General features: G+C 36.0%; 1 protein-coding gene and 1 pseudogene across 1 annotated transcript; both read right to left on the reverse strand.

The window, feature by feature from the left end:
• Positions 1-45,109: 45,109 nt before the first annotated feature.
• On the reverse strand, positions 45,110-61,408 carry AADAC (arylacetamide deacetylase). The gene is made up of 6 exons (XM_025375903.1): positions 61,387-61,408; positions 61,108-61,269; positions 57,777-57,999; positions 52,758-52,827; positions 48,663-48,834; positions 45,110-46,025 (listed from the first exon to the last, which is right to left on the reverse strand). The coding sequence occupies exons 2-6, from the start codon at positions 61,243-61,245 to the stop codon at positions 45,429-45,431; spliced, it is 1,200 nt and encodes a 399-aa protein (XP_025231688.1). The 5' UTR covers positions 61,246-61,269; positions 61,387-61,408; the 3' UTR covers positions 45,110-45,428.
• Positions 61,409-83,633: 22,225 nt separating this feature from the next.
• LOC112619387 lies at positions 83,634-107,351 on the reverse strand (annotated as a pseudogene).
• Positions 107,352-119,717: the final 12,366 nt, after the last annotated feature.

Below are 119,717 nucleotides of genomic sequence, written 5' to 3' on the forward strand. Positions count from 1 at the left end.
GCCCGGTAGCCTTGCATCCCTCCCAAGTCCTACTTCCTGTTTCCTCAGAATGCTCTCAGTTGAGAAACTAGAGTGTTTCTGGGAAAGACTTACTAAAAGGTCACCAGTATTTCTGCTACAAAGCTTTATGCAGGTCTGCAAAAGGATAGCTGCACAGGAACAAGGCTGGATTCAGGATTATGACCCTGTGAGCTGGGCAGGTTTCATGGCATGCTACTGTGTAGTCTCACAGTGCCTCACACTCAAAAAGATCACACACTTGAATTAATGCTCTACTGTCACATTCTTGATTAAAATGTTTCATAATTTCTTAACAGGGGACCCCATATTTTTCTTTTGCACTGGTCTCTACTAGATATGTAGCCAGTTCTGCCTATGAGAGTAGAAACCTCCTCAGAAACTATTTCTATTCAGTATAGCACATCAAAGTTTGAGGGGGCAAAGTTTTTGTTTTGTCTTTCTTTTTTTTTTCCCCCACATATAACATGTTGAGATTCTGCACTGCTTGAGAATCAATGGAAGTTTGAAAGTCAGTGAAAGTTTGCAGTACTGGCCGGGCATGGTGACTCACACCTGTAATTTCAGTAATTTGGGAGACCAAGGCAGGCAGATCCCTTGAGCCCAAGAATTGGAGACCAGCCTGGGCAAAATAGCAAAACCCTATCTTTACAAAAAGTGCAAAAATTAGCTGGGGCATGGTGGTGCGTGCCTTTAGTTTCAGCTACTCGGGAGGCTTGAGGATTGCCCGAACCTGGGGAGGCCAAGGCTGCGTGAGCCATGCTTGTGCCACTGCCTTCCAACCTGGGAGACAGAGTGAGACCCTGTCTCAAAAAAAAAAAAAAAAAAAGAAAGAAAAGAAAAAGAAAAAAAAAGTTAAGAGTTAAGTACAACGGTGAACATTTTTTAAAATAAGTATTTTTTAAAAGCTTGCACTACTATTTGCTAAGAGGTGGTATAGCACAGTGTTTAAGAGCATAGGTCCTGGAGGCAAACTGCTTTGTTTCAAATATTGACTTCACTACTTACTAGCTTTCAGTTTTTGTGTTTGTAAAACAGAGATAATGAGAGTTATCAATCTTATGAGTTGTTATGTATATAGTAGAAGTACATATGCTATATAGTATGAGGTACTAGTATATACATATGTTGTATAGTATGAGGTACATATTAGTTGCTAAATAATTGTTGGCTATTATAGAAATTTATAACAAATGAGAGAAGACATTCTCTAAAATGATAATGGTAATTCAATGCCATTGATGTTAGAATACTTGCTGCCCAGAAATATCCATTTAAAAGGTCCTTATAAAAGCCCACATGGTAAAAAGATTAGTGAGTTCTTATCCTGGTTTTGCCTTTTACTAGTTGTGTGATCTTTGGAAAAAAGACACATTACCTGATTTCTTTGTTTGGAAAAGGGGGATAATAATTCCTACCCATCAAACTCATAATGTTCATAGTATCAAATTATATAATGTTTGAAAATGCAGTGGGCTTGAAATTGAAGAGCAGTTCATGTAAACCAGGCAAACTAATTGGGAAATTCAAGAGGAAAAAGAAAATGGTGGGAAATATAATATAAATATTAATTAAATCCTATGCTAATAATAACTCTTTCTGGGTCCAGTGGCTCACACCTATAATCCCAGCACTTTGGGAGGCCAAAGCAGGAGGATCACTTGAGCTCAGGAATTCAAAACAACCTGGGCAATATAGCAAGACCTCTTCTACTAAAAATCGAAAAAATTAGCCGGGAGTGTGGCACACCCCTGTAGTCCAGCTACTCAGGTGGCTGAGGTGGGAGGATCACTTAAGCCCAGGATATCAAGACCATAGTGAATCATGATGGCATCACTTTACTCCAGACTGAGTGGCAAAGTGGGATCCTGTCTAAAAAATAATAATAATAATAATAAATTCTAACATTTTTTCAGCATTCACTATAACAACACAGTGTATACAATGATTCTTTTAATATTCACAATAATTTAATGCAGTGGATACTATTAATATCACAAAGAAATCAAGGTCTAACAAAGATTAAATAAATGATCCACAAACACACAGCTAATACACGATTTTGCTATATAATTTGAAGCCTTGTCTGTTTGACTCCTGAATCCAAACCCTTCTCCATTATTCTCCTGAGTCACTCATGGTAAAGATGAAAATATTAGATTGAAACATGAAATTATTGATATTGGAACATTTTTACCTTATATATGGTAATTTTACATAGTTTAATAAAATAAGTTTAAAACTAAAACTAAATTTAATTATTAGTTATAAAACTTATTGATTATCAAATTTAATAATTTAAATCTTCCAACTAAAAAGAATAGAGCATTTTAGATAAGAAATCAAGCATGTTAAAAATAAATAGTTAAAGTATTCATAGAATGATTCTCCTGGCAACATCTCTGGGAATTTTTACAAGACACGTTTAACAACCCAAAAGTCTGCGTGGAAAACAAACTGGTTTAAGGGTCATGCTAATTTCAAGGATCACAAGCAAAGAGGAGGGCAATTAATCTAATTCGAGGACTTTCCTCTAAACCTGTAAGGAGAAATAATAATAATAACAACCCCCAGAAGTTGAAACAAATCAAGATTATTGAGGAGGATATTTTGGTGTTTCTGGATAGATATAAGTAAGATTACATGGTTATTTCATTTTCCAACAAATGGTTTTATGTAGCAAAATAATAAAGGACAAACAGCAAAAGGAAAAACACAGTAGAAGGTATTTGTGAGTGTCTCAAAATTCTTCCGGCTTCTAGAAATCAACAAATTATATTAACCAAATTTACTTTGCCAGGGAAAATGGTCTATTCAAAATAGGCACTAAGTAGCCTACTTCCTTTTCATATGAAAATCCTTGTCATTTAAGAGTTACATTATTAATGGACATTTTTGCATTATTGACTTTATTCTGATTATACAGTTAAGAAAAATATGTGTCATATCTATTGGTACTGGGCATAACTCAAAGGAATTGTTCTGCTAAATTAAACCACATTATTTTTTAAAAGCATCTGACTACAGCTAAATTATTCTAAGTTCCTTGAAGTACTAACAATTAACCTAGAAATACAGCAAATTCACCTTTTATCTTTCAGTTTATACTCAAATGCCACAGCTAATTCATTTTTAATAATATGTAGTGAACCTTAATCACAGGTGTTTCTCTACAAAAATAATGTTGTTTTGTTTCCTTGAATAGAAATAGCAGTATATGAAATTCAGGCATTTGTGTAAAATTAGAGACAGATTTCATTCCCTCTCTCTATATATATGTATTTTTAGTTTTATTATTTATTTATTTATTTATTTATTTTTGAGACAGGGTCTTGTTCTGTCACCCAGGCTGGAGTGCAGTAGCGCGACCATAACTCACTGCAGCCCTGATCTCCTGGGCTCAAGCGATCCTCCTGCCCTCAGCCTTCTGAGTAACTGGCACTACAGGTGCACACCACCATGTCTGGTTAATTTTGTTTTTTTTTAAGTTTTTTTGTTGAGAAAGTGCTGCCCAGGCTGGTCTCGATATCCCGAGCTCAGGCAACCTTTCCACCTCAGCCTCCCAAAGTACTGGATAGCACTTTGCTATCCAGGCATGAGGCATCACACCAGGCCACATTTCATTCTAAACTGTTGCTGATCTGATCAAGGCATTTTTTTTATTTTTAAAAAAAGAGTTTGCCTAAAATATTAAAGTAATTTATTAATTTGCTAATTGGTTACTCGTCTACTCAGTCTCTTCCAGTCATATTTACTGTACTTTGTACAAATTTGCTTGATTCTTGGAATATTTTACATTATTTATAAAAACAAAAAAGCAGCTAGTTTATCGTCTTGATGTACTTTTTCAATTGGCTACTAATTAACCACTCTTCATCTTACTTGCTTGAATATATTATTAGTCCTTGAAATAAGAACAAGAAGTCAATCTGATTGAATCTCATTGAGCATCCTAGTAATTGAATTGAGAGGTTTTCAAAATTCCCTGGAGTACAAGAGTATGTGTTCATTAAGCGAGCTAAGTGGCTTGTGACTGTGTTATGAATTAAAGAAAATTACCTGCCCCTGTTAATAACACACTTAGTGGCATGATTTCTTTGTATTAGTATCTTTATCGCTATAATATAATAATTAATGTACTCATTAAATTTAAACATATTTTATGCTGATTTGTTTACGTAAAGCTGATAAAATTTGACTTCACCATTCGGTTAATTTTGTAATAAAGCAAAAAAAGAATTTTCAGAATGTAGCAGTCTGACAATTTTATAAACAATGTAAAGGGTTAAGGAAATACTTCATTCTCTGCTTTAAAAATATCTCCCTATCCTATATTTATTATTTATGTGTCCATACATTGTATCTTTTCAGATTAATCTAACTTTAAATCCTAACATGACTTGTGCTACTTGAAAGAATTATTGCCAGTCAAAACAGTATGCGTGGACTGTCAGATTTAGAAAAGTGCTTATAAGTCATTCACTTTAGATCCCTCATCATCAGAACAAGGACATCAGCCTCTGAGTGGTTACAGGGGATATGGCTGGGAAGGCTGACCCTGGGAACAATGAAGAATGTCTTGTGCACAATGGAAATGCTAGGGCTCACCCTAGGGAAACAGAGAGTGGCAGAGAACCCTCCTAGACAGCGGTATGTATATGTATGTATGTATGTATGTATACGCTGCTTCCTGATGTTAAAGGAGAAAGTCACTCTTACCCATCCTCAGGCTAGGACTTAGCAATGTCTACTCTAAAAAACATGAAGAAAAAAAAAAAAAAAAAAAAGAAGAAGAAGAAGAAGAAGAAGGAAAGAAAAACAATAGCAAGTTTGAGAGAGAGAATACAGCAGTTTGACTTTCCACCATGCACCCATCTTGGGGAAAGGGATACAAGTCTTCTCCCTGTCAAAGGACCTCGAAACACAGAAACTTTTGCCAAAAGACCATTTACTTTAAACAAAAGTCTGCATTTGTTCACTGTGGCTGCAGTGAAATGCAACAGCTGCATCAGTTTGTTTTGTCACTGAAAAAGCCTGTCATCCTCAAACTTGAAGCATACTTTTTGAGTGAAAGTGGCCCTTCCTTTTATTCTATTTCCCCACTTTTCACTCTACATTTTTCAAAGACATGTACGTTTATCTATCAGGAACTGGTGAAATGCTAATTTGTAGCAGAGATTAGAATACAGGGAAAATAAAACAAAACTGTTTTCAGTAGCATTAGATTCTGGAATGTTAAATACCAAGCATTATGAAAGGAGGAGGAGAAGCCATGATTAGAAAAGCCCTTCACAGGCTAATATTCAGAATCTACAAGGAACTTAAACAAATTTACGAGAAAAAAACAAACAACCCCTCAAAAAGTGGGTGAAGGATATGAACAGGCACTTCTCAAAAGAAGACATTTATGCAGCCAACAAACATGAACAAAAAAGTTCATCATCACTGGTCATTAGAGAAATGCAAATCAAAACCACAATGTGATACCATCTCATGCCAGTTAGAATGGCAATCATTAAAAGTCAGAAAACAACAGATGCTGGAGAGGATGTGGAGAAATAGGAATGCTTTTACACTGTTGGTGGGAGTGTAAATTAGTTCAACTATTGTGGGAGACAGTGTGGCGATTCTTCAAGAATCTAGAACAAGAAATACCATTTGACCCAGCAATCCCATTATTGGGTATATACCCAAAGGATTATAAATCATTTTACTATAAAGACACATACACATGCACGTTTACTGCAGCAATATTCAGAATAGCAAAGACTTGGAACCAACCCAAATGCCCATCAATTTTATACTGAATAAAGAAAATGTGGCACATATACACCATGGAATACTACACAGCCATAAAAAAGGATGAGCTCATGTCCTTTGCAGGGACATGAATGAAGCTGGAAACCATCATTCTCAGCAAACTAACACAGGAACAGAAAACCAAACATCACATGTTCTCACTCATAAGTGAGAGTTGAACAATGAGAACACAAGGACACAGGGAGGTGAACATCCCACATGGGGGCCTGTTGTGGGGTGGGGGCAAGGGGAGGGATAGCATTAGGAGAAATACCTAATGTAGATGACGGATTGATGGGTGCAGCAAACTACCATGGAACATGTATACCTATGTAACAAACCTGCACATTCTGCACATGTAGAACTTAAAGTATAATTTTAATAAAGCCCTTCACAATGCAATATCTGATATTTCTCTTCTAATTTCTCTTCCATAGTTTTAACTCAGACATCAATATTTCATTATCTGTCTCACATCCTACCTTCTTTTCAATAATCAATTCAAAAAAACACATATTGATCACCAGCTATGTCCAAGGCAACATGTGAAATAAAAGAATAAGCATAAAACGTGACCTCAGAAAACTTACAACCTTTTTATACTCAAAACCTTTAATAATTCTCAACAAGTTCTCATAGCACATGAACATCTCCTTTTTCTTTCCATATCACTTCAGCTAGTCACAATGTGATTCTTGTTATTGTTTGAATTCTTAAAAGATTGAGTGAATATCAAGTATCTATTTAGCTTTTTCATAATTCCTGGCTGACAGTCTCCCCATTTTATTGATTTGGTAAATGAAATAAAATGTAATATGACATCTTGAAAACTCATGTCATTATCTAAGCCTTGATTTTCTCATATATGAAGCAAATTTGTAGGCTGGGTCATGGATGTTAAATACCAGGCATAAGGGCTGCCTTTGCCCATGCTTGAGTCTATGGACATTATTTATCAGTCATGCTGTTGTTGCTGCTGTGTTCAAACTTAACGTCAAAATATTTTCCAACACAGTTCTCCAGAAAGTTCCTACCAATAACAATGCCATTCTTAGTATATCTTGGCTTAATATAGGAGCTCTAATTTAATTATAAGTTATTTGTTTCTACCATATGAACCTTTCCTCTTAAAATGTGTAGTGTCAAGAATTTTTCTTTTCCCAAGCAAAGAACAAATAACCCTGTTAAAAAGTTGGTAAAAGACATGAACAGATACTTCTCAAAAGAAGACATACAAGTGACCAACAAACATAGGGAAAAAAATGCTCATCATCACTAATCATCAGAAAAATGGAAGTCAAAACCACAATGAGATACCATCTCACACCAGTAAGATGGCTACTGTTAAAACGTCAAAAAACCGATGCTGGTGAGGCCATAAAGAAAGGAAATGCTTATACACTGCTAGTGGGAAGGTCAAATAGTTCAGTCACAGTGGAAAACAATTTAGCAATTTCTAGAAGAACTTAAAACAACTACCAATGAATCCAGCAATCCCATTACTGGGTATATACACAAAAGAAAATAAATTTTTCTACCAAAATAAAAAAATGCACTCATGTGTTCATCACATCACTTACACCAGTTGATAATAACTTATTGTTAAATTTTCAGGAACTTTTCAAGCTAGTTGAGGTCAAGGTAATATCTTGAACATGGCCACAGTGATGGTATTTATACTATGGAAATTGACAAACCCTTTAAAACAGCACCATTCTCTCCTCAGACTCTACTTTTTACAAAGACTTGGTTGTTAAACATTTATCAGTACATCGTTCCATAAATCCTTGCATTTGTCATTATTACTGCCTATGGGAAATATATATATAAGACAAACACATCCAACGCACTTGCACGCGCGCGCGCGCACACACACACACACAAACACACACACACACACACACACACACAGAGACTACTTTTCCAACAGGCACACATTTTAAAACTATTCTTTGGCAGAAACTGTACTAGCATTAGGGAACACGAACATGACTTAAAGGAGTACGCTGCCTTATCTGCAAGGGGGTATCTAGTTGAAAAAAAATAACAAACAATATTGTGAATGACTGGTAATTAAACAAGTATTTGCAGAAATGATTGCTGAAAAATTATTTAGTCCCTTTGGTGAGTTCACTCAAGTTCTCTCCTTGCAGTAAGTTACAAACAATAATAGTGATACGAAGCACTATAGCATATGTTCTAAAAGTTTCTAGTCCCTTTTTCTCACAGGTATGCACTCACAAGCAAGGAATAAGGAATGTCTCCTATTTGGATAGAGGATTCCGGTACATCTGTGCAATTATGGCTGTGGACATTAGAAGGAGTCCTGTTAAAGGTTTGGGAACCTTGAAAGAGAATCCTGCCTCCTCTCCTCTACAGTATCTCAACGCAGCACACTCCTCAATCTTCTTCATGGCATCCCTTTTAAGCTGAAGGAAATCATATTATTTAATCCTATTCCCCTCGTTAAATTCTAAGACAACCCTTTCTCTCATCTCAGACTGCAATGAAGTTTTAAATTTCTTAATACAGACAGACTTAAACCACCTATCTAGGCCTAAAGGGAGAAAATGCTATATTAAATGTGTTGAATATTGATTTATTTTATTCCATGTTTCCTTCACACATTTATAAGCTAAATATAGAATAATAAAATATCTGTCAAATAAGAAAACATGACTTATGATTGAGATCATTAAGTTTAAAGTGACAATTCTGCTTTGGTGCCTTATTGTTGCCTTTCAGGAACTAGATGATAAATGACTTGAAATTGTGTTGCCTATTTGAATCATGAAATTTAAGAGTATTGTTTATGTAATGACATAAATGACTGCTGCACCATCCTTGGAAGGAAAATTATGTACATCCAGATTCGCACCTGCCTTAGTTTAAAGTTACATGTTGCTGTTAGATGAAATCATAATACCAAATAAAATATTATCTTAATAGTGTTTAATGTACTGATTATCATTTATATGGCTGTGTTCTTAAATGTCTGCCAATTTAATGTGTTTCATTACAAACTGTGAAAGTACTGTGAGGAAAAAGAAATGAAATGTAAAATGAGCTGGCCTGATAACTCTGGCCACAAATGCCTCATAAGTGCTATATAGGTCTGACTCAAACTAGAAAAGGGATGTTGCATTGCTGTGCTTACAAATGTGCCCATCTAAGAAAGAAGAATCCTTCTTTGTCCCTGTATGTCCAGACAAAATCTTAGGGAGTAAATGATGGTGGCCTTATCAGGACCAAGAGACATGGGTGTTTTATTTTGAAAAATTGGTAGTCTTTATCTTGAAGCACTAAATTAAGCCCATGTTTAATTCCAAGTGTTTCTTGAACTAGAGAAATTCCACTATCCTATGTCATATTGCAGGCATTCTTTCATTCATAAAGGGAATAAACGCTTTGATTTTTTCTGCCCTCTCGCCAGGGTGGCTCAGGCCAGTAATGTAATGACCAATAGCAGGAACATGGATTGAATACCCAGCCAACCTCTCAATGCCCTTTCCTTACAAAAATTGTATTAGGATCATATTTAGTTATAAAACAGGATGTTATCAGACCTACAATAAATCAGCAAGATATTTCAAAATACCTAATTAACCTTTCTCTAAAACAGTATCTACATGTCTATGCACAGAGGCCATTACACAGTTCTCATGTACTAGAGGTCAAGCCTTATGTGGGGGAGTCCCATGGGCATGTTTTTCTAGTCTGGATTAGAGTTAATTATACTAAATAGAATGAACTTAATTATTAATATGATGTTTCTTTTTGGACCTGCAGAGTTCCTCTGAGATTTAAAAATCTCTGAGATACAATATTATAGGCTAAAAATTGCAACTTTTGTTAATAACCAAGATAAAGATCCATTGTTACTGGTAGAATGGCCTTTTGAGTTTTTCTTAATAATAGCATTCACATAGTAATATTATCAATCAATAATTGAAATTTTGCATAAAAGTTTCAAAGATCTTTTATTCACTTGCATTTTCATGTTCTTTCTATATTTTTTCTTTAACAAAGTTTGTCTTCCTGTACTTCACAGTTGCTATGTCTTCATGTCCTGTGAGAGGCTGTTCTCTAACTTCTTATATCTTTAAATTCCCAAGCTCACACTCTGTGATACTCTCCTTCCAAGACCATGAAGGCTGAGACTCCTGTTACTCTCACAAATCTGAGTTCTAAGTAAGGCAAGTGATGGAATGTCTTGCCTAAGTACGTGAACCAAAGATGTATATTGTAGACTATGTGTGTTTGATTGGCAAAGTTCTTTTTTGTTGTTGTTGTTGTTGAGATGGGGTCTTACTCTGTCGCCCAGACTGGAGTGCAATGGTGCAATTTTGGCTCACTGTAACCTCTGCCTCCCGGGTTCAAGTCATTCTCCCTCCTCAGCCTCTCTAGTAGCTGGGATTGTAGGCATGTGCCACAATACACACACACACACACACACACACACACACACACACACACACACATAGAGTGTTTTTAGTAGAGACGGGGTTTAACCATATTGGCCAGGATGGTCTCGATCTCCTGACCTTGTGATCCGCCCGCCTAGGCCTCCCAAAGTGCTGGGATTACGGGCATGAGTCACCGTGCTGGGCCTGGCAAACTTCTTAAAAGTGAGTGTTACTTACAAAACACACTAACCTTTGTCTAGTAAATTATAGCATACTACATACCACCTCCAGTAAATTGGGATATAGAAAGGTACTGCTTTTCGTGTGCATTTGATAACTAATGAAAAAATTAATGATATGTTGAATTATCCTTGTTATGGCTAAGTACTATGCCAGTGGTTGTGAGGGAAAGATAGGTAAGTCAAACAAGTCCCTGTCTTAAAATTTTCCTTGATTCTCAGTTTGCACCCACAGAGGAATTGAACTGAGGGTGTAAATGTAGTTAGACTTTTAATAGAAGACTCTCACCTTTTCTCAAAGACTAATTGACATGGGAATACTAAATATGGGACTTAGAATAATATAAAATCATTCTGTGACTCTTGGTTTCCAAGAACATTATAGTTTATATCTTTGATGTGCTTTCTTTATTAAACTTTATATCGCATGATATTATAAGTATTTTCAGAAGCAAAGTGTCTACTTAGTGATGCGATTTCTTGGGTTTCTGGTAGGGGGATTAGACTCAGTGACATATAATTTTCTAATCTGTTGGCGGGTCACAGTGGCTCACACCTGTAATTCCAGCACTTTGGGAGGCCAAGGCAGGTGGATCACTTGAGGTCAGGAGTTTGAGACCAGCCTGGTCAACATGATCAAAGCCTGTCTTTACTAAAAATACAAAAATTAGCCAGGTGGTGTATGCCTGTAGTCCCAGTTACTCAGAACACTGAGGTAGGAGGATCACTTGAGCCTGGGAGTCAGAGGTTGCAGCGAGCCAAGATTGCACCACTGCACTCCAGCCTGGGTGACAGAATGAGACCCTGTCTGAAAAAAAAAAAAAAAAAAAGAATTCTAATCTGTGAAATAAACATGGCCCTTCATGTCAGGCCTACTCTGTTATGAGGAACATGCATATCTAAGCTCAAAGTTCATAACTGTGATATGAACTTCTCTCCCATATCATCATACCAAGCTTGCTAAAATTGATCATCTGTGATTTTTGTTGACCATATGTAGTAATAAATGTATTAGAGTCTGTTGGGATTATAGAAAATAAGAAATACCAACTAAATAGATTCACCCACAGTATTATAGTCAGGACATATCTCTTCACAAAAGAGGCTTATTGTATAAATGAAAACACAAATATAACTCCATTTAGACTTAATTGAAAAGCTACAATTTTAAAAGCTGGCAATTAATGAATGGAAACTAGTGTCTGTCTATCTATCTATCTAGTCTACCTGTCTGTATAACCCCCCACCCCATCTATCTATCTATCATTCGTGTATCATTGCAATATTTACTTCATTGTTCTTTCTCTAGTGGCTTTCTTAGCTTACTCATTTCTGCAGGGCTTCTGATGGTTCTCTTAGCCAATAGGACTGCATGTTCCTTCAGCACCTCTTAGCTTAAATGACTTAACTCCCAGTTTTTGAATGAGTGGTCTAATTGTTCAAGCTTACATTTCCCAGCGAGTTCTGTGGCTCTGAGTAAGTAGTAGGCAGGGCATAGAGTAATATGGTATATGAATGTAGTTTTCCTTAAAAAGGGATATGGATGAATAGGTAGTTAAATGTACACCTTATAAACAGGCACCTAAATCACAATATGCCTAAAGCTAGAATCATCTTTCTCTTCTCCACACCCTTCTTCAGCTCACATGCACACCATACTTGTCCTCTTTGTTTCCCTTCTATTGATGAATGGCATCATCATTTATCTAAGAGGATAGCAGACACTACTGATTTCTCTTCCCTATCTCCCCTGCACATTCAATCAGTTCTTAAATGGTTATGATTACTTGATTTTATGACTTAAGTGCCGTTCACTTGCTGGAACTTTATTTTCAATATTTTAACTTCTGAAAATAAGTCCAAATTTAATAGAGTATCCACGTTTTATAGATACGGAAACAGAGACTTAGCATGCTTAAGTAACGTACTCAAAGTGACCTAGACAGTAAAAGATAGAACTGGGTTTTTGTTCTAGGCACTCTGCTTCCAGAAATATCACTACCATAGTTTCTGCCTAGCCTAACAGGAAATTGGAGTATTTGTAACCAGGAGATTCAGGACATCTGGACTTGCTGTAGTTAGTTTACTTCTAATGCTAACTCTTTAATGGGCAAGTTACTGATTAATTTTACCTTACTTAACTTCAAGGGAGACAGCTGGACAATGATAAATGAACACCTACTCCACTCTATGTCTGTGTTATTTCTTGCCTCCATTCCCTTTTCCAGACAGGGTTTCTTACCATCCCTGATACCCAGAATGTCTGGCTCTCTTCACTGTTTGGTCTCGATATTGTAAGGGCTGTTGAAAGGAGAATTTAAATACATCTAACCTTTTTAAAAAGTAAACTTATGAGTACTGCTAGCTAGAAATAAAACAGAGAAAGAGGCACAATTGATTAATCTTTCCCATATTTAAAAATATTTTATAAGTAGGGGCAGGTCATTGTATTTTTTTTCTTTTAAAATTTTAGTTTCATACTGTCAACTCAACTTTTCCCTATCCATCTTGGGTCTTATTTCAAATTGGATTAATCATTGCAATCTCTTTCTCAATATCTAGACTAGAAAAGTCTTTTTTTTCTCTATAACTGTTTGTCCATGATAATTGTGTGGCCCAAGCCCTCATGCATATGTTTGTATATAGAATGTGTGGGTGGGGAAGAGTGGAAAATGTTAACTAGAGTAGAGCTTCTGTTAGCTAAACTTGAGCAATAAGTGTATAATTCTCGCATATTTGTTCTTATGACATTGATGGCCCAAGATACAATTTATTTGATGTTGATTCTTGGCCAGATTCATATAGAAATCTATTAACTGTTTTATAATGTCCCACTTTTCTGATTCATTTTGCAGCAATATATTTACACACACAGATGGAACTGCACATACAAATTATTCTCCATTCAACATTACAGAACCTTGATTTATGAACTCTGTTATTTATTTTCTAGAGGAAATGTGTTAATAATTGTCTTATTGGCTACTATTTTGTACCGTGCTCTTAACCTTTCCTCCTCTTAACTAATTCAAAGCTCAGCCTTCTCTTAGCACTTTTTAATAGGGCAAATAACACATTCTGCTGTGTGAATATAGTAAGTTCAATATTGTCATTGTTAAAGTTCTAGAGCACCTCTCATATTATGGGCACATAGAGGCCAATAAATATTACTTGAATTAAATGGAAATACTATTAAACTGCATCTTAGGTTACCTTTTCTGTTTCATATTTTTAAAAGCATTTTTCTTTGTTCTATAAGTTTCAGAATTAAACTCTTGGATACATTAATTAGGAGTTCCAAAGGACATATGATAAACTTCAGCAAATCGTATTGATTTAAAGCATTGTGTATTTTTATTTATTTTACAAAAATAAGAACTTTGACCAAATTTTTATATCAACTACAATGTGACATTCCAAACAACTTGTATGTTAAACTCTCAACTCTGCAGTCAAAACATGATATATTTAAACTCTATTAATGTACTATTTAATTCCTTAAATAATAAATTTGTTTCTGATGGTGCTGCTTTTCTATTGGCTGAATATAAGAAATAACATAGGTTAAAATAACATTTTAAAATTCACTCTTAAAGGACAGCAATTTATGAGAGACTGGGCTCTCATATACAGGGCTGCCTAGTGCAAGGCCATGTGGGAACAGTTAAACATATTCATAATATGAAGGCAGAGGAAACAACAGAAATGTTTTAAGTAAAAATGTGATAGAATGATATTTGCATTCTGAAAGAATCTGCCTTTCAATACACACAAATACACACACACAAATACACTCACACACACATTTTTTCCACTTTCTCATTTTGATTTAGATTTTCTCATATTACTGCACATAAGCATGTATCAAAATATCACTTGTCCCCGAAATATGGGCAATCATGTATTAATTTAAAAAGTAAGATTCTCGTTTCTAGCTCAAATTATCCTCAAAATATATTTTAAGAAACTTAAAGCAACTCCTTTCATCATATATTCTCCTATTTAAAAACTTTCAGCAGCTACCTACTACATGAGGATTAAGTACAAATCCTTTAACTTTCAAGAAGCCCAACCAATCTATCACACTCCATCTTTCTAACCAACTAAGTTTGTTCTTTTGCATACTGAGTCTCAAATACATGTTGGATGACACACTCTATTTTTCTTTAATCCATGATAAAATTCCCAACAAGTGGGGAATTCTTTCTCCCTCACTTCCTGTCATAATTCTGTCTATTCTTCAAGTTTCAAATCCTACATTATTAGCTGGAGCTAAAGCTTCTGCTACTAAATCCCAATACTTATGTTAGTGCCACTAATGTAGATATCTAATTATACAATAAAAAATGTTGAGTTTAAGACAATTGATAACGATATGTGACTAGACATTTTTAATGCCAAGGATTATATCACATATATTATATTGTACCCTGCCTCTGGTCATAGTCAGAAGAGTACTTTGCACAGATACTATTTCAAAATATGTTTTAATAGGATTATATATATATATATGTGTGTGTATATGTGTGTGTATATATATATATATGTATATGTATATATACAGTATGTGTAGATATATATAGAGTATATGTAGATAAGAAAACACTAGTATGTATTTCCCTAATTCTAAATTTGATAATTACATTTTTTGGGGGAACAGAGTTTTGCTCTTGTTGCCCAGGCTGGAGTACATTGGCATGATTTCAACTCACTGCAACCTCTTCTAGCGATTCTCCTGCCTCAGCCTCCCAAGTAGCTGGGATTACAGGCACCTGCCGCCATGCCAGGCTAACTTTTGTATTTTTAGTAAAGATGGGGTTTCACCATGTTGGTCAGGCTGGTCTCGAACTCCTGACCTCAGGTGATCCACCCACCTCGGCTAATTTTTCAAATTTAGGTGCTATTGTTTGACTTTCTTTTCAAGATAAGTATATACCCTCTTATAGATATTTAAACACAACATCTTTTTTCATCATCCCCACAAAATTAGATTGCAATTTTTGTTAGATCTCCATTCAGTATTTACCAATGTATTGTAACTAACTACCAATGTGTGTGTATGTGTATGTGTGCGTGTGTATATATATATGTATATATATGTATATATACACACGCACACACACATACACACATATATATAATATATATATAAACACACACATACACATACACACACACATATATATATATAATTACTTCAGAAGGTAAATGTTTGATTGAAAATAATTCTACTTCAGAATTTTAAAAGAAATTTTCATTGTATTTAAGCTCTCAAACCTTTGTTAAGTTCAATGCCATGTTGGGTGCAGCAGTCCATGCCTGTAGTCTCAGCTACTTGTAAGGCAGTTGTATCACTTGAGACTAGGAGTTTGAGACAGAGGGAGACTCTTTGTCAAAAAACAAAACAAAAAAGACAACAGCCTGCACAACATAGTAAGACCCTCATCTCTAATAATAATTAAAAAGTTCAATGCCATTCAGTCTTTTACAAGCAACAGTTTTTGCACCTTGCATCTAGTTTCTCTTCCCCTATGGGTTTTTAGTTTGATGTTAGCATACCTTAGGGTAAGTATTTTTTATTGAATGTGCTGGGCACTTAGTAGGGCCTGTATGTGTGGAAATACACCTACTTTCATTGGTGAATTGATTATCTTTTCTTCCTGTTAGGGGCTGAATTCCCCACCACCACCAAATTCACATGCTGAATTCTTAATCCCGGCCTGGCGCCGTGGCTCAAGCCTGTAATCACAGCACTTTGGGAGGCCGAGACAGGCGGATCACGAAATCAGGAGATCGAGACCATCCTGGCTAACACGGTGAAACCGCGTCTCTACTAAAAAAATACAAAAAACTAGCCGGGCATGGTGGCGGGCGCCTCTAGTCCCAGCTACTCGGGAGGCAGGAGAACGGCGTGAACGCAGGAGGCGGAGCTTGCAGTGAGCTGAGATCCGGCCACTGCACTCCAGCCTGGGCCACCGAGCGAGACTCCGTCTCAAAAAAAAAAAAAAAAAAAAAAAAAAAAAAAAAAAAATTCTTCATCCCCAGTACATCAGAATGTGATTGCATTTGGAGAGAATCTTTAAAGAAAAACTAAGTTAAAATGAGGTCATTAGGGTATGCCCTAATCCAATGTAACTGGAGTATTTATAAGAAGAGGCGATCAGGACACCAACACACACAGAAACAATGGTTAGGTGGAGGGGGCAGGGTGTAAAGACATAGGGATTTGATGAAAACGTTCATAAGATATTAAATTTACAGAAGATTGGATATGAATTTTCCGGATAAATTAAAATAAATAAGTAGTCACCAGTCTTGGTGACAACAGGCCCATGAAAGACAGATAACAAAAAATTAACTGAGAACATATGTGATGCATCACCACAGCTCCAGGTTACTTGCACTGCTTGCTTTTAAATACCATGGCATCAGATATGCCCATTTTGGCAAAATGTTGGAACCAAGCCAACAGTTAACAGCATTGATTGATTTTTCCTAAGTAGCTTATCCACTGTCTGAATACCACTGAGTTTCAAAATACCTTGCATATCAAACTCCTGAAATGATCGGGTTTTTCTATGGCCATCTTTGCTAGCCTTTAACAGGCATGTGCTGTTTTAGCTTTCTCAAGTCTTACTATATTCCAAAAATATGTAGAATTCTGTTTTCTCCATTTCTGTTATCCTTCTCTTGGAGATTTATATGATGCAATTTCTTCATCCTCATCTAGTGACATTTCTTGAAGTTGCAGAGAAATTTATATTTGCTCAATGCTCTGTGTAAAGTAAAATAATCACAAATCTTTGGGGAAGGTGCATCACCTCTTCCAATCATATGCTGAATGAGAGTAGCTTATTAAATTTACTTGTAAGCCAAATTCAACATTTATATACTTAATTTCTACCATGTTTTAAACTAAAATCAGTATTAATCAAATTGGGCCAGGCACAGTGGCTCGTGGCTATAATCTCAGTACTTTGGAAGGCAGACGTGGGCGGATTGCTTGAGGCCAGGAGTTGGAGACCAACATCAGCAACATGGCAAAACTCTGGCTCTACAAAAATACAAAATTTAGCCACTGGTAGACATCTCTAGAGGTTTATTTGGGTTGACACAGGAAAATAGCTGATATTTGTAAAGTAAAATCATTTTTTATTCATAAAAATCATTTATAAACATTATTTATATTATGGCAAGGAAAGTTGCTCTTAATATAATCTTAATAGTCAGAAGTATAAATGCTATAGTGTTTCTGTAAAACTTAGGAACAGATTCAAATATATATATAAATGATTGATATCGCATTGTAATGCATGACATGTTTCATAACATTAGTGACATGTCCAGTGCGTTATGCCTCACTAGCAATGCATAGGTCAAGGTGCTGTACAAAACCACAGTGAAGACAGTCCATCCACACAGCATTTCCATCAAACCTGCACAGGTGTCTGTGATGTGCTGCCTCACATCATGTGTCTCATTTTTACTGAGTAAAATTTCATTTTTGACATATTATGATGAAAAATAAGTAGGTTCATTCTGTTAAAAAAAGGAAACTTTATGTTTCTATATTTCACAGCCAATCTGTGCATTCTTGTTTCATAATAAAATAAAATTAGAACACTACACTATATGAAACAACAGAAAAGAGCATTGGCTTCAGAATCTTCAAATCTGGGATTAGGTTCTGACTGCACTCAAATGTGTTTTTCCACCTCTACCAGCCTCAGATGTTCATCTGTAATCAGATCTTCATCTGTAAAAGAAATTTGCTTGGTGGTGGTAGGGGAGTATCAAATCAGATAGTTTACGACATTTGAAATGCTTTAGGCTATAAACTACTATAACATTGCTCCTATTATTGAAATTGAACAGTATTTTATCAAACAACACTTTGATTTGTGATGAAAACTAGGGCAAATTAAAAGATTTCTGAGTATAGAAACACAAATTTATTGTGGAAACATTTGAGCAAAGGCTGGATCTGTGGCCATGGGACTGGGATTTACTGGAAAGAGGGACCAGAAAACTTTTTGGGAGGTGATGATAGTAATGTTCTGTAACTTGATGGAGATAGCGTTTGGGTTGCCTAAGTGTGATGCATAATACTGAGTGTCAGCTTGATTGGATGGAAGGATACAAAGTATTGATCCTGGGTGTGTCTGTGAGGGTGTTGTCAAAGGAGATTAACATTTGAATCAGTGGGCTGGGAAATGCAGACATGGCCTTAATCTGGGTGGGCACAATCTAGTCAGCTGCCAGCATGGCTAGAATATAAGCAGGCAGAAAAATGTGAAAAGAGAGACTGGCCTAGCCTCCTAGCCTAAATCTTTCTGCTGAGCTGGATGCTTCCTGCCCTTGAACATTGGAGTCCAAGTTCTTCAGTTTTGGAATTCAAACTGGCCCTCCTTGCTCCTCAGCCTGCAGATGACCTATTGTGGGACCTTGTGATTGTTTGAGTTAATACTTTATAAACTCTCCATATATATATATATATGTGATATATAAGAATATACGTATTTTTATATATGATATATATTTATATGTAAGAATATATATATTTTTATATAAGATATATATTTTATATAATATTTCTGTCTTTCATTGTATATAAATTTACCTCAAAAAGAGCAGGAACAAAAATAAATACTGTACTCTGGTTACTAAAATGCACGCTAAAATGTTTAAGGATTAAATGTACTGATGTCTGCAACGTACAAAAAAAAAAGATGGGGCCGGGAGTGGTGGCTCATGCTTATAATCTCAGCACTTTGGGAGGCCGAGGCAGGTGGATCACCTGAGGTCAGGAGTTCTAGACCAGCCTGGGCAGCATGGTGAAACCCCGTCTCTACTAAAAATACAAAAGTTAGCCAGGTGTGGTGCTGGGTGCCTGTAATCCCAGCTACTTGGGAAGCTAAGGCAGGAAAATTGCTTGAACCCAGGAGGTGGAGGTTGCAGTGAGCGGAGATCCCACCACTGCACTCTAGCCTGGCAACAGAGCAAGACTCTTTCTCAAAAAAAAAAAAAGGTGGACCGATTGATAGAGAATAGATAGACAACTAACTGATGAAGCAGGTGCATCTAGGTGGTGGATATATGAGTATTCATATTAAATTCTCTCAAATTTTCTGAGTGTTTGAAAATCATCATATTAAATGTTGGAAAAAAAATGACAAAAACTAAAAATAAAAACATAACCTTTCACAGAAGGTAGGCCTTTTCACCAAATCTTCCTTAAGGAGTAGTGTATTGACCAAGGTGTTTCCATTTGTAAGACAGATAAAGGGTAAACACTGCCACCATGTTTCTATCTATAATAAAGAGCCAAAAAGGAACCCAGAAAGAGGCTATAAGAAAAGAGCAGAAGTAAACATAATCTGAAAGCTAATGAAATCAGGTTATTTAAATCTCTGGCTAGACAAAATCACCTAATTAATAAAAGATAGGATATGATATGTCATTAAATAAGAGGTAGAAAAAGGTTATACAATAGACAGGCAAAATACCATACTTAAGAAATACAAAGTTTATTTCCTACTGGAAATGGAAAACTACTTAAAAAACCCAACATAGCAAAAATGACAGCATCAAATAGAGGATGTGACAAGAACAATAAAACAAACTTCAAAAATAAACTGCATGGAATTTTTCTAAACTTTCTAGAGATGAATAACTATTATGTTACAAATATTTCTCCAAAATATAAAAATCATGGTGTGCTGCTTGGTTCCCTTTATTGAGAAAAAAGCATCTGGTCTTAGCTCTCAGTCCTAACTAGAGCATAACTGAAAGAAAAACATTAGCACTGGCATATTATGAAGGTAGATACATAAAACTGAGATAAAATCTTAGAAAACAGTTTAAAACTTTTTATAACAAAGTGTAGAAAAATATCTTAAGGAGGAGCGAGACCAAGATGGCTGACTAGAAGCAGTGATGATGGAGGCTCCCACCGAAAAGAACCATAACAGCGTGTGAATCCTGCACTGGCAACGGAGGTATCCAGGCTCTGTCATCAAAATTGACTAGGCCGCTGGCATAACCCACAGAGAGGAAGGAAGAGCAGTGTGGTGCAGCGGCGCACCTGAGAGCCACACAGGACAGGGGAGTACCCACCCTCCAGCCAAGGGAGGTGGTGAGTGAGCATGCTACCCAGCCTGGGAAACTGCTTTTTCCACAGAACTGTGAAACCTGTGGATCAGAAGATCCCATCCGTGAGCTCATGCCACCGAGGCCTAGGGTCCCAACCACAGAGTCACACAGATTCTCAACAGCCAGTCAGCTACAATCTGCTTAAGCCTGTCGAATTCCTGGGGGGAGGGGCGGCCAGATGTCTAAGCCATTTGTGCTCCTTGTGGGAGGGGCAGCAGCCAACACTGGGACTGATAGCTGCCTCATACACTAAGCTCCCAGAGTGGGGGAAGGGCAGCAGCCATCTCTATAGCTCCAGGCCTTGCTTTTCCCCTAGTGGAGCCAGGGAGGGCTGGATGGCTTGGTCCCAACCAGTATGCCCCACAGCTCAACACACCGGCTGTGGCAGACTGCTGTCAGAGTGCCTCTTCGGGCCTTACCCTGACTCATCCTTCCACACTGGGTGGGGCCTCTCCGCAGGAACTCCAACAACTCCAGTCAGGGGCTCTGGGACAGAACTCTGATCTCCTGATCTCCTTGGACCTGAGCACCTAGGGTGAATAGAGGTGGCCACAGTCTCCACAGACTAGGAGACTTAGTCTTTCCTCTGCTAGTTCCAAGGAATCTGGGCAGCCCAGATGAATGGGTTCCCCCCCAGTGAAGCACACCCACCCCACCAAGGGACAGTCAAAGTGCTTCATTAAAGGGGTCCTGCTCCTCATGCTACCCAACTGGGTAAGACCTTCCAACAGGGGTTGTCAGACACTGTATACAGGAGCATTCCTACTGGCATCAGGTCAGTGCCCCTTGAGATCAGAGATCCCAGAGGAAGGAGCCAGCACCTTACTGTGCTGTTCTCCAGCCTCCTCGAGTGGCATCTCCAGGCACAAGAATGAACCAGGTGAATGGGTCCTGAAGTGAACCCCAGCCAACTGCAGTTGCCTTACAGAAGAGGGACCTGACCACTGAAAGAAAAACAAACAGAAAGCAACAACAGCATCAACAAAAAAAAGTCCCCATAAAAACCTCATCCAAGGGTCAACAGCCTCAAAGATTGAAATTAGACAAACTCATGAAAATGAGAAAGAATCTATGAGAACACACTGAAAACCCAAAAGGTCAGAGTGGATCTTCTCTTCCAAATGACTGCAATGCCTCTCCAGCAAGGGTGCAGAACTCAACAGTGGATGAAATGGAGAAATTGGTAGAAGTAGGCTTCAGAAGGTGGGTAATAATAAACTCCACTGAGCTAAAGGAGCATGTTCTAACCCAATGCAAAGAAGCTAAGAGCCTTGATAAAAGGTTAAAAAAGCTGCTAACTAGAATAACCAATTTAAGGAAGAACATAAATGACCTGATGGAGCTGAGAAACACAGCACGAGAACTTCATGAAGCATACACAAGTATCAGCAGCCGAATCGACCAAGCAGAAAAAAGGATACCAGAGTTTAAAGACTGTCTTGCTGAAATAAGGCATGCAGACAAGATTAGAGAAAAAAGAATGAAAACAAATGAACAAAACCTCAGAGAAATATGGAGCTATGTTAAAAAACCAAGCCTATGATCGACTGGAGTACCTGAAAGAGATAGGGAACCAAGTTAGAAAACACACTTCAGGATATTATCCAAGAGAACTTCCCCAACCTAGCAAGACAGGGCAACATGCAAATTCAGGAAATACAGAGAACACCACTAAGATACTCCATGAGAAGATCAACCCCACGACACATAATCATCAGATTCTCCAAAGTTGAAATATAGGAAAAAATGCTAAGGGCAGCCAGAGAGAAAGACCAGGTCACCTACAAAGGGAAGCACATCAGACTGACAGTGGACTTCTCAGCAGAAACTCTCCAAACCAGAAGAGAGTGAGGGCCAATATTCAACATTGTTAAAGGAAATAATTTTCAACCCAGAATTTCATATCCAGCCAAACTAAGCTTCATAAGAGAAGGAGAAATAAAATCCTTTACAGACAAGCAAATGCTGAGAGATTTCATCAGAGCTGCCTTAAAAGAGCTGCTGAAGGAAGCCCTAAATTTGGAAAAGAAAATCCAGTACCAGCTACTGCAAAAACACCATAATATAAAGACCATTGTCACTATGAAGAAACTGCATCAACTAGTGTGCAAAATAACCAGATAGCATCTTGATGACAGGGTCAAATTCACACATAAAATATTAACCTTAAATGTAAATGTGCTAAATACCAAATTAAAAGACACAGACTGGCAAATTGGATAGTCAAGACCCATTGATGTGCTCAGGATGTGTTCAGGAGCCCCACCTCACATGCAAAGACACACATAGGCTTAAAATAAGGGATGAAGGAAAATTTGCCAAGCAAATGGAAAGCAAAATAAATAAATAAATAAAATAAATAAAATAAAAAATCAGTGGTTGCAATCCTAGTCTCTGACAAAACAGACTTTAAATCATCCAAGTTCAAAAGAGACAAAGAAGGGCATTACATAATGATAAAGGGATCAATTCAACAAGTAGAGGTAACTATCCTAAATATATATGCACCCAATATGGGAGTGCCCAGATTCATAAAACATACTTAGAGACTTACAAAAGAGACTTATCCTCCCACACAATAATAGCGGGAGACTTTAACTGCCCACTGCCAATATTAGATCACTGAGACAGAAAATTAACAAGGATATTCAGGACTTGAACTAAGCTCTGGATCGAGTGGACCTAATAGACATCTACAGAATTTTCCACCACAAATCAAGATAATATACATTCTTAGTGGACATGGCACTGATTCTAAAATCAACCACATACTTGGAAGTAAAACACTCCTCAGCAAATGCAAAAGAACAGAAATCATAACAGTCTCTCAGACCATAGTGCAATCAAATTAGAACTCAGGATTAAGAAATTCACTCAAAACCACACCACTACATGGAAATGGAACAAGCTGCTTCTGAATGAATAATGGGTAAATAATGCAATTTAGGCAGAAATTAAGAAGTTCTTTGAAAACAATGAGAACAAAGACACAAAGTATCAGAATCACTGGGACAGCTAAAGCAGTGTTAAGAGGGAAATTTATAGCACTAAATATCCAGATCAGAAAGCTATAAAATCTCAAGTCAACATCCTAACATCACAATTAAAAGAGCTAGAGAAGCAAGACAAACAAATCCAAAACCTAGCAGAAGACAATTAACGAAGATCAGAGCAGAACTGAAAGAGATACAGACACACACACACACACACGGAGTTCAAAAAATCAATGAATCCAGGAGCTGTTTTTATTGAAAACAAAAAACAAAATATATAGACCACTAACTAGACTAATAAAGAAGAAAAGAGAGAAGAATCCTAGACTAATAAAGAAGAAAAGAGAGAAGAATCAAATAGACACAATAAAAAATAATAAAGTGGATATCACCACTGACCCTACAGAAATACAAACTACCATCAGAGAATACTATAAACACTTCTATGCAAATAAACTAGAAAATTTATAAAATGGATAGATTCCTGGACACATACACCTGCCCAAGACTAAACCAGGAAGAAGCTGAATCCATGAATAGACCAATAATACGTTCTGAAATTGAGGCAGTAATTAGTAGCTTATCAACCAAAAAAAGTCCAGGACCAGATGGATTCACAGCTGCGTTCTACTAGAGGTAAAAAGAAAAGCTGGTACAATTCGCTCTGAAACTATTCCAAACAATTGAAAAGGACTCCTCCCTAACTCATTTTATGAGGCCAGCATCATCCCGATACCAAAACCTGGCAGAGACACACACACACAAAAATAAAACGTCAGTCCAATATACCTGATGAACATTGATATGAAAATCCTCAATAAAATACTGGCAAACTGAATCCAGCAGCACATCAAAAAGCTTATCCAGCATGATCAATTTGGCTTCATCCTGGGATGCAAGGCTGGTGCAACATACACAAATCAATAAACATTATCTGTCACTTAGAACCAATGACAAAAACCACATGATTATCTCAACAGATGCAGAAAAGGCCTTCGATAACATTCAACATCCCTTCATGTTAAAAACTCTCAATGAACTAGGTACTGATGGAATGTATCTCAAAATGATAAGAGCTATTTATGACAAACCTACAGCCAATAACATACTAAATGGGCAAAAGCCGGAAGCATTCCTTTTGAAAACCGGATCAAGACAAGGAAGCCCTCTCTCACCACTCCTCATAGACATGATATTGGAAGTTCTGGCTAAGGCAATCAGGCCAGAGAAAGAAATAAAGAGTATTCAAATAGGAAGAGAGGAAGTCAAATTGTCTCTGTTTGCCGACATGATTCTATAGTTAGAAAACCTCATTGATTCAGCCCAAAAACTACTTAAGTTTATAAGCGGTTTAGGCAAAGTCTCAGGATACAGAATGAATGTGCATAAATCACAAGCATTCCTATACACCAACAATAGACAAGCAGAGAGTCAAACTGTAAATGAACTCCCTATCACAATTGCTACAAAGAGAATAAAATACCTAGGAATACAGCTAACAAGGGATGTGAAAGACCTCTTCAATGAGAACTACAAACCACTGCTCAAGGAAATAAGAGAGGACACAAATAAATAGAAAAACATTCTATCTTCATGGTTAGAAAGAATCAATATCATAAAAATGGCCATATTGCCCAAAGTAATTTATAGATTCAATGCTATTCCCATCAAGCTACCCTTAATATTCTTTACAGAATTAGAAAAAAACTCCTTTAAAATTTAAATGAAAAAAAAAAAAAAAAAAAAAACCCATATAGCCCAGACAATCCTAAGCAAAATGAACAAAGCTGGAGGCATCATGCTACCTGACTTCAAACTATACTACAAGGCTACAATAACCAAAACAACATGGTACTGCTACCCAAACAGACATATCGATCAATGGAACACAACAGAGACCTCAGAAATAACACCACACATCTACAACCATCTGATCTTTGACAAACCTGACGAGAACAAGTAATGGGGAAAGGATTCCCTATTTAATAAATGGTGCTGGGAAACCTGGCTAGCCATATGCAGAAAACTGAAACTGGACCCCTTCCTTAGACCTTATACAAAAATTAACTCAAGATGGATTAAAGACTTAAATGTAAAACCCAAAACCATGAAAACCCTAGAAGAAAACCTAGGCAGTACCATTCAGGACATAGGCATGGGCAAAGACTTCATGACGAAAAGCAATGGCAACAAAAGCCAAAATTGACAAATGGGATCTAATTAAATAACTTATGCACAGCAAAATAAACTATCATCAGAGTGAATGACAACCTAAAGAATAGGAGAAAATTTTTGCAATCTACCCACCTGATAAAGGTCTAATATTCAGAATCTACAAAGAACTTAAACAAATTTACAAGAAAAAAAGCCAAACAACCCCATCAAAAAGTGGGCAAAGGATATGAATAGACACTTCTCAAAAGAAGACATTTATGAAGTCAACAAACATATGAAAAAAGCTCAATATCACTGATCATTAGAGAAGTGCAAATCAGAACCACAATCAGATATTATCTCATGCCAGTCAGAATGGTGATTATTAAAAAGGTCAAGAAACAATAGATACTGGCAATGCTGTGGAGAAATAGGGAAGCTTTTATACTGTTGGTGGGCATGTAAATTAGTTCCACCATTGTGAAAGACAGTGGGGTGATTCCTCAAGGATCTAGAACCAGAAATGCCATTTGACCTAGCAATCCATTACTGATATATACCTGAGAGATTATAAATCATTCTACTCTACTATAAAGACACATACACATGAATGTTTATTGTGGCACTATTTACAATAACAAAGACATGGAAACAACCCAAATGCCCATCAATGATAGACTGGATAAAGAAAATGTGGTAATATACACCATGGAATACTATGCAGCCATAAAAAGGAATGAGTTCATGTCCTTTGCAGGGACAAGGATGAAGCTGGAAGCCATCATCCTCAGCATACTAACACAGGAACAGAAAACCAAACACCACATGTTCTCACTCACAAGTGGGAGTCGAACAATGAGAATACATGGACACAGGGAAGGTAACAGCACACACTTGGGCCAGTAAGGGGCATGGATGAGAAGCGGGGGAGAACATTGGGACAAAGAGCTAATGCACGTGGGGCTTAAAACCTAGATGATGGCTTGATAGGTGCAGCAAACCGCTCTGGCACATGTATACCTATGTAACAAACCCACATGTTCTGCACTTGTATCCCAGAACTTAAAGTAAAAGAAAAAAGAAAAAAAGAAATATAACATAAGTAGAATTTTCATGTAATCTGACAAGATTTTTACTTGTAAAGTGAGATAAGAAAACATATATGATTATATTAACATATTATTTGAAAAAACTAAAAAGTGAAATTAGGTTCTACCTGTGAATATGCAAAGAATACTCTGAATGATGTGCTTATCTACCTCTAGAAACCAGAAGTTTTTGGAGGAAACTATTCAAGAAATCTCAGTCACACTTAAGAGATCCTGCTAACCCGCAGGGCATGCTGAGCAAGTAAGTCCTTATTGTGCACGATGTTTAAGGGTGGGCTCTCATGGTTTGACCTCTGAATCTCCAAATAATCTGGTTTGGAAAAGTAAGCCTAGATATTAGATTTCTCTTTGGAAATTTCAAACTGGGTAACTGAGAAAATGAGGCATCATCAAGAGCAGAAGTCAAAGCATGTATCAAGATTTCTATAAGGTAAAAGTTGTTGCTGTGTCATTTATTCCATTTTAAATCAGAAATCCAGAGCAAGGTAGGGGAATCACCCTCTAAGAGAGAGGCCCTTGGGTCACTGATAGCTGTTACCTTCACTTTTCCATGATCTCTGACTCTATGCAGTTTCTGCCTTTGGTTTTCTATCAGCTGCTTTGCTGTATTTTAGAAATTACTCTCCCATATTCCCTCAAATCCCCACTAAACTGCTTTATTATTTAAATGACTAAACGTGTTTCTTTTACTTAAAAACAAGAGTCCCAACTAAACAGAAAAGACAAAGCTGATTAATCGTTATTCACTTGAAGTGCCTAACACATAATAGCAGATTAAATATTGACTACAAAAATAAATAAATCATAAAATGGAACTTTTCTAATTGATTAAAATTCTAATGAGAAAATAATTCGCCATTTCAGATATGCCTTTTAAAGCAATAAAAATACAGAGAATGATTAACTTTGATTTATATCTTACTCAGTAATAAATTATAGCTAAGTTAAAAAGACAAACATTTTAAAAGTATTTGTTAGGTCTGCTTTTATAAAACAACTCTAAAAGTTTTGGTCTCTGCATTTAAATATAAGTTGCTATTATATGACATAGTTATGTCAGTTTTAATACATAAAAATTAAATACTTGGTTACATAAATTCTCTGAGGACAGATATAAATTTTATTAAATGGAATCACGATAAAGCAATGACTTTCTCCATTCTTCCTTTGAGGGAGGGAGTACATTTCCATGCAAAATACTGTCATCTTTATAAAAATTCCACATGTTGGATTTTAAAATGCAAAGTTAATCTCCTAAATATATTTTCAAAGCTTGTTTTCATTAGAGATTCAATATACCGTATGCAAAAAACAAGATATATATTCTCTTTAATGTAATCAACATAATTGTTTGGGAAGTCTTTAATAGAGTTTGATTCAAATATAGTCACTTCCTATCTATTTATTCATAAATGAATTCAGCAATTATTTAGTTTCTAATACAAAACATTGTAATAGGTACTACAGGGAAATATGAAATAAAAATAACTTTTAAAATAATTTTTAAAAAGAGGACAAAAATTGAGTGTTGCAACAATGAAATAAAGTTCTTATTGAAAAAGTAAAAAGAGAATGTTTTCGAGTTGAGCCTTAGAGAATGAAAAGAATTATATTCAGCCAAGTGGTGTTAACTGATGTGGTTTGGGCATAGTTGGTTCGGTTAAGTTTTATCACTTGCTTCTAGAAATTGAATTATATGTTGATCAATGGCAAACTTTGGAGGCAAACAAAATTGGATCTTAAATGCTCAATAATTGATACAACTGGGGAGAAAACAAGCAAACAAAATAAACATAACTGACCTCAGCCTAGTATTGGATGGAAGTCAACCTGGAAAACAACAGCAAATTCCAAACTATATTTCTGTCAAATCTCATAGTTTTATTTATACCCAATAAGTTGCTGTTACTCTAATATAGTAGCCAGTGTACATTTAACAGCCTATTAACTTGAAGGAAACATAGTGAGAGAATCGTGTATCAGGGGAAAGGAATGATATGGACAGATGCAGAGCTGAGTCTGTGGAGGATGAAACCTATTATGCCTCCAGCAGACTTCACTCCAACCTTGGGGAGGCCTGATGGGATATTCTGGGTTGTCTTGGAACTTGACATAAAATTGATATTTTTCTGAAGTGCCTGGAAATGTAAGAATCTAAAACATTTTCAATCCTGACTTTTTTATTACCAAACTCTCATCTTGCATTTCCTTTTCACAATTACCTTTCAACCAATGTGAAATACATCAAGAAGAAACTCTTATTTGATTATTTCAAGTTTTTAGTGTTCTGTAACACTTGCTGTTATCCTTTATAAAAGACATATGAGACGTTAGGCTCAAAGTTTTGTTAGGCAAGAGTATTCAGATAGTATGTATTAGTATTTTGTTTCTATTACATTCATGACAGGAGACACTGCTTTCCTACTTATGATATAATATAAAGTTGACTTCTTAAGAACAAGTGTATTTAATTTCATAATAATAGAAAACATTAAGAAAATTAATAGTATGAATGACACATAGATATGGCAAAATCACAAAGCTAGTACACTAATTAGTAAAGTGTTGAGACACTGCTCTGAAGTGAGGGAGAATATCAGGGGTGCTGTAGGTTTCACAGAATTCGGTCAGCCAGAAGTCACGGCACAATTATGATAGTCCCCTTCTCTCCATATACCTTCAGCTCAGTTTATCTCTAAGTCAGTGTTAGGCAATTGTGAACATGATAGATAGCTTTAGGAAGGCAAAACCAGCTGTTGCTTTTAATCTTGTGTACCATGAAAGCAGAGGGAGAAATGTTTGCTTTCTCTTTTATTTGTGTTATCATAATAAAACACAGGGCCTGTTCTTTTGTTTATTTTTGACCTTTTCAGCAAAGTTGTGAAAGCTGGTGATTTTTCCATTATTTGCGAGAGAGAAAGGGGCAAGATCTAACTTAGATGGGCAGTTCTGGTGTTTATCTGGGTTTTTGTTTTTATTTTTGGTGTGTTTGTTCAGAAATGAATATATGGTGCCATAAAGAGTCTAAAATTTTTAAAGACTGATTCATAAAGAAATATAATTTTTTTAAAAAATTAAACTTATAATTTTAGTATTAAAGCATATCCCCTCTGTTATATGTCTAGAAAGAACACATATATGGTAAAAAAAGAAAGGATTATAGGATACAATTATAGGACATATTAATTATAGGATAATGATGTATTTTATGACAAATACTCAGTTATGAATTTTAAATTAGTTTCTTTAATGAAAAAGTATAATCATTAGATATTTTGGTAACAGATTCATGATTGTCTTTATTATACTCAACATATCAGATCAAATTAAATAAAACTCAAATAATTAGATCGCAAAAGTAGCATCAATATAGTAATTAAGTGTTGGTAACTGACTGTGCCTGGTGACTAAAGTCTGTTATCCAGCCACTTTGGGAGGCAGAGTTGGGAGGATCCCTTGAGCCCAGGAGTTCAAGACCAGCCTGGGGAACACGGCAAAACCCTGGTCTCTACAGAAAAAAGAAATGTTAGCCTGGCATGGTGGCACACACCTGTAGCCACTCCAGAGGCAGATACGGGAGAATCACCTGAGTCTGGGGAGGATAAGGCTGAGCCATAAATGCACTGCTGCACTCTAGCCAGGGTGACAGAGTGTTTTTGTTTGTCTCAAAACAAAAACAAAAACAAAACCCAAAAAACAAAAAATAAAATGAAACAAAAACCCCCAAAACAAACAAAAAATAAATATTGGTAACTAATTATATTGGCTCCTAAAAATAAGAAATTTTGTATTTGACAATTTTTGAATTCTGCTTTTGTTTTTAGTGATCTTTACAAATTTGTGGGCTTTGAATTATTTGTTAGTGGAGACAGTGTTTGAACCCATGATTGTTATTGGTAGATGATCTTAGTAATTATTTGATTAAAATAAACACACAGTAGAAGCTCAACAGATATTAGTCTTTCTACTTGCCATCTATTTCCTTCTGTTTTGAGTTATTACAACTGATTAGTCCAAATACTCTGAACCATCTTTACCTTTAGAGTATGTTCATTCTGCAACTGATCAGCAACCTTTCTTTTGATAAATTGCTCTTAATAATGTTCAGTCCATTCGTAACTTCATTTTTGCATAAGTTCAATTATTTTGAAACCACAAGGGAGTGACTTTTGTGCTTGTGGAGTGTATTTCCTTGAAATGCTTAACATTCTTTGCTTCTGTATCATTGATGTCATGAATCCTTTTAATGTTTTGGCTTTTCTTTTCTCTCAGAGTTTATGACATCTCTTCTGTTACATGCTGACAAAGAGCACTATAGATTAACATCATTTTGTTAGAAATTTTAGCAAGCGCTTCCTGGAGGTTTTCCTTCACAAACATTGTTACTGCTTGACTTTAGACATCACACCCATTATCGTCTAAATCGCTCTACTTCTTTCAAGATGCTTGTAGAAGTTGAGTATGCAAACCCAATAGAGGAAATTCAATTTTGTCTTTTTTTTTTTTCAGTGTGCTGCTTTCTGCTGATAGCTTCATTTAAAGCAAGTGAACATCATATTTTTAAATCAATATTAAATACTGAAAGGAATCTGAGAAACGTTTCTCAAATTTGGGCACTTGTGGACTATCAAGAGTACCTATGAGGACTACAAAGATTTTTCAATTTTAAAAATTCAAAACCTCGACTTTAGGTTTTGGTTTCATGGCTGTGCCCAGTTATAAAGTGGTCATCTAAATTATCCACAATTTGTGTATATTTATATTACCATAATTATAAAAAAAAGCACAGTCATCCCTTCATAGTCATGAGTTATACATCTGTGGATTCAACCAATCCTGGATCAAAAATACATTTTTTTAAATCGTATCTGCACTGAACATATGCAGACATTTTTTCTTGTCATATTCCTTAAACAACATGGTATAATAACTATTTACATAACATTTACAGTGGATGAGGTATTATAAGTAATCTAGAGATGATTTAAAGTACAGTTATGTGCTACATATTGATGTTTTGGTCAACAATGGACCACATATACAATGGTGGCCCCATAATATTCTAATGAAGCTGAAAAATTTCTGCTGCCTAGTGATATCACAGCCATTTTAACATTATAGTGCATGGCATCGCCTTTGCTATCTTTAAATATGTTTAGATACACAAATACAATTGTATTCCAATTACCTGTGGTATTCAGTACACTAATATGCTGTACAGGTTTGCGATAGGGCTATACCATATAGCCTAGGTGTATAGTCGTGTATCCAGGTTTGTGTAAGCACATTCTATGAAATTCACACAACAACAAAATTGCTTAACGACATTTCTCAGAATGTATCCCTATGGTTAAGTGATGCATGACTGTATAGAGGAGGATTTATAAATAATCTACAGAGGAGGATTTCCTTGGATTATATGCAAATACTATGCCATTTTATAACAGGAACTTGAGCACCAGTGGATTTTAGTATTTGTGAGAGGTCCTGGAATCAATTCCCTAGAGATACTGAGGGAAAACTGTACTTTAAAATCCTCCTGGACCACTTGTGGATACACAAGCGGATTTGTAGACCTCGGTTCAAAAAAATATTGATATACTACCATTTCATAGGTAAGAACACTAAATCCAAAGAGGCAAGGGAACCTTGTCCAGGATCACCAAAGAGTTATAGGGAGATGTCTCGGTAAGAAAATTGTGTGTGTGTGTGCGCGCACACACGCGCGGGCCTGTATGAGCATGTAACATAGTTTGTACTACCTGGTTTTACTTTGCTTTATATCTTGAAACAATGTAGTGAACTTTACTTAAAGGTTATGATCATACTGAATCCTGGAACACTACTAGAGAAAATGGTATTATAATTAAACAAAGTGTTAATGTTTATTCTTTGTCTTATTATGTGTAAGAATCTACTCATCCAATTAAACATGGAAAGCCAAAAGTGTATTGTACTGCCAAAAATGAAAAACAACGTATGCCTGAATTCATAGAAGAACTGTGTGTAATGTAGAAGATAAAATGAAACATATGGATACGTAATAAAAAACAAAATCAAGCATATTGATTATAGTTACCTAGCGATTGCCTATTTAAATGCTAAAAATTTAAGAATTTAATTTAAAACACATCAACAATATTTAGCTATTAGTTATAAATATGCCAGGAGATGGTTATCACAGGATACCTTTTATAATCTACAAATATTGAAATTTTAAGTTTAGGCAAATCAAGGAATGACAATGACATTGGCAATGAAGTTCAGATCTTCAAACTTGCAGTATCTCCATCGGAGCAATTTTCAGTTACACGAAGATACTGTAGTTAATGTGCCTATTCCTCTCTCCGATAATAGTAATGCAGTTTATTTTTACAAAGAAGCCATAAATGCTTTCCATTCTATACATGGAACATTAAATAAATGCGAAAAAAAAAAAAAAAAAAAAAAAGCCTCAGCCAGATTGTTTCAGATAACATTTCTTGACAATTGCTTTATAGTTCCAATTTCTATGAGGCTTATATAGTAATTTATTTTCTTTTTCTTTTATTTTGAAAGACGGAGTCTCCGTCTCTCAGCCCAGGCTGGAGCACAGTAGCACAATGATGGCAGTTCATTGCGGCTTGAAACTCCTTGGCTCAAAGGATCCTCCCCCTTCAGCCTGCTGAGAGGCTGGGACTATGCCACCATCCCTGGCTAATTGTTTTAGAGACAGACTCTCCCTATGTTGCCCAGGACGAGTAATTTCATTCTTAAAAAAAATTTAGGAATTAAAGGAAATATCTTTTTTCAATTTATTTAGAGGTCTAGGTTTTGAGATATTTATTTATAATTGTAAATGCTTTTATTTGATCGGCTAAAGCAAGTGTAGGCATTTTTCTAAACCACATTAAAGGAATTATTAAAACATGATTTTTATTGGATATCTATCTAGCTTTATCACGTTAGCTTATGCTGGGTAACAGCTTTCTGGAGCCCACAAGGGGGCAGACTAAGAACGTATGAAAGAAAACAATCCATACTCTGTAGTCACTAACTGGTGGTGGAGTTCCGTTCCAACTGAATACATTTGCCTTTATTTCCTTTTTCTGAATTTTGTCTTATTTTCTTCTGACTGTGAAAGCAATTTCAGTTTCTTTGCACAGTATTGGAAAATTCAGCACTAAAAAATCTAAACTCATTTGACTATACCCATCTTCTCATTTTCTTCTGAGAGAAAACTGTGCAGAAGTCATACACGATTATGCTAAAGGAGTAAATTGTAATAATTTCTAATCCATCATTTTCCATTAATTAATTTTTAAGTAATAGTTTATTTATTTATTTATTTATTTATTTTTGAGACAGAGTCTCGCTCTGTTGCCCAGGCTGGAGTGCAGTGGCGCAATCTCGACTCAGTGCAACCTCCACCTCCTGGGTTCAAGTGACTCTCCTGCTGCAGCCTCCCCAGTAGCCTGGACTATAGGCGCCTGCCACCGTGCCGGGCTAATTTTTTGTATTTTTAGTAGAGACGGGATTTCACCATGTTAGCCAGGATGGTCTCGATCTCCTGACCTCGTGATTCGACCACCTCGGCTTCCCAAAGTGCTGAGATTACAGGCATAGTTTGTTTATTTTCAAAAGAAAATGACAAAATAACTGTCATTTTTAAATACCAATTGTATAAATCAGTATTTTATTAATAAATGGTTCAGGTATTCTTGCATTTCCTTTAGTTTTATTGTGTCCTCATAGTTTGATTGCAACTTTTAAACATCTCTCTATATTTACCAGAAGATTATTTGATTAGTTAATAAAATATTTTCTAACAGGAGCTGTTTTTGTCAGAGAGATATTATTTTTATGTGTGCTCATATATTTCACACTGGTAATCATGTGTAACAATTTTGAGACTAAACTACTGAAAGTCATTCTTTAGCAAATAAAGTAAAATCACTTTTTAATTGAATAATCATTAAAATAATGTTCAAAATATCTTCAAGGAATATGTCCAACTTCAATTCACTGTAAATAAATGAGATTTAGCTAATATATTAATGCATGTTACCTCTAATTTAATTAAATTAAAAATAGAATTCATCTAACAGTCTATATACTTAAATATATTCAAGCAAAGTGTTTTACTTAAATTAGTATAAAGTATGAAGTTTCTTATTTCCTAACCAATCTTCAATTCCAAACTACTGATTGAGTTCTAGCTCATGTATATAACTTCTCCTATACTCCAGGGGGTCACAGTTTAATCTTATTGCCAATATCTTTGAGATTTTATGTATATGTGTATACCTATATACACACACACACACATACATATATGTATATGTGTACACACTTTATGTTCATATTTGGTATTTAATTTATAGAATAAATATTTTAAAGGTTATAAAGTTGAGATTAGATCTCTAAATAGATACTATGTATCTTTACCTAAGGATAAAGCATATACAGGAGAAAAATTTTCCTAGATTTGAAATGGTCGTAGCTGAAAGGCCAATTTACATGTAATCCTGTTAAATTGGTCTTCACCCTCAGAAAATTAAGAAGAACCGTTTGGAAAAAAACAAAAAATGCATTCTCTAATTCGAGTATTTTACAGGCATCGAATTTTCAAGCTGACACATAGTGAACATTGCGCTATTAGGATGAGCCACTTTTTAGGGAAGGGAGTTTAACCACCAGAGAGCATAATTCCGGGAACTCTTGAAGATCAGAAGAATATAACTTCCAGCTTTAGTAATTTATAGTTAAAAGGAACATGAAGTTTCTTTTTGGATGGCATGAACTAGTACTGGTATGCCTGGCTCATCCAGAAGCAGTTAGAACATGTCTCTCCAGGTCTTGGAAGTAGAAGGGACTGCAGGTTTGCTGAGTCATAACACCATATGGCATAATAGTAGGGCTCCTTGAAGAGCAAGTCACCTCGTGAAGACTTTGTGGGAGGTGGAGACCTCTGGAGAATCCGAAGCCTCAGCTTCAAAGGGAAGAATGACATTGTCTCATCAAGAGATAAATGAAGAGTATGTTTGTCTGATAAAGAGTTCAACTGGCTGGGCGAGGTGGCTCAAGCCTGTAATCCCAGCACTTTGGGAGGCCGAGACGGGCGGATCACGAGGTCAGGAGTTGGAGACCATCCTGGCTAACACGGTGAAACCCCGTCTCTACTAAAAAATACAAAAAACTAGCCGGGCGAGGTGGTGGGCGCCTGTAATCCCAGCTACTCGGGAGGCTGAGGCAGGAGAATGGCGTAAAAACCCGGGAGGCGGAGTTTGCAATGAGCTGAGATCCGGCCACTGCACTCCAGCCTGGGCGACACAGCGAGACTCTGTCTCAAAAAAAAAAAAAAAAAAAAAAAGAGTTCAACTGACTGACTTTACTTGTGAAAAAGAGGTCTCACTCAGATACAATATCCAAATGAAGTCAATGGATGTTCACTGAGAGAAAACAGCTCTAGAATGAAACAGCCTTCTTTTGCAGCTATGTAGTCTTTTTCAGCACTTTAAAAATACTGACAACAGTACCTCTTGTTTTAAAGAAACTGGCAAATGAGTGAGAAGCCTCCTCTCAGCCTCCTCTTGGTTTTTTATAAGAGACTTCAGTTTTAAAGAATCTTGGACTTTCCAAAAAAGGACGATTTTTAATTTTATAAAAATGCTCAAGCCTAGGGAGAGGGAGGAGCTACGAATTTTTGAAATGCCATTGGAAATAATTGCAGCCCTAATTAATCTCTTTTTGGTATCAAGAGAAAGAAATTGTGAATATTCATCCTAAGAGAACAATTTAAAGTACTGGTACCAAGATGAGACCCCATGTAACAATAATATAATATAAAATAAACTTGAAAAGCTCCGGGAAAGCTACGAAAAGTTTATTTTATTTTATTTTATTTTTTAATTTAATTTATTTTCAATCCTGCTCCCCGTGTAAATGAAAAATTTTAAAAGCTAGAAGGCTAGACATAAGTTACGTGAAACAATTAACAAGGTTTGGTGATTTTTTTGGCGTTTGGTAACAAACAGCAGCTGTGGTTTTTTTGAGCTAAAATGGTCACCAGCCACAATGGGTGTTTTTCCCACTGCTTCCTTTTGACGGGTTGCTAGGCAGATACTCCTCAGGTCCAGGTTAAAGAGCTCAGAGCACAGAGGAAATCAAAATCTAACTCCTGGATCCTGCTCATCATGCCTCCTCTGGCATCTGGTGAGTTTCTAAACGCCTGAGCACCTTTTTGGTTCACTGGGTATTTGTGCAGCTCAAATTCCCTCCTGATGCTCCCCAACACATACACTTGGGACCAAAGCAACATACCAATTTGCAGTGATTCATTGCAAAGTGTTAAATGCTTTTTCCACGATTGAGGTACATCAGAAGTGGTGTTGATTTGTTTCTATGGTAAAGAAACTAAGCATAACGAACTCTTGATTATCCACGTTGCACACTATTAACAACAGAGCTGTGGATCTTTGCGGCAGTCTCAGGAATCTTGAGACTTTCCTGAGGTTATCTAGTTAGTGGTTTTATACTTAATCTAGTATTTCTATGATTCAGATTCCCTTGTTTTCCTGCCACCCTTTCTAAGAAAGCAAAAAGTAGGCTCCAAAATCCTTAAGCAATTGATGGCAAAGCCTTTGAAGCTGGCCCATGGGGGTTGGCTTCCAGCTCTGCCACATGTTAGCCATGGGACCTTGGAAACCCATGTAAATTCAATTTCTTCCTTTTCCTTCTCTGCAAAACACCTATTAATATTGTTGTCAGCCAGGAGCGGTGGCTCACGCCTGTAATCCCAGCACTTTGGGAGGCCGAGGCGGGTGGATCACGAGGTCAAGAGATCGAGACCATCCTGGCTAACACGGTGAAACCCCGTCTCTACTAAAAATACAAAAAATTAGCCGGGCGAGGTGGCGGACGCCTGTAGTCCCAGCTTCTAGGGAGGCTGAGGCAGGAGAATGGCGTGAACCCGGGAGGCGGAGCTTGCAGTGAGCCGAGATCGCGCCACTGCCCTCCAGCCTGGGCGACACAGTGAGACTCCCTCTCAAAAAAAAAAAAAAAAAAATTAGACGGGTGTGGTGGTGGGCGCCTGTGATCCCAGCTGCTCCAGAAGCAGAGGGAGGAGAATCTCTTGAACCCGGAAGGCAGAGGTTACAGTGATCCGAGATCGTGCCACTGCGCTCCAGCCTGGGCAACAGAGTGGGACTCCATCTCAAAAAAATAAATAAATAAAATATATATACACACACAAACACACACACACACATATATATTTTATATATATAAAGATATAAATATATTAAATATATTTTATATATGTGTGTATATATGTGAAAAACTATATGGATATTTTTATATATACTACATATATTGTCTACCTAATGAAATTGTGAAAACTAAATGAGTGTGTACACACATATTTATATACTAATTTAGTTCTACGATATAGACATATATACATATATGTATGTGTACATCTGTATCTATCTATCTATCTATCTATCTATCTATCTATCTATCTATCTATGTATCTATCTCTCGGATTTTCTAAGACATATATTTCCTAAAGTCAAGTCTGATGAATATTATTGGTCGATGATAAATATTACTACTGGAAAATTGAATCACTTAAATGGTTTTGGAACTCTGTACATGAAAAGAAATGTTCCTCACTCTCTAAGTCAGTGTTTCTTGATCTTCCTGTACATTGAAATCTTGTGAAGAGCTTCAAAAAAATACCGATGCTTAGGCCATTCCATCAGAGATTGAGACATAATAGTAGCTCAAGGTGTGGCTTCAGCAAATGATGTTTTAAAACTCTCATGTGATAGTTATATGAGACCACTGCCCTATGTCATAAAGGAATGACTTGACTTCACCTTTATATTTGAAGCTCAGGGAAGGAAAAAGGAAGATCCAGAAAGTAACTGCATGAGCCACAGGTCTTTAGGAGACTAGCTGACACTTTCTCACATCTTATTTTTGGCAATGACAGAACTAATTACCCCCTTCTTCTTGAAATTCTTGTGTCCCTACAAATTCCTCAGAGACACTCCCCTAGTTTTTTTTTTGCAGCTTCTCAAGCCACACAATCCCTGCAGGTATAGCCAGGGCCTCATTCTGTTTCCATTTAGTGTCTCTGCAGTCCACCTACCACACAGTTCTCCTAAAGATCACATCATGTACCGCATCAATCAGAGCAACCTTCAGTGTATTTGGCTCCGCAGCCCAGGCTTCTCAGGACCTCACTTCTCCAGCCAGCTTTCCTGCCTTCTACTCTCCAGGAAAGATGTCAAAGAATGAAATGAACTATGTGGTTTACTGCCTCCAGGATCTCCAAAGCATTGTTTCTCCTGTTTCCAATGCTTTCCCACAGCTATCCTCTTCACTGGGGACTCCCGTCTGTTCCTCCAAATTCAGGGCAAGTGTCAAGGTTTTCTTGGCAGTACGCTTCCTTCCTTCTTTCCAGTCTGAAGAACAAAATTCTTATTCAACTGAAGTGGTTAATACTTTTATCTTTCTCTGTCACCAGATTGGTTTTATTTCAAATGTTCTTTGTTTGGAATAATCTAAGGGCTTCCTGATGAAGGAAAGTTCTGGGTAGTGGTATCCCAAAATTCATTTGTTAAAAGAACCCTTTGAGATGATTCTTAATACACACTAAACTTGAAGAAATATCAAAATCAAGTCATTCATGTGTGCACATATTGAGAGGAACAATCCTTACACAGAAGCACAAACGCTCAGTTCATCTATAGTAATAAAAGGTGAAATAGACTATAGAGGTGAGGATATTGGTGCTTGGGTCGATACAGGGTGAGAACTTGTGGAAATTTTCTTCAATTGTTTCTGTGTCCTTGGTGAAATGAGAAGCACAGTAATCAGTTGAGATAAAAGATGGTGGAGGAGGTGTTGTAGATCTGATGAGTGTTAGGAACAAAAGACTCAAGGGACTAGAAAATTATAGTATGATTGCTAGGCATTATTAAAGGCATAATTGAGGTTTACAGACTTCATTTAATTGGGACATTTCAGCACTTTTTTGCTTTTCTTCAACCATGTGTAGCTGCATAGGTACATGTGAAGAGTAGGCAGTGAGTGAAGGTCTTCAAGGTTGGAGTTCTGATAAACAAGTACTTTAGTAGAGATCCAAAGGGGTTGATGGTTGATGGCATATGCAAGGGAGACATTATTCTAATTGACCACAGAACATATTCTGGGTAAGGAAGAGAAAAAATTACATTAGGGCAATGAGGAAGAGTGAAATGTTGGATATAGTCAATGAATTTTAAGTTCTATTATTTCTTAAATGTTATTAAAATTAGAGACCCAACTGGAGTGAACTAGAATGTTTGGTATTGATATTCTAGAGTGGGCACAGTAATTGATCATAACACATTCTAGGATTGACCATGAGAGTCTTTTATCCAAGAAAATAACAAGATTATTGGAGGAGAGAGTGCCAAACAGCTGGGATTCTAGGTAGTTCAACAGATTATCTAGATAAATACTGAGATTACCAATGTAATTGTGAGATATTGTCAGTGAGCTAAAAATCTTTTAAGATATGAGAGAGAGTAACACAGGGCTCAGGAGATGACCTCAAAGAGAACTGAGTATTAGTGGTAAGGTCTATTGCAAGCTTTTTCTGTAAAGGGTCAGATAATAAAATTTTAGGCTTTGCCAGTCATATATAGTCTTTGTTTCCTGCTCCCGTTCCTCCCTCCTCCTGCTCTTCTTCCTCCTGCTGCTGCTCCTCCTGTTACTCCTCCTCCACTGCTACCATCACTGCTTCTTATTTTTCTTATTTTTTCCACACTGCTTTATAATGTATAAATCATTTTTATCTTAGAGTTGTATAAAAACAGGCAAGAGGTTGAATTTGGCCTGTAGGCTGTAGGTTGCTAACCCCTGAACAAAACTGGAAGTAGAAGGAATGGTCTTCAAGGAGCAGTAAGTAAGGCAAATTCCCACTTCACTCCTAGCCCTTGTGGTGTCAGGAGTATAGAGAAAGCAGCGTCCTCAAGTACTAAATTTCAGTTGTTAGAAGTTGAAGAGGAGGAAAATACAAAATGTTAGAGAATTCCACCCTCCCCAATTTTTTTGCTGATGCTAATAAAGCTAAAGTACACTTACCTGTACCAGTCTGTCTTGTAGACCTATGTCTCAATTTGTTTTGAGAAAAACACCTGAAAGTAGAATTGCCAGATCATTGGAATTTTTGGATTTTCTCCCAAAGTAATCCCCCTGTTTTGAAATCGTATCACTGCCACTCAACTTTACTAAAAATTAAACTAATCTAAAAAGATTATCACCTTTATGAAGATAAAGTTCCAACTTTCAGAATGTTAGTTTCATAGACCTCAGTAGGCTGACACTCTGACTTGCTTCTCCTGTCTGCTTTTTGCCTTTAGGACTTTATGCCTTTGAAAACTGGATCAAATGGTAGTTCAGCTTTTAGTTCTTTTTGTCCTAAAGGCAAAAAGCAGAATATCAAAGTGTCAAAGAAAATACTTGCTTAATGTACAGATATCACAGATAACAGTTAAAAACCCAACTTTCTGACCAAGAAGGTGTTTGCTTATTAGTATCCATGTTACTGTCACTGCTTTCTACCCTTGAAGAAGGATCAGATAAAACAATAGCACATGCCAGGCATGGATGAGTTCTAGAGATTATTTCAAAGCAGCCAACACATTTTTTATTTGTACATGGTACAGAAACGATCAATTTGGGACCATAATGCAACTTATGTTTCTATTCATTACCTTTAATATTAACCTACAGCTCTCCTTATTTACTCAGAAAATCATTATTCCACAATTGTTTTTTAACAAATTCCTGCTGTAGATATGGGTGGCACGTTCTACTAGTTGCCTATATTATTGCTTTCTTTCCTTTTTTTTCTTTTCTTTTCTTTATTTATTTTTTGACTGTTTTACAGATTAAGTGCTTTTAATTTTTTTTCCAACTTTTATCCCCTGGACTTTTTTTTTTCATTTTTCATTATTTTAATAATTTTGGGGCAGCAGGTGGTGTTTGGTTACATGGATAAGTTCTTTAGTGGTAATTTCTGAGATTTTGTTGCACCCATCACCCGAGCAGTATACACTGTCCCAATGTGTAGGGTTTTATCCCTCACCACCCTCTCAACCTTCTCCCCAAGTCCCCAGTGTTCATTATATCATTCTTATGCCTTTGTGTCCTCATAGCTGAGCTCCAACTTATAAGTGAGAACATATAATATTTGGTTTCCCACTGCTGAATTATTTCACTTACAGTGATGGTCTCCAAACCCATCCAGGTTTCTGCAAATTCCATTATTTCATTTCTTTTTATGGCTAGGTAGTATTCCATGGTGTGTGTGTGTGTATATATATATGTTATTTGTCCACTTGTTGGTTAATGGGCATTTAGGCTGGTTCCATACTTTTGCAATTGCAAATTGTGCTGCTATAAACATGCGTGTACAAAGGTCTTTTTCATATAATGACTTCTTTTCCCTTTGGGAAGATACCCAGTAGCAGGATTACTGGATCAAATGGTAGTTCAGCTTTTAGTTCTTTAAGAAAGTTTCATAGTGTTTTCCATAGTGGTTGTATTACTTTACATTCCCACCAGCAGTGTAAAAGTGTTTTCTTTTACACTTTTGTCCACATCCATGCCAACATCTATTATTTTTTTATTTTTAAATTATGGCCTTCTTGCAGGAGTAAGGTGGTATTGTATTGCGGTTTGATTTGCATTTCTCTGATAATTGGTAACGCTGAGAATTTTTTCATGTTTCTTGGCCATTTGTATATCTTCTTTTGAGAACTGTCTATTCATGGCCTTAGCCTATTTTTTGATTTGATTGTTTTTTTGTTGCTGATTTGTTTGAGTTCCTTGTGGATTCTGGATATTAGTCCTTTGTTAGATGCATAGATTGCAAAGATTTTCTCCCACTCTGTGGGTTGTCTGTTAAATTTGCTGATTATTTCATTTGCTATGCAGAAGTGTGTTGGTTTAATTAAGTCCCACCTATTTATTTTTGATTTTTGTTGCATTCGCTTTTGGGTTCTTCATCATGAACACTTTGCCTAAGCCAATAAGTAGAAGAAGTTTTTTCCAATGTTATCTTCTAGAATTTTTATGGTTTCAGGTCTTAGATTTAAGTCTTTGATTCATCTTGAGTTGATTTTTGTATAAGATGAGAGATAAGGATCCAGTTTCATTCTTCTCCATGTGACTTGCCAATTATCCCAGCATTATTTGTTGAATAGGTTGTCCTTTCCCCACTTTATGTTTTCATTTGCTTTGTTGGCTGTAAGTATTTGGGTTCATTTCTTGGTTCTCTATTCTGTTCCATTGGTCTACATGCCTGTTTTTATAACAGTATCATGCTGTTTTGGTAACTATAGCCTTGTAGTATAGTTTGAAGTCAGGTTATGTGATGCCTCCAGATTTGTTTTTGTTTTTGCTTTTGTTTTTGTTTCACTTAGTCTTGCTTTGGCTATGTGGGCTCTTTTCTGGTTCCACATGAATTTTATATATTTTTTCTAGTTCTGTGAAGAATAATGATTGTATTTTGATGGGAATTGCATTGATTTTATAGATTGATTTTGGCAGTATGGTCATTTTCACAATACTGATTCTATGTATCCATGAGAATGGGATGTATTTCCATTTGTTTAGGTCATCTATGATTTCTTTCAGTAGTGTTTTGTAGTTTTCCTTGTAGAGATCTTTCACTTACTTAGTTAGGTATATTCCTGAGTATTTAATTTTATTTCATTTTTTGCAACTGTTGTAAAAGGGGTTGAGTTCTTGATTTGATTTTCAGCTTGGTCACTGAGCTGGTGTATAGCAGAGCTACTGATTTGTGTAATTTTATTTTGTATCCTGAAACTTTACTGAATTCATTTATCAGACCTATGATCTGATGAGTCTTTAGGGTTTTCTAGGTATAATCATATCACTGGCAAACTGTGACAGTTTGAGTTCCTCTTTACTGATTTGGATGCCCTGTATTTCTTCTTCTTGTCTGATTGCTCTGGCTAGGGTATTGCCTTATTTTTTAAAATAAAAAACTACAATTTGCCCAACTACTAAAATTCTATTTTGCAAAATTCCTTGTGCCTAGAAAATGAAATATAAGAAGTCTCTTAGTTGGATGTCCTGAGATTACTACTGCTTTTCTGATAAAATAAAATTACCTCAAATATAGCTCTTCTGCCATATCCCTTCTCTGCCTAGATAGAATATTTAGATGGTACTCAAAAATACAATAATTATAAGTATGCACACAAACAGACACTGAGGATGGTGAGTATATTAGTCTGTTTTCACACTGCTGGTAAAGACATACCCGAGACTGGGAAGCAAAAGGGGTTTAATGGACTTACAGTTTCACATGGTTGGAGAGGCCTCACAATCATGGGGGAAGGCAAGGAGGAGCAAGTTATATCTTACATGGATAGCAGCAAGCAAAGAGAGAGCGAGCTTGTGCAGGGAAACTCTCATTTTTAAAACCATCAGCTCTTGTGAGACTTATTCTCTATCATGAGAACAGCATGAGAAAGAGTCGTCCCCATGATTCAATTACCTCCCACTGGGTTCCTCCCATGAGACTTGGGAACTGTGGGAATTACAATTTAAGATGAGATTTGGGTGGGGACACAGTCAAACCATATCAGTGAGTACAAAGATAGAAAAAGCTCTAGTCCCCGATAATGGTGTGGAGCTTCTGCACCATCTGAAGACTGCCTGTAGTTGGGCTTCTTTATAATTAGAATACACTACATAGTTCATAGTCAATACAAGTAATTCTGCCCAGCATTAAATATATTCCATTTTATTTATTTTTCTCCCTGCAATATTGGGATGGGATTTTCAGAGATTAAAATTTTCTCTGATTTTTCTATCATTGGCCAGTGACTTCCACATCTGTAGTCTTTGGCTGTTAGGTAAGTTTTCATCCCAAATATTTCTTCTGTCTTTACTAAACTTCAGTTTCTTTACCTTTCCTCAAATAAAAAGCAGCTAATTCCCCAAAGTACCACAGTGAGATATATATATATATATTTTAGCATTGATTAGTTTAACACTTGGTACCTGAATTCTAAAAGTGTTACATAGAGAAATTTACTGTGGTAATAAATTGACATTTCACTGAGACAACTGCTTTTGAAAAGAATTGGCATTTAATTCATATCTGTGATTAGGAATGTTTCAGGTTGTAAATGAACATTGATTAAAATCTTGACATTATTCAGACAGGCAATATTTGCTCACATTTATTCTCCTGCATTGTAAATAGTAGCCAACACACAAAAATAAAGTATGCAAGAATGTAATATTTTTAAAAATAAGATTAACAGTGTAAGAAGGAAAATTTCAGAAAAAGCAAATAGACAATGTAGAAAATTGAAATGAAATCCCACAGTAAGAAAAAAAACAGAAAAGTGACTATTTAAGAATTATGCTACATGTGGAACTTAATTAGACCATTCTAAGAAAGGCCAATTTCTAATGCAAATTTTCTGAGGTTTTGAGATTTACTTTATTTTAAAAAATATGTTATAGCTACATGTTTTACTATAGATTTTCCTTTAGCCACTCAATATACTGATTTATAAGTCTGTGACTAATTTTAAGTTCCAGAATTGAAAATGCTCCATGGAATCCATCCTCAACATGGTTATGAGTAACCTGAACTCCAGCGTTGCGAAGTCGGGTGACATACATGAGTCCATCATCTCTTAAGGGATCATATTGACAGGTGATGACATAGGTCAGGGGTAAACTATGTAATTTTTTGTCATCAGCCAACAAAGGGGCTGCCCTCACATCTAGGAACCCTGGATATTTTTTAGCCAGCTCAGAACTGCCATAATTTGGGTTGTTATAAACATGTCCTTTTATAAACCTCTCAGGGAGCAGGGAACTCCAATTAACAAATTGGAAGAGATGACTTGATTCCACAGGTACATGTTGTCTGGAAAGCATGGCTTTTTCAAGTGATCTATCAGTGGTAAAATATTCACTCCAGAATCTGACCATGAGTGATTTGGATAGAAGTAGAAAATTTGAATTTTCTTGATATGATGGTAAATCTACATCAAGAGGCTGAAGGGCAGGATAAATTAAAGCCTGGATCTTGAGTTTGATCTTGACATCTGGGTCATCAAGGAGCTGAGAAACAAGATGATTTGCACAAATCATTTTCATTTAAAACAATAAAGTAGCCCTAATAAGATTATCTATCTATCTATCTTGTCTTTATCTATCTATCTATTCATGATCTCAAAAAGACCTAAGTGATAAATGAAACATACCATCACAACAAATTTTCTAACATTTGAAATGGGTTTCTAGAGCTAGATGTTCATCAGTATTTTCAACTTAAGGAAAATCATCTGTCATATATGCTTTATGGATAATACAAAAAGATCTAAGTGATCATTAGAAAGTCAATCTCCTATGCTTTCTACTAGGAATGATAACCAGAAGAACTGCATAAATATTCTCTTCTATTCATGTAAGAGTATATTAAAATAGGCCTGGTATAGTGGCTCAATCCTGTAATCCCAGCACTTTGGAAGGTTGAAGTGGGTGAATTGCTTGAGGTCAGGAGTTCGAGACCAGCTGGCTAACATGGCAAAAACCTGTCTTGACTAAAAATACAAAAATTAGCCAGGTGTGGTAGTGCACACCCGTCATTCAAGCTACTCAGGAGGCTGAGACACAAGAATTGCTTGAACCCGTGAGGTGGAGGTTGCAGTGAGCTGAGAAAACACCACTGCACTCCAGCCTGGGAGACAGAGTGAGACATTGTCTCAAAAAAAAAATTATTAAAATATAACAGTATATTAATAAGCTTTGCTATGAAGAAGAAGGATCACTTAATAGAGGTTTCTGACATGGCTTTGATGCTAAAGTGACATGTTACTTTAGGAGATTTGGGCAAGACTTCTCTGTGAAATGGTCTATTAACATCATCTTCTATATCAAGTCCATTGTGTTAATATTTGTAATAATCAGTCTGTAAAAAGAGATATACCAATACCAGGCAGGAAAAAAGGAGACTTATAAGAATGAAATATTACAAAATACGTTTTAAATTGTGAAAACATATAGGTTAAAAAACAATTTTATGTTTTCAAAGTGTATAATATACTATAAAAGATGTATAGAACTTCTACATAAAATTACAGATATTATTAGATGTAACCTCAAATATTTTGCAAATTGTGGTATTTATCTACATTTTAACTATAATTATCAAAATAGACCATTTTGGAGACTATTTGTAAAGATTGGTACAAGTTGCCAAACATTTTTATATAAATTTATTGATATGACCCTCAAACAACTCTTTAAAGTTGAAAGAGTTCATTTTTCTTACAGGAGAGAAAATGAATATTTATTTAAAGAGATTAAGCCAGTATCAATTCTAGAAATTACTGCATCTCCAAGTTTCCTGATGTCCAATCTAATGCTTTTGCTGCTACATTATGAAATTTGTCGTAATGATTAGAAATCTACCTGTGAAGTTTCAAATACTTGTTCTGTATTATGATTGAAACAAAGTGCAATTATAAATCTTTACTTTGGAGAATATTGTTCAACAGATTCTAGCAGTCAAAATGCTTTTAGTGTGAAAAATTATAAACAAATGTAATTAACAAAACCAGTAACAGCAATGTTTTAAAATTGCTTTAGAACCCTCATTTGTAACTAAAGTCAACTAATAAAATCTAACCTTCTACATACATTTTTAGAGAGAAGATCTTAGGTAGCTCCTTCTCCTGACTGCCACTCCATGGGAAAATAGTCCCTTTCCGACTACTACATGGGAAAAGAGTTTAGATGTTTAAACAATCAATAGCAGTGTTTCTTCATCATAAAAACAATATCTATTCTACATATAATCTGGGGCAAAAATGCCATTTATTATTATTATTATATCATCATTAAATGACAGATAAAAAGATCTGATTTTACATCTACATACAAAAATCTTTTGAATTCTTCATATTTCTTCTTTGTAAGTAGCATGGGACTCTTTGAATGTGTTGATAATTTTCTAAAAATAGGATTATTGTTATGGTAATAGAGGAATATGCCATCAAAGATTCTATGAATTCGTCTGAACCTCTAATAGGGTAATAGGATCATTAGTCTCACAATTACATGATCCCATTCACCTACTTAGTATAATATTTTACTGACACATATTATTTTATTTTTTATGCTTTTAAGAGACAGGACCTTACTCTGTCACCCAGGCTGGAGTACAGAGGCATGATTAGAGCTTACTGTAACCTTGAACTCCTGTGCTTAAGAGATCCTTCTGCCTCAGCCTCCTCAGCCTCCCAGGTAGCTAGGACTACAAACTCACACTATTATGCCAGGCTAATTTTTCTTTTCTTCTTATTTTTTATTTATTCATTTATTTATTCATTTATTTTTGTAGAGACAGGGTCTCACTGTATTTCCCAGGCTGCTATCAAACTCCTGGTCTCAAGTGATCCTTTTGCCTTGGTCTCTCAGAGCGCGCTGGGATTGCACTTCTGAGCTACCACATGCAGGCTATAATTTCAAATTAATGATTTATCCAAAGAGTTAACATTCCCTTAAGAAAGAAAAAAAAATCTATGACAGAAGCAGAGATTGACATTATAATGTTTTAGTCATTTCTTCTCAATATTCTCTTTAATAGTTTCAAAAAATTAATATCTTCTATTTGCATTTATATTTTAATACATGCATTAAATATGTTTATAAGTAGACTATTTTTAAAAAGCATAGAAACTATCAACGTCATACCTGTTGAGTCACTGCTGCAGCTAAATTCCCTCCTGCACTATCTCCAGAAATACCGATTCTCTCAGGGTTCACACCGTATTTTGCAAGAACTGTTTTACGTAAGAACCACCTTAAGGCGTTATATACATCTTCAAATTGAATTGGGAAATGATACTTAGGTGCTAATCTGTAGCTGTAGAGAGAAAACATAGTTCACACATTTTTTTTTGTTTTATTAGAACGTAATATATTATTGGTCCAAAATAATGGCAAAACCGCAATAACTTTTGCACCAACCTAGTACATGCTGGAAGTGCACATAAGTATATAATTTCTTTAATTTTCAAACTAAACACAGCCACATAATCAGAACTCGGATCATGAAATATAACATTTCCAGCATCCCAGAAACCTTTTGTTTACTCTGTTTAATTCCTAAAGTAACCACTAATTTGACATAACAGCATAAATTAATTTTGCCTAGTTTTTGCCTTTAAATAAATGAAATCATACAGCATATACTATGTATCTGGTTTCAATTGTTCAACATTATGTTTCTGACCCTCATTCACATTGCTTCTATCTTCCTGTATAGTACTCTATTGTTTGAATATACCACAAATCATTTAGCCATTAACATGTTGACGGGCTAAGTGAAATAAGCCAGTCGTGGAATAACCAATACTGTATGTTTCCACTTATATAAGGTGTCTAAAATAGTCAAATTCATAGAATCAGAGTGAAAAGATGGTTGCAAAGGCTGTGGGAGGGAGGAAATGGAGAGTTACTGATCAGCTGGCATAAAGTTTCAGTCAAACAAGTTGAATAAGCTCTACAGATCTGCTATAGAGTCAAAAATAATGCAAATTTAAAAATTCATTAAGAGGGTAGATCACATATTAAATATTCTTGCAAATAATTAAACAAACAATAAATACTAAATAAATATTTTTCCAGATTAAAAAAATGTTATGGGGATTTAGACTGCTTGCAGTCTTGGGCACAAACAGTGCTGCTATGAATATTCTAGTACATGTTTTTTTTGTGACCATATGGATGTATTCTTGTTGATATATGCCTGTGCTACTGATAGTAACAGAGGTATGCGTAAGCTTTACTTAATAATGTCAAAGAGTTTTGCTAAGTGGTTTACCAAGTCATTCTCAAACCAGAGCTTATGGAAGTGCTGTTGATTCAAAACCTCATCAACACTTGGTATTTTATGTCTTTCTCATTTTATCTATAATTTTTAGTATGTAAAGGTATCGCAATAGTCTTAATTTGTATTTTCCTGATGTATACAGTACATTTTCATATATTGTTTGATGATTTGGATATCCTTTTCTGTAAATTGTCTTTCTGAGTCTTTCCCCTATACTTGTATTAATTGGTAGGTGTTTTTATATTTTGGATTTAAAAAAGTATATATGTATTTAAAACGGTTTAAAGTACACATATGTCTATACCCACATATATACACACACACAAACTTTAAGACTTCTGTTAATGACAGAGTCTAGCTCTGTCGCCCAGGCTGGAGTCCAGTGGCACGATCTCAGCTCACCGCAACCTCCAACTCCCAGGTTCAAGCAATTCTCCTGCCTCAACCTTCCGAGTAGCTGGGATTACAGGTGCCCACTACCACACCCGGCTAATTTTTGTATTTTTAGTAGAGATGGAGTTTCACCATGTTGGCCAGGCTGGGCTCGAACTCCTGATCTCGTGATCCACCTGCCTCGGCCTCCCAAAGTGTTGGGATTACAGGCATGAGCCACTGCACCCAATCTGAATTTTTAATATAAACATTTTACTGAGACATTCATAACCCATAAAATTAACACATTATAAGTATGCAATTCGGTGATTTTCAATATATTCAGAGTTGTGCAATCATTGCCACAATCAATTTTGGAAGATTTTCCTCACGCTAAAAGGAAATCCTATACCCATTAGTAGTCACTTGTCATTTCTCCCCATCCTCCAAACCCAACCATAGGCAACAATTAATCTACATTCTGTCTCTATTCATTTGCCCTATTTTGGACATTTTCTGTAAATGGAATCACAAAACTTGCCATTTGTGAATGACTTGTTTCATCTAGCATAATATTTTCAAGATTTGTCCATACTGTAGCAGTCCTTCTATTAACAAACAAATAATTAACTAATAAATGGATGAATAAAATGTGGTATATTTACACAATTGAATATCTGTATAGATATGCCACATTTTATTTAAATATTTGATTGAATTTTAAATATTCAATTGTATAGATATACCACATTTTATCCATCCATTTATCAGTTAATGAACATTGGGTTGCTTCCACTTTTAAGGTTTATGAATAATGCTTCTACAAACATACAAGTTTTTATATGGGCATGTTTTCATTTCTCTTGTGTATACACCTAGAAATGGAAATACTGGGTCAATATGGTAACTCTGTTTGACGTTTTAAGGAGCTGTCAAAGTGTTTATTCGCACCAGTAGTATAGAGGATTCTGATTTTTCCATGTCCCCACTAACACTTGTTATTATCTTTTTAAATATATATATTATACCCATCCTAGTGGGTGTGAAGTGGTATTTCATTGTGGTTTTGATTTGCGTTTCTCTAATGACTAATGATATTGAGCATCTTTTCATGAGCTTATTGGTCATTTTAATTTAAATACAACCAAAATTATCTATCTTTTAATATTGGAGTTCTTCATCTTTAATATAAATAAAATAAGAATATTTGAAGGTAAGGCATATATTTTATACATATTTTAAAGTATATTTTGTCTTTCAAGTGCATGTGATTTATTAGTCATTTCAATGAATCAAATACAGGTGTAGGTCTTATCCTGTAATTTGACTTGCCATGTTTAAGAAAATTCTCTTTAAGAATAAAGTTGGAATGCAAAACACCATAAGCCTGGATTTTCTAACTGCATTTTACAAAATATTATTCTAGCCACTACATTTATGAGTGATCACATACAACCAAATATTGATCAAGATTATGTCCCAACATTATAATAATGATTTAACTTGACAAATGGGGATGAGTATGTTATTTTTTAACTGTTCATTTACTTTCTGAAATTTCAATATATACTGCTCTGGCATGGGTCTACCCAGCAATCCACTCCTAATTTTACTGTCCCTAAGTGCTCTTTCCATAAGTGGATTATTTAACACAATTTCATATGAACTCATCTATTTTGTTCAATTTGATAATAAATTTTTAATATACTTAGTGCAGTGTATAGCACTTGGTGAGCCTAAACTGTAGGCTATATTTTAAATATTTAAAATTATATAGCCTACAGTTTAGGCTCATTAAGTGCTATACACTGGGCTAAGTCTGTTTCAAGGATGTTATCACTTACTCTTCACAATGACCATCTGAGATGGAAATTATTTATGATGCACTTTTATAGATGATCCTGTGACTCCAGGGCACTCATTTTTAAAGACTGTGAATTAAGGGTTGAAAGGAAATATCATGCAGGTAATTATGTCCATAAATGATACAGTTTGAATTTATGTGAAAACAATTTTTTTTTTTTTTTTACTTTTTGTTGTTTCTTTTTTCCTAAATAACACGTGTACACACATATACAGATTTTTTTTTCTCAGCTCTAATCAGGTCAGGCCTAGCACTCACTTGCAATTGCCTACTATGTGTCATCTGAGAAACATTTATTTTCGGCATAATCATGCATCGGCTGAGAAAGCTGAGAGAATTGACTGAGCGTGGTGGCACACGCCTGTAATCCCAGCACTTTAGGAGGCTGAGGAGGGCAGATAATTTGAGGTCAGGAGCTCGAGACCTGCCTGACCAACATGGTGAAACCCCCATCTCTACTGAAAATACAAAAATTAGCTGGGCGTGGTGATTCGCGCCTGTAATCCCAGCTACTCGGGAAGCTGAGGTTTGAGAATCACTTGAACCCAGGACAGAGGTTGCAGCGAGCTGAGATCCTACCACTGCACTCCAGCCTAGGTGACAGAGTGAGACACACACACACACACACACACTCACAACAAGCAAACAAAAAAAGAAAGCTGAGAGAATCTTGGCATGTCAGGAATCTGGCCAGAAAACCAAACAGCACAGCTCTTACTTGGTTGATATGACGACAGCATCAAGTCGGTCTGCTGTCCATCTTGACAGCAAGTCATAATCATTTACAGCTGAAATAAAAGGATAAAAGCAACATATTAGTAAAATAGACAAACGAAGACAAGGCTGTTTCCTTCACAAAAAAATCCTGCTGCACTTCTTTCACGTTCTGGAAGTTCTATTTTACCTTAAAACAGGAGAGACAAATTTAACACTGTATTTATAAGAAGCCATCCATCCTGACTCAGTGGAATTCAAGTTTCCCAGCGAACCTCCTAATGCTCTCCCTGCCTTTTATCTTTTGTCTTGCACATTTTGCCATTGATCCTTCTATGTCAGACTCATTCTCTAGATTAACCCAGCTCTGTTACTGGAAGGAGGTAATGATTTGGCTCTGTTTTAGATGATGGGTATACAAAGATAAAAAGACAAGTCGCTAACTTGACCAACATGTTGTCAGATATGTGAGCCAAGGAGATGCAGACAGAATTGTAGCAACATAGAAGGATCACCTAAGTCTGCACGGGACAATAGAAAAGGCACCTGAATATAAGTGGAATAGAACTAGGTCCCCTTAAACAAACACTGGAACTTACTGCTTGCATCTGTACTACTACTTTAAGAATATACTTAGCTGAGGCCTGTCTTTGCCTCTTTTTCTCTTGTCTAAGAGGAAGACGTAATACTCTTTTTTTCCATTTCCAACCTTCCTATCTATATCCAATTATTTTACTAGTGCTCTAAATTTTCTTCCCTTTCATTTCCTCTGGGATGTGTATCTATCAGTCAACACTCCCAGCCCATTACTTGGCTAACGTATTTCTACTTATTACCTTCATTTATTTCAGTCTACCAACTTGTTTATATTTCTCCTGCACAAAAATAAAAGAAAATGCTCTTACTTAGCTCTCGTTTCAATCTATAATTTTCTTGCTTATTTCACAACTAAGTCCTTTTAAGGCCAGCAATTATTCTTTTTTTTCTTTTTTAGACTTTAAGTTCCAGGGTACATGTGCACAACATGCAGGTTTGTTACATATGTATGCATGTGCCATGTTGGTGTGCTGCACCCATTAACTCATCATTTACATTAGGTATATCTCCTAATGCTATCCCTCCCCCCCTCCCCACAATAGGACCTGGTGTGTGATGTTCCCCTTCCTGTGTCCAAGTGATCTCATTGTTCAATTCCCAGCTATGAGTGAGAACATGCGGTATTTAGTTTTCTGTTCTTGCGATAGTTTGCTGAGAATGATGGTTTCCAGCTTCATCCGTGTCCCTACAAAGGACATGAACTCATCCTTTTTATGGCTGCATAGTACTCCATGGTATATATGTGCCACATTTTCTTAATCCAGTCTGTCACTGATGAACATTTGGGTTGATTCCAAGTCTTCGTTATTGAGAATAGTGCCGCAATAAACATAAGTGTGCATGTGTCTTTATAGCAGCATGACTTATAATCCTTTGGGTATATCCCTAGTAATGGGATGACTGGGTCAAATGGTATTTCTAGTTCTAGATCCTTGAGGAGTCGCCACACTGTTTTCCACAATGGTTGAACTAGTTTACAGTCCCACCAACAGTGTAAAAGTGTCCCTATTTCTCCACATCCTCTCCAGCACCTGTTATTTCCTGATTTTTTAATGATTGCCATTCTAACTGGTGTGAGATGGTATCGCATTGTGGTTTTGATTTGCATTTCTCTGATGGTGAGTGATGATGAGCATTTTTTTCATGTGTCTGTTGGCTGTATGAATGTCTTCTTTTGAGAAGTGTCTGTTCATATCCTTTGCCCACTTCTTGATGTAGTTGTTTGTTTTTTTCTTGTAAATTTGAGTTCTTTATAGGTTCTGGATATTAGCCCTTCGTCAGATGAGTAGATTGCAAAAATTTTCTCCCATTCTGTATGTTGCCTGTTCACTCTGATGGTAGTTTCTTTTGCTGTGCAGAAGCTTTTTAGTTTAATCAGATCCCATTTGTCAATTTTGGTTTTTGTTGCCATTACTTTTGGTGTTTTAGACATGAAGTCCTTGCCCATGCCTATGTCCTGAATGGTATTGCCTAGGCTTTCTTCTAGGGTTTTTATGGTATTAGGTCTAACATTGAAGTCTCTAATCCATCCTGAATTAATTTTCATATAAGAAGTAAGGAAAGAATCCAATTTCAGCTTTCTACTTATGGCTAGCCAATTTTCCCAGCACCATTTATTAAATAGGGAATCCTTTCCCCATTTCTTGTTTTTCTCAGGTTTGTCGAAGATCAGATGGCTGTAGATGTGTGGAATTATTTCTGAGGGCTCTCTTCTGTTCCATTGGTCTATATCTCTGTTTTGGCACCAGTACCATGCTGTTTTGGTTACTGTAGCCATGTAGTATAGTTTGAAGTCAGGTAGCATGATGCCTCCAGCTTTGTTCTTTTGACTTAGGATTGTCTTGGAGATGCGGGCTCTTTTTTGTTTCCATATGAACTTTAAAGCAGTTTTTTCCAATTCTGTGAAGAAACTCATTGGTAGCTTGATGGGGATGGCATTGAATCTATAAATTACCTTGGGCAGTATAGCCATTTTCACAATATTGATTCTTCCTATCCATGAGCATGGTACGTTCTTCCATTTGTTTGTGTCCTCTTTTATTTTACTGAGCAGTGGTTTGTAGTTCTCCTTGAAGTGGTCCTTTACATCCCTTGTAAGTTGGATTCCTAGGTATTTTATTCTCTTTGAAGCAATTGTGAATGGGAGTTCATTCATGATTTGGCTCTCTGTCTGTTACTGGTGTATAAGAATGGTTGTGATTTTTGCACATTAATTTTGTATTCTGAGACTTTGCTGAAGTTGCTTATCAGCTTAAGGAGATTTTGAGCTGAGACAATGGGATTTTCTAAATATAAAATCATATCATCTGCAAACAGGGACAATTTGACTTCTTCTTTTCTTAATGGAATACCCTTTATTTCTTTCTCTTGCCTGATTGCCCTAGCCAGAACTTCCAGCACTATGTTGAATAGGAGTAGTGAGAGAGGGCATCCCTGTGTTGTTTCAGTTTTCAAAGGGAATGCTTCCAGTTTTTGCCTGCTCAGTATGATACTGGCTGTTAGTTTGTCATAAATAGCTCTTATTATTTTGCGATATGTTCCATCAATACAAGGCCAGCAATTATTCTTACCATTTTATTTTCTTCTGTCTCTCTTCTTGCTTGCTGTGATGTGTTTCTCTGTGAATATCCGTCATGTCAACAAGTCTATCCTCAACAATATTAACATAAAAAGTTCAACATCCAAGAGACATACTTCCATCCTACTTACTTGACATTTCTACACAATCCAGTACTTTTATTATTTCGTCTTTCTTGAGGTTCTCACCTTCTTTGGCTTTCTTTTCATTTTTGACTTTTTTGACCACCTCAGTGCTTTTCTGTCTGCTTATTCCTTCACCCAACAATTTTGTTTGCATTCCCCAGAGATCTGTCCTCACCCTCCCAGTCAGCCTGTCAGAAACTAGGCACTCATTCAGGTCTCTCTCTCTTTTTTTTCTGTCTTTTTTTTCATCTAACTTCCCATATCAATGGACAAATCTGCTTAATTTCAAGCTTGTAACATTTTCTTTTCAGGACTAACTTATTCTTCCTCTCTAGAGTTCAGAGTTCTTAACTTAGTAGGCCCAGTCCAATCTTCACTCCTCCAGTTAATCTATGCTGTATTCATTGGAGGTAAACAGATAAATAGCAAGAGCCCTAGAGCTCAGGTGGGTTAGGTGATTTTCTCACACAACTGGGACTTTTATCCCAGTGCTTCCACTTCTAAACGTTTTTCTCTTTCTGCTGTAATTCTATACATCAAGAAATATACAACCTTCACACCCAATCTTGATTACTCTTGCCAAATAAACTAAGTTTAGCCTACAGTTGCCTCTTTCCATAGTTTAAAGGTTTCTCGATACATAGTGAGTTGTAACTTAATTGGATGTGTAACCTACTCTTGTCCCAATCACTGAGTTTCAGCCAAAGGTAACCAACTTGTCAAATCAGTTTCAAATAAGGCAAACGCTGAGCTGTAACCAATCCGCCTATTTCTGTACCTCACTTCTGTTTTCTAAATGTCACTTTCCTTTTTCTGTTCGTAACTCTTCTTCAACCATGAGGCAGCGCTGGAGACTCTCTGAACCTATTCTGGTTTGGGACGGTGCCAATTTGTCTAAGGTTTTTTTCCTAACATTCTGGCCTATTATTTCCTACATTTATCACTTTAAAACACACTGCATTCTTTAGTTATTTATCAATTGATTAAAGATTGTCTCCATTAGAATGTAAGCTCCAAGAAGACAGGAAGACAGGAATTATCATTATTATTATTATTATTATTAATTTGAGGCAGAGTCTTGCTCTGTTGCCCAGGCTGGAGTGCAATGGTGCGATCTTGGCTCACTGCAACCTCCACCTCCTGGGTTCAAGAGATTATCCTGCCTCAGCCTCCCAAGTAGCTGGGATAACATGCACCTGCTACCATGCCCGGGTAATTTTTGTATTTTTTTTAGTAGACACGGGGTTTCACCATGTTGGCCAGACTGGTCTCAAACTCCTGATCTCAAGTGATCCACTCACCTTGGCCTCCCAAAGTGCTGGGATTACAGGTTTGAGGAAATTTTGTCTATTCAAAAATATATTCAAAGATCTCAAAATATTACCAGGCATATAGTACATATGAGTAAATGGATGAAAACATTAAATGGTTCTGTAACATCAAGTGGAGAATGATAGAAATAGCACGGCTTTCTTAGAGTAATTGCAATAAATAGAAAAAAAAAGTGTCTTCTCACCTCTACCTGGGTTGATGAGGAAATGCATATGTGGAAAAGAGTGATATAAAGATTTAAGGAAAAGTAAAACTTTGCCATCAGAACAAAGTACGAGAAGATAAAAGAGGCATTAATGTCCATGCCAAAGGGCATGTATACCTACTGAAGACTTAGTAAAATGTTTGTGAACTACCTCAGTGACAGAGATTTTTCAAAGCATTCACTTACCAGCACTTCCCATGCACCAGCCTCCACCATGGATATAAAACAACCCCCTTCTTAGTACTTCAGACTTTCTCTTTGGCACATATACTCGAACAAGAATGTTGTTGAATTTTGTCTCAGTCACAGTGACATTTTCATCTGAGGTTGGTGGGACTTCATAAAAGCTCCAGACAACCTTCAAAGAATCCATAATGTGGTGAAGTCCCAGCAGCTCCACAAATGTAGCCTAAAAATGAAATTCAAGAACATCTTAAAATTCAAGTATCAAATGGCAAAGAGATCTATGGACTCACAGGTACACATTAATCCTTAATAAACTCAAATGGAATGAACTAAATTTTCATGCATGAATCTTGTTTGGTCCTTTTAAAAGAAACCAGAAATTCGAAGGTGATGCCTAGGGTGGTTCTTAAAAAAGAGGGAGTATACTGTGAAGGAAATAAAAATATTTCATCCCAAAATATATCTCCTTGACATATTGCAAGGTGGCTTTTCAGAAGGGCTGGAAATACAAGAATAGCTGGAAAGCTTTTCTTTTGTGAAGGTGATTTGCATCTGCAGAGAAAATCTGCATTAATGCAGGCTTTCTCTGAGAGCCTTCATTTGTCCAGATTTAGGAAAAATCTACTGAGAATCTGACACCTTTAAAGGTCTGAAAGAAATTTTTACCATCTATTCTCTCTGAGGGCTACTACCTATGAGGATCCATGTACCTAACAAGACCACTTTTACTAACCATGTCTCCTCTTCTCTTCTTCCCATAACCTATCTTGCCACCATAACATTTTTTGACCAAGTCATCATTTTTTCTGTAACCTCAAGATAGTAAAAAAAAAAAAAAAAAAAAAAAAAAAAAAAAGGTCAACCATCTGGCCATTTCTTTGAGATTTTATATATTGTAAGTCTATTATGTATGCTAAAAAATGTATATGCCTTTTTCTCCTATTAACCAGACCTGTCAGTTGACTTTCAGCAACCTTCAGAGGGCAAAGATGAAGTTTCATATTGACCTCTGCTACTGATTTAGTTCCTATTTCACTAAAATGTGTCAGGTTCTCTACCAAGCTTTAGGGTTTCAGAGATGAACCAGACAAATGCTCTTCTCAAGCATCTCAGAGTTAAGTGTGAAAGACAGGTAAATGGTTACAAAACAATGTAAATATATTACAGAGCTCTGTACAAGGTACTTTGGGAGCAAACAGCAGGCAATTACAAAAAGCTACCTGAGAGTAGCAACTGGAAAAGCAATTTTATCTGAGACTTGAAATAAATACCTTTTCCTAAGTCTTTTGCTAACCAAGTAAGAAAAGGAAAAACCCTGGCAGGTCGAGGAACTGGTTTAGTTTAGAAATAGGGAGGTGCAGTGAGGTGTGGCTATGCAGCTGGTTGTACGTGGGAGCTGAGAGTCAGGGTTGGGAGGGAAGGAATGAGTGGGAGAAAAAGGGAGGGCAGCTTGCCTGCTTGCAGCCCATCCTTTCACTGTAGAATGAGTCAGTGTTCTGAGCACTCTATTGTTGTCATCTCAGTAATATTAACAACTTGCTTATATGGGAGGAAGATAACATTTTCATATCCATGTCAGATAGGAGGAAAGTGAGCCCAGGAAGGTTAAATATGTCGTCTATGCCTACACAGCTAGTAAATGATATTTACCAGGATTCTCAATCTAGTAGTTTGATTCTTGATGTAATGTTCATAATGTAAACATTTAATAAAGGGTATGAACACTCAAAGATTGCCAGACATTTCAGAGAAGCCAGCAAAACTAATCAGGAAAAAAGGGACAAACCGGGAGTATAATTGACCACAAAAAAGCAAGCAAACAAACAAGCAGATAATTCAGGAATAAGAAAAAGCATTAAAACAACCTTTAAAAAGTATATCTACTGAGAGCTCTGAAAATATGTTACTTTCATAAATTGTGAGCAAAATGTAAGTAAATTAATGAATGAATGAATTAAAAGGCTAGCAGATAAGAATATATATATAATTGCTTAAATAAATAAAAAATTAATATAAAGACTCCAAGAAAAGAAATCAAAGACTCCCCCCACATATTGTAGCACAGACAGCAAATATGAGGACAAAAAAATGTGTCCCTCTCTTAAAGCTCTTTAATAGTTCTGCATCACATACAGAATTAAATCAAAACTTACTACCAGTGCCAACAAAGCACTGTATGATGTGACTTCTAACCTCTCCAAACTAATTGCAACAATTTCCCCATTAAACCCAAATGTTTCATATGATTTCTTGGACTTGTCAATATTCTGTAGCTGGGGTTTTTGTACTTGCTGCTGTCTCTGCTGGAAAACATTTGTCTTAGCACTTAGAATGGTTGGTTTCTTTTCATTCTTCTGGTCCCTAAGTAGATGTTTCCTCTTCAAAATGGCTTTTTCTTGCCATACATACAGTATCCCACTCTTGCCTTCTGCCCAAATTACTCTTTTTTTCCATCTTACCTCCTTCAAGGTACTTCTCATGAATTAAAATCATTTCTTCAATTAATTCTAATTTATTTTTTTTCTCCACCACTAGAATGTCAACTGTGTGGGGACAGACCACTTGTTTGCCTAATAGGATTTGACAGAGTGGAATTGTTGAATAAATGCAAAGTAAAAGATTAATCCAGGAGTTACAACATTCATTTAGTTTAAGTTCTGAAAAGAGATTTTTTTTTAATGAAGATAATAAAGTAACCAAAGAAGTAATAGTAAAATATCCTCAAGGATCCAGAGAGAGCTACACCTTTTTAATTTGCCAGCATTCAAGCTGCCCTGGCAAGCAGCCAGTTGCCAGGACACCGAGGTCTCCCTCCCCTTCTCATTTATGCATATTGTGCCTCTCGTGGTTAATCCTAGGTATGTGCCAACCAGCCTGCCTATTGAATCTTTTCTTGAGAACTTATTTACGTGTCCTTAGTCTATATTCTGAATTCTAAAGATAAATGCATAAAAATCTATAACCAACACAGTGCTGCATAATCAGATGATCTCTAATTTGAGTATAAAATTTAGGTAACAAACCATACTTAAAATAATAATTCAAAGGAGAGCCACTATCGTGACATTAAAGCTACCTAAACAAAGTACTTTTTAGTAAAACCTATTCAAATGACTCCTTGCTTGCTGTTCTTGATAGCTTTTTAACATGATTCCAATACATAAGACAGAAAACAAACGACGTTTCTAAGTAATATATTGTCAGAGGCCACAGTGTTTATTTTAAAAGATGAATAAGTCAAAAAATCAAAAGAATAGAATCTTGAAAAACTTAATTCTCTGGGTCAGTTCGTGGTGTATGCACATCTGAATTCATAAAATTCCAAACTTACCAAATTTTCTATAGTTTTCAGATGCGCGTTTATCCACATCAATCTCCATGGCTCCTCAATGTTATCTGAGAGAGGCGTATAAATATAATATGCTATGAGGATCCCCCCAATCAGAAGGTACAGTGATTTTCTTCCCATGGTGTACGTCCTGCTTCTTGGTCTCTAGAAACACAGAAAGTAAACTTACATGATGTGTCTGAATAGTGTACTTTAAAAAGTAGTGTGCTTCAGCTCCACCCAAAAGCTTTATCTTGCTCTTCTGAATATAGAGTTGCTCACTTAGTTTAAGGGTTGGCATAATAAGGTCAAAATTTTATCTGTTATCCAGATACACTTGTGTTAAGTGCAACTTCAAGGTTTAATGAGTAACAGGAAACTAGGGCAAAGTTTGTCAATGATCATAGTGTTATTTGTATTCCAATAAACAGCATGTATTGAGTAATAACTTGGGAAAAAATTCTTTAACTCTAACAAAATTATCCATAGAAAACATACTGAATTCAGCATCTTTGTTTTAAAATAGCTTATCATGGAAAAAACAAATTATATATACACACACACACATATATATGTACATATACATACATATATGTATATACACATTATGTACGTATAATGTGTATATATGTACGTATAATGTGTATATACATATCTATGTAAATATGTATATACATATATACATATACATGTACATATATGTATGTATACGTGTATATACGTATATACGTATAATGTGTATATATGTACGTATAATGTGTATATACATATATATGTAAATATGTATATACATATATACATATACATGTACATATATGTACGTATACATGTATATACGTATATACATATATGTATATATATTACAGGCCTGCACCACCATGCCTGGCTAATTTTTGTATTTTTAGTAGAGACGGGGTTTCACCATGTTAGCCAGGCTGATTTCGAACTCCTGACCTCCAGCGATCTGCTTGCCTCGGACTCCCAAAGTATTGGGATTATAGGCGTGAGCCACAGCGCCCGGCCAAATATATTCTTGGTGTTGAGAGTGTAGAAAACAAAACAGCTATTATTTCTGCCCTTATAAAATTTAAATTATCTTGTCAGAGACAGAAATATTGGTAATTCAATCTGAAAATTTTTTGAGAGGGAGATTATAAAAATAATAATGATAGTAATGATAATAGTAATAGTGGACATTTATTATTTACTCTGAGATTCAAACCCTATGTTAAGTGATTTGGATATATAATCTGAGTCCAGACACCTATAAGACTAGTACTATTATTTTCTCAAAATGAATAAAATGAGTTTTTAAAAGTCTAAATCACTTGGCCAAGGTCATTATACTTCAAGTACTAAAGCCAGAAAAAATCAAGGTAGCTCGGAGAGTACATAGAAAACATTTTCAAACAACTTATTTTTTTCCAAGACCTTGTATATACATATATATATGTGATACAATAAAAATGCACAAAAGAAAAATAATAATTGTAAGGCATAATTGGAAGGACAGCCAAGAAAGAAATGAGGCCAATAGACCCAAGCTCAGGCAAGCTGATTTATTGTCAGTCCTGCCCGGCTACCTCCTGACAAAAACAGAGGAAGCAGCCCTGCTTACAGGCTATAGCAAGGTTGTACAGGGTGTAGAAACGGGTCAGGGTAAAGGAAAAAGAAAAGGTTGGGGGCGGGGGTCCTTTGTGCCAGGTGTCTGACAGCTTCCTGGGGATGTTTTTCTTGCCAGCTCTGTTGTGTAAGGTAGACGTCTTGACCACATCCTGAAACAGCTGGCCTCTGGTCAGTCACAGGTGGGTTTGGGGTAGGGGGTTTTACTTTTGGCCTTTGGGGCTTAGGTCTATGGTAGGGGAAAACAGTCCAGTTGGGTGGACCCTAACAGTAATAATAAATCAGATTCCTACATTGCTAAGCTCACTGATGTTGACACCTTCATGTATTTACTGTTATAACTTTTTTAATACGTACATAAATCTTTCCTGGCTGAAGCCTGGAGTAAATAATTTCTTCAAGGAGTCCTGGTTTCCTTTAGTGGCAAATGTTAGTAAAGAAAAAAATCTTGACATTATATGTAGTCATTGGTACTAAGCCATTTTAGTTTGCAGAGCTAGAAAAGACAGATTTTGAAAACATGAGCTTAAAACGATGTTTAAATTTAATACTACAAGATTGTCTCGATTTCATGACTTTTGCAATTTTATAGTTTTTCAAGTTAACATTTAATTTTCATTTTACGTTACTGAAATCTTATGTTCTGTTGCATAAAATTATAAAACATTTATATGCAAAAAGGAAAATTACTAAGTCCATCCTCTTTCCTGATATTCTTTTCTCTTGGCTTCCTGTAGATTTCTAGCCCTTCTCAGTCACCTAAGAGTGTACCCTCTCTCTTCACCATTTGCAAGTTGCTACAGGTCAGCACACTCTAAGCCCAAACCTGTAACACTGACAATCAGAACCCTCCTTAAATCTTGGCAATTGAGGCCTCTGTCCCAAGCCCCACATTCTAGAGGACTGCCTGGCTTTCCTCTGATTGCTGGCTTCACTGTAGGGCATAGACTAGCAGAGCAAGGGGGCATGTCCCTTCCTTTCTAGGCCATACTCCCAGCACCCTGGACCTTGAGCCTTGAACAATCTTTCTACATTTAATCTATTGTCTTGTTCATTGAAATATTCCACATGAAAAAAAATACTAGCTGTTTTATTTAACAGGAAAACTGAAGCATTTTTTCTGGAGTACGTTTTGATCTTGGAAAGGATAATAATATTGTTGGAGAAAAAATTAAAAGGAAAATACAACCCATTATTTAATCCTATAATATTAAGCAGGAAACAATTCAAAGAAAGCAAACTATGCCTTAATATTCAATTGTTTATACTTAGTTTATAGACTGAGTCTCAGTATTGTGCCTAGGTTGGTCTCAAATTCCTGGCCTCAAGTGATGCTCCCACCTTGGCCTCCCAAAGTGCTGGGGTTATAGACATGAGCCATCACATCTAGCCAATATTTAATTTTAGTATATGGAAACTCTGCAGTTTTCCTACCTCTATTTGGGGACATGAGAGAAGCATATTTGAAAAAGAATTATTTATTTGAGCCACGAAAGAAAAATGAGTCATTTCCAGCGGTATGTTGGCAAGCTCACAATGCAACAGTATGTTGGCAAGCTCACAAAGGAGCTTGGTAAATCTGTGAAATTTGTAAGTTCTGTCAGTGAATGGAAGGGTCAGAAACTCTTAGGTAGGGCAAAACACTAGTAAAATATTTCAAAGTTCAGCTGTTACTAAACTTTTATTTAGATTGAGATTTCAAAAATTCAATTAATTTATCTTGCTTTAATGAAATAAATTTAGGAAGCAAGAACATGATATTTAATTTGTAGATTATATATGAGTAGTCAAAGTAATATCAGAATTGTATTAAATACATTTTCCAACAATTGATACTTACTGTTACTACTCAAACACAAGCCACCACCATGGTTATAAAATAAGCTTCTTCTTCATGATTCTGGCTTCCATTTTGGCACACATATGCAGACAAGAATGCTGTTAAATTTACTTCTCACAGTTATATTTTCATCTGAGGTTGGTGGAAGCTTTAGGAAGCTTGAGAGGAACATCATAGGCTCTATCAAGTTCTTTGGCCTCAACATTTCAGCAAACAGGGTCTAAAATAAAACGCATACACATACACACACATTCTAAGTGTCAAAAATAATTTTGAACCAAGAAGTGCGCATTAATATCTGATATGATCCAAATGGTCTTAAATTACATATTCTCGGAAAAATGATACCACCTTAATATACAGAAGTTCAAATATTGTAAAATAAGAATTATTCTAAGTGAAATGAATCCTCATTTACCCATCATTCAATAGGAATACCATTATGGGTCTATAATTCTGTGTGAAATAGTGTGAAGACCAAGTGGAATCAGGTAAATTCATCATCCTAAAACAAAACAAAACTGCCACCAACAAAAACCTTGGAGCCAAATGAGAGACATGAATGACAAAACAAGATCTTACCAGAGATATAGACAAAGTTATTTGAGATAATCATAAAGATGTAAGAGAAGGAAAAGAATTTCAACTTGGAGTGAAACTGGAACTTGAAAGGAAAGTAGAGCTTGGACAACAAACTTAGCAGAAGGCCTCTCAGTCAGATTAAATGAGTTTAGCCTAGAGAAAAACAAAACTATAGGAAGAGAGAAGTGCAGGTCTTCTGCTATTCCTATACTTCTGGGCGTATGACAGTGGGCAAGAGGAGATAATCCTTAAGAAAAATTTAATAAAACACACACACGTTAAGGAAAAAACAAAGGAAACCATCAAAAGCCATGATAGAAATATTGAAAAATTGAGTTTAGTTAAGATTAATAATTTATGTTAATCAAACTGCCCTATAAAGTGATTGAAAAGGCAAGCTATGTGACCAGATATGGAGGCTCACGCCTGTAATCCCAGCACTTTGGGAGGCTGAGACAGATCACTTGAGGTCAGGAGTTCTAGAGCAGTCTGGTCAACATGGCGAAACCTTGTCTCTACTAAAAATACAAAAATTAGCCAGGTGCAGTGGTGGGCACCTGTAATACCAGCTACTTGGGAGGCCAAGGCAGGAGAATTGCTTGAACACAGGAGGCAGAAGTTGCAGTGAGCCGAGACTGTGTCACTGCACTCCAGCCTGGGCGACAGAGCGAGACTCCATCTCAAAAAAAAAAAAAAAGAAAGGAAAGAAAAGACAAGTTACAATGTGGATAATGATATATGTAATACATATAAATAAGAAAATATGAAAATATTAGTATATAGAAAGTATAACAAACTCATACAAAGAAGGAATAGACCAACAACTCAATAAAGTAGATGAAAAACTTCTACAGTTTTTTCATGGAAGGCCTAGTTATTGAGATTTCAAAGAAAATATCCTATTCATTTTTCAAGTGTATATTTCAAAAGGAAATACCTATAAAACAAGATGGTAAAGTAAGCACTGTTTTAACATTCTCTCTATTCTCCAAATATTATTAAAATGATGTTCAAGGAGAAATCTTAATATAATGATCTCAAGAAAGAGAAAAATATTCATATAAGTGTCTGGGAAAAAAGAATATTAACTGGAATAGAGACATTTTGTAATAACAAAAAGTTCAGTTCTCCAAGATGACATAATAATTCTAAGTGTATATGCATGTAACAACAGAACTTCATAGTTAATGAAGCAAGAGCTGAAAAAAAGTAAGGGGAAAGACAGTAATACTAAAAATTATTGGCCAGGCGCAGTGGCTCACCCTTGTAATCCCAGCACTTTGGGTTCCTAGGCGGGTGGATCACAAGGTCAGGAGATCGAGACCATCCTGGCTAACACAGTGAAACCCTGTCTCTACTAAAAATACAAAAAATTAGCCGAGTGTGGTGGCGGGTGCCTGTAGTCCCAACTACTCGGGAGGCTGAGGCAGGAGAATGGCGTGAACCCAGGAGGTGGAGTTTGCAGTGAGTCGAGATCATTGCACTCCAGCCTGGGCGAAAGAGCAAGACTCCGTCTCAAAAAATAAAAAGAATTAAAAAAAAGTATTAGTTGGCGATTAACACTGTTATCTCATTAATTCTTACATGGTCTAATAATAGGTTATTATTATTAGAAAAATATTCTTTTAATTATTATTATTCTATGATTAGAACAAGTATGCAGAAAAACAGTAGGCATACAAAAAATTCAGTTTCTTGTACAGCCTCCAGAAGTTATAGGTAATGTCAGAGCAAACACTACCATTTCATGGTACAAATGTACATTTAAAATTAATTCAAACTTTTATAAAACCACTTATATCAAGAGTTGAATCTTTTTTAAAGAATTCTTTCAAAGGAATCATCAACTCCAGATGCATTGAAGTTTATATTTTAAATGTTATCAGAAATGTATCCCAATGTTGTGACAGTCCATAAAATACTCTTCCCACTTCTACTAACAGTTGTATCAGAAGAATGAGCCTTCTCAAAACTAAAAATTATCAAAACTTAATTGCAGTCTTGCATTTGCCAAGAATAACTGACTTCACTTTCAACTATGTCATTTGAAAATGTACAGGGCACGGTGGCTCCCGCCTGTAATCATAGCACTTTGGGAGGCTGAGGCAGGCAGATTGCCTGAGCTCAGCAGTTCGAGACCAGCCTGGGCAACATAGTGAAACCTAGTTTCATGCAAAAAATTAGTCAGGCGTGATGGCGTGCACCTGTAGTCCCAGCTGCTCGGGAGGCTGAGGCAGAAGAATTGCTTGAATCCAGGAGGCAGAGGTTACAGTGAGCTGATATGCCACTGCACTCCAGCCTGGGCAACAGAGCGAGACTCTGTCTCCAAAAAAAAAAAAAAAAAAGAAAGAAAGAAAGAAAGAAAGAAAAAAAGAAAGAAAATGAAGCAAAAAAATAAATAAATTTGAACGATAAAATAAATTTACAAAAAAGTGGGCCAGAAAATCTTATGATCAATCAATAAATCACACTGAAAAATTGTTTTTATTCAGTTGTTATTCATTATATTATACAAAATGATGCAAACATGGTTTTGCAATTTGTAACTTTATGTTGTATTCATATCACTATTACTCCTATTTTATAATATAATACATTTTTTTAAAGAAAAGTCTTCATGTTTTAATATTTTTAACTGCATTTTTAAGTCTGCCTTTTGAATAAGGTGTCCTTTATTTTTATTTTGCTCTGCACTCCACAAATTATGTAGCCAACTCTGATACGCACTTTTATATGCACATTGGATAATATGGATGTACAGAGGAGGGGGCTAGACTATTATGATGCTTCCCTAAAAGAACAAATACGTGAGCCCGTGTCATGAATATCAGTGTACTCAAAAAACCACAATGGAGCTAGTAGTTACAAAGGCGAAGACATCGGGTATTTCCTTAGTGTTGTGTAAGCATTCCCAGACTTCGCACACAGTAGTAGCATTGTAACTCAGCTTAAAGGATTAAATGTGGAAGAGAAAGTTTCTGTTCTCTGAGATCTTTAGGCAGAGTCTAGGGGCACCCTTACTAATAGCTTTGGTGTCCTGTCATTAGCAGACAAATTGGTCCTTTCCTGGTCAATGACTATTTTCTGCTCTTCTTCAATAATAGATAGTCCTGCTAGTGAGAAGTGCTGTGGTGTGTGCTGTCAATACTGTTTTAAATTTGAATGGCTATGATAATATGCTGTACTGATTTACAGCAGTTTTAGTCCTGGCTTAGCAGGGTTAGTGTTTTTCTGTAGCAATAACGGTAAGTTTATTTGGTGGCCTCTGATTCTCAATATCCCATAACAGTGCAATTCATTCATAACACTTTTATGGGTCAGGCTATTTTACTTTGGTGACGCACAACGTATTTCTTGCCTCTCTATTCAGCGAGAACTATTCAGTGACCATAATGTCAGATATACCAAAACCTGATATTCCAAGTTTGTGAGCAGATTCCAGTATTCCTAGAAAGAAAGATATTTACTGAGAAGTTCAAATAAATTTGGCAATAAAAAAACAAATCCAAACCAAAATAAGTTTCCAAATGCTTGAGAAGAGTCTTGATTTGCTACTGAAAACATAATTAATCATCAGTACCTATTGGGGCCACACAAAATCTCGATTGTGATTACTATTTAAATTCCAAAAGTATTTCCCTGAACAATTTTGAAAACTTGATCACAGCTAAAAGTTTGAAAGTCATTGACGTTACCTGACTGGGTGAATTTTTTTTAATGCAAATGAAACTTTAAATTAAAGAAAAAAATATCCAAGCTCCAGGTTCATGGTAGGCTGCTGTGATGGTTTTCTAGTGTTTTGAGGACAGTGCTCAGAAATGCCATTTTCACCCTCATTTTTGGCCACTTGTGCATTTAAGGGAAATCTGCTCCTTTATATTGAATGGACCACCACCATTTTTCTTGGAAAGAAAATGCTATCTTATTCTCTCCATGCCTATCTTTATCTAATTAAATCTCATAGATTATGCAGGAAGCATTTCAGCCTTTTCTTAGATGCCTGATTTTCACGAATCTTTTATAATGATCTTATATCGCAATGGACTTTCCAAGAAATGGGACTAGGATAGAAAATTTGAGATAAGTAAAAGTTCAATCTAAACTTCTCATTACTTATCAACATATATTCCAACTGCAGCAAAGATTTAAACATAAAAAAGAAGCCAGGAAAGCCCCAGAAGACACTAAAGGGGAATTAGTCTATAGTCTTAGAGTGGAGATAAACTTCCTAGCTATGAATCAAATTCTAGAAGACATGATTTAAAAGACCAATAAATTTTGATTTAAAAATGAAGAGTAGTAAAAAAACATACTTCATCATGGACAATTTATTGTAATAAAGACAGAAGACAAATTGGGAAAAATTGTATTTTCTTAATATAGAAATTTTTAAAAAACAAAAACCCAATTAAAAATTGGACAAAGAAGCTTCTCGGAGTTCAAAGGAAAATAGATGCAAATGACTCAAACATAAAAGATTTTAAAAGTTACTCTTAATAAGTGATGTATAAAATTAAATTATACTAAGATACCGCTTCTCATTTATATTGGAGAAATGAAATCCAGAAAAATCATAACACACTTTATTGAGAAGTTAACAAGACAAAGGTATATTCATGCCTTATTTGTAGGAGTTGAAATTACTAAAGACAATTTTGCAAAGAGTAGCAAAATTACAATTGGCCCAACACATAGATTATTTATTGATAAAATCTAGCCTCCAAATTAAATATGTTATTATATAATACTGTATTCATCTGTTCTCATGCTGCTAATAAAGACATATCTGAAACCCGGTGATTTATAAAGGAAAGAGTTGTAACTGGCTCATAGTTCCACGTGGCTGGGGAGGCCTCATAGTCATGGCAGAAGAGCAAGGGATGTCTTACATGGCAGCAGGCAAGACAGAGCTTGTGCAGGAACTCCCTTTTATAAAAACATCAGATTTTGTGAGACTTAGTCACTATCATGCGAACAGCACAGGAAAGACCTCCATGATTCAATTAACTCCCACTGGGTTCCTCCCACAACACACAGGAATTGTGGGAACCACAATTCAAAATGAGATTTGGGTGGGAACATAGTCAAACCATATGAAATACCATTTTATTGTTTGTAATGACAAAACATTAGAAAGAACGAAAGTTTCCATCTGAACAGATCTGATTAAATAAACTATAGTTTATACAGATATTAAGTCCTATGCCATGATGTAAAAGAATGAGGACGATTTGTATGTAAAGGTGTAGAAACATCTCTAGGATGTATAATTAAATGAAAATGTAAAGACCATAATAGCATACATATGATGCTGTTTCTTATGTAAGAAAGAAAGAAGGATAAGAGTATATTTTTCTGTTATCTGTATTTATTATTACTAGTATTACTTGTACACAGAATACCCAGGATGGGTCACAAGAAGCTAGTAAGACTGATGATCTATAGATGACTGGGTTGAGAATAGGATAAATAAAGTTAGAAATGGGAGCAGGATGTGTCACTGTATACTTTTTTTTTATATTGCTTTGATTTTCAACTATTTAAATATATTACTATTTAAAAAATAAAATTTTCTTTAAATTATCTTGCAGACAAGGAGTGGGTACATAAGAAAGTAATAAGCTCTCCATTCTTGGAATTATGGATGTTAAGATCAAAGACCTCTTCCTGTGAAGATTCAGCAGTTTCTAATGTCTACCACCAAACAATTCTTACTTGTTACAGTTAAAATTTACTCTCTCTATACATTGATATATGTGTGTGTGTATATATATATGCTTGTATATACACACACACACATATATACACACACACATATTTTTGTGTATGTGTGTGTATATATATATAAAACTATGGATACATACACATACAGAAAGAGAGAGACTGAGAGAGAGAGTTAATTTTGTAGCAAGAAGATTTGAGGAGACCGACTGGGTCAGATTCTCAGTGAAATAGTCATAGTAGAGAGAGACATTCTTCCAAAGCTACTAACCACATCTCTCATAGTTTTTACGCATTTTTTTCAGTCAGTGAAGCTATAGTATATTTTCATAAGAACTTACCCATCTGTAGTATATACCCCAAATCTACTATTAAGGCTTAAATGTCACAGTTAGAGTAGTTCAAACATATGACTTCTGAGAGTTGTATGAAATTTAAAAATCATACCTAAATAGAAGAATGTTTTAAAATTATTGTATATTTTATGACTTTACTGCTATTAGAATAGGTCATTTTTATTATAAATATAATTCAGATATCACCACCTTCATCTTGTTAGTGGTATACTTCAGGATCATCCAGGGATACAATAAAGAAGCCAGTAAAATTTGCCAATAAGAAACCAAGTACATATAAAACTTATTTTTTAAAAAGAAAAACAATCAGAATCCTAGAAAACTTGTCTTTCTTGATCAATAAATTTTTTCACTTATCGAATATGACGACTTTCCACAATAGCTTTTAGCAGCATTATTTTCCATGGTTCCTTAACATTATCTGAGAGGAGTGTATAGATACAATATGCTACGAGGACTCCCAATATCACAAAGTAAAAGAGTTTCTTCTCATTTTGTAACTCTGTTTCTTCAACAAGACAGCATTATAGTTTATATCCATCCCTGAAATTAAATAGACATTGGAAAACCCCCACCCGAAACTATTACCTAACTTTCTATCCCAGAGAATTCTTGTCAGCAAAACAGATTGTTACGTTGTATCAAGTGTTACCAGTAACAGTACAAATTCCAGTGAGCACTGTGAAAAGGAAAATACTCACTTCTGGCAACTTCTGTCCAAACTGCTAGCATTATTGTATCTTCAGATTGTCACTGGACAGAGGGCTGTTGCCCACTGACTTGGAGAAAAGCATGTTAATTCTCAGATATTCTGGAAAAAATAGTAGAAGCACATCCTCCCAGTGGAGAGAAAACAAACTGATTCATTTAAAAATTCTGATATATTTTAAATAATTAACTTTATTTTATCTTTCATAAACCCCAAGTAATATGGACAAATTGAATATCTTAAGTACTGATTGGAGGGGTTTGTAGTGAATAATGGAAAACCTTGCTGCAAAAGAAACTTTGAATCATGTCTTAGAAAGGCTGACTGGCAGATGAGAAAAATAAAGGACTTTGTAATATAAAAGGCACTAAAGTAGGCTTTGTAAATATAACTTTTAATCTATATAACTTCTTGCTCTTTCATATCCCATCTTAGTTAATATATGACCTCACCTGATATGTTGTTGAATATCAAGGTACTTGATAAGAAATGAAGGAGTCCTTGATGTGTCCTTAAGCTTATTCTGCTATTCTGCTGTCTTTAATGTAAGAGTCACTCTTTTCTTTTCTTTTCCTTTTATTGTATTTTATTTTTTGAGAGGGGGTGTTTCTCTGTTGCCCAGGCTGGAGTACGGGAGTGCAGTGGTGGAATCATACCTCTTTGTAGCCTCTACCGCCTAGGCTCCAGGGATCCTCCCACTTCATCCTCCTGAGTAGCTGGGACCACAGGTGTGTGCCATCATTCCCAGCTAATTTTTTAAAAATAAATTATCTGTAGTGATGAAGTCTTGCTATGTTGCTGAGGTTGGTCTTGAACTCCTGGGCTCAAGCAATCCTCCTGCCTTGGCCTCCCAAAGTGCTGGGATTACATGAGCTACCACGCACAGCCAAGTCTTACTCTTTCTTTAACACGGTTCTATGTTCTAGAAAGGCAAGAAAACAATTTGGATAACCACCTTTTTCTGTGTTGTCAGGAAAATTTTTGCATGGAGAGTGGATGATATAAATGGAAAATTTTCAATTTACAGCAGCACTTGCCCAGGAGAGAATCAAAATTAAACCCTGTGTTTCGCTATAATTCTTCTGACACTATCCTCTTAAAGAACCAAGACCTTTAAGTAATCCTGCTAATCCTGACATGAATCCAACCAAAGATTCTTTCCTGATGAATCAGGATCATGGGGGTTTGTTTAAACCAATTGTGTATAGTCATTTGGACTCATCTGTACTACAAGGGCATCTAGTTTTCAGTAAGCGATAACAAATTATGAGCTATAATTTTTAACTCCTCCAAAAGTAAACCTTTCTCACATGCCACAATATATCACATGTACCCCATAAATACTATGTATCAATCATAAAACAGATATGTGAATACTAAGCCTAACTTTTAAGGTTTTGTTTTTTGTTTTTTGGGTATTTATTTATTTATTTATTTATTTTTGACGGAGTTTTGCTTGTCACCCAGGTTGGAGTGCAATGGTGCTATTTCGGCTCACTGCAGCCTCCGCTTCCTGGGTTCAAGTGATTCTCCTGCCTCAGCCTCCCCAGTAGCTGGGATTATAGGCGTGCGCCACCATGCCCAGCTAATTTTTGTATTTTTAGTAGAGACAGCGTTTCACCATGTTGGCCAGGTTGATTTCAAACTCCTGACCTCAGATGATCCACTGGCTTCGACCTCCCAAAGTGCTGGGATTACAGGCCTGAGCCACCGTGCCAAGCTTAAGGTTATTTTCTTAGCTATAATATTCTCATTTTCAAATGCTGCTCCTCCTCGTGGCATAGAAGGTTTTTGTTGTTGTCATTGTTGTTGCTGTTTTTTATTCCCTTCTGCCAACTGCGATGTATTTTCACCAGTGCCCTAGGGCAGCTTTACTGGTGTCCTTCACTCCAGCATGTTAGGGTTTTATTTCTTAAGAGAGATAGAGGACTAGGATCCCAATGGACTTCTGCCACCATTCAGCTGCCATTTCCCTCCCTGGCTCACACCATAAGGGAAGCTTTCTCAGGAGTCTCTCCAATCTTGTGTTTGTGTGTGTAAATCTATGTTTATCTATCTATCTATCTATCTATCTATCTATCTATCTATCTATCTATCTATCTATCTATCTATCTATCTATCTTCATCATCATCATTATCATCGTCTTCTTACCGTTATGTAATCAATCTATGTAATCTATCTGTATAGCAGATATATATCACAGACAGATAGATTTCTCTTCAAAACATTACAATTTTGAGCAGGTTGCTTCTTAATGATTTTCACTGTCTGAGTGGATGCTCTATTGAATTCTGTCTTACTACTCTCCATATTTATTTACCAAATCCCAAGGAGGAAGAGTAAAATCAAAAACAATGTGAAGAAAGAATGCTAAAATCAATAGACTTCAGCTGAAGTTCTAGCAGGAAACACTTGTGCATTCGTCACTTTGTGGCCAGTCCAAGTTCAATGTAATCAAAAGTTTACTTTGTGATTAAAATAAAGAAAATGGAGCTCGGAGTAAGAACAAGGTACAAAAAGCTAAATAAACCCCTTTCCATAAAAGCCCATATAATGAAGGTATTTACTGTTTAAACAATAATCCATAGTAAGTATATATTGTGTTCACCATTTCAAGATGAGGATTTCAACTCACTTAAGGGAAGTTTGTTAGAATGTGCTTGATTCAATAATGTGATTTAAAATGAAGATATGTTAATTCACATCTAATAGGACTGTTGTTTGGGTTAAGGTAGTAATGAATGCAAAGAATTAAGCTAGCGCTTGGCATCTAGGAGATTCACAATAAATGGTAATATAGTTACTACTTTTATCACTGTATAATATCATCATTACAGTGAGAAAGGGACGCAAACATGATTCATGCTGATATAGATCTGACTTAATCTGTCCCCTATTTTGAAAAAATGCTGCCGAAACTGCTGACCTGAAATCTGTAGAAATGTAGCAATTTTTGATAGCATAGAAAAGGCCAAGATGGTACAGTGCAAAAGTGCAGTATATTAACGCCTAATGACCAATGAAAGTCAAAAGCCTTTCCCTGACTTCTTATAGATTATTAATCTATTAAAAATGGAGAAAAGAAATAATGTATAAATCATCAGTTCTAAGTGGAGTTTTACAGATTAAAGGAGTGCAACTTTTACACAGATAAGAGAAAGTTTTCCGTGGTTTTTCTTTCCCCTTTGTCCACATGAGTCACACTTTCCCTTGTGGATAATATGTACTATGTAAAATAATGGCATATCAGAACCCCATATGCAACAACAATGTAAAAATACTGACATCAGAGCTTCTTGCTGCACCAAATTCTTGACTTTTTAAAGATATTTAGTTTCATTTATATTCAAACAAATGTTACTAAGGCAAAAAATGGTACAGCTTTCAATTTTACATTTGTAAATGTTTCCAAAGTGTTTGTAGAAATACTGTCAGAATTTAAATAATAAGTAAACCCTAGGATCTTATTTTTTGACCCAATTAAAGATTAAGATTTAAGCATGTTTTCAATAGCAAATTAAGGCTTTTCTCAAGTTAGAAAACTTAGAAAGTGGTTGTAATTTGAGATTATATCATTCTTACCAAATTCATCTAAGCTTTTTAATTAATACCTTTCTTTCCAAATAACTGAGAAATTTGTTTATGAACTGGAAAATCACTGTGGATATTGAAAAATATCTGATAAAAGAGAGAAAATCATTTTGAAAACGGTTTCATTTACTCCCTTTAATCTTCTCACCTCATCTAGAAAAAATGGCGGGACTTCAAGCAATCTGTTTATCAAATGAATCCTCATTAGTTGTTGATGGACCAAAGGAGATTTAACTAAAGCAATCTTTATTGCTATAGAAAGACACAAGGCTAACACTGACATAAATCATGTTATGTGCACATATAGTCATTCAAAATAAGGCAGAATAAGACAATTCTTAACGTTGCAACACAGCAATATACAACACAGTTGTGCTATTGGAAGCAGGAGAAAACTGTGGACTAAGAAGTGTTCAAATTGGCTGCTTTCCTAGCGGATTGGCCTCCAAAGCTGTAAGTAAGGAGCACAAAAAAATTAGCTATGTCATGCTGCTACCTCTGGTTGTCATGACTGAATGTTTGCACAAGGCTAAGGAAATAGCAGATATCTTCACTTTTCTTTATAATTCACTCAATATGCCAAGCTTTGCAGCTTAGAAAACATAAATGCCATGGAATTTAGGATGTGAACTAGCATATATAGCCCACCAAAGAGAGCATCAAAACAGACTGAATTCTAATCCATGCACCCATACACTCACACATACATTTCTATCAAAGAACTTGTCAGGTTTTAATAACTCCCTTTATTTCTCTCTCTTGAAAGAGACAATATCAAGAACTTGCATCATGGCTATATGCACAGTCCCAAATCCAAAGTCTTTAAATACATGTTTGTTGAATAACTTAATTTTCTTTAACTGTGAGGGTATTAAGATACCTCTCTAATAAAGAATTAAAACCACTTTTTAAATGTTGCTTTCTTTTTTTGTATCTCTTCTTATAATAGGAACAAAGTTTGAATTTTGATAAAGTTCAATTTATCTACTTTTCTTTTATGCCTAGTGCTTTTTTCTGTCCCATGTCTAATCTAAGAAATTTTGGCCTAATAAAAGATTACAATGATTGTTCTCTTATGTTTTCTCCCAGAAGTTTTAAAGGTTGGGTTTTTTATTTTTTTGTATTTACATCCATGATTCATTTTGAGATTATTAATAATTTTTATATATGGAATGAAATAAAAGTCGGGGTTAAGGATTTTTTATATGGATACTCAAATGTTAAGCACCATTTAAAATATACTACACTTTTGGAATTGAATTACTTTGGCAATTTTGTCTTGAAAAAATTGACCCCAAAGTTACGGATTTATTTCTAGATTGTCTTTTTATGATCTATCTGTCTATCCTTATTGAAATACTTCATCGAAATAAATCCTTTTTGAATATTATTCTACTGAAATATCTTGATTACAGTAGTTTTATATACAATCTTAAAATCACGTACTGTAAATGTTATAAATTTGTTTTCTAAAATAGTTTTTTAAATATTCTACATTCATGTTTATTTTCATACACGTTTTAGGATAAATATGATATTTTCTTTAAAAATCAAACTAAAGCCTTCTGGAAACTAGATTGGGATCATGGTAAATAAATAGGAGAACTGACACCTAAGTAACCTTGAGTCTTTTGGGCAATGAGCATCTTATTTCTTTCTGTTTATTTAGGACATCTTTAATTTTTCCCAGAATAGCTTCCATTTGTCTGTGAACCCGTCTTGTATGTATTTTGTTAAATTTCTCTCTAAATATATCATGTTTTATGCCATTTTAAAAATAATAGCTTTATTTTGCATGCCCAGATTTTACTATCTTAAGGCACTTTGACATAATTATATATTAGCATAGTGCAATATCATTGGAAATAAATTTTAAGATAATAGCACAACACATTTTGTAGAACGCTGATATGGTTTGGCTGTGTCCCTGTGCAAAACTCACCTCGAACTGTAATCCAAATTGTAATCCTACATGTTGAGGGAGGGACCTGGTGGGAGGTAATTGGATTATTGGGGCAGTTTCCCCCCATGTTACTCTCATGATAGTGTGCGAGTTCTCATGAGATCTTGTTGTTTGATAAATATCTGGCGCTTCTCCCTCTCCTCTCTGTCTGTCTCTCTCTCTTGCCTGCTGCCATGTAAGACGTGCCTTGCTTCCCCTTTGCCTTCTGCCATGATTGTAAGTTTCCTGAGGCCTCCCCAGTCATGCAGAACTGTGAGTCAATTAAACCTCTTTTCTTTATAAATTGCTCAGTCTCAGGCATTTTTATAGAAGTATGAAAATGGACAATACAAATGTAAAAAGAAATTTTGTTAAAAGATAAACGACTGGCCGGGCGCGGTGGCTCAAGCCTGTAATCCTAGCACTTTGGGAGGCCGAGACGGGCGGATCACGAGGTCAGAAGATCGAGACCATCCTGGCTAACACGGTGAAACCCCGTCTCTACTAAAAAATACAAAAAACTAGCCGGGCGAGGTGGCGGGCGCCTGTAGTCCCAGCTACTCGGGAGGCTGAGGCAGGAGAATGGCGTAAACCCGGGAGGTGGAGCTTGCAGTGAGCTGAGATCCGGCCACTGCACTCCAGCCCGGGCGACAGAGCCAGACTCCGTCTCAAAAAAAAAAAAAAAAAAAAAAAAAAGATAAACGACTATCTCAAAAGAATATACAATTCAGCAACAAAGGATTAATTTCTTTACTATACATAATATTTCTACATATTAACAATAAAACAGAAATGGCTTAATAGAAAAATTGAGGACTTACGTATTAACAGCTATATAAATTTAACTATATCCTAACCATATGTCACCTATTATGTCAAAGACTGCAAATTATTCCCCTGTACGCATTACCTTTATTCTCCATATATTTAGTCACTCTTTAAAATCTTTTATGTCTTTATCGCTCTCTCTTTCTGAGGTAATCTACTTCTTGATAGTTATGTTCTAGTTCACTAATATTCACTTCAGCTAAGTCAAATATGATTTTTAAACCATCTTTTATATTTTAATTTTCAATTGTTAATCTTCCAAGTGCTCAAGAATAATGATGACCACAAAAATTCAAATCTCAAGAAACATCCTCCAACAAAACAGTTCAACAAGAGCAAATAAAGCTACAAAGCCTCAAACTTCAAATTACTTCTAAGTAGAAAAGTAAACGGTAACTTTCAACAGAGTTATTTCTCAAGTTCTTGCCTTGAAACTGTACAGAGAATGAGATATGGGAGAGAATTGTCTGGGAAAAGTACACAGAAAAGAAAGGGAAATGAAAGGTCTAAGACTGAGCTAAAATCATCCCCCCAGATAGAGAAAGTGAACCCAAAGCATGAAAAGCTTGTACAAGAATCTGAGTGCTAGATCATAAAACTTAGTGAAGGTAATTAATAACAGGTGTGCACAGCTCATTGTGGGTGGTAACTAGGGGAGAAGATGGGAACCAGGGAAAAAGATGGTAAAGGGGAGGGAGTGGAGACCTTTAGAGACAAGGTGGGAACGTGAAAAAGGAAAAAGAGAACTTTGGTAAATATTTTCTAGCTTTTCTTCTAACTGTTTTTATATGAAATATAAACACTAATACGTAAAAAGAAAACATTTGAAGGTATAAAACCCGCTGGTAAAATTAAGTACATGAATAAACCTGGAACCCGGTAATACTGTAGTTCTGGTGAGCAGTCCACTCACAACTCTAGTATGAAGCCCAAAATACAAATCTATCAAAAATAAGAATACCTAGAACAACTTGTTAAGAGATAGTCAATATCTATTCTATATTTAGGTTAAGTCATATGATGATATTCAGGACTTTTATGTTCCTATAAATTTGTCCCCTATTTTGTTCTATAAAATGAGAGAAGAGTTTTGAAATCTTCAATCATAACTGTGGGTTTATCAATTCTCTCTTCAGTTTAGTCATTTTTTTTTGCTTTCTGCACTTTGAATCTCTGATACTAGGTGTACACACATTTAAGATCGTTTTGTCTTTGACTGCTGTATCTTTGAAATGCCTCTCTTTATCCATAATTTTGTTTTGTTCTGAAATTGACTTTGATATTAATATAGCCAATCCAGATTTCTTATGAATAGAAGACGCATAGTATGGCTTATCCAAACATTTTACTTTTATATCTACCTTTTTTTTTTTTGAGACATAGTCTTGCTCTCTTGCCCAGGCTGGAGTACAGTGGTGTGATCTCTGCTAGTCCCAGCTACTCGGGAGGCTGAGGCAGGAGAATGGTGTGAACCTGGGAGGCGGAGCTTTCAGTGAGCCAAGATCGCACCACTGCACTACAGCCTGGGCGACAGAGTGAGACTCCATCTCAAAATAAATAAATAAATAAATAAATAAATAAATAAATAAAATAAAAGTAAAATAAAAAATAGCTAATTTTGTTTGCTCTTTTGTTTTGCTTTTGTTCTGAACAACTGAAAGTGTGATTGCTATTTACTGAAATAAGACAGACAAAGATCAGAGGTTATTTGAGGGACATCAAAAATTTGTTTGGGATTTTTATTTAAATCCAAGTGAGCTTGCCAAGTAGCCCACTGGATACATACTAATCTGGATTTGAGAATCTCCAGACTGAAGATGTGACCTGCGTGGGTTGCCTTCCCTGTCATTTAAGGCCATGAGACTGAATGGCATCTCAGAGAATAAACTGAAGATAGAGAAGAGGCCCGAGTTCCAAGATCAGAAGCACTCTACTCAAAATAGATCCGAAAGCAACAATAGATGTAGTGACATGAGAGCCAGTGACTCAGAGGTAACCAGAAGACTGCAAAATAGAAGGGAGATTGGTGATCTAGCCTGCTACATCATTAACATTGACAAGAAAGATTTTGGTGGTTAGAGCAATTTTGGATGAAAGGTTGATTGGAGAAGATATATAAGAACGATTTGGAAGAAAGTATATGGAGGCAGCAAATATAGACAGCTCCACTCAGTTTTTCTATTTGTTTTGCTATAAAGGAAAATAGAGAAATATGGTGGAACTGGAAGGGGAAATAGAGTCATGAGAGATTTTTTTAAAGAAAGTGAAATTTTATCATATTTGTATTCTGGTGGAAATGATCCAAGAGATAGCAATAAAGCAGAATGAAAAAGAGATAATTTCTAGAATATTGTCTTTGAGAAAGCAAAAGGGGATGAAATCTAGTATACACTTAAGAGAATTTGGCTTTATATAAGAGCACAGTTTAGTTATAATAATAGGAGAGATTGACTTGGGGAAAATAATATGATTGATGGACAGCATTAAGGGCACATTGGAAGCTCGCAATATTGAATTTACAATGAGAACATTGAAGCAGGATTATTTTATTCTATCATGCTCATCTGTGAAGGATAAAGAGTGATAGGGGAAGGAGAAAGAGATGGGGGAGACAGAGAGAAAACCTGGGGGTATATATGCAATGAAGTGATAATGACTGACTATACAACTTAATATGAGTAATGAAGAAAATAAAAAAGAAAAATATATGAGCATAGAGAGGAAATACGAAATCCAGGTAAAATTCTCAAGCATTGTGACTATTGAAATATTAGTGGGAGTGGTCTGCAAATACAGCAGGTTATAATCTGACAGTAGTCTATTTAATGCTGAGATTATAGAGAGGGTATAGTTTTGTTAGTAACAAGGTCTAAGGCATGATTATAAGGACAAATGATTTGTGCAGAATAGAGGAATAGACGACAGATCATTGGAAAACAGCAAGTCATAAAAATCAGAGTCTGTGTTGCTGGCTGTATTATCTGTATAGATTTTGAAATTCTCAATTGTAATATTGGAGATATTACATTGTGGATATTGGAATGACAATAATAATGGATTTGGATATTAGAGTGACAATGAGCTTAAAGATAAAATACTTGTGACATGAGAGCCAGTGACTCAGAGGTAAGCAGATGACTACAAAATGCGAAGGGAGATTGGTGATCTAGTCTGCTACAATAATTCAGAAGGCTGTAAAGAGAGGTAACAGTCTGGGAGCAGCAATGAGCAAGGAAGACATCTACTGCACATTAAAATCCTGTAGTATGAATAATGTGGAAGAAGAAAAATAGAAGCAGCATGATCCTAAATTAAGTACTGGATCTCAGTTGAAAGTTGATGGAAAACACTTACAAAAGCTTGAGGGTGTCATGCATAATGAATCATGAGTCCCAGACAGCACAGTGGAATTTATAGGAATCAGGGAGGGACTGTGGAAAAGACAGAGTAAGGTACAGGGAATGACTTTACAGGGATTAGGATTTGGGAGATGAGAGTGACTTGGGAGTGATGACTGATGTAGAGAGGGATAAAAAACAATTAGTAAGAGCCAGACCTGGTGACTTAGAATACAAAAAGCCAGTTGGTAAGGTAGAGGACACCCATAATTATTTATCCTATTTTACTTTGAGAAAACCAAAGATAGGCACCTACATGGATATTTGTACCAGAAACTGAATCTGTAGGTAAATAATTAAAGAATGTTTTGTTGCTGTTGCTATCATTCCCTCACTCTATTGCATCTTCGTTTTGACAGTAGTCTTGGGAAAACATGGTATAACTAATACCAATTCATTTCATCATTATTGTTTATGTTGCTTTAATAAGGTTTTTTGTATCATAACTCCTGTCTATATTTAAATGTATCTTCCTACTCCAAATGAAGACTATGTTCTCATAAGGGAACGTAGATTATTTTGATTTATAGGCACCTGGCTTGAGGGAGGTTAAGGAATAGGGCATAGAGATCCAAATAAAAAAAAACAGACAAATGCCTCCTTCAACTAATTGAGTACACAAATATTACAGTGATGCTCCACTGGGAGTTGTAAGTGTAATTCATTTATACATCCATCTTATGCATTATGTGACCCCAAATATTTCTATATATTATTCACACTTAATTTTAATCACTTACCCTAAAGAATTTGTGGCCTACTTCTTATTGCCTATCTACTGCTCACGTGATATTACTGAATATTAGTTTTATTCAGAATGATGTGCTCAGATTAAAAAAATATGACTCCTCAGGCAACCTTAACAACTAAGGCTGATCACATGAGATATAATTCTGTAAAATGACATATAAAAATGTCTATGTATGTGTATATGTATATAGAGAAAGTGGGGCTTCCAGGAATGCTATTGTTTTTTCTGATATAACAAACAAAACTGGAAGTGTGTGATTTCCCCCACTGTCCCCACCAGTGCTTCCTGCTTGTCAACAGCTGAGCAAGAAAATAAAGCAAGCTTGGTTTCCAGTTGCTATGAAGAAACTGTGCTGGTCCTCTGCTGCCTTCCTTAGTACACCTCCAAAACGATCAATCCTTACATACCATATGATCACTAAGGCTTATTCTTTGTGGTCTTTCCCCCATATGGTGCCTCTATGGACACAAGAACTTTCAGAGATTTAAGTTTTTTAATTTGGTTGTATCATTTCTTCCTTGTCCTAAGCTCCGCTTGCCACCATAAGCCACTGCCACATGTGGAGCTACTGCCTTATGCTAGCTCTGTGCCTACCTCAATCTCCCTAACGTCTCACAAAATTAGAGCTGCCTTTCCCTAAAATAACTAAAAGATCATTTGCATTAATGTTGGTATCCTAGTACAGAAAGAGGTCTGTATTAAGAGATAAATTTTACAGTGATAGGCAAACACTATTATATTGAGGCAAATGCTTTTTAAAAGAGATGACACATATTTCATACCGGTTCTCACAGGGAAGTATTTCAAGTTTCTAAATTCATGCTGACTGAAACTCTGGCATTTTACAAACCAGATGTGTTTGTTTAAAACTTTCTTCTCATCTGTAATACTATTAGGCAATCAAAAAACTATAGCTGTAAACTAGAGATTTAACAAATGAGTAGCAGAAGAAAATATGAAAGGATCTTCACAGAAGTGAGTAAATAACATAATAATAAATGAAATGGAGAAGAATTTGCTAGCAGTCAAAAAATAAAAACAAAACCAAAACCCACTATGGCCATGAGGAACTTAGAAAGGTCACAGATGATAAAAATCAATTCAAACATCAACCCTTTGATTTTCACTAATTTGTTTCCTGTTCTGAGCCTCATACATTTTAAATAAACCATTGCTTACATTTTTTACTATAGATTTTTACTTAGCCAACTCATATACTGATCTTCATTCTATACCCAATTGTAAGCCCATTATAGGAAAGAGCTCCATGGAATCCATCCTCACTGTGGTTATAGGTCACTTTAACTCCAGCATTCCACAGTCGGGTGACGTACATGAGTCCATCATCTCTTAAGATGTCATACTGACAGGTGACGATATAGGTCAGGTGATGATATAGGCCACGCAACTTGTCATCAGCCAAAAAAGGGGCTGCCCTCATATCTAGGAACCCTGGATATTTTTTAGCCAGCTCAGAACTACTTATGAGTTGGAATATAACAAAAGTGGCCTTTCTTAAACTTCTCAGTGAGCAAGGAAATCCAATTAACAAATTTGAACAGATGGTTTGATTCCATCAGTACATGTTGATTAAAGAACATGATTTTTCAAGTGATCTGTCTGTGGTAAAGTATTCACTCCAGAACCTGACCATGAATGGTTTGGACGGAACTAGAGAGTCTAGGTTTTCCCGATGTGATAGTAAATCCATGTCAAGAGTCTGAAGGGCAAGATATGTTCAAGACTGAAGCTTGAGTTTAATCTTGACATCTGGATATTCTATGAGCTGAAAAACAATTAAAAATAAGTTTCTTGAATAAATAATTTTCATTTGAAAACATTTTTATTTAAAAACAATACATTGATGTGAGATTAATTAAGATTCTCAACAAGATAATCAGAAACAACAAAAATATATCTCAGGAACTTTCCCAATTTCAATATTATAGGAATCTGTAATATAATACTATTAACGTAAGCAAAATGATTTGTGCTATTTTTTTCATTGGTGGGGAAAGAGACCATCTAATCTGTGATTAAAAAGCAAAATCTCAGGCCAGACACAGTGGGTTATGCACTTTGGGAGGTCAAGGTGGGTGGATCACCTGAGGTCAGGAGTTCGATACCAGCCTTGGCCAACATGGTGAAACCCAATCTCTACTAAAAATAGAAAAATTAGTCAGGCATGGTGACTCACATCTGTAATCCCAGCTACTGGGGAGGCTGAGGCAGGAGAATCGCTTGAACCCAGGAGGCAGAGGTTGCAGTGAGCCAAGATCATGCCACTGCACTCCAGCCTGGGTGACAGAGCAAGACTCCGTCTCAAAAAGAAAAAAAAAAAAAGATCAAATAACTAAGAATTCTAATTGGCTGTAACACTGAACAAATTAGTTCTGAGTAAGTCCTATAGGCCCTCTGTGAAACATGTGGATCAGATTGATTTGTTTTTTAAATGGGAATATTTCAAGTGTGTTCTTTCTCTTCCTGCTGCAATCATCTGTATAATTATCTTTTTACATTTCTATATGGCAGTGGTATCCTAATTAGAAAATAACTATCTCAGTGTTATGTGGGAGATTGGGAGCCATAAATACAAAAATATTTATTAAAGTTAAGCAAGAACATATTAGGATTCTCATTCCTGCTGTAAACGTCTAATTCATTTTAATTTTCATGTTTTAAATATTCAAATTATAGTAGTGTTAAGACAAATATTATCTATAAATCAACATACATATTTTCAGGGTGTGCGAAAAGTTTCCTGTTAATGGGGTACTAAATTAGGGAAGTAGACACCAGCAATTTGAGTTTTAAGAACGACTTCAGGTGATTCTGATGCAAGCTAAAATTTGGGAGCCACTGGTATAGGTCGTAAATAGTCATTATGCATTCTGGTGCTTCTCAGATCAAAGGTTAATGGGTAAACTGGAAGCCTATTCCTGAAAACTCACAACAGCATTTTCTGTATAGCGCTGAAGAAAGCACAGCATGCTGACATTCTTCCGGGAATATAAATATAACTTTCCAAAAATAAAAAATAAAATATGCACATACCGCAGCAAAACCAAATAGCAGCAAATTTTATTTTATTACATTTAAAACAAAGTTAATAATAAGAACCACTTAGTAAAATAAAATATTTATAAGTCCATTAGAATATTTTTATATAAAAATAATTTCTGAATTTAAATAATCAGTTTAGTGTTATAGCTCAAGTAAGATTGCCACACACATTCCATTTAGCTCAATATCTAGTATGAAAGATGCTGTTTACATTAATAGAGGTGTGGTAAATAATTAAGTAGGTAGCTGATAGGTGGTTGATTTTAGATAAGAAAAAACGAAAATATTTTATATTTTACCAATAAATCAACTTTACAGGTAACTAAATCTTTGAACCTGCAGCTGTTTTATTAAGCTGTCTTTTATTATTAAATAAAATAAGCATAGAAAATCAAGCACATTGGCTGGGCACGGTGGCTCACGCCTGTAATCCCAGAACTTTGGGAGGCCAAGGCAGGCGGATCACGAGGTCAAGAGCTGGAGACCATCCTGGCCAACAGGGTGAAACCCCGTTTCTACTAAAAATACAAAAATTAGCTGGGCATAGTGGCACGCGCCTGTGATATATGCATATATGCGTGTGTATATATATGCATATATACATATATATATATATATATATTTTTTTTTTTTTCAGATAGAGTTTTGCTCTTGTCACCCAGGTTGGAGTGCAATGGCGCGATCTGGCTCACTGCAACCTCTGCCTCCCGAGTTTAAGAGATTCTTCTGCCTCAGTCTCCTGAGTAGCTGAGATTACAGGCGCCCACCACCATGCCCGGCTATATATATTTTTTTTATTTTTGGTAGAGACACGGTTTCACCATGTTGGTCAGGCTGGTCTTGAACTCCTGAGCTCAGGTGATCCACCCGCCTTGGCGTCCCAAAGTGCTGAGATTACAAGCGTGAGCCACCGCAGCAAGCCTACTGTTACATTTCTAAGTATCTTTTTCTCCCATTCTCTTACCTCTCTTTTTGGTATAACATTTTTTTGTTATTTTTTTGAGACAGAGTCTCGCTCTGTGGCCCAGGCTGGAGTGCAGTGGCCGGATCTCAGCTCACTGCAAGCTCCGCCTCCCGAGTTTACGCCATTCTCCTGCCTCAGCCTCCCGAGTAGCTGGGAGTACAGGCGCCCACCACCTCGCCCGGCTAGTTTTTTGCATTTTTTTTAGTAGAGATGGGGTTTCACCGTGTTAGCCAGGATGGTCTCGATCTTCTGACCTCGTGATCCGCCCGTCTCGGCCTCCCAACGTGCTGGGATTACAGGCTTGAGCCACCGTGCCCGGCCTTGGTATAACATTTAAAGCACTATTGGATTTTCAGACTGTATCTACTATATCTTTAATCTACTTTTTTGTGTTATTTACCTTTTTGGCTCTTCAAGTTTCATTTTGCATGGTTACATGAGTTGATATGACTCACCTTTCCCATCTATCAATTTACAAATGATCTCTTCAGCTGTGTAAAATTACTTATGCCATTTTTAAGGTTTTAATTTTTATAAGTTTATTTTTTTGTTTCAGAATTTGTTTTTTTTAACAAACCTCGAATTTTCTGCTGAAATTTGTAACCCTCATTTTCACTGAAGAAAGTAGAACAATTGTTTCACGTTCTGTGGCTGATAGCTCTAAGATCTAAATTTTGTAGAGTATTTCTATTGTCTGCTGATTCAACTTGCTTTCCTTCATGGTTTCTTGCTTACTTGTTTGCCCAAGTATATTTTACAGTGTTTTGGGCATTCAATTTCACAAGGTATTTGCAATAATAATTTAAAGACTATGATGGTATCGTATTTCTCCAGCAATGTCTTTTATGTATTTCAGTCAATCACACAGTAGTAATTACCACTCACACTACCTTAATTTAATTTAAATTCAAAGCTTGAGGTTCCTCCAGCCATCTGGATGATGTGCAGCAAGGCTTTAAATGGAAGTGAGTTTTGTTTTACATCGGGTTCACTTTGACTCTGAGAGTATATTTCTACAGGGCGTCACTTAAAGAGAGGAGTGATTTATGAGTGTACTCATATCTGCAAGGATTTGAATGTATAACCCTGAGAAGCTTCCAAAGCTCATCTTGGTTTAATTGTTTCCTTTTGACTACCATATGTCTTTAGGGCAGAGAGGATGTTGAGTGCTACAATTATTTTTTGTGAATTTTTCTCTTTTTAGTCTTTTAAAATTTTTGGCCTAGAAGTTTTCTATATCTTTTTAGCCCTTTACAAGATACTTTAGCTAGATTTTTAATAAGTATGGGTCAGAATTAACTGGTTCATCATTTTAGAAGTCTAAACTCCATAAGAAGAAAGGCTTATTATGTAATATAATAAAAATAAATTGATGCTTGAAGAGATTAGTTGGCTTGTCTAAGGTCATTGCTGGACATTGCTTCAGCTCCAATAATCTGTGCCTCCTCATGGGTTAATTGTACTGCACTAGGAGGCCTCTCAGAGCAACAATGTGTAGGCAATATATAATTCAATTTTGGGGAAGTTGCATGTATCTGTTCTGTAGTATATTAGAATGAATCACAAAATTTGTATTTTTCCTTTGGCTAGAAATCAGAAAAAGGTTATCTTGAATGTACCAATAACCAAAATTTACACATTTCCAAAGTATATAAAATAAATAATAAAATCAGCGAAAACAATATTTTTTGCACAGTAAATTGAGATGTGATATTTACTATCAAAGTCAGTAGTTCAATTGCAGAATCAGTTATTAAACTACAGACATTCATTTGCAAAGTTTATGTAATTATTTTTCCCTGTAGAAACATTGCTTCTAAGATATCACTGCCTGGTTTATTACGTCAAAGAAAAAGTACCTAAAACAATTTTATCCATAATATAGTAGGCTAGTTATAATTATGGAATACTTTAAATTGACAACTCATAGGTGTATAATTTTAACTAAATGTCATGTAAACGATGTGAATAATATATGAAAAGTATAATTTCTTCTGCAAGTATATAATATCTATGAATCTGCTAACATTTTTTTCTAAAAATTTTATCTGAAGTAAATATGTTTAAGCATAGGATATTTAAGAACTAAAGCAAATCTGAGCATCATATCTGTTGGGTCACCGCTGCAGCTGGACTTCCACCAGCAGTGCCTCCGGAAATGCCAATTCTTTTAGGGTCTATACCATATTTTTCAAGAATATCTTGGCATAACAACCATCTTAGTGCATTATATACATCTTCAAATTGATTTGGAAAGTGATAGTTAGGTGCTATCTATAGCTGTGGGCAGAATAATAATTTTTAAATCAACCATTTTTAATTAAAAGGTATATGATTTTCTGCTCACTGTAACCCTAAAATCAAAGGTAAACTTTTTCTTTAGCAAACCTGATACTTTGGGTCATCACAAATCCAAAAACAGATTTCATCCTTATGATGATGCTCTATATGAAAACTTTTACAAAGGTCATTTACACAAGTAAACTCTTTAATACAAAACTTGGATTAAGCTTAAGGAAAAAACAAACACACAAGCAGGTATTACATTTCCCTAGATAAATTTCTTCCAGAATGTTTTTCTTCTGTGATCATTACACTTTGGTGGTAACCAATAAATGGTAAGCAAATCTTCAGAGCTGTTAGATTCTACCTTAATCTAATGGTCAGTTGGCATATGGTCACTACTGTGTTTTTTCAAATGGTTCTTCATTTTTCTACCCATTTTTATTGGGTCCATTTTCCAGGAATTATTGATCTAGAATGCTTTTTGAGAATAGATTTTGCTTATGTTCCCATGTGCAATTTGGTGGCTAATTGCTTCTGGTGAAGGATTTTACTCTGACAAACCTTGTAGTAACTTTGCTTTATCATCTAATCTTCAAAACAACCCTATTATGTATAAAATATTATATGATTCCCAGTTTAAAGATGAGGAAACTAAGCTAAAGAGATCACATTCAACTTGTACGAAGTTGCAGAATTAATTTTAGAACCCAAATTTGAACCTGATTGTCTGATTTCAAGACCCTCATTCTTATTCACTCTCCTAGTGAAAACTAGGCTGGAAATCCAGCAGAGGTAATTTGTCCATAAGATCCAATAGTTTAATTGTATTCTAACTATTTCTAAGCTTCCTGTTTCTGATTCCTGTTTGATCTGATTTATTATTTCCCATGTCTGTTCCTATAATGCTCAAGCTCACTTTCTCTATGCTCATTCTCTCAATTTCTTGGCATAACCAAAGAAATACCAAAAAACTGAGAGCATTTTCCAATATAAAAGCATCTGGCCAAAACCCAAACAAACCAAGGGTGCTCTTACTAGGTTGATACAACAACAGCATCAAGTCTATCGGTTCTTCGTCTTGACAGAAGGTCATAATTAAACAAAGCTGAAATTTTTTTTAAAAAAGAAGCAGCCAAATGAATTGATGAGTGTTTTTTTTCAACAGAAAGCCTACCTACTAGTACACCTTGTTCCTCATTGATATACTCTAGAAAAAATATTTCTAATATTTTATTGTAATTATAGAACATTAATTCTTCCCAGTGTTCCTTTTACATGTGCATTGTCAGCTTTCTCATTCATTCCTACATTTTTACACTGGATTGTTTAAACCAGTTTTTTCTCCTCAAGATTAATCTCCGCCTCCTTCATTTAGCAGGTGTTAGGTGTTGAAAGTACAAACACATTTATATTAGCTCCAACTTTAAGGAAGTCACAGTCTACTGGAGACAGGGGTAGGGAGGGAAGGCATACAAACCAAAAGCAGTAATGCAAAATAATAGTTTCTTTAATAGAGTACAGAAAGTGCTCTTTGGAAATCAAATTAGAATTCACAAAAACTCCCAGAGAGAGATACAGAAGAGTAAATAGGAAGTAGAAAGAGCTAAGACTTGAATTAGGTATTCATATTTTCTTGGCAGACAAGAAAGAATGTGTTTTGTTCTGTTTTGTTGTTTTGTTTTGTTTTGGTATGTGTATGAATTGGGGATGGGTCACACTTGTTTGCTATGGGGCTTGGGCAAATGCAGATAAGAAAATTGTTAAAAGATAAATAGAATTTGGTAGTAACAAGTGTCAGGAGAAATCATACAGTGGTGAAGGAGAAGTAACAGGATATGAGGTTCTTACAAAACCCATCTCTTGGGGGCCATGGAAAGAGGAGTAGATATTATTATGTTGTAACTTTTCCAAAATCAGGTGCTGAGTAATCTTGACATGTCAAATACACACTAAGTCTTAAGTTTTTATTTAACCTTTACTATAAAAAGTCATGCTCATATTTTTTATTGGAATACATATTTTTATGTTTTTCTTTAACATTGAAATAGTATTAGGCAAATGTTTTTTTTTCTGAGTTTATTCTTATTTAGTTCCTTTACCTTAGTAAACATATTTTCATTTTTCACAGATACTTTGATGTAAAAGTTTTCAAAGAAGGTCTTTGGGCAGAAGAGACTCGTGGAAACAGGTATGTCATACTCAGGTTTTCTGTTAGAAACATCACTGCATTGTTAAGTGATGACTTTACTATCTGAATTTAGAGAAAATAATAGAATCACCCCATTTACTTCTCCAATTTACATTCCCAATCTACATCAATACCCATCAACATCTACTTTCCTTCTGTCACAAATGAAGATATGTCCCTCTTCCTGTGTGTTGCCAATTCTTCCCATCCACATTGAATCCAATTTGCTTCCATATTCTCTAGGTCAGATAAACCCCCATCCCTTCCTCTAGCTAGCACTCCCCACATTTCTCCAATGTACCTCAATTTACCACCATCTTAACTTCAGCTTATAATCATGTTCCTAGACCTCCCATACATAATTATAAAATATATATAATAAAAACATATAATATAAAATATATTTGTAGACAAATAAAATAATTTTAGATTCTATAGCAAATAAAATTATATGTAAAATATATCATGTTTATATAAGTACATAAATGCATTAAACAAAATATATATGATATAATATGAAATCAAAATAAAATACCCCTATTCAACTCTGTTTCTTTTTTTTTTTTTTTGAGACAGAGTCTCGCTCTGTTGCCCAGGCTGGAGTGCAGTGGCGTGATCTCAGCTCACTGCAAGCTCCGCCTCCTGGGTTCACCCCATTCTCCTGCCTCAGCCTCCTGAGTAGCTGGGACTACAGGCACCTACCACCACACCCGGCTAATTTTTTGTATTTTTTTAGTAGAGAGGGTATTTCACCATGTTAGCCAGGATGGTCTGAATCTCCTGACCTGGTGATCTGCCTGCCTCGGCCTCCCAAAGTGCCAGCTCTGTGTTTTTAATCTAACACCTTCTTTCTCATTTCCTTAATATTTAAGCTTACAAAAAGACTAGAGTTACCATTTCTATTTCTTCATATTTAATCCACTGTTCAACTTACTTTGTTGTTTTTTACTGCAACTTTCTATCAAATTTGCAATTAATAATAAATGTCTAAGTTCGTGAAACAAGTTCTCTTCTTACCTGAGATTTGCTACAGCTTCGGGTAGTTATTATGCCCTCTTTCAGAATGAGATTTAAAATAGTTCTTTTACATCTACATAGCTCCAAAGAAATAAATTTTGGACAACTGAAGTGTTTTGTTATCTGACACGTATGTCTTGATATGATGGAGTCAACATTTCAGTAAAATGTATGTTATATGATACACTAAAATTTTTAACATGGAGCACATACCAGCATCCCCCATACACCAACCACCACCATGAATATAAACTAAGCCCCTTCTTAGTATCTCTGACTTTAGTGTTGGCACATATACATGGACAGGAATATTATTGAAAGTTGTCTCCATCACAGTGACATTTTCTTCAGATGTAGGTGGGACTTCTTGAAAGCTCATAAAGAACATTGCAGTGTTCATGAAATGATTGATTTCCAAAGGGTTCGGCCGACAAAACCTAAAAGGAGACATAGGAAAAAAAATACTAATTTACAAATATCAAATGCCAGCGTTGCTTATGAACACAGAACTATGCATAGGTATTCCCAATGGTCCTGTCTCAGTCTCACAGGTGAATCTGAATGGCACAGTTGGAAATACCGGAGGTTTAGTGGTGTTGTCACTGAGTTGCCTTAGGTTAAAAAAAAGTAAGGAATTACTGAGGAATTACAACTTGATAAATTCCATGCTAGACAGTTTGAGTTACAAAGATAAATAAGACAACTTCTCTTTTCTAAAGAAGCTCAGATTCAAGAAGGAAAAATAGATGTGTTAGCAATTACAAAACAACATCACCGCGTATCTCATAAATATGTACAAAGAACTTTGTCAGTGGTCAGTGGCTCAACTAGCTGCCTGGATGAGAAGTGAAGAGGAGTTTTCAAATAGCCGGTGAGCCCTGATATGAGTACTGAAGGGAGAGCAGAGTTTGGCCAAAGGGGAAAATCTCATGCTAGGCCAAAGCAATCTCCACAAGGACACTTCTATTGTAATCAGAGAAATGCATGTAGTTTGGTAAAACAATAAAGATGTCTGTACAGGGATCCATAAAGAAGAAGGACCTCCAGAGGTGAATATGAGCCAAATCCTGATGGACCTCTAATGTTGGGATTCCAAGGATAAGGAAGACTTGCTTTCCTATCTTAAGTTGGAAACGTGGATTAAAGGGCTGGGTGATCAAACAGCTAGCTGAACCTCTTTCCTATTAATGAAAATTAAATAAGTACAAAAGAAATAACAACATTGTCTATTTTCAACACTAAATTGTCCCCACCCTATTCCGGAAGAGGAAGTCAGGAAATACAGTTCCTGGAACTCCTTGCCAGTGTAATTATAATTAAGTTATGCCACAGAGAGGCACTCTTATAAGACTTAGAGGACAGAAAAGAAGGAAAAGCCATTATTTTTTGATTTTGCAATACTGTGGGTATTCATACAGACATTGACAAATATGTGGCTTTTAATGCTTCTGATTGTCCTTCTGAGAACTGCCACTTCAGTAATGCAGGCAGCTGGAATTATTGATGACTGCTCCTCACTCCCCCATTCTAAAGATTGTGTATCTCAAATCTTCTATTCTGAATTGATTCCTATTGACCTCCTTATAGTGGTGTCTGTATTCTGAAAAAATCATGATTGATAAAGCATATGGTCTAAAAGGAGGTCTCAAAAAAGAACATTTAAGACATGTGTTAGAATTAGATATCTGATCTGGTTAGATGTAAAGACAGTAATAGCCTCATTGCCAATGTAAAAATGAAATTCTGTTAATGCATGAAATGCAGTAGCAACTGTTACTTAGTTCAACAACTGTTGTAGTTTCTATTAAGGGAGAGTTTTCAGACATTAAGTGACTTGCAAAAAAAAAAATATTATGTAAGTAATGATGAGTCAAGCAGCGACTGCATGTGAAATGTAACAGAAAGAAGCATTACATTCTCAGGATTTTAGTTTTCGTCTTAAATTACAGTCAGGAAAGCAAATACTACTATACCTTCCCGGAAAGAAATCTCTTATATCTTACATCTCTGTCTGAAAATAGAAACAAAGTATCGTGGAACTGCAATACCAACCGAATTCATGGTCCTCCTGGATGTCTTAGTCGAAAGTTGAAATTTGGTCTGACATTCATATCTAAATAACATTCTGAGTACTGGATTAGAACCATTTGTATGGGTTCTGATGAACCTAAACACTCTGAATTCCAAAGTCCCACCAAACCTCCCCTGGCAGAAACAGCAGGTAACAGTCTCATTTAAGAAAGATTAGATGCCAGAATTCTTCTGGAGGTTTTAAATGAACAGATACATTGACAATACTTTTTCCTGCGTGTTTATTGGTTTGTTCACTGATGAGAGTCCCTGGGAATGCTCAAGAGCACTGGGAACCCTAATCCCCCTGAGTTCCCTATGAGAACCCAGAGGAGTTGGTAGCATTGACGTCTCTGCAAAGATTCTCTTTTGGTCATCCTCAGAGGAGTCCCTGAAGTGTAAGTTTCTTCTGGCAGAGAGTGGGTCTTCAATGCAGGTGAATATGTTATGAAAACCAAATGTACTGAATGTCCACTCTGTGCAAAGCACAGTGCTAAAAAGTGCAATTGATTAAAGATGCCTGTTTTACAGAGTCCAGTCTTCATAGACTCTATGAATAAGCTCAACTGTACTCGTAAATAAGATTTAATACAAGGCAGAATGAGGAAAGACCTTGAATAGGGGGCTAAGGTAGGAAGAGGAGTGGGATCAATTCTAACTGACCATCATGGAGAAAGTTTCTCATGAATGCTCTATTTGATCTTAATCTGAAAAATGTATTTAAAATTTTTAGATTCAGTGAGAAAGGCCAGAGCAACTTGATCAAAATCCTGAATGAAGGACATTATTTCATAGGTGTTTACAAAAACCATTTTATTTGAGAGCTAACTTTCTTGGGCTATATGGTTGAAATTATCCTGGGAAGCTCTACTACGATGACATTGTGGGGTGCTGTATTCAGAACACAATTGTCCATTCTTTCTTTACAGGAGTATTAACAAGCAGCTTAATATGCCCTAATGAGCCAACAACAAAATAAATTTTTTATATATATATAATGTTAACATGTATGATTAAATATTATTAAATCGTGTAAACCACTGGTTTTTTGTTTGTTTTTATTTATTTTTATTTATTTATTTTCTTTTTTTAAATTGCTATACTATAAGTTCCGTGCAGGTTTGTTACATATGTATACTTGTGCCATGTTGGTGTGCTGCACCAATCAACTCGTCAGCACCCATCAACTCATCATTTACATCAGGTATAACTCCCAATGATATCCCTCCATCCTCCCTGCTCCCCATAATAGACCCGGGTGTGTGATGTTCCCCTTCCCGAGTCCAAGTGATCTCATTGTTCAATTCCCACCTATGAGTGAGAACATGCGGTGTTTGGTTTTCTGTTCTTGCGATAGTTTGCTGAGAATGATGGTTTCCAGCTGCATCCATGTCACTACAAAGGACACAAACTCATCCATTTTATGGCTGCATAGTATTCCAAGGTGTATATGTGCCACATTTTCCTAACCCAGTCTGTCACTGATGGACATTTGGGTTGATTCCAACTCTTTGCTATTGTGAATAGTGCCGCAATAAACATACGTGTGCATGTGTCGTAATAGCAGCATGATTTATAATCCTTTGGGTATATACCCAGTAATGGGATGGCTGGGTCATATGGTATTTCTAGTTCTAGATCCTTGAGGAATCACCATACTGTTTTCCACAATGGTTGAACTAGTTTACAATCTCACCAACAGTGTAAAAGTGTTCCTATTTCTCCACATCCTCTCCAGCACCTGTTGTTTCCTGACTTTTTAATGATTGCCATTCTAACTGGTGTGAGATGGTATCTCAATGTGGTTTTGATTTGCATTTCTCTGATGGTCAGTGATGATGAGCATTTTTTCATGTGTCTGTTGGCTGTATGCATGTCTTCTTTTGAGAAATGTCTGTTCATATCCTTTGCCCACTTTTTGATGGGGTTGTTTGTTTTTTTCTTGTAAATTTGTTTGAGTTCTTTGTAGGTTCTGGATATTAGTCCTTTGTCAGATGAGCAGATTGCAAAAAATTTCTCCATTCTGTAGGTTGCCTGTTCACACTGATGGCAGTTTCTTTTGCTGTGCAGAAGCTCTTTAGTTTAATTAGATCCCATTTGTCAATTTTTGCTTTTGTTGCCATTGCTTTTGGTGTTTTAGACATGCAGTCCTTGCCCATGCCTATGTCCTGAATGGTATTACCTAGGTTTTCTTCTAGGATTTTTATGGTATTAGGTCTAACATTGAAGTCTCTAATCCATCTTGAATTAATTTTCATATAAGGAGTAAGGAAAGGATCCAGTTTCAGCTTTCTACTTATGGCTAGCCAATTTTCCCAGCACCATTTATTAAATAGGGAATCCTTTCCCCATTTCTTGTTTTTGTCAGGCTTGTCAAAGATCAGATGGCTGTAGGTGTGTGGTATTATTTCTGAAGACTCTGTTCTGTTCCATTGGTCTATATCTCGGTTTTGGTACCAGTACCATGCTGTTTTGGTTACTGTAGCCTTGTAGTATAGTTTGAAGTCTGGTAGCATGATGCCTTCAGCTTTATTCTTTTGACTTAGGATTGTCTTGGCAATGCGGGCTCTTTTTTGGTTCCATATGAACTTTATAGCGATTTTTCCAATTCTGTGAAGAAACTCATTGGTAGCTTGATGGGGATGGCATTGAATCTATAAATTACCTTGGGAAGTATGGCCATTTTCATGATATTGAATATTCCTATCCATGAGCATGGTATGTTCTTCCATTTCTTTATGTCCTCTTTTGTTTCACTGAGCAGTGGTTTGTAGTTCTCCTTGAAGAGGTCCTTTACATCCCTTGTAAGGCGGATTCCTAGGTATTTTATTCTCTTTGAAGCAATTGTGAATGGGAGTTCATTCCTGATTTGGCTCTCTGTTTGTCTGTTACTGGTGTATAAGAATGCTTGTGATTTTTACACACTGATTTTGTATCCTGAGACTTTCCTGAAATTGCTGATCAGCTTAAGGAGATTTTGGGCTGAGATGATGGAGTTTTCGAAATATACAAACATGTCATCTGCAAACAGGGACAATTTGACTTCTTCTTTTCCTAACTGAATATCCTTGATTTCTTTCTCTTGCCTGATTGCCCTAGCCAGAACTTCCAGCACTATGTTGAATAGGAGTGTTGAGAGAAGGCATCCCTGTGTTGTGCCAGTTTTCAAAGGGAATGCTTCCAGTTTTTGCCCATTCAGTATGATATTGGCTGTGGGTTTGTCATAAATAGCTCTTATTATTTTGAGATACATTCCATCAATACCAGATTTATTGAGAGTTTTTAGCATGAAGGGCTATTGAATTTTGTCAAAGGCCTTTTCTGCATCTATTGAGATAATCATGTGGTTTTTGTCTTTGGTTCTGTTTATATGCTGGATTACGTTTATTGATTTGCGTATGTTGAACCAGCCTTGCATCACAGGGATGAAGCCCACTTGATCATGGTGGATAAGCTGATGTTGGCCTCATAAAATGAGTTAGGGAGGATTCCCTCTTTTTCTATTGATTGGAATAGTTTCAGAAGGAATGGTACCAGCTCCTCCTTGTACCTGTGGTAGAATTCGGCTGTGAATCCGTCTGGTCCTGGACTGTTTTTGGTTGGTAGGCTATTAATTATTGCCTCAATTTCAGAGCCTGCTATTGGTCTATTCAGGGATTCACCTTCTTCCTGGTTTAGTCTTGGGAGAGTGTAAGTGTCCAGGAAATTATCCAGTTATTCTAGATTTTCCAGTTGATTTGCGTAGAGGTGTTTATAGTATTCTCTGATGGTAGTTTGTATTTCTGTGGGGTCGGTGGTGATATCCCCTTTATCACTTTTTATTGTGTCTATTTGATTCTTCTCTCTTTTCTTCTTTATTAGTCTTGCTAGCTGTCTATCAATTTTGTTGATCTTTTCAAAAAACCAGCTCCTGGATTCATTGATTTTTTTTGGAGGGTTTTTTGTGTCTCTGTCTCCTTCAGTTCTGCTCTGATCTTAGTTATTTCTTGCCTTCTGCTAGCTTTTGAATGTGTTTGCTCTTGGTTCTCTAATTCTTTTAATTGTGATGTTAGAGTGTCAATTTTTGATCTTTCCAGCTTTCTCTTGTGGGCATTTAGTGCTATAAATTTCCCTCTACACACTACTTTAAATGTGTCCCAGAGATTCTGGTATGTTGTATCTTTGTTCTCATTGGTTTCAAAGAACATCTTTATTTCTGCCTTCATTTCGTTATGTACCCAGTAGGCATTCATGAGCAGGTTGTTCAGTTTCCATATAGTTGAGTGGTTTTGATTGAGTTTCTTAGTCCGGAGTTCTAGTTTGATTGCACTGTGGTCTGAGAGACAGTTCGTTATAATTTCTGTTCTTGTACATTTGCTGAGGAGTGCTTTACTTCCAATTATGTGGTCAATTTTCAAATAAGTGTGATATGATGCTGAGAAGAATGTATATTCTGTTGATTTGGGGTGGAGAGTTCTGTGGATGTCTATTAGGTCTGCTTCGTGCAGAATTGAGTTCAATTCCTGAATATCCTTGTTAACTTTCTGTCTCATTGATCTGTCTAATGTTGACAGTGGGGTGTTGAAGTCTCCCATTATTATTGTATGGGAGTCTATATCTCTTTGTAAGTCTCTAAGGACTTGCTTTATAACTGTGGGTGCTCCTGTATTGGGTGCATATATATTTAGGATAGTTATCTCTTCCTGTTGAATTGATCCCTTTACCATTATGTAATGACCTTCTTTGTCTCTTTTGATCTTTGATGGTTAAAGTCTGTTTTATCAGAGACTAGGATTACAACCCCTGCTTTCTTTTGTTCTCCATTTGCTTGGTAGATCTTCCTCCATCCCTTTATTTTGAGCCTATGTGTGTCTCTGCATGTGAGATGGGTTTCCTGAATACAGCAAACTGATGGGTCTTGACTCTTTATCCAATTTGCCAGTCTGTGTCTTTTAAATGGACCATTTAGTCCATTTACATTTAAGGTTAATGTTGTTATGTGTGAACTTGATCTTGTCATTGTGATATTAGCGGGTTATTTTGCTCATTAGTTGATGCAGTTTCTTCCTAGCATCGATGGTCTTTACATTTTGGCATGTTTTTGCAATGGCTGATACCGGTTGTTCCTTCCACGTTTAGTGCTTCCTTCAGGATCTCTTGTAGGGCAGGCCTGGTGGTGACAAAATCTCTAAGCATTTGCTTGTCTGTAAAGATTTTTATTTCTCCTTCACTGATGAAACTTAGTTTGGCTGGATATGAACTTCTGGGTTGAAAAGTCTTTTCTTTGAGAATGTTAAATATTGGCCCCCACTCTCTTCTGGCTTGGAGAGTTTCTGCTGAGAGATCTGCTGTTAGTCTGATGGGCTTCCCTTTGTGGGTAACCCGACCTTTCTCTCTGGCTTCCCTTAACATTTTTCCCTTCATTTCCACTTTGGTGAATCTGGCAATTATGTGTCTTGGAGTTGCTCTTCTTGAGGAGTATCTTTGTGGTGTTCTCTGTATTTCCTGTGTTTGAATGTTGGCTTGCCTTACTAGGTTGGGGAAGTTCTCCTGGATGATACCCTGAAGAGTGTTTTCCAACTTGATTCCATTTTCCCCCTCACTTTCAGGCACCCCAATCAGACGCAGATTTGGTCTTTTCACATAATCCCATACTTCTTGAAGGCTTTGTTTATTTCTTTTTCCTCTTTTTTCTTTAGACTTCTCCTCTCACTTCATTTCATTCATTTGATTCTCAATCGCTGATACTCTTTCTTCCAGTTGATTGAGTCGGTTACTGAAGCTAGTGCATTTGTCACGTATTTCTCGTGTCATGGTTTTTATCTCTGTTCAGTTCGTTTATGGCCTTCTCTGCATTGATTATTCTAGTTATCCATTCTTCCATTTTTTTTTAAGATTTTTAGTTTCTTTGCACTGGGTACGTAATTCCTCCTTTAGCTCTGAGAAGTTTGATGGACTGAAGCCTTCTTCTCTCAACTCGTCAAAGTCATTCTCCATCCAACTTTGATCCATTGCTGACGATGAGCTGTGTTCCTTTGGAGGGGGAGATGTGCTCTTATTTTTTGAATTTCCAGCTTTTCTGCCCTGCTTTTTCCCTATCTTTGTGGTTTTATCTGCCTTTGGTCTTTGATGATGGTGATGTACTGATGGGGTTTTGGTGTGGGTGTCCTTTCTGTTTGTTAGTTTTCCTTCTAAGAGTCAGGATCCTCAGGTGTAGGTCTGTTGGAGATTGCTTGAGGTCCACTCCAGACCCTGTTTGCCTGGGTATCAGCAGCAGAGGCTGCAGAAGATAGAATATTGCTGAACAGCGAGTGTTCCTGTCTGATTCTTGCTGTGGAAGCTTCGTCTCAGGGGTGTACCCCGCCGTGTGAGGTGTGGGATGTCAGTCTGCACCTAGTGGGGGATGTCTTCCAGGTAGGCTTCTCAGGGGTCAGGGACCCACTTGAGCAGGCAGTCTGTCCCTTCTCAGATCTCAACCTCTGTGTTGGGAGATACACTGCTCTCTTCAAAGCTGTCAGACAGAGTCATTTGCATCTAAAGAGGTTTCTGCTGCTTTTTGTTTAGCAATGCCCTGCACCCAGAGGTGGAGTCTGCAGAGACAGGCAGGCCTCCTTGAGCTGCTGTGAGCTCCACCCAGTTCGAGCTTCCCAGCAGCTTTGTTTAGCTACTTAAGCCTCAGCAATGGCAGGTGCCCCTCCCCAGCCTTGCTGCTGCCTTGCAGTTAGATCGCAGACTGCTGTGCTAGCAATGAGGGAGGCTCCGTGGACGTAGGACCCTCCCGGCCAGGTGTGGGATATAATGTCTTGGTGTGCTGTTTGCTAAGACCCTTGGTAAAGCACAGTATTCAGGTGGGAGTTACCCGATTTTCCAGGTCGAGCTGTACCAGCTGACCAGCACTGATTGTCTGGCACTCCTCAGTGAGATGAACCTGGTACCTCAGTTGAAAATGCAGAAATCACCCATCTTCTGTGTTGCTCGTGCTGGGAGCTAGAGACTGGAGCTGTTCCTATTTGGCCATTTTGCTCCCAAGCCTACCACTGTTTTTAAAAGTAGTGATTTTGCAACAGTCGTTGAGTTAAACTATACAATAGTCTAATTTCCTAATTCATTTATTGAAAGGTCTTTTATAATTATTATTCTGTTATTTAATGCTGTCTCAGATTAATTTTATCCAAAATCATATATTCAGTTGTTACTAGGTTTTTCCTGAAGTTAAGAAGTTAGTTATAATCAAAACAAAAGGCAACAATTAACCAACTAACAGCTATTATAGATAGATATAGATAATAATGACTTCATAATGTATACATTAACCTATATAATGTACTATATGTATATTTACATTGAGTTATATGTCTTATTTAAATCTATACCTAATCCATACAGAAATCTGTGTTCATACGTATATCTATATTGAAACTCATATATTTATCTATATAAAACTGTCAGTTATTTTTCCACAAATGTCACTTGGGCATGATTTGCTATGTTTTTTTTAATCTTTTTGGCACATGTTAGCTGGGAAAACTTTTTGTATGATTGCATCAGGAACTAAAATCACAAATATCCACTGATAATACTAGCAATTTTATGCAGAAAGATACACATAACTACTCTATTTATTGAGTTTTTAATCCTTGCCAGATACTTGCTTTCCATCCATGCACCCATTTGGCTCTCAGTAAAATCTGGTAAGCAGTAATATCTTTCTAGTTTTTAGATGAGTCTACTGAGGTAAAAGTGATTAAGACACTGTTCATGTAGGTCCCCAGAGGCAGTAAGTGCTGGCATGTAGACTAGTGGTCACTCCTGAGCAGCCAATATGCTGCTCCTTAGTGACCAACATTATGAAAGGCCCGAAGAAGAGAGAAGATGACCAGAGACACAGTGGTCACCAATCCCTCAGTATTTGTTGAACTTTCATGGATGTGAGAGTCTATGCAGAAACCTAAAATCGAGGTCACCCTGGGCCCAGCCCAGAATCTAGCAGGATTGCTGTTTCCTGTGGCTAACCCCATTTCCCTGCCCAATCATGCTACATCTGGGTCATTATTGCTGGAGTAATCAGCCTCCAAAGCCTGTCAGACACTGACTAAGCATTTGTGTTTCACCCTCACCTGCATGAAGTTCTATTCTTCTGGCTACAATTGTGACATCACAGCAGTCCTTTCTCGAAACTGTGTGCTTTTTGTGGGTCTAACTCCTAACGTCCCTTTGGGACAGCTGCTGGGCACCAGTAAGCAGGGAGGGCATTGTTTGACACTTTTTCCCACAAAAGTAATTTATGCTGACTTAGTTGGTCCTCCCTGGATTTAAATCAGTTAAGTACAGAAATACAAGCCTGTTTTTCAAAACATAAATCACTGGCCTCAGCTATTTCATCTGTAAAGAAAGTTTGTTATGTTTCAACTAAATATTTTATTAAAATAATACAGAAAGGTATATGCAATACAAACTAAAAATAGGAATTTAGCTGTGAAAGTACTAATTGTAACATATGGGAGAAAATACTAAGCATAATATTTTGCAAGGGCATTCTGTAATCTCACAAGTTTTTAGATTCTATTAGTAAGTGTAGTAAATATATAACAAAAGACTGAGGATTCATCAGCATTCAAAACATATTGCCTGGTGTCTGAAATCTGAATTGAATGACAGGAGTTTTATACTTTATTCAGCTGTCTTCTCTTTAGTGGAATATGATGAATTGGAGCAGTGGCTTAATGGACATATCTTTATACTGATCATCTTGCTCTCTTTTTACTGACACTATAACCTAAAAGCAATTTTTGATATAAATTTGAAACATTAAATGATATAGAATAAAATTCTGACTAACTCTGAAATTTATATCCCTCAGTGTACATACAAAATTGTTTATTGGTGAATCTTAATCCATCGTAGAAAGGTCTATTACCCAAGAAAAAATAATAAAATTGAATTTCTAATGATTCAAAGTTAAACAGGGTCCAGGCCTCTGGCTACACCAAGTTAGAGCTTTGTTTACCCAGTGTGGTTATTCAACAATTTGGAAACTCAAATTATCACTGGGCTTTGAAGTTCATGCTTTGGAGGCCAGCCAGTGTATCTTTGGGTAGGCCATACCAGGAAAAAGAAGTAAGCAGGGCTGTGAGAATCAATGGCAAATAGAATGAAAACAGAAGATAAAACTATTTTTTTTTTTTTTTTGAAAATGACCTCAAACCTAAAAGCTTAAAACCCTTACAATCTGGTGTAACGATAGAAAACTCTTTTCACAAACGCTAATAATCCCTAGTCTGGGATAGGTCTGACAGTGTTACTTGATTGCAGTATTATTTCTTACTAAGCCTAAATTGCAACCTCAGAGTCCTTTCAAGGTCATGCTGAGCAATCTATCAGAATTGGCACTGTGGCTAAATATAATTGAAATTGCTACTCTAGAAGATAATGCTGCATCACAGACTAGTTGAGACTTGATTCAACTCAGTCACTTCCATTTATCTTCACCATTGAATTATTAAAAGTTTGAATTACCATTTTAATATATTATGCTCAAATTGATTGGTAACCACAAGGTAGGACCAGATGGCAATAAATTCAAGCAAGTTGTTGGGTTTTTTTTTTCTTTTTGGAAGGGTTGGAGGAAAAGGGGAAAAAATAAGGTACTTCATGAAAAGGTGATGATTTTATAGAGGTTTTGAAAACATGCCAGATTCTGTGGTAATCTGATGTACTTTGGCGAATACATGTTTTTCTTTTCTTTTCTTTTCTTTTTTTAAAGGAGTCAGGGCTTTAAGTTCCTTCAAATCTATGCTTTTCTTCTGCAGGAAACCATACAGAACATGAAAGCAAACAAATAATCAATAATCATGGTGATAAACTCTATTTCTTCAAAGAAACGAAGAATCAAAGAAAACCCATGAACTATAAATTACTTGCAGTGTTGAACCAAAGCAACTGAACTGCACAGCAAACAACTGTGATAGAGCAGAATGAAAGACAAAAAGGGAGAGTGGAGGGCTCTGAAGGTGGCAGATCTTTGAAAAAGATGTTAAGTATTGGCACCAAAGATGAAAGCACCTTGCCAAGTTTAAAGACTCTTGCCAGCAGGACTGAAACATAACAAGGCTTGATTACTAAGATAAGCGGCAAAAACAAACAAACAAACAAACAAACAAAAACCTCTAGGGTCCAGAGGTAACTGATCTCAAGACAAACCAAGTCTATAGTGGAAGATAACTTCGGGAAGGAGTGGCTATATACTTTGCTAACAATTGCCAGTAATAGACTGGGGGATTCAGGAGGACCAGAGAGGAAAACAGATGAAAATACGAAAGAGGGTTTTTGGCCGGGCGCGGTGGCTCAAGCCTGTAATCCCAGCACTTTGGGAGGCCGAGACGGGCGGATCACGAGGTCAGGAGATCGAGACCATCCTGGCTAACACGGTGAAACCCCGTCTCTACTAAAAAATACAAAAAGCTAGCCGGGCGAGGTGGCGGGCGCCTGTAGTCCCAGCTACTCGGGAGGCTGAGGCAGGAGAATGGCGTAAACCCGGGAGGCGGAGCTTGCAGTGAGCTGAGATCCGGCCACTGCACTCCAGCCTGGGCGACAGAGCAAGACTCCGTCTCAAAAAAAAAAAAAAAAAAAAAAAAAAAAAGAAAGAGGGTTTTATAGCTATATCAATATTTATCAATCTAATTGACAGATATGTTAGTCATATATATAAGTATAGCAATATATAGGTGTAATTTGATATATAAAAATTGTGTATACATTTTTTAATATTTATAAATTTACATATAAATATATGTATAAATATATATATATAGAGAGAGAGAGAGAGTAGCAATAGGAGCCCTTTAGGCACAAAAAGTAAAGGAAAAAAATCTTGACTACCTCTATGTCCCAGGAAATTTTTGTAATAGTTCGCCCAAGAAAACTCATCTTATTTTATTAAAGTATGAATAATACAAAAGTTGTATACATAACATTCATGCAAGTTACTATGTATTATATGAAAAGTAATAACAGGTTCTGACACATGAAGAAAACAAGCTAGAAAAAAGTTACTACAAAGATAAAATATATAACACGTTATTTCACAATTATTTTTAAAAATAACATAGAAGAAATATTAAAAAGCAAAAACACATATTCAAATAATAGGCAGATATTGGCAAATGACTGCTAGTCAAAAGGAAGGAAGGAGTGACTAAAAATTAGTACTAGTACTAGTACTGGTAGAACTCGGAAAAGCAATAAGGCAAAAAAGACACATAACTTCAGAAATCAAACCGAGGTAAAGAAACTCAAGGTAATATATATGATAGATACAAAAAAACAAACACAAGGAAGTGAAATGTAAAAAGAGACTAGGAACTTTCAAAGAGAAATGACATATTTTAGTATACAAATATATATATGTACACATACACAAAATAAATACAAATAATAAAATAGAGCAAAACAGTGACCCAAAATAAATATTTTTATAAATAATTCCAGAATAACTTTTTAAAAATAAGGCTTAAAGCTATATTCCAGTGAAACTGACCCAAGTCCAGTAACAACATACACTGGACCGTTTAACAAGTTTGAACTGAGTGAGTCTACTTACACACAGATTTTTAAAAATTAAACTTGAGGATGAAAAATATAATATATGTGGTATGCAAAACCCATATATACAGAGGACCAACTCTATATGCTAATAAAATGACTAGAAAATGAAGTAACTAATAGGAAATGAAAATGTGAGGCTGAATGTAGCGGCTGATGCCTGTAGTAGCAGGGCATTGGAGGCAAAGGTTTGGGGATTACTTGAGGCCAGGAGTTTAAAACCAGCCTGGGCAACAAAAGAAGACCCCATCTTCACAAAAAATGTTAAAAAAAAAAAAAAATAGCTAAGCATGGTGGTGTGTGCCTGTTGCCCTAACTGCTCGGGAGGCCAAGTAGTGGGAGGATCACTTGAGCCCAAGAGTTCCGGGCTGCGGTAAGCTATGATCACCACTGCACTCCATTCTGGGCAACAGAGAGATCAAGAACGTGTCTTTAAAACAAACAAACAAACAAAAACCACAAAGAGGGCCAGGCACTGTGGCTCACACCTGTAATCCCAGCAATTTGGGAGGTCGAGGTTGGCGGATCACCTGAGGTCAGGGGTTCAAAACCAGCATGGCCAACATGGCAAAACCCCGTCTCTACCAAAAATACAAAAAAGCGCTAGGTATGGTGGTGCAAGCCTGTAATTCCAGCTACTTGGGAGGCTGAGGCAGGAGAATCACTTGAACCCAGGAGACAGAGGTTGCAATGAGCTGAGATTGGACCACTGCACTCCAGGCTGGGTGATAGAGCAAGACTCTATCTCTAAAAAAAAAATAAAATAGAAAATAGAAAAAACGAAGGAAAACAAAAACCCTGAGAATAAGGCATGTATCACACTTATTCAGGGCTGCAATAAATGCCAGTAGAGAATGTTGAAACACCTAAAAAATATATGCAAGGAAACAGAGTGTGAGCCAGGTGTAAATATCCAGGCTAAGTGTCCTTTAATTATCTTTTTCTTTTGCTACAAGAAGGCAGTTTGCTACAGAGAAGTTTCAAGGAAATCATGAATGGCTTCATATCCAAGTAGTTAGCCTCACTAGAAAAGAACCACAGGTTTCCGAGGGCCAGTGTGGACACTGAGGGCAGCCAGCCAGGAAACTGCCCTGTCACCTCAGTGGCTCACTCTCCTTCAGCTGAGAATCATGCTGTGTGTTCCATTTCCCTTGGCCTTTTACCAGTTGACCTTTCGACAGAATATTTCAATAAGAATACATTTTCATGTCCGAATCCAAGATTGTTGTGTAGAATTTTCTATAACTAATCACAGTGCCTCTCAATTCTACCTTTTCTGAAGTTTATACTTCATAAATACTTCATTCTGTCAGTATTCATGCCATGAAAATCACAGTAAGATTGTTTTTCTCAGCCAGCATATTTTGTTTTCTAATATTTAAAATTAAAATTACTTGAATACTTCCTTCATACTTATTCTATTAGGGATCTGTGTTAAAGAATAAAGTTTTTTTATTTTTTAAGGTTTGAAAATCGTCAAGCAAACTTTAAGAGCAAAATTTCCAAGACAGCAGGAAGTTTTAAAAATAATATAGCTGATAATTATTTTCTCCTGATTAAACTTAAATATTCACAGAGACAGTGAAATTCTGAACTTACCAAATTTGTTACCGTTTTCACATGTGCAGCTATCCACACCAGCCAACAGGGTTCCTCAATATCATCTGGGAGAGGAGTATAAACATAATACGCCCCAAGGACCCTTGCAATCAGAAACAAAATAGTCTTTCTTCCCATGATGTTCCCTTCTGCTTTTTCTACTTTGGCAACACAGCAAATACATGTTTGAAACATTCAGTGGCTGAATTTTCATTGTTTTAAGTCCTGCCATAAAGTGTTACATAACTTCCTGAGTACAAATTCCACTGTTGAGTTTTTCATTTCATGGGCCTAAATAAATATACTTAGCAGAACAACAAAGGAGAGCTCTGAGAAACAATCAGCACTTATTTTCTGCAAGTTCTGTCCAATCCAACAGCCTTATTATGTTGCTAGGCAGTTAGTAAACATTTAATGCGCAGTTACTAAGAGTTGAATACTGTGTTTTTAAAAAGGCCATGTGACAGTGCAGGAAACCCAGTGTATGTCTCAAATAACAAACCTTAGAGTAAGGAAGAACAAACATAATTTTTTTGTTGTTATTATCTTTTGTTTTGTGTTTTTGAGATGGGAGTCTGACTGTCACCCAGGCTGGAGTACAATGGCACGATCTCTGCTCACTGCAACCCCCGCCTCAAGGGTTCAAGCAATTCTCCTGCCTTAGCCTTTCAAGTAGCTGAGATTACAGGTGCACACCACCATGCCTGGCTAATTTTTGTACTTTTAATAGAGATTGGGTTTCACCATGTTGGTCAGGCTGGTCTCGAACTCCTGACCTCAGGTGATAAACCCGCCCAGGCCTCTAAAAGTCCTGGGATTACAGTCGTGAGTCACCGCGCCTGGCCCAAACAGAATATTTTAAAACTTGCAATCATGGTGGAAGGGGAAGCCGGCACATCTTCACATGGTGGAGCAGGAGATAGAGCAAGTGAAGGGAAGGTGCTACACACTTTCAAACAACCAGATCTCATGGGAACTCTATCACAAGAACAGCATGGGGGAAGCCTGAAGTCTGCTCCCATGATACAATCACTTCCCTCCAGGACCCTCCTTTAATATGAGATTTTGGTGGGGACACAGAGCCGAACTACATCAATATCTTAACCTAGAAACTGTACAATAAAAATACAATATTACAATCCTTTGGCACCACCATCAATATGTGCAGTCTTTCATTGACCAAAACGTTGCTATCGGTGCATGACTGAATGTAGAAGCAGATATATGTATGTATAAAACAAGAAACATATTGTGGAAATTGGCGCATGTGATTGGAGAGGTGTAGTAGTTCCACTATCTGTCATCTTCAAGCTGGAGAACCAGGAAAGCCGATAGTGTAATTCAGCCTGAGTGTGACGGCCTGAGAACCAATGCTGTAACTCCCAACCTAAGTCTGAAGTTGTTATTAACCTCTGTATTTCTATCTTTTTAAATTTGAGGATAATTGCTTTGTGGCCAAGAACTTAAAAAAAAAGTTTCATATGTACTTTAAAAGAATGTGTATTATGACATTATTTGGTATGGGTTCAATTTGTGTAAATTAAGTCAATTTTATTGTGTTATTGAAACTTTTTTTTTACTTAATTTTTGTGTTTTTCTATCAGTTACTGAAAAAAAATGAGTTAAAATCTTCTACTACAGGTTCTCAACTTTTGAAAATCCCCAAATCTCCTCACAAGAACTCACAAAGAAACGAATATAACAAAACCAAAAACCTATGGACAACATAATAAGAAGAAAAATGTGAGGCAAAAATATAACAACAAACCAGCTTCCAAGTATCTATGTTGGGAATAATTTATCAACAACTACAAAGCCTCTGTGGTATAAGCTTCCCTATGTGCAGGTGGAAGCAGAGGAAAGCGATGAAGTATTTGACAGAATAAGAATTAATCAACAAATATTCACCTGAAATTGTGGTTACAAATCTGAGAAAACAGTTGAAACTGGCTGGGGTTTGCACAGCCTTATGCTGAGTATAAACTATCTTCAGTGTGACCTGAAGGGGGTGGAACAGGCTGGGGCCTACTGTCCCTCAACACTAGTCAATCAAAGGCTCTTCCAGAAAAGAACTCCATACTGAGAAGAAATTGGAAAAGAATCTAAATTAAACAGGAAATGGGGAAAGAAGCGGATTAAATTGTGTGAATAAAATGGAATATTTTATAAGAACAACAGAAGAAGAAACGTTATTAATAGAAAATACACAAAATCATGGTTCCTTTCTAAGGAACTAACTTCTAAGTTAATGAATTTCCTGTGAAAACAAGCCTCAGAAATAACTGAGGTTAAATATCATTCAGAGTCATTATAGCAGCAAACATAATAAGCAAAATAACCTCTTTATAGACAATTAAAGCCCACAAAGCAGAGGAAAACTATATCCTAATGTTTTAAAATAAGCCAAAGTCATTAACACAATAATCTGCAATGTGAAAGAACATCATAAACCAGAATTATGAAAACTCAGAAATTAGTCAATAACACACAATAAAGAACCCCCTGAACAAATTAAAGAACAAACAAACAACACCATTTCAAAAATAAAGACTAAACCAAAATGGACACAAAGGCGAATAAAAATTATATAAAGCTACAAGGAATACAGAAAATGTCATAGGGGAAATATGGCGTAAAAATGAGATAGAAGTTTCAAATAAAAGGAAGTTACTGGCTACATACTCTATGATACATTTTTGTGAAATCCTGAAAAAAGTAAATTTACAGAAAAAAATGGATCAGTAGTTTCTGTGGGGCTGAGGGCAAAAAAAGGGTTTGACTACAAGGGAGAAATAGGAGAAAATATTTTCAAGCTACGAAGCTGTTCTGTGCCTCAATTATGATAAAATTTACATGATGCTATACATTTGCCAAAACACACAGGATTGTATACCAAATATGTTGAAATTTATAGTATATAAACATATAAGTGAATGCAAAAAGAAATTAGGATCAAAATTAGAATGACTTTTAAAAAAACAGCAAATGAAGACAGGGAAAGAAGATCCAACATACTGTACATGAAAGAAAAACCAAAGGAAGGGAATAGAACAATTATTCAAAACTACAATTCAAGATATTCCTGAAATCTTAAAAAAATTAAGATTTGAAGCTACATATTAATGAGGTAAACAACATAACAAGAAAAAAAGTTAAAGCATTGTAGCCAATACTGACACATTCTATTAATAGTAAGATTATTAAACTTAAAAATTCCCTTGCACAGGCCAGGCGCAGTGGCTCATGCCTGTAATCCCAGCACTTTCGGAGGCTGAAGCTGGTGAATCACGAGGTCAGGAATTGGAGACCAACCGGGCCAACATGGTGAAGCCCTGTCTCTACTAAAAATATAAAAATTAGCCGGGCGTGGTGGCACGCACCTGTAATCCCAGTTACTCAGAAGGCTGATACAGGAGAATCATTTGAACCCAGGAGGCGGAGGGCGGAGGTTGCAATGAGCCAAGATGGTGCCACTGCACTCCACCCCGGGGCAGAGAAAGACGCTGTCTAAAAAAAAAAAAAAAAAATCAAATAACTTATATAATAGAAGAAAGAAAAATCTGATTGTCTTCAGATATTATATAGCACTTTTTAGACCAAAAGGAAGTTTTATATATAAATACATCTCGACATACTGATCTAAATAAATAATTGAATAAATAAATGAAAGAGAAGAGACAAGTCTTCCTTATGGAAGAATTCCAAACAATTTATGTAGCTCTTACCCTATAGGAGATAAAGTTTAGTTTTCCCTGCTCCTTGAGTGTGGACTGAACTTAATGAGTTGCTTCTAAGGAATACAGAAAGATGGAGGAAAAAGTAATTTTATGGTAGAGACTTCTGGGAAAAACTGCCTTGGCCAAATGAATAAGGTTAATATCATCAGTTACGAGTCATGGTGATAGCATTGTTTTCCCTGATGTGATATGAAAAGGTCATTGCTCCTATGTGGTCTTCCTTTCAAACCCATGATCCAGACTGATTATGAGAAAACATAGGACAAATACAAATTGAGGGACATTTCACAAAATACCTGATAAGTACTCCTCAAAACTATGAAGTCATGAAAAATAAGCAAACACTGAGAAATTGTCATAGACCAGAGAAGTCTAAACAGACATGACAAATAGAAACATTGGGTCATCCTAGATTAAATTCTAGAATCGAAAAAGGCCATGACTGGAAAAAATATTGAAATTTTTCAAAAAATCTGGAGTTTAGTTAACAGTAATATACCAATATTGGTTTCTTATTTTTGGCAAATGTATTATGGTTATGCAATATGTTAACAATAGGGGAAATGGGTGAAAGTAATACAGAAATTCTCTATACTATCAGTGCAACTTTTCTGAGAATCTAAATATTATTTCAAAATAAAAAGTTTATTTTTACAAAATAGAGAGTAAATGGAGAGAACAGATGCAAAACATTTTAAACTATTTTCAATAATCACACTGCTGGCTGTATTGGTATGTTATTCTAAAAATGACCTCTGTGTAATGTGTGATAAAGCAGGTGAAAAGCAATATAATTCTATTGTCTCCAGTGTACATGAGAAGCAGGAATCTTAGTGCGAAGAAAAGAAGATATAGATATAAGATAAAAAGATAGATAAACTGATTTGAATTGGAAACAGTATGAATTCAAGAGATATGAGTGATAATAGTCATCACTTCCTATTTACAATTCCAACAGAAAAATGTTTTGTGATTCATTATTTATGTTAACTCTTTCCATTGTGTTTGGTCATTTCACCTTCATCATGTTAAGGAATTTTAATCTATTCATGTTTCCTCTGATTTATATAAATTAGGAACAGCTATTAATTTTATCATGCTGTTTCCTTCATCAGTTCATTTACGTGGTTCTTCTCTATCAATTCTTTTTCTTTGTTTAAAAAAAAGCTTCTGCTCTGCTAAATCTATAAATTTTTTGATGTAATAAATTATATTGATATATATTCTGATACTGAGTCACTATGGCATGCCTGCCTGCTCAAATTGTATTTTCTTTTGATACATTGCTGGATTACTTCCTAAAAAGAATTGGAATGTTTTTACTGTTTTTCTGTCACTTGGAATAATTTCAATTACAGTAGAATTAAGTAGTTTTAAATAACTCATGCAATTCTGATAAAACTCATATTACTATGAATCCATCTGTTGCTAATGCCTTCTCCCGTGATGTATTACTAATTAATTTTCCAATTTTTCTCAGCTTTATAAATTAAGGAGGATTTTTTTTTTTTCTTTTCCAGCTATGGTGATTGTTTTTCCAGTAATTAGTTGTTTTTTTTTACTTTGATTTTAGGTCAAAGAGTACATATGCAGGTTTGTTACATAGCTAAACTCATGTCACAAGGGTTTGTTGTACAGATTATTTCATCACTCCGGTACTAAGCCTAGTACTCAATTGTTATTTTTCTGCTCCTCTCTCTCCTTCCACGCTCCACCCTTAAGTAGGCCCCAGTGTCTGTTATTTCCTTTTTTGTGTCCATGAGTTCTCAACATTTAGCTCTCACTTATAAATGAGAACACACAGCATTTGGTTTTCTGTTTCTGCATTAGTTAGATAAGTATAATGGCCTCCAGCTCTATCCATGTTCCCACAAAAGACATGATCTCATTCTTTTTTATGGCTGCATAGTATTCCACGGTATATATGTACCATGTTTTCTGTATCCATTCTGTCTTTGATGGACATTTAGGTTGATTCCATGACTTTGCTGTTGTGAATAGTGCTACAGTGAACATTCACATGCGTGTATCTTTATGGTAGAATGATTTATATTCCTCTGGGTATATACCCGGTTATGGGATTGCTGGGTCAAATGATAGTTCTGTTTTTAGCTCATTAAGGAATCTCCACACTGATTTCCACAACGGTTGAACTAATTTACACTCCCAACAATATAGAAGCATTTGCTTTTCTCTGCAACCTCAACAGCATCTGTTATTTTTTTGACTTGTTAATAATAGCCGTTCTGACTGGCATGAGACGATATTTCATTGTGGTTTTGATTTGCATTTCTCTAATGATCAGTGATATTAAGCTTTTTCTCATATTCTTGTTGGCCACATGTATGTCTTCTTTTGAAAAGTGGTATCTGTTCATATCCTTTGCCCACTTTTTAATGGGGTTATTTGTTTTCCTCTTGTAAATTTAAGTATCTTATAGATGCTGGATATTAGACCTTTGTCCAATGCATACTTTGCAAATGTTTTCTCCCATTATGTAGATTATCTGTTTATTCTGTTGATAGTTTCTTTAGCTATGTAGAAACTCTTAAGTTTAATTTGATGCCATTTGTCAATTTTTGCTTTTGTCGCGTTTACTGTTGACGTCTTCATTGTGAAATTTTTGCCTGTTCCTGTGTCCAGAATGGTATTGTCCAGGTTTTCTTCAAGGGTTTTTATAGTTTTGGATTTTACATTTAAGTCTTTAATCAATCTTGAGTTGATTTATATATATGGTGTAAGAAAGGGGTTCAGTTTCAATCTTCTGGATATGGTTAGCCAGTTATTTCAGCACCATTTTATTAAATAGGGAGTCATTTCCCCATTGGTTGTTTTTGTCAGCTTTGTTGAAGATCAGTTGGTCCCAAGTGTGCAGCCTTATTTCTGGGCTCTCTATTCTGTTTCATTGGTCTGTGTGTCTGTTTGTGTACCAGTAGCATGCTGTTTGAGCCACCTGTCACAAACCCACACCCAACATCATACTGAATGGGCAAAAGCTGGACGTATTCCCCCGAAAACTGGCGGAAGACAAGGATGCTCTCTCTCACCACCTATTCAGCAGAGTATTGGAAGTCCTGGCCAGAGCAATCAGGCAAGAGAAAGAACTAAAGGGCATCCAAACAGGAAGAGAGGAAGTCAAATTATTCCTGTTTGCAGATGACATAATTCTATAACTAGAAAACCCCATAATCTTGTCCCAAAGCTCCCTCAATCGATAAACAACTTCAGCAAAGTTATAGGATACAAAATCAATGTACAAAAATCCCTAGCATTCCTATACACCAACAACAGCCAAGCCAAGAGCCAAATCAGGAATACAATCCCGTTCACAATTACCACAAAAAGAATACAATACCTTGGAACACAGCTAACCAGGGAGGTGAAAGATCTCTACAATGGGAATTACAAAACACTGCTCAAAGAAATTAGAGATGACAAACAAATGGAAAAATTTCCCATGTTCATGGATAGGAAGAATCAATATCATTAAAATGGCCCTCCTGCCTAAGGCAATGTGCAGATTCAATGCTATTCCTATCAAACTACCAATAACATTCTTCGCAGAACTAGAAAAAACAATTTTAAAAATCATGTGGAATCAAAGTAGTTGGAATAGCCAAGACAATCCAGGCAAAAAGAACGAAGCTGGAGGTATCAAGTTACCTGACTTCAAACTATACTATAGGAAGTGTCATTTTTCCCCCTATTTGTATCTTACCCATGCCCTCTAGGTTTTATGTGTGTGCCCCCAATGGCACGTAGTGGTCACATAATTATTTCAATACCTTCTGTCTTCTTTTTCATTCCCAATATTGTATCTTTTTTATTTCTCTATGAGTCTGGCAAGGGGCATGTGGTGTTATTTGTCTTATTATTCTTCAAAAATTATCAGCTTTTGATTTACTTACCTTTCATTTTGTTTTCTGTAAGTGGAAAAGTATAAGCCATATTTTAATTTTAGGGAAACACTCTAATAGACATTTATTTTTGTCTGTTATTACATCCATTCTAACATTCATACACATATATATTCAAATTATATATACCAAAGTGATGGAATATAAAATCCTATACAATTCACCCTGTCACGCACATCACTGCCTGTGACAGCTGATAGGGAAAACAGTACACATCGAGGGCATAGATCTTTTTGAACCGCTGCAGTAGCTCAGTACTGAGACTGAAGTTTGCCTTATTTGGTGCAAGCTGCATGAAAATTAGTGAACAGAATTTGGTTGGAGATGAAGTAAAATAATCAAGCAAAGAGTGTAGGCCTACAATTGAAAGCAGTCTTCTCTTTGAGTTTATATCAAAGCTGAAAGTATATCACTTGGCAGTGAACTTGAATTCCCCATATTCATTAACAGGCTTGAAGGTATGCAAAATTTACATTATACTTATTTTTATATATGTTTTTCTTTATTATAATTACAGGCAAGCTGAAAAAGTGGGCAGCTGCATGCAGCTGCAAAGGCTGCTGCCCAGCCTCTAGCTCACTGAGGACGCAGTGGGCGCCAGAGGGGTGGTGCATCACAGCCAGGGGAGTAGCGTGTGGACCCCATGAAGGCCTAGGTGAGGCTGATCCCATTCCCTCAGTTGTTTGGGGAGTCACGGGCAGTGGCACGGGAGGAGGAGCTGGCATGGTAGATGGCAGTCCAGCCCACCGCCACTGCCACACAAAACCTAGGGTACGGATGTCATTTCTGATAACAGATTGAAATAGATTTCATGATTTGCATATATATTTTAAATGCTTCTTTATACACATGCTCTTACACACAGATATATACATATATATGTATAAATTTTGCATTGGTCTTAAAGTTCCATGAGAAATTTTACCTATTGCACGGTGGGCCTAGCCACGTATTTGATGTGTGTAATCTTGGATATGCTCCTGCTGTGAAACCACAAATGTGATTTTAAAAAATAAATAAAAAGGAGAGAGGTCCTCCTGCTGGAGTTGGAGTCAAACAAAGATGTTCCCAGATAATCTTGCTACAAATGTGGATATTTCTGTCCACAGTGAGGCTTGGAGCAGACTTCTGTGAACTGCCCATAGTGTCATTAGTGTCATTAATGTCTCACCAAGGCACATGCTAGGAGAAATTGTTCCAGTAAGTTCTATCAGTGAGAGACTTTTTGAAAAAGACTCTACAGAGCTATGTGAAAAAATTAAAAGCACTAGTTCACATAACCCAAATGGAACAATGTTCTGGATTAATCAGAACTAGATTTAAAAGGAGCTGCTATGTCTCAAGGGCAAATGATTTTCTTCATAGATAGGCTCAAACATGACAAGAGAAGAGTGGTATGTTCTACCCTTGATATGATCCATGAGGTACTTCTGAGCTCACGGCAGGCTCTGATATGACCTATGCTGTGTTCAGCTAGCAGCTCGGTTTCTGCTGCTATCCTGTTCCCCAGAGAGAAATGCACAGAAGAAAAATTGATGGACTCTTCCTTTCAGAACACATCTAATGACACAAGGCCTTTTTTTTACTTTTAAGAAATTGGAACATATGATACTTGCTAGGAAAATTGATGGACTCTTCCTTTCAGAACACCACCAATGGCACGAGGCCTTTTTTTACTTTTAAGAAATTGGAGCATACAATACTTGCCATATATATATATATATATACATACATACATATATATATATAAACACACACACACAAACACATATATGTATCTCACTATATGTATATACACACACACACACACACACATATGTTGGAGTCCTAACCCCCAATAATTTACATGTGATTTTATTTGCAAACAGGGTCTTTACAAAGACGATAAGGTTAAAATGAAGTTATTAGGGTGGGCCCCAATCTAATCTGACTGCTCTCTGTATAAAAAGGGAAAATTGGAGAAGAACACATACAAAGGGAGAATATCATGTGAAGATTGGAGTTATGCTGCTACAGGCCAGGAGTCCTGAAACAGATCCATCCTTGGTGCCTTCAGAGGGATCACGGCATGCTGACACCTTGATCTCCAACTTCTAGCCTTCTGAACCATGAGGCAATAAATTCCTTTTGTTTATTTAAGGCACTCAGTTTGTGACATTTTGTTACAGCAGCTCTAGCAAACAAACACAATGCTGGAATGGATATTTCAGCAGAAAAACCTAGAGATTTCCTTTAGGATGTGGCTGTTTGGAGGTACTTTGGAAATGTTACTCCTTTACATGTTAGATATGTGTGTCAGAAACCTACACCTATGTGTTTCCAGGAGACACAGGCAGATTATCAGTAAAAATAACAGATGAGTCGTAGAAATTTGGATAGAAAAAATCAAGAATTTCTTCTGTATACTTTCCCTGGGTATTATGAAGGTAGGTTGTGGAGCTGTATCATCAAGACTTGGGACTTGGACTAAGACACAAACTATAACATAAACCCTTGCCTTGGTACCTAGAGAATATTGAATTTGACTCTCAGGTTCTGTATAACTATTTCTCTTAGAAAGGAATATGAGATGTAAATACAAATCGATGTCTGGATAACATAGCTACAAAGAGACTGAAAACATTGGACTTTTTAGCTGTCGTGGCATGGGGTGTAATCAAGTCTTCCCCTACACAGTCAAGAAATAAATTAGAATTGTTGAAAGATACAACATTACAGCTAGGTAGTTTCTATACCACTGTAGGATGACTATAGTTAACAATAATATATTACATAATTTCAAACAGCTAAAAAAGGATATTGAACATTCCCAACACAAAGAAATTCTAAATGTTTGGGATGATGTGCCAATTACCGTGATATAATCACTATACATGATATGTATTGAAACACCACTATGTATCCCATGAATATGTACAATTATTGTCAATTTGAAAATAAAATAAAGTACATTATAACAGATGACTTTTGTTCACTTGTTTCCAAACTTAATGGCTTGATCACAATGCTCACACCACCATACAAAAGGGAACAAACTTTGAAAATAAGATCCAGTGAAATGAACCCTTTAGCATGCAAATAATAACAGTGCCTGGATAAAGCCACAAAAGAAGTTAGTGAGGTAAGGGACTGCAAAGGAAGCTAGTCTAGCTGTGGTTCCTTCCAGAAATATTCTGGGACCAAATTTACAAAATAAATAAAAAAGGATTGACTGGCCTACCTTAGCATATGTTTCTACCACATACTTATGTAGCAAAAAAAGAAGGGCTTTCCTGCTCTGCAAGATACAAAATTTTTGAAAAATTAAAACAAACAGGAGCCACCCTTCCTGTTTCAAGGCTTGAAAGTGCATACTAGTGACACTACACACTAGTGTAGTGCTTACAAAATCGAAAGGATTTTTAGTCAGGAATCATTGTGAAAAATGTTCAGACAATAGGACAATCAACAAAATTTGCTTCCTAGAGAGCTGCATTTTTAATGATTTGCTTACAAATCAGCACATGCTGTTAAAAAGAAGAGATTTCTAGTACTTGTTTTCCTAATTAGAATGGGCAGCCAGTATGTTAAATGATTAAAAATAACTGGAACCAGATTCAGTATCATGAAAAACAAATTACAAATTTTAAAATATATTGAGTTTAAAGCGGGTCAAATCAGAATTATGAAAAATACAATTCTCTTAGTGTATATAGCATAGCATATAGTATCAAATCTCCATTTAGATTTTATTTCTCAGAGGAAAAAATTAACAGATTCCCGTGACACTTATTTTCATTTGTCATAGTCAAGGATGCGTTTTTAACTTTGGGGTACTGAAATTGAGTGAAAGAAAAAGGGCTCTTTGAACATAATTAATTTCTCGCTACATTAAAATAATCTTATTTTGTTTGTGGACTGAATTGCCTTCTGAATAATGGAGAATTGAGAAAAATGTCTGCTCCCAACTGAATAAGTTGCTTTTGGGTCAATTGGATGGTAGATTTTTCACACACACATGCATGTACTCATACATACACACATTTTTTACTACATTTTTAACTTCTTAATTGGATTCAACTGACTATGCTTAATACTAAAATTTATAACATCGTACCATGGATCTGTTTTCATAGCAATAAATTTTCAGTTTTCTGTTTATGATTCCAGTCAACAAAAGGACTACGAAGTGATTTATTCTTTAGGTAATTTCAGATGATACATTCGAAAGTTTTTGGGAGAAACTTTTCTAGTCCATACTCAAATGCTCTTCATTATTGAATGCATATTTAGATCAGGTTCTTGAATTATATTGATCTGCTGCCTCCTTTAAAAAATAAAATTTAACTGAAAATGTTTTTTAAAATGGCCTCCCAAAAGATAACTACATCCTAATGTCTGAGGGTTACTTTATAAAGAAAAGGGTGGGGGAAATATGCAAATGCAATTAAATTGAGGATCGTGAGATACAGAGATTATCCTAGACCATTTAGGTAGACCCTCCTAAGTATAAACACATGTGTTTTTCTAAGAGAAGCCCATAGGGAGATTAGACACAGGCAGAGAAGAAGGTAATGTGAAGATGAAGCAGAAAGAGATTGGAAGATGCTGGCCTTCAAGATTTAAAGTGATCTAACAGTAGTCAAAGAATACTGGCAGCCACCTGAGGTTAAAAGAGGCAAAGAGCACCTTCTAGAGAGTCTCCAAGAAAGGTGTGTCTCTTGCCTATGACTTGGTTTGGACCTAATTTCATAGTTTAGGACCGCAGAACTGTAAAAGAATAAATGTCTGTTGTTTTAAGCAACTGAATTTGTAGTAATTTGCTACAATAGTCACAAGAAACTAATATAGGGTCCATAGAATTTATTTAG

Source organism: Theropithecus gelada, chromosome 2 (genome assembly GCF_003255815.1).
Source record: "Theropithecus gelada isolate Dixy chromosome 2, Tgel_1.0, whole genome shotgun sequence".
Lineage (NCBI taxonomy): Eukaryota > Metazoa > Chordata > Mammalia > Primates > Cercopithecidae > Theropithecus > Theropithecus gelada.

What these genes read in the sequence shown, in the direction of transcription:
- AADAC (XM_025375903.1), bottom strand. Translation starts at nt 61,245, where the DNA reads ATGGGAAGAAAATCACTGTACCTTCTGATTGGGGGGATCCTCATAGCA. An exon ending in GCTGTCGTCATATCAACCAA is followed by an intron (nt 48,835 to 52,757) that starts GTAAGAGCTGTG and finishes TTCTCTCTACAG; the next exon opens with CTACAGATTAGCACCTAAGT. An exon ending in CTGCAGCAGTGACTCAACAG is followed by an intron (nt 46,026 to 48,662) that starts GTATGACGTTGA and finishes CTTGTTTCTCAG; the next exon opens with CTCCTTGATGACCCAGATGT.